This window comes from Castor canadensis, chromosome 6, assembly GCF_047511655.1.
Source record: "Castor canadensis chromosome 6, mCasCan1.hap1v2, whole genome shotgun sequence".
Lineage (NCBI taxonomy): Eukaryota > Metazoa > Chordata > Mammalia > Rodentia > Castoridae > Castor > Castor canadensis.
The window spans coordinates 38,904,357-39,048,535 of NC_133391.1; the positions used below are offsets into that span (position 1 = coordinate 38,904,357).

General features: G+C 39.1%; 4 protein-coding genes across 10 annotated transcripts; 2 read left to right on the forward strand and 2 right to left on the reverse strand.

Annotated features, from left to right (window-relative positions):
* Positions 1-1,368: 1,368 nt before the first annotated feature.
* Positions 1,369-16,438, forward strand: Akap3 (A-kinase anchoring protein 3). The gene is made up of 3 exons (XM_020180611.2): positions 1,369-1,464; positions 8,004-10,304; positions 16,105-16,438. The coding sequence occupies exons 1-3, from the start codon at positions 1,369-1,371 to the stop codon at positions 16,258-16,260; spliced, it is 2,553 nt and encodes an 850-aa protein (XP_020036200.2). The 3' UTR covers positions 16,261-16,438.
* Positions 16,439-17,913: 1,475 nt separating this feature from the next.
* Dyrk4 (dual specificity tyrosine phosphorylation regulated kinase 4) lies at positions 17,914-69,849 on the reverse strand. 3 transcript variants are annotated; one of them, XM_074076237.1, is made up of 16 exons: positions 69,690-69,849; positions 69,376-69,469; positions 55,943-55,972; positions 38,380-38,460; positions 37,606-37,719; positions 36,775-36,913; positions 33,986-34,149; positions 30,996-31,132; positions 30,545-30,685; positions 28,612-28,750; positions 27,240-27,321; positions 26,299-26,471; positions 25,127-25,187; positions 21,468-21,597; positions 19,106-19,287; positions 17,914-18,493 (listed from the first exon to the last, which is right to left on the reverse strand). In XM_074076237.1, the coding sequence occupies exons 2-16, from the start codon at positions 69,460-69,462 to the stop codon at positions 18,252-18,254; spliced, it is 1,902 nt and encodes a 633-aa protein (XP_073932338.1). In that variant the 5' UTR covers positions 69,463-69,469; positions 69,690-69,849; the 3' UTR covers positions 17,914-18,251. The 3 variants fall into 3 exon arrangements, with proteins under 3 accessions (XP_073932338.1, XP_073932340.1, XP_073932339.1); XM_074076239.1 differs by lacking the exon at positions 69,690-69,849 and having other exon boundaries at positions 69,376-69,600; XM_074076238.1 differs by lacking the exons at positions 55,943-55,972; positions 69,376-69,469; positions 69,690-69,849 and adding an exon at positions 55,326-55,414.
* Positions 69,850-79,655: 9,806 nt separating this feature from the next.
* Positions 79,656-102,855, reverse strand: Rad51ap1 (RAD51 associated protein 1). 3 transcript variants are annotated; one of them, XM_020180609.2, is made up of 9 exons: positions 102,705-102,838; positions 99,472-99,521; positions 97,624-97,765; positions 94,648-94,757; positions 93,299-93,385; positions 92,674-92,823; positions 86,157-86,321; positions 81,767-81,916; positions 79,656-80,840 (listed from the first exon to the last, which is right to left on the reverse strand). In XM_020180609.2, exons 1-9 carry the CDS (start codon positions 102,719-102,721, stop codon positions 80,695-80,697), a joined length of 1,017 nt encoding a protein of 338 aa, XP_020036198.1. In that variant the 5' UTR covers positions 102,722-102,838; the 3' UTR covers positions 79,656-80,694. The 3 variants fall into 3 exon arrangements, with proteins under 3 accessions (XP_020036198.1, XP_073932342.1, XP_073932343.1); XM_074076241.1 differs by lacking the exon at positions 93,299-93,385 and having other exon boundaries at positions 102,705-102,839; XM_074076242.1 differs by lacking the exon at positions 79,656-80,840 and having other exon boundaries at positions 81,863-81,977; positions 102,705-102,855.
* Positions 102,856-103,087: 232 nt separating this feature from the next.
* Positions 103,088-139,677, forward strand: Ferry3 (FERRY endosomal RAB5 effector complex subunit 3). 3 transcript variants are annotated; one of them, XM_020180603.2, is made up of 15 exons: positions 103,107-103,242; positions 104,223-104,304; positions 107,013-107,202; positions 107,543-107,688; positions 111,658-111,839; positions 115,782-115,881; positions 115,981-116,102; positions 121,255-121,361; positions 121,711-121,908; positions 122,762-122,890; positions 128,199-128,273; positions 132,448-132,650; positions 137,693-137,750; positions 138,349-138,416; positions 139,305-139,677. In XM_020180603.2, exons 3-15 carry the CDS (start codon positions 107,025-107,027, stop codon positions 139,395-139,397), a joined length of 1,659 nt encoding a protein of 552 aa, XP_020036192.2. In that variant the 5' UTR covers positions 103,107-103,242; positions 104,223-104,304; positions 107,013-107,024; the 3' UTR covers positions 139,398-139,677. The 3 variants fall into 3 exon arrangements, with proteins under 3 accessions (XP_020036191.2, XP_020036192.2, XP_073932344.1); XM_074076243.1 differs by having other exon boundaries at positions 103,170-103,242; positions 104,228-104,304; XM_020180602.2 differs by lacking the exon at positions 104,223-104,304 and having other exon boundaries at positions 103,088-103,242.
* Positions 139,678-144,179: the final 4,502 nt, after the last annotated feature.

Consider the following 144,179-nt stretch of genomic DNA (forward strand, 5'->3'; position numbering starts at 1 on the left):
TAGTGGAGGGAGGATGTCTACTCCCACCACAACAAAATCCTTTAAAACAAATACTTCCAGTTAACCAATGTGTACCCCCCAATCATGTTTCACTTATTTCAAGCGATTGTTTATAAAACATAATTTCAGCTTAAGACAAGCTGTTAGGCTTTAATTTTAACAGAATTTTAAACAAATTTTCTGTTGGAATCAAAATTTAAAGATGTGTTTATTTTACAGAGATAACCAGGACACTGGAGAGGACAAATTGAACATCTTATTCTATCTTTCTTATGAGAAGTATAGATTTGAGCAAAATTTGGAAAGGAAATTTCAGTGTAGAAGCCTAGAACTAAAGGTCTAGCATAGAAGGAAAGGGACACCAAGAAGATTTTCTTACCTTTAGATTATCAGTTCAGTGGATAATATAAGTCATTGTATTAGTTGTCCATGTTTTTAATGAATGCCAAATAAGATGCAATGTTCTGGAAGCCACAAAGAATATAAGGAACAAGGACTATGATACTCATTGTGAGGTGAGGCAATGGAAGCAGCAAGTATGAGCAATTCGTTTTTAAGAAAAGTGGAAAATATAGATTAAGCACAGATGGAAGAAGAGAGAATTAGTAGCTGGGGTGGTGGTTGGGGTAGAAGAAGACAACCAAATGAATCTCAGCTTTCTGGCTCAGAAGACCAGGGAGATGGTGGTGCCATTACTGAGATTAGGGAGTAGAACAAAATGTTGAGAGGACTGGGAATGAATTCCACATCAGCAAGGTCATCACTGCATCCATAGTTCCTGGATAGGGCATATGACGTCTCTTCTGTCATTCAGAAATTTAACTAAACCATGGAGATTCAGAATCCTCCCAGGATCCCTGGCTAGTTGGGAAGAGACTGGTCTTAAGAACAGAGCTGTCAGACTCACCACTAGTGTGAGCAAATTAGTGCTTTAGAAATTAATGAAATGAGGGATCTATTACTTAGACATAAGTTGGTATATAAAGAACAGGCAAGGGAAAAGTAAGTTAATTCTACTTTGGTCACTTTAAGTTTTGAGTGTCTACTGAAAATCCAAGGGAGAGGGTTGGAAAACAAAGAGAAGGACATTTCTACCTAGATTCATTCATTTAAAAATATAGATTAAGCACCTGTAGCATATGCCAGGCACCAGCTGCATCACTAGAGATACAAATATGTTTGAGAAACCACCTGGTAGTTGAGAACTGAGGATGAAGATAACTCAAAGCTAAAAGTCTGAACGTGTCTTTTGAGACAGGTCTTGTTGAAAATATGATCCCCTACTTCCTACACCTCAGTTGCTTGCCTTATTTCTCTTTACTTTCATGTCACCTATCCTTTCGATGACTTTTCTTTTTGTACTTCCAGATGGCAGATAAGGTTGATTGGTTACAAAGCCAAAATGGAGTATGCAAAGTTGATGTCTATTCACCCGGAGACAGCCAACCACAGGAGTGGAAAATGGTAAGGGTCAACCTCTTCACAGGCACTAGGTTTTAGACATGTGGAATGTTACCAAGCGTAGCCTTCTTCTCTCCACCGCTACCGCCCACCTCTTACTTTTTAAAGATTGTTTTCACCACTATACAAACAAGAATACCTCTTACCTTTGAAGGTGGGATTCTTGGTAAGAAAAACAGTGAGCTCCTATAGAACAAAAATTTCCCAATTTTTCTTTACAAATTCTATAGGCTTTTTTTTAATGCTATGCATATGGTATTTAGTAAGAGAAATATGCTATAACTAATGAAAAAAGTATATATTACAATAAAAGTTTGCCTAGTTTTCAAATAGATACAGATTGGAAATGTCTCCAAGGCTAAAGAAAGTATTTTCTGAAGCATAGGATGCCTTAAAATTCTGAGAGCTATAAACTATCATGTCATTAACTTTGTCATTCTGCCTTTACCATTCAACAAACCTTTTTTAAGTGTTTACTTAGTGTCAGGGACTGTACCAGTCAGGGCCCAGTTATTAAATGGAAACCACACTAGTAATTTAATATGTAAAAATTATTGACCAGCAAAAGGTAGTTAACTAGTAAAAGATATAAGGAAGGACTTTAAGAGTTCCAGAAATAACAAATGCAGAGAGCAGGCTGAGAAAGAGAGTAAACAAGGAAGAAACTAAGAACTCATGAGAGGTCCTGTCCCCTTAAGTAAGGCTTCTTTCAGTTTCTTTGGAAGAGTGGCTGCCACAGGATGTTAGCCTGAGGATGAAGATGGACCAGAAAGAAAGAAGCCCTTTCCTCCTGCTGTGACCATGCAGTGCCATTCTAGCGCCCTCTGTTGACAAAACCAACCCCCCCAAAGACAAATGTTTTAAGGTACCATCCAGCCCCAGACACTCTGCTGGGTGTTACAATTAGAGACACAGAAATAAATTAGACATAATTCTCTCCTATTAAGGATCTCACAATTTAATGCAATCAGTATTATAACCTTACCCTTATTGCTAACATTTATCAAACACCTATTTTCATGTAATCTTAGATGACTCATCTTCTATTTGTCCAAAATCTATATTCTTATTCATAAAAGCCTAAAAGAGAAACTGACAAATCTACATAAGACATAAAGACATACAGGTAATAAATATAGAATTGCTTTAGAGGCCAACCCAAACTTCTTCGGTTTGACCTTTTCTTTGTTATCTGCCCTTTCATGTAGAAAAACAAAAGGCAGGGAAGTTTCAATGTTAAGTCAAATGCCTAAAAATTTCTTGATTTTTTCACTAAGTGAGCAGCACTCAGATTAAAACAAAAACAATTTTTGCCCCATGAACCTTAGTGTTCATGTGAAAATATAAATGTAACTTAAAAGTTCTAAATACCTGCTGGATATTAATATATTCAGTTCATGATTATTTGCCAAGTGGATTTTTCTGGACAATAATTGCTGTAGCTGTTTAAAGAATGGATCATTTCAAAACTGGGAGGTGGTCAGAGAAAATTTTATGAGCTATGTTTAATTGAGTTAAATATGGGGAAGAAAAATAGAACAGAGAAGTTTACAGTTGACTTAAATTAAGCTGCCGAAGCAGAAGATGACTGAGCAGAGAAAAATTAAACCCCCTGACCTTTTTATATTCTCCTTCATGGATATGAAAATTTGCTTTGGCATCCTGCTTCCCTCAATGCTGAGGATGCTGTTGTGAAAGTGGAGGAAGGTTGAAAAGGCCAATTGAAGGTTTGTGGAATGTATTGATAGAAGAGGAAATGTGGGTACTTAGCCTTTCTGCCCATCACCGTGGCTTGACCAACCACTTCTGAAAATTTCTGGTGGAATAATGGATATAGAATATACACATTTTAGATTTAAAAAAATAAGACAATAAAAATCTATAGAAACAAAAAGCTAACCATTATAAAGCTCTATGCTATGCTGTAGGTTTGTTGTTTAATGTTATGTGAAAAGAATAAACTCCACATCTGCATTATAATTAAACTTTACTACATGTGGAACAGCCCAAGCATGGAAACATGGGTATTTGTAGATTTGTGTGTTCATCTGTAAATTACTAATAGTATTAAAGATAACTTTCAAAAAGGGTAGAACGAAAACTCTCATACAACTACAAAAATGAATATGTATCTAGGATTTAACTCATTAATTAGGAAATTGGAGAGGTCAAAGGAGAATTGCAAAAGATATTTATAGATCAGGGAGTTTTTGTTCTCATAAATTACAACAAATTTTATTACAATTTTAAGTTTGAAGTATGATTTCTACAATTAAGGGTATTTATTTACTTTTCAAAAATATTTTTATTAGTCTATAATAGTTGTATAGAAGGTTTTGACGTGATATTTACATATATGCATACATAGATCAAGAATATTCAAATGAATAGTAGACTGTGGCCTTTTCCACAGTAGGGAAGGGGACTTAACTGAACCTCTACTGGGCAGAAGTAAATCTGTAAGTAAGTATGTAAGTATGTCTGTAAGTAAGAATTATTTTGTGTTGCTATCAAATATCCTCAGCTTACAGAGTTGTAAAATAGCTCCCACAGAATTAGAATCAGGTAATGTGGAATACGGTAGAAAATACTTAGTCTATTCGACACAGATTATAGAAAACACATAGTTTTTTATTGAAGCACATTTTTTTTCACCAGAAGTCTCCTAGATTTTAATTAAAAAATCATCTCTAAGAATTTCCTTGATCACAAAATAAGGTGGTCTCATCAGATTTGGCCTGATGATGTTTACCTTCCAGGAAGTTTTAGTGAAGAATCTCAGATTGGACATCTAAAGGCCTCTATTATTTCCTATCCTGACTCTAGGAACTCAAGCCAGAGAAACTGTCTGCATCAGGTTTTACCTGCATCCCTAAAAAATGGGCCTGTTGTGTATATAATTCTCTAAAACTATTGTTCCTAATGATAGTCTCAGCCACTTATTTTAATCACAACTTCTATCCAAAGCACTTCCTATTCTATTTCATAAGGAAAACTGAATGAGAAGTAGTGATGTATAACTGAAGTGTCGCATACCAGCTAAAATGCAAGCAAAGGAACACATAAAAGCCAACATCCTATAGCCCTCCCCACACATCCTACAATGTCTTCAAGTGCAAAAATGAGCCCCTTCATTAGTAGACTCAAAGATATAGCCTCTCCATAGTAATAAAAGCAAGAAGCAAAAGCATGTAAGTTTCATGGGTAATAATTTCAGTATTCTATCTTATTAGAAATGTATCTGATGAGCTGGGTGCCGGTGGCTCACTCCTGTAATCCTGGCTACGCAGGAGGCAGAGATCAGGAGGATTGGGGCTCAAAACCAGCCCGGGCAAATAGTTCACAAGACCCTATCTTGAAAAACCCATAACAATAAAGGGCTGGTGGAGTGGCTCAAGATGTAGGCCCTGAGTTCAAACCCCAGTATTGCCAAAAAAAAAAAGAAAAGAAAAAATATGTATCTGATGAATATTCAGTAACTAACTTAATTGAATACCAATCTGGTGATTTAAATTATGTAAAGTGTTAGAAAGTTATCATCTAGTTGACATACTACAAAAATAATTGCCAAAATAACATTTACACTTTTCATAATCTTAAACATCAAGAAATAATGCTGAATTATTGGATCTATACACATGTAAGTTTATGAGGAAAATATCAAAGTAAAGCAAAAACATGTATTGTACTTAGTATTGATAAATTAGAAAAGACATATCTGTGTTTATTATTCCAAAATTATCAACCTAATCTTGTTTGCACAACTTACTTAACTTATGTGAACTTGGGTTCCTTAAAATGTTTCTGAGTTAGGCGCTATAAAAATACGTCTTAGAGCGCCTCAAGTGGTAGAGTGCCTGCCTGACAAGCACAAGGCCCTGAGTTCAAGCCCCAGTCCTGCCAAAAAAAAATACTTTTTCCTCTAGCACATGTAAAATATTAGAAGTTCAATTTCCCTAATTTTTTAGGAGGGAGGAATCTCAAGAACATTCAAATTAGATCGATAGATAGGTAGATAGGTGTGTGTATGTGTGTGTATTTGTACATAAATAAATAATAAATAATAAAATTAATAATCTGTAGGTTATATTGGAGGTAGAACAATATTACTATTACCTACATACAACTTTTTCTGAATTACAGACAGTGGTAGAGGTAGTTTATAGCTTCATTTCTAAACTTTCAGCCAAGAGTCAAATGTAAACACAGAAACACAAAACTCATCTGTCCTAATATAAAAGAACACTTCTTCTGAGTTGGCACAAAATTCTTAAATTGATTTGATCTTAAAATGGAAAAAAATACTAGCAAAACAGAGTTTCTGTTGTCTCTCACCCAAAAGAGGATAGATCCATAAATCATTAATCCATTGATCACCAGATGGTCAGGTAATAAGCCAAATTCTCAATTCCTAACAGCCACCAATTATTGACCTTAAAAGGACCAAAACAAAATTAGTAGAGAGGAAAATTAAAAGTAGGAAAATAACCAGGTGCTGGTGGCTCACGCCTGTAATCTTAGCTACCCAGGAGGCAGAGATCAGGAGGATTGCAATTCAAAGCCAGCCCAGGCAAATAGTTCCCAAGACCTTACCTTGAAAAAAACCCATCACAAAAAAAAAAAGGCTGGCAGAGTGGCTCACATGGTATGAGCACCTGCCTACTAAGTGTGAGGCCCTGAATTCAAACCCCACTGCCACAAAAAAAAAAAAAAAAAAAAAAAAAAACAACCTCTTCAAGGTTCTGTTGCCACTCTGGGAGCCAAGAAGAGAAGTGTGCCACTCAAAATGACACCTCCATTGAGTGAATCTGCCGTACATCTTGGTGGAAGACTTCCAAAACTATCAAAAGATAATATTCTCTGAATATAAGAATTACTTAGGTGTTTATAAAAATGAGCACATGTTAAAGCCAGATGTTTAACTCATTAACAAAGAACTGGTGAGGTTCAGAAGACACATACAGGTCAGGAATATTGAAGCAAATTTGTGCAGGGTGGCTACACTGACCTTTTCCATAGTGGGAGATGGAAGCAGTCAAAGCTCCCACTACACGTGTGTGGACAAGAGCTACATTGCTATACCATCAGTTATCTACAGTTTGCAGAATTGTAAAGTGCCCAAGAGAATGAGAATTGGATAATTTTTCCACATAGACAATGTGTAGTTTTCTCCTGAAACACAATATTATTCCCATCATAGCTGTTTCTCAAATTAGGAGAACCGTTTGAGACAATTTTAAACCAAGCACCTGCTCTTAATCCAGGCATGGTGAGGAGAAGCTTAAACCAGCTCAGTAGAGGAAGCATAGCTGCTGCTCTAGCCTCTCCAAGTCATCAACACCCACAGGGTGCTGTGAGACCACCAGTTCTGGAAGCAGAGCTGGATTCGAATAGGATCCCCATCAATGTTAGTCAAACTATCCACCTTCTCTAAGCCTCTTATTCTCTTACCTGAGGAACTGGAAGAGTAAAACCTACCTTACAGGATGAGATGAGAATGAAATGAAATAATGTGTAAAGTACTTAGCACAGTGACAGGCAAACATTACTAGTATTTAACAAATAGTAGCTAGTAAGGTTTAATTTAGTTACAGAGTATTAATTTGGTGAGATACTAGTAATTCAGTAATAAAAATACCAAATTATTTTTTAAAGATGGACAAAACTGACAGTCATTGCTAGATAGACGTGGGAACTACAAGGATCCTTTACATTTGATAGTAAATAGGACTCTGTCACTTATATTATTTTATCCCACATTCAAACAGTTTTTCCAGATATAGATCGCAGTATGCAAACTTACAAATATATGCAGGTGCTTATCACAGCTACTCTCCATCAAAGAGTGTATTCATAAAACTAACTGTCCATAGGTATTAGCTCCTCCATTATAAATCAAACTGTTAACTTGACTGATGTTCACTAGTCTATTGGCAGCCACTTAGTAGATCAAGATTGTGCTTGTGTAGTCTGGCAAAGTGATTAATTATACACAATTTTCCTTGAATCTTCTCTTTTAAAAAAATATACTTGTAATAAGAGAGCTGAATAAAAAGGTAAACCATAGAGAACAGCAAATTCATATCAGTTCAGTTCAAATGCTAACTTTTCTAAGGGGCTGATGACTCTCAGATCTTAAGCATAAATGTTGTTAGAAGCAATATAATGTGGATAGCTGAAAACACAGACTCTGGAGTCACACTGCTTAGGTTGGAATTCCTATTTATCAATGGTTAGCTGTGTAATTTCAAATGAGCAGCTTAACCTTTCACTTCCTCATTGTCCTCCCTTGTAAACTGAGGATTACAAGAGAACTAACATTTGGGTTTGTTGTGAGAATAATAGTAAATGAAATGGTAGCTTAAAAATACTTAAAACAGACCTGATACATAGTAAGCATTCAATAAATGTAGGTTGCTTTTATTGTGATGGTAGAGCCAGTTTTTGAGGGAGACCATTTTTATAACTAGCCTTTAAGGTTGTTCTGAATATCCCATTTCTTTACTTTGTTGTAGTCAGATGAAATCTTATCTATTTTTAAGGATGATTCAACAGATCCTGTCCGAGTGCTCAGCTGGCTCCGCAGAGACCTGGAAAAAAGCACAGCAGGGTTCCAAGACCTTAGGTTCAAGCCCGGAGAATTACCATTTAGTGAGGAAATGGTCAACCCAGGAGATGTACGCAAGGGTTTTGCAGTAGACTATTATAACACCACTGCCAAGGGTAGTCCAGGAAGATTGCATTTTGAGATGACTCACAAAGAGACTCCTCAGGGCCCCAGTGCCCAAGCTGGTAACACAAGTTCAGTGGATGAAGTTTCCTTCTATGCCAACCGCCTCACAAACCTAGTCATAGCCATGGCCCGCAAGGAGATCAATGAGAAGATTGATGGCTCTGAACATAAATGTATCCATCATTCACTATATATGGGGGATGAACCTGCACCTCCAAAAAGCCTGAGTACGGTAGCCTCAGAGCTGGTGAATGAGACTGTCTCTGCATGTCCCAAGAATGTGGCCTCAGACAAGGCTCCTGGCTCTGGAGACAGAGCCTTTGGATCATCACGGAGTCCCCCAAAGTTTAAATACAAGACCACTTTGAAGATCAAGGAAAACAAGGGCCCAGATGATAAGCCTTCTTCTAAAAAGTCGTTCTTCTATAAGGAAGTGTTTGAATCTCAGAATGTAGGAGATGCCAAAGAAGGTGGAAGATCCTTACCTGTAGACAGAAGGCTGTTCAGGGGACAAGAAAGGCCTGATGACTTTTCTTCCTCCGTTAGTCAAGGGATCATGACCTATGCCAATAGTGTGGTATCTGATATGATGGTCTCCATCATGAAAACACTGAGGATCCAAGTGAAAGACACAACCATTGCCACCATCCTGCTGAAGCAGGTACTGATCAAGCATGCAAAAGAGGTCGTCTCGGATCTCATAGACTCCTTCATGAAGAACCTCCACAATGTCACAGGGACCCTCATGACTGATACAGACTTTGTCTCAGCTGTGAAAAGAAGTCTCTTCTCTCAGGGAAGCCAAAAGGCCACAGATATCATGGATGCCATGCTGGGTAAGCTATACAATGTGATGTTTTGCAAGAAATTCCCTGAGAATATCAGGAAAACCAAGGACAAGAGTGAGAGTTATTCCCTCATCTCCATGAAAGGAAGAGGTGACCCTAACTGTCGAAACATGAACTTTACAATGAAATCTGAAGCTAAGATGAGAGAAAAGTTGTATTCTGCATGCAAGCCAGAGAAGGATAAAACTTGTGCCGAAACCCTGGGTGAACACATCATCAAAGAGGGACTGACCATGTGGCATAAAAATCAACAGAAAGAATGCAAACCTCCAGGGATGGAACATGCAACATTTGCAGCTTCCCACAAACAGTGTAACCCTGAGCCAGACATTTCCTTTGAATGTCAGGATGATTGCAACTACAGTCCTCCTTTGCAATGCCCAGAAAAACTTGAGAATTTTATGTGTGATTCAGACTCCTGGGCCAAGGACCTGATCGTATCTGCCCTACTTCTGATTCAATACCACCTGGCCCAGGGAGGAAGAATGGATGCCCAGAGCTTCCTCAAAGCTGCTAGCTGCACCAACCTTCCTACCAACACGAATCCTCTAGCTCCTGATGGGTCCAGAATCAAGTCTCCTCTAAAAGGATGTGAGCAAGAACAAACAGAAAAGAAGGATCTAATGAGTGTTATCTTCAATTTTATACGGAACTTACTTGGTGAGACTATTTTCAAGAGTGACCGTGGCTGTCAACCCAAAGTGCCTGAACAGCCAGTTAAGGAAGAAGAAGTCAACCATTGTGAAAGACCCATGACCCCTTCTCCTACCAAACTCTCTGATTGTGAGGAGACTGGTGGTACCTTCTCTGGGCTGACCAAGATGGTTGCCAACCAGTTAGATGGCCACATGGATGGGCAGATGGTGGAACATCTGATGGACTCAGTGATGAAGTTGTGCCTCATTATTGCCAAGTCCTGTGACTCTCCCTTGGCAGAGCTGGGAGATGATAAATCTGGGGATGCCAGCAGGCCAAACTCACCCTACCCAGATAGTTTATTTGAGTGCTTACCAGTCAAGGGCACTGGGACAGCGGAAGCTCTCCTGCAGAACGCCTATCAAGCCATCCATAATGAACTGAGGGCTACATCTGGACACCCACTTGAAGGATGTACAATCCCCAAGGTGATTGTCAGCAACCATAACCTCGCTGACACAGTGCAGAACAAACAACTCCAAGCTGTTCTTCAATGGGTAGCTGCCTCTGAGCTCAATGTTCCTATTTTGTACTTTGCCGGTGATGATGAAGGGATCCAGGAGAAGGTAAGGAAGAAAGGTCAGAGGATCTGGGAAAGATTTGCTAAGGATTAACTTGGATCTTATTATTTGTTTGCTTTTGTGAATATGCCCATTAACAAAGGGTGGAATGGGAACAGTAAGCATTTGAAGATCTTGCCTCTTAGCAGAGACGATGGATAAAGTAAAATTAGGATTTTGCCCAATCAGAGACATATCAAAGCGGGGGCAGAAATTATATTTTTCTCTGTTTCCAATGCGCATATGAAGAACCTCTAAGAGACTTGGCGAAGGAATCAGCTGAAGGTCTGGGTTGTAGGCTGACCTTTGGATAGGGTAGAATTGCCCCCAAAATGAGACATTGCTCATGCAAAGTATCCCTGAAGATGGGTTGAGAAGGCAGACAGGTTTGGATTTATGGCATTTTCAGGCCTGCTACTACTCTGAGCTTGTTGTCTAGGGGTGTTGAAGATGTAGAGGGATTCAATAAACAATGCTTTTCTTTCTACCACCCTGAGTTCTGAATCAGTTGAGAAGTAAGAGTAAAGAACAAGGCAGAAGGGAAATCAACCTGTCACTGTTCTTATGATAAAAGTAAGTATGCATTCGAAGCTGTTGCTAAAGCAAACCTTAGAGCTGCTTACCCAAGGGGCAGTCTGAGTCTGCAGAGAGTGCATGTGCACTTGAATATCTCCTTTTAATTGAGAAAAGTGGAGCTATGGCTGTTATCAATTAAGTAGTAAGCGGTGACAAAAGGGACCGGGATTACTTAGAAAATTCATCCTAGGGCTCTAGGTATAACATGCACTTAGCGTGGCCCTGGATTCCATCCCCTGACTCCCAAAAGAAAGAAAATGTCCTCAAAAACCAGAAGATGTAGAGAAAGAGGCTTTCTCTTTTTAATAAATTAGCCCTCTGAAGCTGAGGGCTAATCAAGTGAGTGAAAAAACAGGAGTATATAGAACCTGATTAGGTTACATCAAGCCTAAACAAGAAACTGTTTGGTCTTGACTTAAGTCTTCTTCGCAGCACTTTGAGTCTTAGCAAGAGTACAGTTGCTACTCGAAGAATCATCTATGGATTACCAGCACTGGCACTCTCTGGGAGCTTGTAGGAGGTGCAGAATCTCAGGTCTTATTCCAGAGGTACTGGAGTAGAATCTTCATTTTAGCAATATATCCAGGTGATAGGAGTGCATATTAAAATGAGCTGGAGGGCAGAACATGACACTCCAATACTGGATCTGTTCCTTAGGGTCTTTGGTGACTCTGTCTTCTTACAAGGTGTTCAGTCTGTAAAGGAGACAACTATTTTCACATATGGCAATTAGCAACAGGGGAGGGAAGCAGGGCTATATTCTAGCAAAAACTTCAGATTAATGAAAAAAATCTAAAACTGAGCATAGTTGTCATGTATATAATGTGTGGAAAAGAATTTGTTCTGCAGCCATCTTTTAAGTCAAATCACTATATGTAAAATACATAATAATTCTGGTTGTGGATGATTTTGAATTAGAATGTCAATAATATATTTGTCTAAAATGAGAACAATAGACTTGTGGGCCCTCCCTACACACACACACACACACACACACACACACACACACACACACACACTTTTGTCCACTTTAAAGACAGACATCTCATTGAAGGAAGAGAGTGAAAAGAATGACCAGCAGTACAAACTCCTATATTTTTTCTGTGTGGTACTGTGGATCGAACCCAGAGCTTCATCCATACTAGACAAAAACTCATCCACCAAGCTACATCTCCAGCTCTCAAACTTCTATATATTTAAGAGCAGTTGAATCACATACACCAAGGAAACTACCTAACATGATTTTTTGAGGAGATATATTAATGTATAGAGATATTCTAATGCTAATGAGGGTGATTGAATTGTGGGCACAATTCTTTTAAGTAATTTTTTTAATAGTGTGTGTGTAAGTTCAAAATCCAATGGTGAAAACTAAGGGTATTTTCCTCACTCATATCCCTCATCCCATTGCCCTGCTGGAGGAAAACTACTTTGATAAATTTCTTATTTCTTCTTCCAGGAGTACCTATGCATACACAAGTAATGCATATTATATACAGGGGATATCTTTTTTAAAAGTCACAAATGGTTACAAATATACATAGCATGTGTATATGTATGTATATATATATATATATATATAGAGAGAGAGAGAGAGAGAGAGAGAGAGAGGGAGAGGGAGAGGGAGAGAGAGAGAGAGAGAGAGAGAGACAGAGACAGAGAGAGAATAAATCACTATGTAGCTCAGGTTGGCCTTGAATTCCAGATCCTCCTATCTCCTATCTCAGCCTCCTAGTGCTGGGACTATACCATACCTGGCTGCCACATTCTTTTTAATGTTAATATTTGAAGGTTTTGTAATTTATTTAACCACTCCTCTATGTAGAGACATTGTAGTTGCCAATATTTTCTACTGTTAGTATTGCTGTATATCCTTGAATATACATAAATTTTCACAGGTTCAGGTGTATCTCTATGTGCTGAATGCTTGGGAAAGAAACTTGAATGTCACTTGAGTAGTGTGTATTTTTGTATTACAGTAGTATTATGCATTATAGTGGAATCTCATGAATTAATTTGACATACATAAATTAAAATGACTAAGGATATTGAACATACTGTTATATACTCATTTATATATTCTTTAGTGAAATGTTTATGCAAATCTTTTGCCCATATTTTGGTTGTATTTTTTCTTTCTGTTTGGGATTGCAAGAGATTTATATATACTCTGAAACAAGTCCTTTATCAGTTATATAATTTACGAACAATTTCTCTCCATTTCTGACTTATCTTTTTAACTTAATGGAGTCTTTTTAAAAGAAAGGTTTCAAAGATGAAGTCATCTATCATATATTTGCTTTTTTTGCTCTGAGCTCTTGATGTCCTATTTAATAATCTTTGCCTAGTCAGTGGTTCTTGATGGGGGTGCAGTTTTCCCCCCAGAGGATATTTGACAATGTCTGGGAACATCTTTGGCTCTGACAATAGGGAAGAGTCTAGTGAGTAGAAAGGCAAAGATATTATTAAACATCCCACAGTGCACAGACAGCTTCACAACAAAGAATTATCTGTCCCATGAGGTCAGTAATGCTGAGAATTAGAAACACTGAGCTATCCCAAAGACATGAAGATTTTCTCCTTGTTTCCTTCTAAGTGTTTGTCATGTCTGTGATCTATTTTGAATTAACTTTTGAGTACATATGAGGAATGGGCCCAAATTTATTCTTTTGCATGGAGCTGTGCAGATGTCTTGATACCATTCGTTGAAAAGACCAGTGAGCACATAACCCCTCTGATTTATTCATCCCCCTTATAAAAAAAAAACTGACCATAAGCATGAGGTTCAAGCTTTCCTTTGATTAGTGTTCCCATGGCACATTTTTTGTTTTACTTTTAACCTACTTATATCATTGTATTTAAAGTGCGTTTTTTATAGACAGCATACAATTGAGTCAAATCCATATTCATATAGACCAAAAACATGATGAGCTGTGGGTTGTTAAATGTGTTATATTTGGATTTAACTCTACTAATTGATTATTGATTTCTGTTTCTTCTCTGTTTTTCCTTTTCTACCTACTTTTGTATTACTTGAACATTTCTAACATTCCATTTGAATTGATCTGTTGTATTTTTGACTATATCTCTTCGCATAGTTTTTTTCTCTAGGGATTGCAATATACATATTTAATGTTCCAGAGTCTGCAAAATCAATAACTTTTCACTTAAACTAGAATGTAGAAATATTATTACTATGTAGGTCCCTTTGCCTTCCCATTCTAATTGTCTTCTGTGTTTAATCTACATACATTGAAAAACTCTCAGTTACTTTTGTTTTCAACCATATAACATTGTTTAAGAGGAACTACAGGGACAGTCTGCTATCTCTACTGAGTTCTATTGCTTCTCTTGCTCTTCATTCATTCCTGGTGCTCCCAGTTTCCTTCTGACATTGTCTTCTGTGAAGAACTTCCTTTAGTAATTCTTCTAGAACCTATTTTCTGGCAAAGAATTCTCCTAGTCTTCTTTAATTTTAGAACGTCTTTGACTTTCTTTCCTGAGGCATATTTCTGCTGGCCATAGAATTCTGGTTTGGCAGTTCTTTTCAGTAAGCATTTGAAAATGGGCCACTTCTTTCTGTGCTCTCTGCTGTCTGATGGACAGCCTGCGATCACGTGAAATGTCGTTCCTCCTTACATAATGCTCTGGTTTTCTCTGGCTGCTTTCAAGACTTTTTTCTTTTTCTTTAGTTTCAGCAGTTTGGTTATGGTAGATCATGGAGTGAATTTCTTTGCGTTTGTTTATTTTAGGTATCTGAGCTTCTTGACTCTATTCACAACTTTTGACAAATTGTGGGAGCTTTCATCCAATCTTCCTTCAAGCACTTTCTCTGCACCATGGTTTTCTCCTCTCCTTTGGGATTTATACCTTCAGTCTTTATATTTTCGCAGTACTGGGGTTTATACTCAGGGCCTCACGCTTGCTAGGTAGGCACTCTACCACTTGAGCCACTCCGCCCATCCTTTTTTGTGTTGGATATTTTCGAGATAGAGTCTCATGAACTATTTGCCTGGGTTGGCTTTGAATGGCAATCCACTTGATTTCTGCCTCCGCAGTAACTAGGATTATAGGCCTGAGCTCCTGACATCCTCTTTTGGGATTCTAATGATGTAAATGTTAAACCTTTCGGTAATGTCTACAGGTTCCTGAGCTCTTTTTTTTTTTTTTCAGTCTTCGATCTTTTACCTTGTTCAGCAGGATAGATCCTTTTTATTGATCAACCTTCAAGCTTGCTAACTTTACTCTATCATCTTTGTTCTGATGTTTAACCCATCCGATACATTTTAGATGTTTTGTGTATTTTTTAGTTTTAACATTTCCATTCAGTCCTTTCAAACTTTATAGTTTCTTTGCTGGAACTTTGTCTTTCTACTTGTCTCAGGAGTTTTCTGTCATGGAAATTTCTCCTGAGAAAAAAATCATGATTTTTGTCTCACTTATTTCAACTTTGATGCTTTCTTATATATATAAAAAAAAAAGTCAAGAGCAGAATATGCAAAACAACAATCTCATTCCTTGAGATGGTTTGTTGCCTTTAGGATTTCAGATGAATGGCAATGTACTGTGTTCATATTAGAATGGTGACTTCAACTGTTTTTCTCATTTTGGACTAAACTTAGACTTCAAAAACCTGGATGTGGATTGGCTCTGTGAATTGCTAGCACATCATTCTGACAAGTCTCTGCACCTCTCTGGGCAGAGATCAGTGGTCACACTGATCTCTGAGGTGCCTTCCTGCTCTACTGTTCTAGGGATCTTTGGTCTATGAGGAATGGTGGGCAGTGTCCACATTTGCCCATTGGGTATTTTCTCTCACCATCATTTGCACTAGGACAACAGTGGGGGCTGTTGTTTTCATCTTAGGGTGAGCTTGGAACCTTAGAATTCTTAAGAGAGCAAGAACACTATTGACAGACAGCCATGGAAGCACCAACTTAAGAGGGAAAAATAGTAAGACTGGAGTCTTGATGAGAAATCACTTTCTGTATGATGGACCGGTGGATGGTAACACCTCTTATTTGAATTGAGGGTGAGAGCACCAACATCCTTCTGTCAAACAGGCCAGCAAACTTGGCAGTTAAGATAGTCTTCTCAATATCTGGTTTGAGTAACCCCTACAGCAGTTTCTCAAAGTCACCCTGGCCTTTTTGGTTCTAGTCATGGTAGAGTCTTTCTGTCCTCTTGGGATGTTCTGCCCATCCACCACTGTTTTCTGTACTTTCCACAGCTACTCCAGCTCTCGGCGGCTGCTGTGGACAAAGGACGGAGCGTGGGGGAGGTTCTGCAGTCAGTGCTGCGCTACGAAAAGGAGCGACAGCTGGACGAGGCAGTGGGAAATGTCACACGGCTGCAGCTGCTGGATTGGCTGATGGTGAACCTGTGATCAGTACCCACCACTGCACCCGTCTTCCTGCAGTGGGCGCAGCCCTTGTCCCCGCCCTCCCTCTTCCTACTCCCAAAGCTCCCCTCCATCCTCACAGAGCCTCACGCTACCTTCATGCCACTCACATCAGACACATCATCTATGCGAGTCACTGGATTTTGCAGATTTTCCTGTCCATGCGAGCAAGGACTTAAAACTAAAAAGTTACAATTAAACGGCTCCATGATTTTGGTTTCCTTGGGATCCAGTGGGACAACAAGATAGAAATATCTCAAGAGGTAAAAAATGATCAGGCAAGTGTCACTGGGCCTATTCTTCAGGTGTGCCTATGTTGCCACAACCTGCAGCTCTTCTCCTTTAAACTATTCCCTTAAAATAAGCCACAGTTTGTCAAGAAGTCATTTTACATTTTATACCATTGAAATCAGAAAATGATTTCTAATAGCCAATCAAAATCATTGCAATTCTGTTGAGGGCTTGGCCTCTCTGTTCTCTGTCTCCAACTTTATCCCGTTATAGTGCCAAGAAAAGGTCTCGGGATGGGGGTGTGGCTAGGCAAGTGTTGTAGAGCACTTGCCTAGCAGGTGCTAACATCCCCCCCAAAAAAATGAGGTTCCTGGGACCTCAGTTCTATTGCCAGTTCTATGGTTTTTTGACTATAGAACCCAGAACAAGTTACCAGCTATGGCATTGCTCTGACATTATGTCCATATCACTCCACTTAAACATTTTACACTCTTATCTTGACCTTTCTAGAATTTTATGTTCTTGACCTTTTCCTTCCAGAAACTTTGTCCTCCTTTGACTTCTAATTTTCCTATATTTCTAGGTCTCTTGGGGGCTCTACTTTGTCAATTCCTTATGTATTTATCATTCCTAGGCCTTTCTCTTGCCCCTGTGCTATTCTCACTCTGATCTTCCCTGGATGATGTCATCCAAATCCATGACTTCAAATTATCTGGTCTCATTTTTTATGGAATATTTAAGTAGCAACATAAAATCTATGAAGTCAGGTATATTTTCCATGATGCATATGATTATAACTTTCACGTAAAATTTTATCTGTCCTATGATTATAAACAAATGATGTATCTATGCAGGTAAGAACTAGAAAGGGAAATAAATATGGACATGGTTGAATTTGAGTGGTGATAGTGAATATACCCTAGGTTTTTTGTTTTGCTGGTTTTTTTTCTTTTTTTTTTTTGCAGTGCTGGGAATAAATTACAGGGCTTCCAAATGCCAAGCAAGCACTGTGCTATTGATCTGCCCCCAGTCCCTTATCCTGCTTACACTCTCTTTGTGTAGTTCATGGTGCTTTCACCACTGTCACCATGTGGGCTTGTGACCCAGGCCAGCCAATCATAAGACCCCAATCTCAAGCACAGTGATTATTTCAGGTATAGTCATTTCTCAGAGTTTCCTGTCAGCAAGGAAGACTGCATCCTTTGGCTAGATGGTGGAGGTCATTTTAACTTCTGGGCAGAACTTGTCATCAGAATGAAGCTAACTATAGAATAAGAAGACAGTAGAAGAAAGAGAAGGAACAGAAGAAAGAAGGATGAGGAGGACAAAGATGAAGAAATCTGAGCCCTTAGATGGTACTAGCAAATTCAGCTATCATTTTCAAGTAAGAACTCTGATTGACATAGGTTAGAAGTCATAAGCAAGAAAAAAATCTTTTATTTAGAGTTCCATTAATGATATAATATTGTGCATTTAAAACTACCCTGAACACACATACACAAACACACACACACACACACACACACACACACACACACACCCTAAAGAGTAAGTTCAGGTACAATGGCATCCATCATTTCCCTCATTAGAAAAATCATGCCAACTATTCATGGGAACAGAGTTTTGACTTTTTTTAAACAAATCTTTATGCATTAAAAACAACAATGTGAAGTATTGTACAATATAAGTACTATCTCTACTACAAATAATTGGTGGAAAGGAGCAGGTCACCCCCTCAACAAGGGTCATACAATAGGTGGTAAAATGCTTGTGCCCTTGGGGGAGGGCTTTCTGCTCTGTTGTTCTGTGGAGGCCATGGGTACCTCAGGCCCAACAGCAACCTCTGGCTTTCCAGGAGCTTCTGCTAGATGAGGCAGCTGGACAGTGTCAGCCATGTGCTGGAGAGAGCCCTGCTGATCACCTGAATCCTGAATGTGCTTAGTGGCACCTTCTTTTAATTTGTCTGTACTCTCCTTGATGATCTCATCTGCCAAAGGAGAGAAAAGACAGAAGGAATAAGTGTTCAAATGTGAATAATTATATATTCTGACTTTCTATAAAGCTACAAATCATTGTCATTATAATGACATCAAAATAGTGTGATGTCACTATTTTATGACAGGCATTTTTCTAAGCACTTTACTACTAATTCATTTATTCCTCTTAGCAACCCTACACAATAAGCATAATTCTCATCCACACAAATGGACACACTGATACACAAACAGGTTAAATAAATTGCCCAAAGGCCCACGCCTGGTAAATGGTACAGCCATAACTGGATCCCAAGTAACCTGACAAAAACTCAAAACAAGGTAATTGTAGGGCAGAAAGGAGGAGGCACATTAAAAGAAAAAGAAAGGAGGAGAAAGGGAATTGAATATAGAAGAAAAATGGGAAATAGTAAGGACAAGAAGCAAAAAGGAGTTCCGATAAAACCAAGATTCCCAAAAGAGGGAAATCCCCAAAATAAGTAACAGTAGTAATGGTGTAGCCAGAACTGAACTATCCAAGGTTGAGTTCAGAGAAATTGGTATGTAAGTTCCCACCATGCACCTAACCCCTAGAACTATGGGGACTGGCTGGTTGAGGGCTGTACCTTTTTTGCTTTTGCTTGAGTAATGATTTCCTTCATCCTTGTCTTTGCTTGTCTCAGAGGGAGAAAAGAATCTTGATTTACTCAGAGTCCGGGGCTTGGACCAAGTTTTGAGTTTCCTTGGCTCATGAATCCAGGCATGTTTGAGGGCCTGGTCAGGGGTCATGCGAAGAGAAGGTTCCCATCTGCACACCAAAAGAGCCCAACATAGGTTACAGTTTACTTCCCTTTTCCGTTTTAAAATATTTTAAAAACACATTAAGATATTTTTCATTTAAACCATCTCATTATCTCAAAGATTTCATCATAGAACAAAGATTATGACACAGAATTTTAAAGTATTTGGAAAAACTTATTGGAAGTCATCTGCTTAAAATTTTTGGATGAGTCAGGGATACATTAAATTCCAAGTTTTGGGGAATTCCTAGAAATTCTCTTACAATAAATACTTTAAAAATTTTAACCAGAAGAATTCAAGATTTGATAAGCTAAGAAGATAAAAATGAAGAAATGCTTACTTTCAATTTCTCAACTATGAAATTTAGGCCACAAAGAAAATTATAGAATTTTTAAATATTAAGATTTATAAGGGGACTTGAATATAATTCAGGCAAATTGCTAATACAATAAAAAACGTTTGGCAGAACTCCCAACATAGACTCAACCTGCCATCCTCAATCCCAATGACAAAGCACTAACTCACAAATTCACCTATTCAATTTTCTTCATTTTTATGAGCTAAATTTGGCTCAATTTCCTAATAACGTTTGCTCAGGTCCTATTTCTACCCATTAGTGTTATACAGAATAAAATAAGTAAGACTTCTTTTATGTCACAGTCCTTCAACCATCTAAAAACATTTACGTCAATATTATTGACGTACTATTAACTATTGATCATATGTTATGGTCTACCGTATGGCCAGCTTCCATGATAGGAAAGTCCAGCAGTTATGCTGGGAATCACTTCCACCTGTAGGGAGATGATAATGAACATTCTAGATTCATCACGATCATAAACTACTCCAGCTCCCAGTTCTTTGTCGAATAAAGTGCTGTTAGACTAGGTCTCCTCTCTCCTGAACTACTGCAATAGCTTCTAAAACTAATATGCAGGTCTTAACATTTTCTGATTGTTGGCTTTGCCTCAAAACTCTTGGACCCTTAGTCCAAGGATTACTTAGCAATATATGGATTAGATGCTAGGCCCCATCACCTTTTGCAAATTGTGAGCAATCCAACCCTTGCACTAAAAAAGAAAATGTCTTTCCTGATGCTGGGCTGTGTTCTAGGTAATTTGCCCCTGTCTCAGAAGTCAGTTTCTGAAATTTATTAAGGCACATTTATTCTATAGCCTCAGCATGGAGGATAAAAATGGGATACAAAATCATTCTCTACCTTGTTAAGTTCACATAGGAAAGTAGCATGACCTCTCCCCGCCCATATAGATGAGAAGACTTTCAGCAGTACCTAATTCCAGAATGCATGGATGCCTCAGGTTTATCTTGCTAAAATTACTCTATCTCACTGAAAGAAGGAGAGAATATAAAGATACAGTCCCCTAAAAATACTAAACAGTTATAGGACTGATAGAGCTGGAAGGTACCTTAGGAATACTACATTTTGTAGAAACAGAAATAGGCCCAGAGAGATGATGGCTTGCCGAATATCTACTTGCACGTAGTGGAGACAGACTTGCAAAACCTCTTAAATAATAGCAATACTAAACATTTTCCAGACACCTGTTAAAACCAACAGTGTGCTGGGTGTTTCATGGGTTCACTCCTTTTTCTCTATGACTTGATCACAATAGAGAACTTAATTTTTAAGATTCAAAATATGCATCTAGATTGTAAACAGATGCATATAATAAACGTTTTACAGCTCATGCTTCCCCTAGTTCCAAATACAAGAGAGTTTGGGCATTAAATCCTAGGGATGTGAGGGGAGAAGGGTAAAGTAGGTGTACACTGGGTGTGTTTGCACAAACTTACAACAGAGATTGGCTTTAGTTCACAAAAGAACAGACATTAAGACATGTCTACAACCTCACTGACAAGCAGCTTGAGGCCGGGAAGACAAGCAGCTCTCCCCACACCCAATGTAATCCTGGAAATATCACTTAATCTCTGAGCGCGGCCCCTGCAGACAGAGCAAATAATCTGCTCCGATCATTACACAGTATGGACAGCACAGAATGAGGAGACAGATGTAGAAACAGTTTGGAGACTTCAGAGCTCTACTATTAGTTAGTATGATTGTTGTTTTATAACTATTTCCCAGTCTTAGATTTTCACTAGCAAATATGTGTGAAAGTACCCTACTCAAAAGGAAGCCCAGAGACAAAGACACCCCAATAAACTCACACCAAACACCTTCTGAGAAAGTCCAGGAAGCTGGTGTCACAGGTTTTCAGCACCATCGTGAGACTCTTGGAATCCGGGTATCTTCTTTTCCCCCTATTGTTGGTTATATTTTTAGGAAAACCTTTGGAATCTTTGGGGATACAACATTCTGTATTTAGTTCCAGGTGTAAATTTTCATCAGTCACATCACAGATGTCCACTTGAACCACACTGCTTCTTACAACAGTCTTTGCAGCTTTTTGTTCTGTTTTACATGCCCTCTCCACACTACTCACCCCCACACATCCAAACAGTCTCAGTCAACTTGAAATAATCCCCTGTATATTATCCACTGAATACAATTAATGTTAAAAAGCAAATTTTCCCGTTATTCAGGATGTTCTGAGCCTCTTTCCCACCATTTCCTCCCTATATCAAACAGTTTAAATGGCTTAACATTAAACAAGATGATAGTGGTGCTGCTGGTTATAATGATCAAATAAAACATTCAGCCCTGAACAAAAAGGATATTGTTTCTTCTTGGATTATCTATGTTTTTGCTCCTCCTTCCCTAGCCCAATAAAGCAACAGTTTGGAACATCCACAGGGTGTTCCAAAGAATACCTCCTCTATTTTAGAAGGATGTTTTCAGAGCACATTTCAAGGCACACAAGCAAATTCACCTCATTACTTCTTTAGAATCACACCAAAATTTTGTCCAAATTTGAAATGTTCAAACTTGGTTGCTGAAGACATAGTTAAGAAGGGCTTTCTTCACCTATTTCTGCTGATTAAACCTCTCAGCAAAGGGATGATATGTCATTCCTGAACAGAAGCCTCCAGCCCCCAGGTTCCAAAGGCTTCCTAATGATGTTCGGTGCAATGCTTTAAAGGTGAAATCACTCAATTGCACATTCAGATTTTTTTATGTGTGTTTAGGAAAGCTTACCACTTATGCTCACACCAGGTAAGTCTGTAAGCAAATGTATTCTTGGCCCAGTTTACAAATTATACTGAATTCTCACAAAACTAGATAATGGTCATGAGATGGACATTTCAGAAGGTGTATAAAGTTCTTCCACTACTTTTTTAGCTAATGTAATTTGTAGGGACTTCCAGAAGACATCTGCTCACATGGAATTCCTAGAGAAAGACTTCCATCAATGTGGGTATGAGTATGTGTGTACTTAAGCACATGGGTGTGGCTGTATCCATATGGATAAAAATGGGCCAAGGAAACTGTGTAGGTCTTGTAAACTCACACAAATCCCATTTTCCCGTGGATACTGGCACCACTGTTCCCACCTTATCCTATGTCACTCTTTTTACAAACAACCAAAGAAGAATCAAGCTCACAGTTCTATAAATAGCATAGCACCTAGAATTGTCTTTATTTGTTTTTTATCCAAGTTTTTCTCATCTCCCTGGCCCATCCCATTATCTACTCCTCCTCCCAGTCCCCTCCTTGCTGCCTGGGGCATGTATCTCACCCTTGAGGCAACATCACTGTGCTGAAAATTAGAAGAATTAACTAGAAGTGATTGGAGCCCAACTCTGGGGAAAAAGGAGTCAAAGAACTAAAGTAAATGCAGTGTTTCCTAAAGTTACCTTTTAAAAAGTATCACAAGCTACTGTTGTCTATCATAGGTCACAGATGAGGACCAGGAGAATCAGCATTTTTGCCAAGTGCCCAAATGATTTTTAGAATAAAATTTGGGAAACAATGAAGAGGATGCAGCTCCCAGCAAAGCCCCTTTTACACAGGAATTCAATTCATTGGATGCTACTATCAAAAACCCATTGCCATCCTAAAGCCTAGTGCTGATGGTAGAAGTCAAGCACTCTATATGTGGACGTGCATATGTCTTTGGCATCTTCCAATAAAAATGCCCTATGTCTCTTTCCTTCTAGAACCCACCTTGATACTACTTCATGAGGTCAACGCTAAAGGTTTAAAGGTTTCTGATTGGTTGGTCTCATGCCAATGAGGTTTAGGGTGTCACTCTTCACCAATGTCTTTGCTTAGCAGGAGGGAATACCAATATGCCCACTTTTCTTCCCCCAAATCCTTCAAAATTGAAAGGCTTAATTATATAAGTGGTGAGTGGGAAAATTATTTGGGTTCAAAGGACCCTATTGTTCCATATGTAAGTTACACCAGGAGTTAGTCAGAGTCTCTGCCTACCCTCCAACTGCTCTGAAGAAAGGTTAGTGTGGGGGGCCCCTGTTGTAAGGTGACAAGGACAATGCCATATTCAAGGTCAAGGTCTTCAAAGCTCCAGGCATAACAAGGTGATATTCAAGAGATTGAGACATTGGAATGGCACAAGACCAACCAATCAGAATAGGTAACACCTTGGCAATGAAGTAGTATCATAGAGCACCTCTGCTTGCTGGGTCTTCAACTTTTAGTTTCTGGACCATGAGAAATCCAAGGTGCCAGGAAACCTGAAGCTGTGACAAGGCTCAAAACTGTAGCTTTTTACCAAATGGTACTGAGGGAAACTACATAATAACCCCTTTGTGGCTGAGCCAATACCTACTGACCGGCATGACTGAAACCATTTTGTCTTGGTGGCTCTCCCACTAGATATTTTTGACACTCCTGTTACTGGAGCACGTTGCAGAGAGAAACTGTGTGATCTGGCTGCCAATTCTAAGGCCATTGTCAGTTGAAAGTAAGAGTGGGAAGGCTAGGAAGAGAGGAATTGCATAGCCTATGAAGTAACCTGACAAAAATGGCTGGTCAAAAATGGCATTCCAAATGATAGGGAGTGTTGTCTGTGAGCCTCCTCTCCCTTGTGTCTGGCTTCCCTCCACTTAGATAATTTTCAGGCCACTACAGCTTTGTCTACCTGGGAGCCTCTTAGCTTCTTGTGTGTTCTTCAAAGGGTTTTCAGTCAGGGATTTACTTCATCAGTGCATGGTGCCCCGGAAGCCCTGCCTAGGTTGGTACCTTATTACTACATCTGCACATCTTGTTTGGCACCACTCACATAGAAAGGCAGAGAATCATAAAATCCGGAGTCTGGGAATTGTGGTGATGGGTAGGCAGAGGCTACAGCTGAGGTTGAATCCCAGCAATCAGACAGATGACATCATAAATATCTAAATATTTATCATAAATATCTTTTGATATCTCTAAAGCAAAACAATTCAGACCGCCTTACTTGTCCATTTTATCCCAGAATTGCAATGATCTGGAGTGGTAAGGGCCTGGGGATTAGGAGAATTTTAGTAGTAAAGAATAATGTTCCCATATAACCATTGACTTTCCCACTTCTCTTGAAAAGAAGTGTCTTCTCTCATTTCCCTGCAGAGTGCATGGTGTGAGAGGCCAAGTTTCTTGAGGGATGTGTGGAGAGCTTCTAGGAGAAGGTAAAATTATAGTCTTTTGAGTTTTCATATTTGCTATTTTCTGAGTGGGAACCTGGTCATTCCCTGCTCCTGTGCACTGTACTATCAAGACCCCCTCCCCATTGCTACTGCCTGTCTCATCTCCATCATGCTATCGGGTACCAATTCTTCATTATCTTTGAAGCTCCTACACATAGCCTGCCCGTTCATCTGAGGCAAAGGGAAAAGAAAAAGAAAAAATGGAGTCTAGTGTGTAGGAGGTGTCTTTAAGGCCTGTGACATTTCATTAGACACAATTAGACAAATTAGATCTGGGGACTTACCAAAGAATGTTTGTCTCCTGGAGGCTGTCTGGATGAAGTGGGCTGGCGGCAGGCCCAGAACCTTCAACAAATACAGGGTGGTTGGTTCAGTCTTTGTGGAATCACAGATTTAAAGGCTACTAAGAGCTAGGTAAGACTCCGGCCAAACTTTGCCTTTTACAGACAAGGATCAAGAGATTTTATGTAATGATGTCTAGGCAGAAGAGACCCAGAGCCTAGGTCTTTTAACTCCTACTCCAGGGGTGTGTCGGTAACCTAACAATGAGCACCGGTCGTGCTATTCTTCACTGGCCTCCGCACCAAGAAGAGGTAGGCCACCCTTGATAGCAGCCAGATCACACTGTTAATATGCTGACCATGTTGAATTAAGAATGGCAGATAACAGCACTGAGCAACGGGAAGAGAGGGGAGGCAAAGAAGATAAATTATCACCAGCTGAGCATCATGCCCTTACAAGAGAAAATGCCTCCTTGGAAAAAAAAGTATAGCTTATTTACCTTTCTGTGCTGCAATGCATAGGTGGGCACAGAAGACACTCAAGAGGAAGCTGAGTCATATACCCCATTCACCTTGGAACTGGAAGCAGGAATTCAGAGATGCTTCACAAAATCACTTCAGAAGCCACATTCCCTGACCTCCTCATTCTTCAGTCCAGAGCAGGTAAGTGATTTGCCAGAAAGACAGACCCCATGTTTACTAACTGCCAGGCCACTATTCATTCCACCATAGACACAATTTCTAGCTACTTTTATCTGGCTACTCACCTACTTTTTCAAGGAGAAAAGAATGAGCAAAGTGAAAGAATGGTACAACAGTTAAATAAGAACTCATTCGCCTCCTTTTTAGGTAGATTTTGGTGGTATCAGGTCACTCTGGTTTAAATTTTTTTTTGTATCTATTAGAAAGACTAATATTTTAAAATGTCCCTATTTACAATAAGGGGGAAACAACATCCTTTTTCCTATTTAAATTTATGATAAAAATGTTAGATCTCAACTCAACAATGTATAAGGAAATACATAATTTCAAAAGAACTTTCGGGAAGCATCCAAATGTAGGAAGATATAGTCTGTAGAATACTATCCTTGCTGAGTCTGTTGCAACTCGTTGTCTGAGGGCTGAAGCCATCCTGGGGATATCAGGCAAAGCCAGTGGCTGGCCCTCACTCTCACCTCCATGATGCAGGCCAGCTGCTCCACCTCGTTCTCCCCAGGGAACAGAGGATAGCCTGTGTACAGCTCTGCCATGATGCAACCCAGACTCCACATATCAATGGCCATGTTGTAGGGGTGGCCTAGAATCACCTCAGGAGATCGGTAGAACCGGCTTTGGATATAGGTATACACTGGGGGGCAAAGAGAGAGAAGCTTAATGTGAGACTATCTCCCCCTTTCCAGAACGTTCTCTTTATGATACCTCAGAAGTTGGGGGTGGCTGATAATTTATAGACCTTCCTACCCTTCCTTACCTTATAGGCTTTTCAGGTTGAGGGAAGTACAAGCCAGCTAGAACTTAGGTGTCACTTTACACATCTAACAAAACATTAATTTCTCACAGAAACCTGATTATAATGGAATTGTTATTACCCCCACTTTATTGATCAGAACTCCAGAGTAGCCCTTGTTCTTTAAGTCTGCCAGGTTTAAAAAAAATAACACTAATATAAATTAAGTTTTCGAACTCTCAGATTAACTGGGTAGACAGCTTCTGAGAGTATTTCCATTTGGTAAGAAAGCCAGTTTCTAAAGTATAGACTCCTGGGTATCACCCAAAAATGTGAATTTGGAACATGCAGGGGGAAGCCCTAGAAACTGTAATTTTTTAGCACCCTGAAATGATCCTGACACACATCCAGTTAGTTTTAGGACCCAGTGTTCATGGGTAATTCCATACCCACAGACTATGAGAGCTTCAAAGAGTCTGTGTGATATGTGAATCAAATTTTTTCATTGCACAGATAAAGAAACTTAGGCTCAAAGAAGTAAAGCACCTTGTTCACGATTGATGGCAATTGTGATGGCTGAGTCCAGGTTGGCACCCAGCTGGCTTTATGTACAAAGGGAGAGAGGTTGCAATAGGAGAACTCTGATAAAGGGGCTGGCATGGGGCCTACCTTTCTGGTGTTCATAACAGCTTGACCCAAAGTCAATAACTTTAACAGAGACTTGGCCCTTTTGGTATAGTACTATATTTTCCTAGAAGGAAGAAGAAATTGCATTAAAAAACAATGTTGGCCTCGCCATTCTGCTTACCTAAATGGTCACCACCACACAAATGGTCACCAGTTCAAATGCAACCACCTCCAAAGTCCTCCTCCCACATTTCCACATTCCATTGTTCCTGTCCCTGACTTCTCATTGACTTGTGGTCTCTCTCTTATTTGGACCCAGTGCTCAGTACTTTTCAGTGTGTCTTTTAATTATATTTTGTCTCTTTCTCCATTTTAATTGTGTAACTCCTGAAGATGGTGGGCTTATTTATATGTTCTTTGGCACCTGACTCTATGCCTGGCTTGCATAAGGCCTTACAAATGCCATAGACTGAATTTGTGTAAAGTTTATATTAAGAGTCCCTGCTGCCATTCTGCTATAATAGTAGAGAATCAAAGAAATAGAGGCATGATTTCCTTAAATTTGCTTTAAAGGTAAATGTTTTGGGGGTGGAGAGTAGGGACTAAGGAAAGTTAAGGGATAGTTACATATTGGGGAGGGGCACATTGTTTTTGGAATTAGTCCCTTACACCATGTCTCCAGGTACCTCTCTGTATTACAGCCTCATATTTGCAACCATTAACTCATTTAGCAAGCATTTAAATTATTGCCTTCTGTTACCAGGTACCATGTTAGATCCTGGGGACATAATGGTGAAAACCCATGGTTCCTGACCTTGGGAGGAGCTTGTGGTCTAGTGGGAGATACAGATAAAGAAGTAATTCCTACAAAAAGCATTAAGCGCAACTATAGAGTTATGTATACAATGCTAGCAAGACAGTAGCAAGATCACACCCAGGGGAATAGAGCAAGAAGCTCAGGTGTTCTAGTAGCAACTCAGAATAAAGTGAACCTAGTGAGGACTAAATAGAACAATATCCATCTGCCTACATGGCACATGTCTGCAGAGCAGACAAGAAAGAACTCTAGGTGCTGGGGAGAACTCTTAAGAACTACAAGGGATTGATGACCAACAAGACCAAAAGTGTAAGACTGGATTCCCAGGACTTCTTGTTATTATCTTGCTGCTCAAGACACTGACCACCCACCTCTTCCCCTTCCATAGGAAAGTCCCTGCTGTTCCCAGCTGCCTCAGTTATATCATATCTTTCTTCATCTCCCCAGTATTTGTGCCTTTGCCTTCATTGCACCTCACTTCACAGCCTATAAACTAGACTACTTGGCTTCCACCCTGCAGGCTCTTGGCCATTCAGGCTGTCCCAACTACCACTGGCGACAACCAGCTTTCCCTGGCAGAACAGGTGGTGTACTCACAGGCTTGAGATCACAGTGAATGATCTTCTCTACATAAAGCATTTGCAAGCATTTCAGAACAGAGAGAGTGAAGCGTCGCACCACTGATAGACTGAAGCCTTGGAAGCTATTATTTTTCATCAACTCATACAAGTTGATCCTGGGAAAGAGAGAGAAAGTGATGGACATTGGCTTTCAGAATGTCACGTTTGGTTTGAATCTGCAAACAATCCTGTTTCCTTCTAAAAGCAGGTAGATCTCAGACAAGGAATCAGTGTACTATGAAGTTGGCCTTCCGTTTGACTCATGGTAGGCCCAGAGTGAAGATCAACTCCACTGCTTGGGACATCCCCTCACTTCTGATGTGACAAGGCCATTTAAGTACCTTGCTTCATATGTGGGTTAAGAGACTAGACCAAACTTCTGCAATAGTCATAGCACTTCAGGCCTGGGGGAGGGCCCCAGGAAGCCCTCTATTAACTCAACCAAGCAGCTATGCCTGCCTCAGCCTAATTAGACTATCTCAGTTCTTTAGGTTGCTGAAAAGTAGGAGAACAAGAGAGTAGACAGATGGAAGCTAAGGCAAACCAGGGAGTCCCCACACTATCAAAGGCAAGTGTGGCCACTTGGTCTCATGTAACTGTGGCTTTCCAGTTCAAAGACTGGCTGTCATCAAATCAGTCTCTATTCTCCAGCAGCACAAACCTGAAATAGTATATAAAAGAATGCTCTGCTATGTGAAATCTGCTGGCTTACATATCTTAGAAACAAATGCAAAGCATTGGAATAAGCAATACTTTTTCCAGCTTGTGACCTCTGTGAGATGGGGAAGAGGAAGGAACAAGCATGACCCAGAAGTGACTCTGCATCAGCCTCTGGCTGGTCCCTCTCAGTCTTCCATTTCTAAGATGATCTAACTCTGGCTGTATTCAAGAAGTCATTCATTCTTCAAGGATTCAGTGGAGAAGTGAGGCTTGGCTCTGGCTCCATCCTGACCGGTAACTCTGAGCAAAAACCCAGCCTTGCTGGATTTAGGATTCTCCCTCCAGATAGATGCCTCTCTTGACCTCTCAGAACTCTCTTAGGTAATGGTGAAGAGGAGTGGCCTGGCCTGTCTGTTTTACCATAAAGAAGATAATTCGCCTGTGCACATTGGAAAGTAGACCACATTTTGAAATCACCAGAGATGGTGAGCAGCGTTGTCCACTCTCATTAAATTTAGCCAGTTTCTAGAATTTTCCTATCCATGTTGTTATGGGAACACCATGCTACCACCTCATGGAATTCAACAACACTGGGCCTCTGGTGGCTCACCCCTGATTATTATTCTTTACTAAACATATTTTGGGTTTCTGGTTTTATTGAAGTTGTATCTGATACAACTTCACAGAGAAAAGTAACCAGAAAAGGATACCTTTCCAATTAGCATGCCTTTCCAGTTAGCATGCTCCAACACTCAACTGATGCCAGTCTATTTAAGTCAAGATTCTGCTTTCTTACCAAAAACATCTACTCTGTCCTTACTTACTCAAAATCGAAGCCCTCTTCCCACTCTGGGAAGCCAGCTGCCTATTCTTTGGGTTCCAACCTCTGCACTATCAAGTTGGGAGGCCAGTGCATACAGAACATGGTAGCAAAGGAAAGTCCTTTCCACGTGTCTCAATTTAGCTCTTGGGGGTATCTAGCTCTTGATTATGCCACCCAGTCCAGTCCTGAGCACCAATGAAGCACAACAAGGATGTTGGCAAGTTGACGGGCTTACAAAGGAATGGGTTGAGATCTCAGCTTTCCTCCTTTCCTCTGAGCCCTCTAAATTACTGAGTGGCTTCTGTGTCCACTCTCATCATTAAATATTCACATCCAGAAACATCTAGTGTTCTGACCTCAAAGCTTGTCTTCTGTCACTTATGGAACTTTTCAAAAGCAAATGAATGCAAAAGAAAAAGCAGCTGACCCTAGGAGTTCAAAGGTGATACAGAGGTGATTGCGGAAGTAGAAATAGTCCTTCATGTGTACCACATTGTGAGTGTTGTCTTTGTCCTTCCTTCTGAGGGCTTCCAGGATCTTCAACTCCACTAGGGCCTGGTGGTGAAATCTGGAGTGATTGGAAAGTAGCCAGGAGGGTGGGGAATGGGAACAGAAAACACAGGTGTCATGTCATGTTACAGTAGTTAGCCCATTTCCTCAGCCCCTCCCTGTGACTCCAACAAGAATGTCTAGGGTGTCAGAAAGCATGGAAAACTCCACACTCTTCCTTCCTCTTTGCCCCTTCATGGAATCAGACAGATAGAGAGGAAAAGAGGAAAGGCAGAAGGAAAGGGAAGAGGCAGAAAGGGTTGCCCTTCTCAAGTAGCTAAAGTCATACAGTCCCCTCTCTATGGCCTAGGTCATCCATTGAGCCACACCTCTTTTTGTTCCTGATGATTTTCAGGGCCACGAACTCATTGTTTTTATGATCCAAGCATTTGGCCACCTGTCCAAAGGAACCTTTCCCAATCATCTCCAGAACCTCGTAGCGGTACGCAATGTGATCGTGCAGGACCTACAGACGTCAGGCAAGCAGTGAGAGGCAGAGCCATAGGCTCCTGGGTTTCTCAGACCCCTAGATCCCCTGGATCCCAACACCCAGCTCATGGCTCACTCCTGGGTGTTGTTTTCTGACCTCCCTCCTTCGTGTCATTGCTACTGAAATGGTTAGCTTATTGCCAGACAAAGTCACACAGGCTCCAAAGGACACTCCAGCGCACATTGGATCATCTTGGGAAACTTGGACTCTAGTTCCAGTCCTCTGGTTTTATGCATGTTTTAGGACCCATGGACTAAGAGGATTGGGCAAAAATGAAGGTCCTGTCCAATTCGGGTACTTCATGATTCTTCAGGCTGGGAAGCAGTCCCAGTTTGAGGGACTGACCTTCTAACCCTTGATGTGCCTCCAACAGAGACTTTATGTCTGCAGAGAAGGCTTCGTGTCTGCTCTGCCTCTTTCTGGTCAGATTTGGTCCTCCCTTAGACTTATCCATACTTAATCCTGTTCTGAAGTTAGAAGGACAAGAAAAAGGAAAGAAATATTTTCCAAGAGCCAGAATCATCTGTCTCTCATTGTGCTGGAAACCAGGAAACAGGTGTTCAGTCAAAGTCACATAAAATATTCTATTAAAGACTTTAGCCAGGTGTGATGGTGCAGGCCTGTAATCCCAGCATGTGGGATTCAAGTTTGATTTCAAGGCAAGCCTGAGCTACATAACAAGAACCTTATCCTTGTAAAAAAAAAAAGAAAGAGAGAAAGGCTGGGAATGTAACTCAGTGGTAGAGTACTTACTAGTACGTGCAAGGATATGGATTAGACCCCAAGCACCACAAAATAATAAAGAATTTAGCTAGGTGACTTCAAATAAGCCCTTGCCCTCATCTGTAAAGATGAGGATGAGACTCTAAATTAGAAGATCTCCTTGATCTCCATGGAGTCTGATTTCTAGTACTACACTTGTCATTCTGGGATTGGTGAAGGATGAGTGTTTGTGTTCCAGATTTCAGGATATCTTTGTAAATGTGGGGGTGGAGGTCTGTTCATATGGACCCTGAACAGGACCCTGAATTTGAGCACATATAACTTTACTGACACATAGAAGATTAGTCTACTTGTAGGTCTGTCATAAGAATGACCCAGAATCTTTACAAATGTTGCTATAAATCTACGTGTGTTTCCTAGCTTGTTACTTACCTTCATGTCGCCAGTTTATTTGTACCATAACTATTTGCTTCCATATCAACTTCGACATTAATTGTGGTTACTTGAAAGCAAGGACCGTATTGTACTCATTTGTGATAGTTCCTTTTATGTTTTCAGAATCTGGCAGGTGCACAAGTTTATGACAGGTGCTCAATAATTAGATATGCAAGTAATCTTTGTTGAGAGATAAATGTAAAAATGTAGCTGTGTGCTTATCTGGGAATGTGGTTGTGTGCCTTAAGTATTTGTGTGTGCACTGGAATGAAATAGGGATGGAAATTTGGAGTGAATGTGGAGAACACACATTATTCCTCTCTCACCACCAATACGTAGCTCTCTAAGGGTTTGACACTGAGGAACTGAGTTACAGCAAATTCACTTAAAGGTAGGTCTGACATCTTTAAGGAATTTTCCAGAGACCCCAGGCTCAAGTAGGGTAGGAAGGTAGAGGAATCAGGGAGGGAGGGGTTAGGGCTGTCTGGCTGAATCATGGCTAAGATTTATACTGGGGATTCTTAACCAAGGACCAATTAATCCTCTGAAATTTTGTGTGTGAGTGCAGGTTGCCTTTTTAGAGATAAGGACCCATTGCTTTTATCAGACTCCCAAAGGGATCCTTGACCTAAAAATGTTGAAACCAGGGCTCTAGATGAAGACTGTGTGACAGAAATTACTTGCTTCTCAAAGTGTAATCTAAGGACCAATGGTATGGGCACCACCTAGAAGCTTTTTAGAAATGCAAAATCTCAGGTCTCACCCCTGACTTGCTGGATAAGAGTCTGCACTTTAACAAGCCCCCAGGCGATTCTTGTGCATAGTAATAATTGAGAAACAGGATAATCTATTTCTCCTGAAATAGAAACAGGATAATCTATTTCTCCTGGGAAGACATCAAACACTCATATCCTAAAACCAAGTTGTGATGAAATGATCAGAAGAGGAAACACCAGACAGCCCAAAGCCTGCTGGACTAAGCATCACCCATCCAGACATCCTCAAAAGTGAGGATCACTGGCCTGAGTTCACATTTGGGCTGGGATGAGACTTTACTCTGGGAAGCACTGAACAAGAAGAAAAGGAGGAGCTGTTGCTCTTGAGTTTTGGAAAACAGAATGTAATTATGAATTTTGCCTGTTGGGGAAGTGATATCTACTATAAAATAGAAGAGGGTCCATATACGGGCTTGTATGGAGGAGATAAAGGAATGCTGGAGTGATGCATTTTACTCCAATCTGACCTTTTCTTTTTCCTTTTTTTTTTTTTCTGTTTGTTTTTGGTTTTGGCACTACTGGGGTTTGAACTCAGGACCTCATGCTCTACCACTTGAGCCACATCCCCAACTCTAGTCTGGCCTTTACCAGTGGTCCCACAGCTGTGCAGACTGATTTGTGGGAGTTTACCCAGGATGCAAACCCATTGCTCCAAATACCCTTAGAGACAATCTGCGTACTGCTAGAAGAGTACTTTGCATACTAAATCGCATGTTTTCCCATCTTTTAAAAAGACAGTACTTTTTTAGGTGTTACTAGAATCCTTCACAGTACCTAGTCCATGATATTTCAGCAAGAAATACTATTAAATACCCTCTGATTTTTTTGTCTTCTCAACACTATCTCTTGTCTCCAAGACCCAGGAGTTCCAGTGACCTCCCCCACCCACCAGCACCTTCATATAGGAGCCGTGTTCATCATCAAAACTTGTCGCACTGAACTTTTCAGGAGGTACGTTGAGCTTCTCAGCTTCAAGTCCCAGGAACCACAGCTCTTTGTAGCCTAGGATTTCACTTTGCTCATAAGGGGACAGCTGGTTCTTAAAAAACTTTAGGGCCTCTGTAAAGAAAACATGACAGTTGTCAGTCAAGATGATGCAACCTGGAGATTTGCCCAGGGTACAGATGGTTGTGACATCCTGTCCCTTCCTCAACAATGTGACTTCCTGAAGAACTGTGCTTCAGGAATCTCACCAGTTGGAAATGTAATGAACAAAAATCTCCGAGTATTGTGCTTATTTCAGTAAGCCAAGAAGAAAATACAAACATCAGGAAAAGGAATTCAGTGCCCCAAGAGCTGGGGGTTGCCACAATATGAAAAAAAAAAATCCAAGAGAAGCCAGACACTGGTTGTTGGAACCTTAATCCTAGCTACTTGGAAGGCTGAGATCAGAAAATCAAGGGTCAAGATCAGCCCAGGCAAATATTTCGAGACAGCCCACCTCCAAAATAACCAGAGCAAAATGGACTGGAGGTGTGTCTCAAGCAGTACAGCGCCTACCTTGCAAGTGTGAAGCCCTGGATTCAAACCCCATTCCCACCAAAAAAAAAAAAAAATCCAGGAGAAAACTCTATGTCAACAGAAGCATATTTTAAAGGTGGCATTTGCCCAAGTTCCTGTGCAATCAGGCTACGTAAGAGGGCTTGAAAATGGCAGTGTTTTCCAGGGCCTGGCAGGTAACATAAGTCCAACTTCCCACTTGATTCTGCAGTGAGGAAGCAAGCATCTCAGAGCACAGGAGGGAGTACGTGTTGGCATCTGTATGCTGTGCTATATATCACATCTGGCATATGACCTGAGGTCAAGCAGTGGGAGGTGGGGTGACAGTCACACTTTTTTTTTCAGTACTAGGAATTGAACTCGGTGTCACACTTGCTCGGCAAGCACTCTACCACTTGAGCCATGCCCCCAGTCCTTTATGCTTTAAATTTTTTTTTCAGATAGGGTCTCTTTCTTTTGCCCATGTTGGCCTCAGACTATGATCCTCCTATCCCCACCTCCTGAGGAGCTGGGATTACAGATGTGCACCACAATGCCTAGCTGAACATTCACAATTTTAGTAGAGAAACTAGAACAAGCTCAGAGAGAGAAACCAGGATTAGAGGAGGGCTGTCATGTTATTTGGCAAACTGCTGAAAAGTTGGAGAAGGAAATGTGAGGAGGAAAAAGAAGACATGGGCACAATATAGCTGTCTTCCTATACGTGAAGGATAGGAAGCTTCATGTATAGAAGCTAGATTAAGCTATTCTCTTCCCAGAGTATAGAACCAAGGTCTAAGACAGCAGTGAGCAAGTGTCACCTCTGTAAAAGCATAACTAACTCAGAATGGACACTCCTCTAATGGGTTTAAGAAAAAGGACAGTTTCAATTTCATAACTATGGCAGAAGACCTCCCTCTGAGTAGTAGGCAATGTTGGCACATGGTAGATGCTCAGTGAATCTCAGTTCTCTTCCTTTGAATCCTAAGAGATCATGAGTCTCTGAACCGTCTAAGGAGTCTGGCTGCTGGCCAGAAACCTATGTGGGATCTTTCAGGCCCCACCATAGGTAATTACAAAGGCTTTACCTGGCAGGCCTTTCAGGTGCATCTGCCCTCCCTGTGCCAGCCTTGGTAGACATCCCAGCTGCTTATGCACACCTGCATGTCCAACTCAGGAGCCCCTCTTCAGAGCCCTCTGTTGGGCCTTTATTGAGGTCTTCCTTAGTCACCTCTGCCAAGACTGCCTTATCAAGACATTTTTCTCTACTCTGACCCAATACTCAGTATTTGCCCACCCCTAGCTCTTTCCCTCTATCATCTCCCCTGTTCCTGGGTCCATAAAATCACAGAAGACATTTGTTTGGGCTCTCCAGGCAATGAAATGATGCTCTCTGTCTGCCCTGACACAGTTCCATGGGAAATGGAGAATAGGAAGCTAGCACTCACTCCTGTACCAGGTACTTAAAAGTTGCTTTTGCTGAAAAGCACTGATCCCTTACTTGGGTGCACGAGTTAACAAATTAAGGTAAAATAAAAGCTATGCATCCTAGCTTCCATTTTGTATCTGGGTTCTTTGCTCTGAGCCATTCTCTACTGCAGTCATTTTGCAGCCAGGAAGGACTTTGAATCCAGGAAGGACTGGGGACAGAAAGGACAGGACTCCAGGAAGGACACCTGCCAGGCATCAATAATTCTTACTGTAACAAGGCCCACCTGACCAATCTTGAGTCAACTAGCTTCCCTACTGTACTACCTGTGGCTACCATCTATGGCATGTGACCAAGACTGTTTACTAATTATGCATACCTCTCCCCCTTTCCACAACTATTCCTCCTATTTAAACCTAAAACAAAAGTCTGTTTGAGGAAGATGGGTTGAAATGCTGCCTTTCTCCTTCCCACAGCCTGACCATGGTGTGTAATAACCCTCCTTTCTGTGCACTTCACCATTACTATCTCTTTATTTGATATGCTAGGATGAGTAGCCAGACCTGATCTATGAAACTCAGGAGTTTGGGCCTGGGGTCTAAAATCTCCCCACGTGTTCCATGAGGACGAGCCTCATACTCATCCTGTCACAGCAAGAGGCGTAACTGCTTTCATTTTGGCTCATTGACCTAATTACTCCCACATGTGTCAGCTCTTGATCTCATGGTCATCCATAACCATGCCCACTTCACCCTGCTACTGCCCCGAACTCATACCTGCCGCTGTCAGGGGCACCTTGTGCTTCCGTGGCAAGTTCTCCTCTGCCTTGGGATCTTGTGTTTTAATGCCAGAGTGGAAAGATATTTCTGAAGCCTTGATCTCAGAGGTCAGCACCCGACTGTGAATTTGATTCTCCTGTTCAAGCAAAGAGGTTTGCAATAAAGGACAACTTTGGCCTCTTCTGAGGGTCAAAAACTATCTATCTGACCCCCAATTTCCTGATCCAGCCAGAATCTTTTCCTACCTCTCCAGGAAGAAAACAGTTAAGAGTTAAGAGATAGTAGGTTTTCTCAGTCTTTCTCCCAAAGGAAGTATCTGTCCTGTATTATGCCCTGGGAGACCCATGTATATTACATGGCATGTTGACAACCCGAGTGGTCACTGTGGGGAGAGATGGGAACAGTTTTCGCCACTGCTCTTGAGGAGCCAGTTCTGATCTAGATATATATGCCAAAAGCATACACACTTGAACTTATGTGAGTATAGCACTTAACTGCAACTTGCCATCTCCCTACATATCATCCCATTCACAAAAAAGATAGGGAACCTGGGAGGAAAACAATGTTTTGTATGGTTCTGCCATTTATAACTTCATTTTTCCTTTCTTAGTGAATCCTCATGACAGTTCCTTGGAAAGCCCATTTGATAGATAAGAGAAAGTTAGTATCATATTTGCTCAAGTTTTCATTCATTGTAATGAGTGAGTTCAGGCCTAGAATCCAGCTCTGCAGCTCACACTGGGTTTCCGCTACATGCCACGTGGGTCTTTCTGAACTGGGGCCTTTCACCTGTCTGCCTAAAGGGCATGTCCACTGGCCTGTACTTACCTTATATAGCAAGGGTGGCTTCAACAGGATTTTGTTGCTGATATGTGGGAAATTAACTGTGTTCTTTCCCGTGGTGTCCACAAAAGGGAGTGAAGTAACACTGGTGTTTGTATTCTATAGAGGGAGATTCATTACAAAAACCTCAGGCAAGATAATGTCACCAGGGGCCATTTCTTCAGCCTCCTCCCCACCACTTGGATGAGTCTAACCCAGGTTCCGCAGATTCCAGGAAGAGAGTAATCTAGCAGATGGGCTCTGGGTTTGAATCCCCACTCCACCACTTATGAGGTGTAAACCTTGAGCAGGTCACACTGACTCTCTAAGCCTCTATTTCATTGCTACCATGGGGACAAAAATGGGACCTACCTCATAAGGCTTTTGTGAGGCAATGTATATAGAGCATTCCATGTGTTAGTTGTTATTATCATTCTAGCAACTACCACTCAAGCACAGGAAGTTCTTCCCGCAGTACATGCAAATTTTCCTTGGTGCAACATAAACCTTCCCCCAATTGTCTCTCTGGCTACATTATAGACTTGACCTCATGTGGATCCTAACCCTCCTGCATTGACTGGTTTATTGATGATTGGAAGAGTAGTAATCTATCAAAAAATAGCACTATTTAAAATTGTGTGAAGTGGGAGCATGGTGATGTAGCCAGAGTGCTCTCATCGCCATGCTGAGCTGAATAAAAATGCTTGCTAAACACTATCCCATCCATGCATCTCCCTCTGCCCTTCTCCTAGAGAAAAGGCACTAACCATCACTCCCTACCTTCTGCAAAAGTCGGGTCATTTTGAGGTTCTTGTTCTTGGAAGGTGGCTTCTGGACTTGAACCAAAGGCTTATTCTCAACCTAGATCAAGTGGAAGAGAATTGTAATAGTACTTGGCATGGCTTCATCCCAAACCATCTGGACATTTGTTTCATTATAGTAAAAAGGTAAACTTGAAGCCAGCTTCCTTGACCCCAAAGTTAGGAAGAGTTTCAAGAAGTTCTCAGTGAATGTGTAAGTAAATTACTACCCAAATGACCTTTCCAGAAGATTTAATCAAGGATTGACTTGTCCTATGGTTTTCACATTTAAAAAAAATCGATAGAGCTAGGTGTGGTGGATCATACCTCTAATCTCAGTACTTGGGAGGCTGAGGCAAAAAGACCACAAGTTCAAGGCCTACGTAGAAATACTTTGTCCCACAAACAAACTCAATATAACATTTTCCTTGACACAAAATCTTAGCTAGAATCCCTGGACCTGGGAAGGAATAAAATTTAAGCTGCTTTCACTCATTATAAAAGAAAATGCTTATAGTCTTGTCCAGGATTGATTTCACTCTCATTATGTGCAATGGTACCTTAGTGGAACCTGCCAGAATTTTGGCACCCAGCCTGAAGACCAGTGATCTGATCAGAAGAGACTTCAAGTCTAGAAGTGGGTGGGGAGGAAAAGACCTAAATCCTAGAGTGATATGTCCCAAAGGGTAGAAAAAACGTACTATGGAGTTATGTGATATCTTTGCATGTAGTACACAAATAAACAGTTATCCAGTAGCTATACATTTATTTTACTGTCCATTTGGAAAACAATAGCTAGCACAGTAAATCTGAATTTTGAGGTTATTATTAAGAATGAGAGGGGTGTCCTCTCTTGGGACCCCCCCAACTCTGGGAACTCCACTCTCCCACTTTACACTTTTCTATCAATTAAACTCTCCAGCTTTACACTTTTTTTAAAAAAAAAGAATGAGATTAAAGTGTAAATGAAGCAATAAAATTGAACGTGAGCACTCAGATATGGCAAAACTCATGAAGACAGCATTGGAGTGATTACAGTTGGGCAAATGGGCTCAGCAGGAAAACTGGTTCTGTTCTTTGAAGGAGAACAACTCAGGGACTTCCCTTCCTCCAGACCTCCCCTAGAGAATTAAGATGAGGAAGAGCAAGGCCAGACTCACCTCTGTAAAATTTGGTAACTTAGCCCAAAACTTCAACTCATTATCATTAGCACAGCTAAGACCTCCTTATGCCACCAATGCGTGAGTGACTTCCTAACCAAACAAACTGTCAATCTTGACCTCCCACAATGCATTGCATAGAAGACGAGCCACATTAATTTGATGATGTGTGCAATATGCAGCATTTGGCTGTCTAGCAAATGAAAAATAGTGATATCTGAGGAGAGAGCGCACTTATAAAGCTCCCTGAATCTCAACTTCTCATTTAGTGGGTTTGAGAGTGTTGAAGCGCATAAGCATCTTCAGTAATAACGAGTTGGCACTGATGATGTGGTGGGGAAACTGACAGGTAAATAAAAAGTGTATGAACAAAACACAACTCAGACTATCAGAAAAAAGGCATGGAAAATGAGTATCAACAAAGTGATGATACCACTTTGAATAAGGAAGGCCAGGTGGAAGGGGGGACATTCTGGAATGCACAGGGCTTCTTTTAAGCAGAGGAAGGGAAGCCAGCATGCACCACTATCTCAGCATGCTCCAGAGCTTTTCACTGCTCATGTCAGGCAAGCTGGGGCAGAAGGCTGACATTGGATTGTGTAAACCAGGAAAGAAACTTGGTCTTTAACCTGCGGGCAAGAGTGAACTACTGACAGTTTGGACAGTGTGTGCAAAGGAGCATTTTAGAAAACAGTAACATGGCCTAAAATAATGCTCATAAATATGGACTTTCATTTTGGAATCTGACAATGTCACTAATCATTAATTGCTTTGATTTGAACAAGTTATAGCCTGTCCTCCTGTAATGTAGCGATAATATCAAGACTAACCTTATAGGGTAGTTATGAGGATTAAATGAATTCATATGTAGAACGTTGAAACCAGTGCCTTACAAATGCTGAGGGTATGTCCTAGAGTTCATTTCTTTCATTTGCAAAATGCAGAGCATGACTTTTGCTCTGGAAAACTTGTGGGCTCAGAACTGATGGAAGAGGAACAAGATGGTGCAGAACCAAAAATGGTTAAAGAAGGTATGATGTTTAATATGAGAAAAACAGAACCTCTGAGACACTAACATTCTGGTACCACCATGCACCTATATTGGAACTGAACAATTAAGTGGATGTCAGATAGTAGGAACCAAGCTTCTCACTGTTGGAAGTGACAATTTGTAGATCGGCGAGTTCAATCACCATTACTGTCATATTATAATGCTTTGGAATTGGAGACATAAAAGCTCATATTCAACTTAATACAGGTGCATCCATATGTGTATGTAATAGATTTGTGTGTGTGTACATGCACACACACATTTCCTCTACCAGTTGAGAAGACTCAAGAGAAATGATACCCTAGTAGAAATAAATAAGCATGCCATTACTCAGATATTTGTTTCTGATGCCATTTTCCAGTACAAGGAACCAAAGATCCTTGGAGAAATGGCTGGCTCTAGGACTAGGGTAAGAAATATACAAGAGAAGCTTGGAGCATCTTGTAGTCACAGAGAGTAAGGAAGTGATTTTTTTTAAATGGGGGCTTGGAACAATTTCAGCAAACAAAATAAGTAGCATTGGATAATAACTCCAAGTAAAATAAATATCCATGAATCCACACTGATCTAAATACATGATTTAATAAAGCAATAAAGGGAGAAGAGTCAGAGACAGATCTCTCATGAAGAAGAATAAGTTATACAGATATTCCACCCTACAGGAGGTGGAATATGGGTCCCTACTGCTTAAGGATGGGCTGTGACTGATGACTAGTTTTCAAAAAGTAAAGTACAGAAAGGGAGAAAAAAGTGTAATTTTATAATGGGGAATCCAGACAAATGCTACTTTAGCCAGGTGATCTAGGTCAACACCATTGGTCTTGATGTGACTTAATAAAAATGGTATTAATCATGAGAAAATTAGGAGAATTCCAATAGAGAAATTTCTTGTGTATACCTGACCAGTGTTTAAAACTGTCAAGATCATCAAAAACAAGGAAATTCTGTGACACTGTCACAGCTAAGAGAGACTAAAAAGACATGACAAGTAAATGTAATGTGGTATCTAGATGGGATCCCAAAACAGACAAAGGTAAAAATTAAGGAAGGAAATATGCATGAAGTATGGAGTTTAGTTCATAATAACATAGCAGTACTGACTGATTATTCCCAACAGATGTACCATGCTAATGTAAGATATTAACAGCAGAAGAAACTGGGTGTGGGTTAGGCAATGGTGTATGAGAACTCTGTGTTGTATCTGCTCAATTTTTCTAATCTAATTTTTCAAATCTAAGTCTATTCAAAAAAGTCTTTTATTGAAGCAAACAAAACTCCTGAAGGAAGGGTAAAGTCAGAAGTGCTGTCATTTACAATATAGTATAAATTGTTCTGGAGAAGCATGACAAGATGGTAGACTAGAAGCATCCACCGTTTTGACTCTGTGAAGGAGAAGAGTCATCCCAGTGAACATGTGTGAGAAACGTGCACCGAATGGGGAGCTGTCCCATTTGTTCACCTAGATTCATGCAACCCCCTTGGGGTATGTTTTAAAAACAACCTTGCTATAGCTTGGATCTTGAATATTCTCCAAATGTCCATGTGTTAAAAGCGTGGTGTTGTCCAGTGGTGCTATTGGAAGGTGGAAACTTAAGGAAGCAGGACCTAGCGGGAAGTAGTTAGGTCATGGGGGGGATTGTTCTTGAAGGGGATATTGGGACTCTGGCCCCCTTCTTTTTCTCTCTTTTACTTCCCAGCTACCATGAGGTAAGCTGCTTTGCTCCACCACATCCTCCCTGTCTTGATGTACTAAACCACTACAGGACCAAAAGCAATGGAGACAGCATCCATGAACTGAAACCCCTTAAACTGTGAGTCTCAGATACTTTGACGCAGTAACCAGAAGGTGACTAACACAAGCCTTCACCCTTGCTCTCGTAGAACCAAGGCTGGGAACCATTAAATAGAGAGCTTTCTGACCTTTGTCACATCATGGTGCATACAGAATATTGTATATGTGCAGCAACCTAGGGTAAAGACATGACACAGCTTGCTGCCTGGCGTCTAACTGCCCCAGGTTTGACAAGCCACTCAGCAGGACTGATGGCTTCTCTGTCTCTCCACACCCATCCCCCATTTTCAGATAGTGGTACATCACACTGACTATGAGCTTGCCAACTGTTTGTTTCCAGCAACTTCCTCAAGGGGCAACACAAGGCTTCCCTAGGGGGCAGGAGGAAGAAGGTATGAATTCTCACACTCACAGTGGCAACACAGTGAGTGTTCATGACATTATCCTTTGACTCCTCAATGACTTCTAAACCAATACAACGAGAATCTCTTTAATAATCTTGAGCTCTGCATGAAATTTAGAATCTCCTATGTGAAAAGGATTTCATTTTCTGAGGCACATAGCAAAGACAGTGCTTTGGTGCTGTCCAAGACCAGTGGCTGGACATAGCCTCTGGAGGGGCCCCAGAAATGAGATAGCCCCAGGTGAAGCTCACAGGGTCCTTTTCAGTTCTCTTCCTGTTCATCACAGCCCTGCCTTGATAGCTCCAGCTCTTGAGAAAGCCTGAGGTTTTCAAACACCATGCTGTTATACATCTTAGAACTTTGATCCTGCTGTTTAACTTCTGTCTTCTGCTGGGCCATCAGACTCTTTAATTAAAAAAAAAAGTCTCATCTTAGGATCTCAAAGCTTCATGTGCTAGGCACTTGAATATTCACAAAAGGAAGGAGGGGAGAAGAAAAGAAAAAAGGGAGGGAAGGAGGAGCAGGATTCCCAAGCACATGTCCTGAAAGATTTGACACAACTATAAGCCACCCTGGGGGCTGGGGGGCAGTTGAGCCTTGACCTCAGCCCTCTCCAGGTGGATAATTGATCCATTGTTTCTTCACTATTGCCTCATTCTCACTCCTGGTGGCTTCTCTCCCACCAGTGACCAGCACTCTCTGCCCCCTGTCACTTTCTTTTGGAAGGAAAGCCTCCTAATTCACACACAAGAGTCTATCTTGCCCCATATGCCTCTCTCAAAGGCAGCTGTGTTTTCAAAGATAATGCCTGGAAAGCAAAGTACACTGTTCCAAGTAAGCAAATCTCTACTCAAAGAAGACATTTTAGGTGCTGTGAAGCTAGATAAAATAGATGGTTCACTTTAGGAAAGAAAGTTCATGCAAACCCAATCGGGCAGGTGCCTATTGCCATTAAGAGTTGCACTAACCCATCAGAGTAATGGAAGGAGGTAAACAGAAGAGCGGAAACTCCAATCCTATGTCCCACTTCAGTGTACTCTGCCCAGGGCATTCTGCCTTCCCCTTCCTTAGTCTGCATTCTCATCAGACCAGGCCCCGATCCCAACAAGCACATGCTCTCTTCACCTTAGGTAAAATGCTCTAAATGATTTACCTAAGGGCCATGGGGAAGCACATGTCATACCCCCTTCTCTCTGAGAACTAAAGGGTAATGGGTCTGGTCCCCCTTTAGAGCTAACTAGAGCAGAATCCCAAGATGTACTGCCTCATCTTATTACCTTGGACAGAGCCTTGGATGTCCTCATCTACAAAATCCAGGGGAGAAAGCATCTGAGCTCTTAGCAGGTATGAAGCCACTCTGGGCCCATTCCCCTAGGTCACCCAGCCTGCTCAGAAAGGCATACCTCCATCAAATGATCCCACCTCAGTCATAGCTCATGGGCTATTTTCCTGTTTTCTCAGTTGGCTCCTCCTTCACTCTTCCTCCTCCCCATACAGAAAAAAAAATTCCACTTGGCTGGTTGTGACTGGCTGGGCAGATGAGGTTCAAGTTGTGTAATATCAGTTCACAGCTTCCTCCTTTCAAACTCCATAATCCTCTCCCAGAGGCCAGAGCAACCAAGAGTTCAAAACAAATGCATTAACACAGGGAGGGGGTGTGACCAGGAGAGAAGGAAAATCTTTAGGGATTCTTTACAGAACATAACAAGTTAGACAATTAGGCACAGCACAGCCTTGCAAAGAGCTAGGAGAGAGGAGGTGCCTGGCATCTCCAGCCAAAGGACGGATTAAGCTACAATTGAAGCTGCCACAGATGGTAGGAAATCAAGGTTTGTTTCCCATCACTGCCACTTCCAGCTAAGACTCTGCCCTTAGAGCCCCTTTGCTGTGCAGGAGGGATCCCAGTACACCGAGACAGGAAGTTGCTCCTGGTGACACCTACAGCCAAGGCTGGACTCTGGAGACCCATTAGTGAGATGAACGTGAGAAACCACTTGGGAAGGGCAGGTTGTCATCTCACTGATCCTCCCTCTGCCCGTTGTGGAGGTGGAGGAAGGGACCCCTGGCCGGCCTTGGAGGAAGAGCAGTAGCCCAAGTTTGGAAGTCCACACACCTTGAGACTTTTCTAATGTAATTAATACATGGCATTGGAGGAGACACAGCTTCTTCTAGGTGGACTGTATTACTGGAGCCAAGAAAGTCATTTTGCTGGAACTGACCTTAGGGAATATGTAACATAATGACCTCACTTTACAGATGGAGAAAGAGAGGGTAAGGTTGTCCTAATGACTTGTTGAAGATAATGCAAACCTGAGTCTAGAACCTAACCCCTCGAGTATCTTCTTAATATGCCACACTGCTATCCAGTGATCTCCTTTGACCTTTTTGTATTCTGTCATGAAACCAGGTGACAAGTACAAAATACTTACCTTGAAAGGTCTCAAATTAAAAATAAGTTTGTGGGTTTTTTTCTTTTCTTTTTGTTACTGTTGTTCTATGGGTGCATTGTGATATTACAAAAGTTCTTACAATATATCATAGTTGAATTCACCTCTCCATCATTCTCTTTGAGATCATGGTTTTGGTTTTTTTGGTTTTTTTTCTGATGGTACCTGTATATAGTTGACAATAGGTAGAAATGTTCAGAGAGGAAGACTTTATTTTACCCATTAGACATTAGACATTAGACACGTTTCCTATAAAATAAAGATTTGTGTAACATGTTGCAGGATTAGAGTACTTGACTTCTTAGGCCGTTTCTGTTGGTTTAAATTATTCTGTGCCTTTGTGTATGTTTCTTCTGCCCAAAATGCTCTCCTCTTGTTCACATGCAGCCTCCTTGAACAGCTCCAAGGGCATAATTCACTTAGAAGGAATTGCAAGTAAGGAGCTCTATTCCTATAGCATGTGGTGTTGCTATAGATGACTGCCAGTGAAGCAGGACAAAGTGTTCTGGGCAGAAGTCAATGGCTTGAGAAAACTTTCTCAGGCCCAGTGTGGTATTTCACCTCTGTACAGCTCCAAGGGCATAATTCACTTAGAAGGAATTGCAAGTAAGGAGCTCTATTCCTATAGCATGTGGTGTTGCTATAGATAACTGCCAGTGAAGCAGGACAAAGTGTTCTGGGCAGAAGTCAATGGCTTGAGAAAACTTTCTCAGGCCCAGCGTGGTATTTCACCTCTGTAATCCCAGCTACTCAGGAGGCAGAAGCAGGAGGATTAAGGGTTCAAGACCACAGTACAAATACAAGCAATAGTATGAAAAACAGGTCACGCTAAGGGGAGGTCACTAACAGGAGGGGGAGGGTAAAAGAAGGAAGTTAAGAGGGTGAATATGGTTGATGTACTTTCTATATAAGAATGAATATAGAATTCTTAAACTTGTTGAAATCACCATAAGAAGGAGACTAAGATAGAAAGGAGAAAAATAGAGGGGATAAACCAATTTGGGTTATAATACATATATACATGGAAATGTCACAATGAAACCCCATGTATATAGTTACCTTATACAAACAAAAATGTTGTTTCAAAAACAGAGAACAGGAAGGTAAAACTGGTCCTGTCTGGGGGTTGGCACCAGTAGGAGAGGGGAGGACATAGGGAAAGGGTACAGGGAGGGTGAATATGGTAGAAATAATATGTACTCATGTATGAAAATGGAAAAATGAGATCTGTTGAAATTATTCCAGAAATGAAGAAAGGGGGGGTGGATAAAGGAGAAGGATGGAGGATTTGAATTCAACTATAAGAACTTTGGTAAAACTCACAAATGTACCCCCAATACAACAACAACAATAATAATAATAGTAATAATTTTAAAAAGAAGAAGAAGAAAGAGAGCTGAAGGCCAGCCTGGGCAAAGTTAGGAAGACCCTATCTTAAAAGCAAAGTACAAAGAAAAAATTGGGGTCATGATTCAAAGTAGTAGAAAACTTGCCTAGCATGCAAGTACTGTGTTCAATCCCCAGTACTGAGGCAGGGGGCTTGGGGAAGAAAGGAGAGAAAGAAGGTTTCTCTAGGCTGCCATAAAACTTTGCTTCTACTTTGTGAGAGCACTTGGCTCACCTAGCTCACTTGCCTGTTTATGTGTTTGTGCCCCCATACAACCAGGCAGACAATGCCAGAAGAAGATGTGCCTTATTTGGTTTTATATCTCAGCACTAGGGACAATGGTTTAGCTCAAAGTTAGCCCTTATGGGATGACTCATAAAAGAATGCATCAGGTAATAGTCTTCAGGATTCACAGGATACAGAAAAGTACCATCGACTTCAAAGGCTGACAGTCTAACTACAGTTCTTACTCTGCCTCTTGTTAACTTGTGACCTTGGTAAACCATCTATACTCTCTCAGGCTCAGTTTCCTTTTCTGTGAAACAAGACTAATTTTTAGAAGTTGCAAAGTATACAAGGAAATAAGGCCCTGTGAGTGAGGACTATCAGGAACTATAGGCACCAGAATCAGATCCCTAACCCTTTCAAAAGATTCAAATATTGTGCTGGCTCATGCCTGAAATTCCAGCACTCAGGGAGCTGAAGCAGGCGGATTGTGAATTTGAAGTCAGCCTGGGATACAGAGTGAGAACCCTATCTTAAAATGACAACAATAAGAGTTAAATTAAAATATATGCTCTGCATCATTTGTTTTCAGTAAAGATAAAAGTTTCTTTATATTTAATTGTGAGGCTAGTACTGTAACTTACAATATAACCTTTGCTTATGGACATAGTATAACTGTGGTGGGCACTATAATAAATCTTACCTTTACAGGGGATCACTGAGTGACTCACTCCTTAGGTAATTAAGTATGACCTGGGGTCTAACATAAATTACTCAATCCAGGACCCCCCTAACAAAAAGATTTTTTTTTCATAACATTCCTCTTTTTTTTTTCTTTTATTTTTCATATGTGCATACAGGCTTGGTTCATTTCTCCCCCCTGCCCCCACCCCCTCCCTTACCACCCACTCCGCCCCCTCCCTCTCCCCACCCCCATACCCAGCAGAAACTATTTTGCCCTTATTTCTAATTTTGTTGTAGAGAGAGTATAAGCAATAACAGGAAGGGACAAGGGTTTTTGCTGGTTGAGATAAGGATAGCTATACAGGGCATTGACTCACATTGATTTCCTGTGCGTGGGTGTTACCTTCTAGGTTAATTCTTTTTGATCTAACCTTTTCTCTAGTACCTGTTCCCCTTTTCCTATTGGCCTCAGTTGCTTTTAAGGTATCTGCTTTAGTTTCTCTGCGCATAACATTCGTCTTAATGGCATCCACTTGACAGAAAAAAACATTTTCCACAGAGGATAAATGTGACAACCATTACCATATAAAATAGACAACAGATGGATACTGGTTACCATGTTTGTAGAAGTCATTGATACGCTTTCTATGGATGGCAGGTGTTTTCAGTATGCTAAATCTATAGACTTTCTACATTTCCTTAGTGTTTTTATGATTCTTCTCTAAAAATCTATTAGTTTTATCTATATAAAAAGCATTTTTTGAAGGATGATTTTCACTAATTTCTCTTTGATTTCTCTTTCATGTCTCCTGGTCCTGATCCTGACAACCAGTCAGCTAAATTTCCTGCCAAGTAAATTTCCCTTGTCACCACCTAAGGTTAAGATAGGGAAATGACTTTTTGGACCTTTTCTAGATAGGGCCAGTGCCCAAACTCAGCCTACAGTAGCTATAGAAGATTATATTATCACCCCTCTGAATCCCTTTTAAGATTAAAGGGACCAAAGTCGTTTGGTGGGAAAATGAGGCAGGAGAGATGGAAGACATCTCTTGATGAGGAGACAAAGAAATTACATTATTTTAAATAAATATTTAAAGGGCCAGACTCAGCCATTGGAACAAGAAAGGCTGGAGAACTAGAGCAGCTGCCCCCTCCCATCTCCTTTTAGATGCTAAGTTACAAGAACAGGGAGACAGAGAGGGGCTATCTGCTTCTGTGTTCTTCTTTAAGATGTTAACAAGCTGCAAGGATCCTTGAATATTAAAGGAACAGGCTTGTCTGGCAAAGGAAAGTCCTAAAGCTCACTTCCGCTCCCTGTGTTGTGGGTGGGTGTAGGTAACATCTCCATATTTAACAAAAATAAACAGCGCCCATCTCAGAACCGTTATCTAATGGTTAGGGTTGCTAGACTTCTGGTGATGTGGCTTCTCCCATCCTAGGAGAGTGTAAGACCACAGACAAACAGGAAGTGTTTCTCTCTCTTTTTCTCTCCCCAGCCTCCCTCTATACTTGGGTCTTGTTATACTAAAATAAATCCTTGCTAAAACTTTCAGAAAAAAAAGTATGCTCTTAAAAAGACACTGTTAAGAGAATAAAAAGACAAGCCACAGACAAGTAGAAAACATGCACAAAAACCTTATCTGATAAAGGATTTTATATATATACAAAGTGTTGGGTCTGGAGACCTAAGACAGATGAATGAGTATCCCATCCCCCATGGAGAGCAATATCATTCCTGCATCCTGAGGAGATGGAGGCCTGCATTCCTGCGTCCTAAAGGACAGAAACAGAGTCTGATAGATCTGCCACAGGGCTGATGAGCAAAATGCTCTCCAGATTGTTCCCTTCTCCCAATAAAGGTGCTAACCAAACCAGTTCACCTGAGAAAGCCCTTCAAATGCACAGCCAATGAGAAAAATCCACCTAACTCAGAGTTAGAAAGTCCATAAAAACCCCAGCCTTCACCTGAGCAGCGAGTTACCGGCTTCCGGGATCTGCCGTGCTTCTCTAGCTGTAGCCTTTCCTCTCTTTCTAATAAATCCTACTTTTTATATACTACCTTTGGCCTGTGAAGGCAAGGACCCTCAACCCGGCTTGCAACACCTTCAACACTGGCACGTGAACCAAGGTCAGTATAGATTGTGCCAAACTGGGAAAGGCTACCTAGGAATGTGACTGTGATTGCCCAGCACTCCAGTGGAGTCTGTTTTCCAGGAATGCCCCCCACCACGGTCTAGCTATGGTGGGCCTCTCAGGCTGACTCTCTCTCTCTCTCTCTCTCTCTCTCTCTCTCTCTCTCATTAAGGAGGGTTTCACACTTGGGAAACTGAGGAAAAGCTCCGAGCTCACTACAGCTATAAAGAGGCGAACTGAGAGAACTCAGATGCTGGCCGGGGGCTTATACTGAACTGCAAATGAGACATGAGTGGAGCCCGACTTCAGTGCACTGAGGCTTTTTTTCCCTCTCCTTAAACTCTCTCTCTCTTTCAAGATCTGACCTGCTTAGGAGGAGGTCTGAACACAACTGGTGGAAAGGAAAGTTTCTCTTCAAGCTAAAAAGATGTTCTGGCAGGGGCACTCCCTGGTGTCACCCAAAGGCTGGAGATGCAACTTCCTGACCCTCCCCGGGGCTCAAAGGCAGCTAAGTCTTGGACCCCTCCATCCATGACCAAGGCAAACAGACAATCGGATCTCTTATGCTTCCTTCATGGTTTCTGTGGCCCAAGAGTGGAGGCCACCCCTTGCTCCCAGTGCTACAGTACTGCCCTTGGGCAGGCTCAACCTGGACAGCGTGGTGACTAATAATCCCTCATGTGTTGAGCCTGGAAACTCTCTTTCCCCCAACCCTCAGCCTCTCCTTCCTCTTTCCCAAGCAGTTCAGGATGAGTTGCCTCCCCCTTTTGTTCTAAACAGCAGTGGGCTTCCTTCAGTGAGTTTGGAAAAAAACCCTTACACCTGTTCTACTCCCTCCCTGGTCCCGCCTTGTCCTTTATCTCTGTCTGCCTTCCCCTCCTTGGGCTTACTGGGACCCTGGCCTCCCATGAAAAACTTGTAGCATGGTACCTTACGACTTTCTTAAGTTACTCTCACAACTAGTTTGTCAGCCCCCTCGGTCCAAAGCAACTTTAAATCAGCTGCTAGGCACCAGTGGAGGCAGAGACACTTGCCAAAAAAAAAAAAAAAGAAAAACAAACTGCAGCCACCATGCTCATGCCCTAACATGCAAAACTCCTTTATGTTGTCTTTCTGGATGGGACCTGCCCTTTCCAGTCTTCTGGCCTTGGTACCCAAGTGGTCTCTGCTGGCCTGTCTATTGAAACATTGAAAGAAAATGTTGGAAGCTTTGTACTGAGGCTTGGCCTCAGTATCCCTTAGATGACCAAGAGAAGTGGCCTTCACAGGGTTCCTTAAATTACAATACCATACTCTAATTAAAACTTTTCTATAAAAGGGAAAAAAATTAAACTGAGGTCCCTTATACAAATTTTCTTTTATCTCCAAGACCACCCATATTGGCGCCATAATTGCTATCTAGATACTCAAACGCTGGCCATTCTTTGTAAGCCACAGGATAAACAGGGGGAAGGAGGACCAGAAAAGCTTATCAATGACAAGGTCCCCACCCCTACTGCTCCACCCTCTGCCCTACTTTCTAAGCCACCCTAATATTCAGAACCTCCTAATGGGTGCTTCCCCCTTCAACAGGCAATGGTAGGAAGAGGGTGAGTCTATGTCCCCTTCCAGTTATCAGATCTAAGGGAAATTTAAAAAGATCTGGGAAGCTATACTGACACCCCAGACCAATACATCCAAGCCTTTACCTCTGTGATCCAAACCTTTGAATTGACATGAAAGGATATTATGCTTCTATTAGACTAAACTCTTTCCTCATTAAAAAAGCAATAGGTTCTGGCCCAGGCCCCTCAGGTTGGAAATGATTACCATTTACAATGAGCCCCAATACCTGTGGCACCTAAAAATGAAGAAATAAATGTGCTTTTACCAATAGGGGCACAGGCAGTCCTTTTGACAGATCCACATTGAAAATCAGAATGGTAAGGGACTGGAGGTGTGGCTCAGATGGGAGAGCATCTGCTTTGCAGGCATAAAGCCCTAAGTTCAAATCCCAGTACAGCCAAAGGGGAAAAAAAAAAGATATTTGGGGCTAAAAATGTAGCTCAGTGGGAGAGTGTCTGCCCAGCATGTGCAAGGCCCTGGGTTCAATTCCCCAGCATTGCTAAATCCAAAAAAACAAAAAAAAAAGCGCTGAGGAGGATAAATAGCATCAATGCCACTTAATCCATCTCATAGTGAAAAGGCTAAAAAGGACCAAAGTCAACCTCTAAACTATTCCCAGGTGACTGTAGTACAGCAAGGCCCTGAAGAAAACCCCCTTACCTTTCTACAGCATTTTAAGGACGCTATCAGAAAGCATACCACAGTGGACCCAGAGTCACAGGTGAGAGAGGTTCTCCTCAAAGATAAATTTCTAACACAGTCAGCCCCAGATATTTGTAGAAAATTCCAAAGGTCTGTGGCTGAAGGAGAAAAATCACTGGACCAGCTCATAAAGCTAGCCATGTCTGTATACTATAACCAGGACCTTACTAGCAGGAGAAAAAAAGATAAGAGACATCATGACCTCTCAAAGGGGGCCCTACCCAACTGGGATCTGCATCCCGAGCTTGCTACCGTTGTGGTCAAGAGGGGCACTTCTGCAGAAAATGCTCAAGAGGGGGACAGCCTGGGAGAAAACCCTGCCCCCAACTGGGACCCTGCCCTCTCTGTAAAGGTAGCCACTGGAGGTCAAAGTGCCCCCATCTCCAGATGAAAGGTGGGGTGCCACCTCCTATGGATTGATGGGTTCCGGCCTCCTGTCCATGCTCCATTTCTTGGCATCAATGTTGAGGAGCCTCGGGGTAGCCATAATGGCAGAAAAGTGAAAGGTCTTTTTCCTACTAGACAGTGGAGCCTGTTTCTCTGTCTTACCTTTCTCTCCTGGTCCCTGGCCCCTAGAGAGCTATTTTACCCAGCCTCTGGCCTGCTCTTGGGGAGACTTCCTCTTCTGTCATTCTTTCCTCATAGTTCCTGAAACTCCAGGGCCCCTGCTGGGATGGGATTTACTATCTCAACTAAAAGCTCAAATTCTCCTCCCCCCAGGCGGCTATCTCTGCTGTCGCCTCCTTCAGGAGCAAATAGATCCCACAGTGTGGACTGATGGGATGACTGTAGGGTGAGCCATGACAACCCTCCCTATTCAAATAAAACTCATAGATCCCTCACAGTTTCCACACCCTTCAAGTTTGAGGGACATGAGGCCTTGTACATATCATATATTCCTTAAAAAAAAAAAAAAAAAAAGGGCTACTAATTAGTTGCTTCAGCCCCTATAATACTCCTTGCTATCCACAAGGAGCCAAACTCAAGACCTCCAGCTCATTAACGAAGCAGGCATTCCCCTCCACACAACTGTTCCCAATCCCTATACTCTATTGACTCAAATACCCTCAAAAGCCCAATATTACCCTGTACTAGATTTAAAGGACGCCTTCTTTTGCATTCCTAAATCTTAAGTTTTCAATGTCTAAGAGTCCACTTGAAATTAATGTAATTGTTTTGTGTTTCATTGTGTAAGTTTTGTGTATGTCTATGATATGATTATAGGCATTATTTTATGGACAGTAACCTTAGTCTGTTTCATTTCATCATAAGTAATTTACATTGAATTCTATAATTAGATCTATTAACAAATGGTGTCTTTATAGGTTAATTATTGTATAAAAACGGTTTAAAATTGCCTTTCTATACGGGTCTATATAGTAAAACTAAAGCTAATTAGAAAAACAATTTTATTTAAATATAAAAGTCTAATGGAAGTTATTTTAAAATATAAGTTAAAAAGTGAACAAGTAAAAGGGATACAGATAGGTGCTGAGTGTATTTTTTGGGGGGGGAAGGTTAAAGGAAATAAGAAACAAATCAAATGAACAATGAGATACCGCTACACATGTCTAAGTGGTGCACAAATTGCTTTTGCAGAAAAGCACTGGCTCCTTACTTGGACATACAAATTAACCAAAAACAGGAGAAGCTTGGCATCCTTGCCTCCATTTTTTATCAGTCTTTGCTCTAAACCATTCTCTTTGCAGTCACATGAGCACCTTGACTTCCAGAAAGGATAGAACTGATAACATCTTTATGCCAAGGGACTGAAACTTCCTGCAAGGAACAGTAGAGACTTGCAGGACAGACCAGCCCTCCAAATAAGGACAAATTACCTATAATGATGAAGCTGCACCCTGGAGCAGGAGCAATCAACTCATGGGAACCAGACTGCTCCTCTCAAGTGATAGCAATAACATATTCTCTGGGAACCCTTGGACTGAGATAAAGGTCAACCTAAACATGCCTATGACTGGGACTATTTAACCATGCATAACTTTATCCCCTGCCTCCAGTTCTTTTGTCTACTTAAATCTATAGTGCATGTCTGTACCCCGAAGATGGCTAAAGATGAACTGAATGCTTACTCTGCCTGTTCCCACGGCATGTCCCGAGCCATGTAATAAACCTCCTGTCTTTGTCTTCACCATGCTTCTTTATTTGGTGTTTAGGAGTGGGTGGCAGGACATGGCATATGGAATCTCAGGAGTTTGGACCCTGGATCTGAAATTTCAGTTTCACATGTACTAGAATGTCTAAGATCCAAAACACAGACAATACCAAATGCTGACAAGGAGGTGACATTACAGGAATTCTCACCCATTACAGATGGAAGACAGCCTGACACTTTCTTAAAAAACCAAATGCTGCCTTAACCTAGAATCCAGCAATCAAGCCACCAAAACCTGCCAGTGCCTTTTGCCAGTGCTTTTTTGCCAGTGCTGCCAAGAAAAAGAGGGAACACAAATGGCCAATAAACATGTAGAAGGAGTTCAATTTCAGTCAATAGCAAACAATAAAAAATTGTTACTCAAATAGAAAGCCCCACAATATCAAGTAATAGGATGTATGTAGAACAACTGATACTTGTGCACACCGTTGGTGACAAAGCACATTGAGACTAACCTATTGAAAACAGTTTGGCAGTATCTCAGATATTTTGGCATTCACATATCCTGTTACCCAGCAAGTTCCCTCTTGGGTAAATAGCCTAGAAATATCTGCACATTTGTACCAGGAGACACACACAGAATATGCATAGTAGCACTATGTTGAATAGCAAAACACAAGGAAAAATAACCTAAATGATCACTGACTATAAATTGATAAAATAAGCATGCCATACAAAAGGACACAGCAATTAAAATGTCTGATAACCATGTCTCCAAGAATAAAGGTGATCTTCGTAACATCGCAAACTCAGAGCACAGGTCATCATTTATCAGAACAGAGGTTCCAAGTAACCAATGCAGTCCTTTGTATGCTGGCTTGGTACTAAGCACAAAAACCAAGTTGCAGCCAGGAACCCCATGGCTCATGCCTCTAATCCTAGCCACTTGGGAGGTTGACATTGGGAGGATCAAGTTTCAAGGCCAGCGCAGGCAAATAGTTCATGAGACCCCCATCTCTAAAAAATCCACAGCAAAATGAACTGGAGGTGTGGCTCGAGCAGTACAGCACTTGCCTTGTAAGTGCAAAGCCCTGAGTTCAAACTTTAGTCCCACCAAAAAAAAAAAAAAAGAGTTACAGAAGAACATGAACAATGTGATTCCTTATATGAAAAAAAATTCAAAATTAACCAACACTTGCTTTAGAGGGTTTGGAAGCACTTACAGGAAAGCAATGAAATAGTAGATGTAAAACTCAAGGAGTAGTCATGATCAGGAAGTGATGTGGTGAGGAGGGACACTCAGGGAGCTTCTTAAACCTTGTGCTGGGAACACACAGTAGTGTTTATTGTATTATTATTCTTTATACCTTACATATATTTTTAAATATCCTTTTACATATATTAACAATAAAAATAATGTTTAAAAAGTATTGATGATTGCAGAATGAAATCTGAATCTGGTTTTAGTTTTATTAGCAGGATACTTTAGGTACCTTGCTTAATCCTGTGGGTCTGTTTCTTTCTCTATAAAATGGATGTGATGACTACTTCAACATCATCAAAAGGAGCAAATAGATAAAGCTACATCCATATGGAGAGGACAGAGATTACATTTCCAGCATTTCTTTATCCCTCATGTTGAATTATTTTTCATGGTCTGAAGAAGCTTTCAACAGAAGGATCTATTCACTCTGATAAATTCTAGCACTCAGGACATGCCTTATGCAAGCTTGCTTCAGCATCCTTTCCCCAGCATTTGAAGGTAGTCTAGAACATTTGTTCTCCTCTCTCTCCAAATTAAAGCAGCAATGGGTTGCAGAACAAAGGAACTGGTACTTACCATGTAGATGTCAGGAGAAAGAGTGGAGTCCTGGAAGAGAATGGAAAAAATTGTGTAAGTGTCTGCTTTGGGTCCCCACTTCAAATGCTGACATTATATCATGGTATAAGCCTAGCTTTCATTGACCTACCAATGCTACACTGGCTGCTTATGGTTATATTTTCAATGCTTAATGTTTTAACTCTGCAATCATTATAGGTTTTTCTGCTCTGTACCTTTCATTTGATTTTAGAAGGTGAACTCATTACCATAGATAACAGTGTGCCATCCTAAAACCTAGACACAACTAGCAGTTGACATCTCTGCATTTTGTTCTCTTCAGTTTTGACTGTGATTCCCATCCTTTTGCCCTATCAAATGGTTAGTTCGATGTCTTTTGTTTTGTTTTTGTCTTTTGTATGTGGAGTGCTGATGAGACACTGAAATGAGACATAATGACCCTCAGATGCCTTCTTCCACCATGTGAGACTCAGTCTGTCTCTCATAAAAATCCCTTTCCGGATTAATAACTAGAACATACAAGAAGCTCAAACTCCAAAAGAACCAATAACCTAATTAATAAATGGGCAAATTAAATTGAACAGACAAGTTTCAGAAGTACAAATGGCCAAGAAAATGCATGAAGAAATGTTCTACATCCCTGGCCATAAAAGAAAAGCAAATCAAAACAACATGGAGATTTCATCTCACCCCAATCAGAACACAATCTTGAAGAACACAAACAATATCAAATGCTGGTGAGGACAAGAGGGGAAAAGGAAACCCTTATATGCTATTGGTGGAACTGGAAATTAGTGCAGTCACTATGGAAAGAAGTATGGAGATTCCTCAAAAAACTAAAAATAGAGCTATCATATGACCCAGTGATACCACTCTTGGCCGTATATCCAAAGGAACATAAGTCAGGATACATGTTTATTGCAGCACTGTTCACAGTAGCCAAGCTTTGGATTTAGCTTATATTCCCTTCATTAGGTAAAGATAAAGCAAATGTGGTATATAAACATAAGGAACATTTTTCAGCCATAAAAAGAAGGAAATCATGGCATTTCAGGAAAACAGATGGAACTGGAGATCATGATGTTAAGTGAAGTAAGCCATGTTCAAAAGGAAAAAGGCCATGTGTTCTCTCTTATATGCAGAATCTAGATATTATATATATATATACATACATATATGCAAAAACATGACTGTAATCAAGGGACTGTCTGGAGGGAATAAGTAGGAGAGAGAAGAGAGAAAGAGAATGATAGGAGAAGGGACAATGCAGAAATACATTGTGTCTAGTATATGTATGTGGCACAAGACAACTCACGGAAAGCTGTTAAAAAATAAGTGGGGAGAGGGATGGGGAAAAGAGAGCCATAGAGGAGGTTAATCTGATCAATGTACAATATATTCACTTGTGAAAGATGGGGCAACATCTTTGTACCATTAATATACACTAACAAGATGCATATTAAGAACAAGCTATTGGACTTGATAGCCAGGAAGGGGAAGAGAAGAGTCCAAAGTAACACCTAACTCCTGGTACACACCATGGGTGGTAGTGCCATTCCAAGACAGGGAACCCAGGAAGGAGATGGGTTGACGAGGTGTGTGGTCAGAGTTCTGCCTTTGCCATGTTTAGTTTGAGGTGCCTTCAAAATATCCACAGAGGAGACATCCAGTAAACAGCAAAAACAAACAAATAACATAAAATGATTGGGAATGATTCTGGTATGTATTTTCTTTCAAGAAATTACTGAGCACCATGGAACTTTAAATTTAAAAAAAATACCTTTCATGTTAAAGAGAGAGAGAGAGAGAGAGAGAGAGTAAAAGCATATTTATTGGGCTTCCAGTAAGTACCTTCCAGCCAAAAAGCCTGTTTTCTCTTACCTCATGAATGCCACCACAGTCAGGAATATAAGACTAATTCGTCCAGTTTCACAACCAGCAAAGAGTCAATGACTTACTCAATAACTTAATGTGTCACAGCTAGCATATACATGGCCCCACATGACAGGAGATAACTTTTTTAAAGTGTGTATAAACCCTAGAGATTCTGACTTCAGTAGTTTTCAAAACTCCCTGGGGGACTCTAAATATACAATCAAGTTTGGAAGTCCCTGGTCTGTTCACGTCCAACTCTTTACCAACAAGGAAAGTGAGGGCTGGTCATTACGATGCTTAGCATTTAACCAGAACATCTGGATTCCTACATAGGATCACAGTTGTAACCATTGTAAGAATTTGTTGGTCTATTTTGGTTTTCACTGTATTTCCAACATCTAGAACAATGATTGAAGGGAGTAGACAATAATTAATTTTAGCGGGAACAAATGCATAAACACTCTTGGGTTTTATTTCACCAGGACCTATCAAGTGCTAGTCTGTACCGTGCACTGTCCTGGCTAGTCCAGTGACACATGTGCTGTTCCACAGTTTCCCTTCCGGACAGGCCAACACAAATCCAATGTGAGTACCTATTTAACTCTTCCAGTAGCTACATTGAAAAAGTACAAAGGGATAAGTGAAATTAATTTTAGTAATGTATTTTATTTATCACAATATGTTCAGGACATTGTTTTAGTGTAGATCAATATATAATTTTTTTTATTTTATAGAGGCATTAATTGGTGTGCCATAAAATGCAACCAATTATAAAAATATTTGTTTTATTTATGGTACTAATTTGTTTTTTGGTGGTACTAGGGTCTGAACCCAAAGGTCCGTGCTTGCTAGGTAGGCACTCTACCACTTAAGCCACTCTACCAGCTGTATTTATTATTTATTTATTTATTTAGCAGACTGGGGTTTGAACTCAGGGCTTACACCTTGAGTCACTCCACCAGCCCTTTTTTTTGGATGATTGGTTTTTTTCAAGATAGGGTCTTGAGAACTATTTGCCATGGCTGGCCTCAAACTCTAATCCTCTTGACTTCTGCCTCCTGAGTAGCCAGAATTATAGGTATGAGTCACTGGTGCCTGGCTTATAAGAATATTTAATAGGTTATTTTACACTCATTTTTTTACAGTGAGTCTTTGAGATCTATTGTGTATATCACTCTCACAACACATCTCCATTTGGGCTAGCCACACACCAGGAGCTCCATATTTGTATGGCCAGTGGCTGCCATATTAGACAGTACAATTCCAGGGGGTGCTAAAGAAAGTAAACAAGCAAACAGATACATTACACAGGGAAGGCCTGTCTAAGGATGTGTTGTCAGCAATTGAAAGGATTGAAGGAAAATAACAGAGAAAAATCACCAGTATTTCCAGTGCTGAGAGTAGAAATTGTGCTTTGAGCATGATTCTGGATGTACTTCGTCACATCTACTTGTTACATGTAAAGTTGTAACCTAAATCAGCACAGCTCCCTTTCCCAGAGCTTTCTTTCAAGATCTCCTCTTGACACTCTAGAGTCCTGTAGCTTTGCAAGTCCTAGAAACCAGCTTTGAGACAACGTTCTCTTTTACTAGAGATACACAAGGGCCATAGGTCCTCCAGTTCACCAGCTGAGATGACTGAGGGCCTGAGTGAGTACTTGCTCCCTCTGCAGGCAGTTAGGACAAACTGTAAACAGCACTTTCCTGAAATATGTAGAATGCCACTAAAAGAATGCTTTGATCCAGAAAGAATGGGAAATCTCTACAGCATCAGAGACAAAGGGCTCTCTCAAGAGCAGATGGCTCTCTAATGGTTTACCACCTTTCAGCCAAACAAATGGAGACATTGTGAACAGAATCCCCTGTTACTAAATGGAGGACTACACTGCTCTCTTCAAGGCAGCAAAATCAATTTTTTTAGGCTCAGGATGTAGCTAATGGTACAGTGATTTCCTAGAAAAAATGAGGTCATGGTCCAATTCCCAGCACAACAAAAAAATTATTATCATTATTAGTTTTTTTGATCATACTCAGGTTTGAACTCAGGGCCTTGCTCTTGCAGCAAGCACTCTACCACTTGAGCCATGCCTCCAGCCCAATTTTTATTCGATTATTATAAATTTTATGTTTATTGTGTATAATATTAAATACTATGAAAATATAAATTATTGTTAATGTGTTGAAGCACTTAAAGTATTTTTCAACACTTGCTTTGGGCAGTTGATATGCTAAAATCTACAGCTCTTTCATTTTTAGTTTTTTAAGTAAAAAGATTATACTTCATTGTCACCCTCAAGTTAAAATCATTATTATCCACCAAAACTCAGGATTTCGTGTGCAGAGAGCAGTTGTCAATGTTTTTACACTTCCTTACTTAATTCTATTAAATTCAAAGGGATGAGGAGGGACCAAGATGGCAAACAGCTGATAGACCCCCAGAACTCTGAGCTCTCATAAGCCTGAAAGAAAACTTCAGGTTCATGGTAGCAAGGGCAGGAGAATCTGGCTACTCTGTCAAGTAAGTTATTGCCAACACATAGGCAAATTAATGTACACTTACTAACCTTTCAATTAGCCTTTTAGAGCTCAAAACAGTCCCAGAAGCCCAAGCACTGTGGCTACCAACTGCCATGCTGGATGAGCATTTTTTTTTTCTTTTTTCCTCTCTCTCTCCAAAGAGCAAAAAAATCAATGAGAGAATTTCACAACAAGTTCTGAAAGCAACTGGATTGTCCTGGACCCACCAAGATTGGTGGACGTGGAACCTCTGACTGCTACTTGCAACTCAGGCCACCAACCCCCAATACCACTGAGAGAAACTAGAACCCATTCAGGTGAGCAGGCTTCACCATCTGCCCTGGAAGAAACTACATACTCCAGTGCTGCTTGTTGCATTGATTGCACCCCTCCCAGACAAAGCCATTGGCTTAAAAAATAAAGTGAAATCTTCTGCCTTGCCTGGTAGAGGAGGGTCAGCTCAGCCTGCACAGCCTGGGGGGAAAAAATAATGCATTCCACCGCTTTGAAGAAGGTAGTAGTGAGCTGAAACTAACTGCCTTCCTAGAGAAGGGCTTTCCACCAAATAGCTCAACTCCAGCTACCAGGCTTGCCCAGTGGGTGAGAAGGGGTGGCCACTTCTCACATATCAGCTCCTAAAGGAACCACTTTAGAGAACCTGTTTACTCAAACAAAGTTACTCTGACTGCCCAGAGCCCTGGGCTTAAACATCCTTAAAAACCTTCCCTCCCAAAACCTGTCCAGCAGAGAAAGAGGCACCACAATTACCACTGAGCCTAGCATATCAATCCTGAGGAGGAACAGGGATCCAGAGAAAGCCCATCAGAAGGGTAAGCACCCAGATTAGAAATTGGAGTAAAGCACCCAGTGCACTCATTGAACACAGAGGAAACCCACTCCTTTCTCCAACACTTTTTTCAGTCTGTTGAAATTTTAATTTGCTTAGCTGTCTTTTGTTCCATTTTTTTTCTCTCCCCCTGCTTTTTTTCTATTTTCTCTCTTCCCTCTCCTTACCTTCCTCCCCTCCCTCTGCCTTTTCCCCCACTGTAGGGAGGAACTAATACACTAACCATACACTAAGTAGTCTTACTACCTTATAGCCCCCACACCTCATACCTCTTCACCCTTTCCCTATCTTCCCTCCCTATCTCCTCTTCTATCTCCATCATTTTTATTACCTAAATTTTAAACTCTATTCAAACAACTTTTATCTCCCCAATACCCATTGTTTATGGGTAATACTGCCAAAGGTTTAATATAAATAACTGGTTCAGCATTGAATCTGTGAATTTGTCATTTGCTAATTATACCTCCAGTTCAGTGAACAGAAACTTTACAATAACATAGCTAACAACCAAGCTATCCAAAGCATAGAAATTAAGTAGAGGAAAAGATAACAAGTGATTAAAACCCCCAACCAACTAATCAACAACACATGAGCAAACCTCAAAATAGAAACATGCAAAGTAAAAGAAGACAGTGACTCTGCCTTCTAACTCAAAAAAGTTAACAATCACACAATAGAGGATTTAGGAGACAGTGAGGGGGATGAATCCTCAGTTATTAATGTCAGAAGAATGATAATAAGAATATTTAAGGAGTTTAAAGAGGACACACAAAAACAATTTAATGAGTCCCAAGAGAATACAGATATTAAAAAAATCAAGAAGACACAGAAACAACAAAATGACCTCAAAGAGGATTTCAATAAATACCAGAATGAAACTGAGGAAATTATATTAAAAAAAGAGATGAATGAAATAAAGACTATAATACAAGATGTGAAGAGGAGTTTAACAAATATATGAAAAATCTTAAGAAAAAAAAAAAGAATCAAACAGACACCTAGAAACAAAAAGTTTCTTAAGTCAAATAAAAAATATAGTAGAAAGCCATTCCAGCATACTGCAACAAGTGGAAAACAGAATTTCAGGACTGGAAGAAAAAAAACAGAAGAATACATAGAGAAAAGACTGAAGAGTTCTGAAAGGAATATGCAAGAATTCTGTGACTCCATCAAAAGGCCAAACCTATGAACTATGGACCTCAAAGAAGAAGAGGTATAGCCAAAGGTATAGGAAACATAACAAAATAATAGTAGAAAACTTGCCAAATCTCAAGAAAGAGATGCCTATCTAGGTATAGGAAGTCTCTAGGATACCAAACAGACATGACCAAAATAGAACCTCTCTATGGCATATTATAATTAAAACAATTAGTACAGAGAACAAAGAAAGAATAATGAAGGCTGTAAGAAAGAAAAATCAAATAACATATAAAAGTTAAATCCATCAAAATAACAATAGATTTTACAACAGAAATCTAAACAGCAAGAAGAGCATGGAGTAAGCTATTTCAAGCACAGAAAGAAAACAATTTCAAACCTAGAATACAATACCCAGCAAAGCTAACATTCATAATTGAGAAAAGAAAAAAAAATCCATAATAAAAAGAAACTAAAACAACACATAATCACTAAACCAGCACTCCAGAAGATACTCAAAGAAATCCTACACACAGAAGATGAAAACAAACATAACCATGAAAGGGATGGGAATTATTAAATCTCAAGAGAAGAGCAGAGAAGTAATTACAGAGTAGTATAGAATCAACTGCTCCCCCCCCACAACAAAAACAGCTAAGTGGCAGGAATCACAACATAACTCTCAATATTAACACTGAAAGTTAATGGTCTCAACTCCCCCATCAAAAGACATCTATTGGCAAGCTGGATTAAAAAGGAAGACCCAAAGATTTGTTGTTTACAAGAATCCACTTCATGGACAGAAACAAACATTGGCTTAAGATGAAAGAGTAGAAAAAGACTTACCAAGATACTGGCCCCTGGAAACATGTAGGTGTAGCTATATTTACATTGATAAAGTAGACTTGAAAACTAAATTAGTCAGAAAAGACAAAGAAGGTCACCTTATACTAATAAACAGATTAATACATCAACAGGAAACAATTGTTAACTTAATGTGCCCAAGATTGGTGTACCCAACTTTGTTAAACATACATTATTGTACTCAAAAACACAAATAGACCCCAACACAGTGATAGTGAGAGACTTCAGTACTCCACTATCACCAATCTATAGGTCATTCAGACAATAATCAACAGAGAAACTTTAGAATTGAATGACACCATAGATCAAATAGACCTGACAGACATCTAGAGAGTATTTTATCCAGCAACAGCACAATATACATTCTTCTCAGCAGCCTATGGAACTTCCTCCAAAATACATTGTATTTTAGGTCACAAAGCAAGTCTTAACAAATATAAGAAAATTGAAACAACACCCTGCACACTGTCTGACCATAATGGAATAAAACTAGAACTCAACAACAAAAGAAATAACAGAAAATCCTCAAACACCTGGAGACTGAACAAAATCTTGCTTCATGATTAGTGGGTCATTGAAGAAATAAAGGAGGAAACCAAAAAGTTCCTGCAGTTCAATGAAAATAAAAGTATAACCTTCCAGAACCTATGGTTTACAGCAAAGGCAGTGCTAAAGGGAAAGTTTATAACCATGAATGCACAGAAAGATCTCAAATTAATGACCTAATGCTACATCTCAAACTCCTAAAAAACAAGAACAAACTAAACCCAAAACCAGGAGAAGCAGTGAGATAATAAATCAACAAAAAAGAGGGCAAAAAAATATAAAGAACCAATGAAACAAAAAGTTGGTTCTTTGAAAAGATAGTAAGATAAATAAGATCGATAAGCCCCTAGCAAACCTGAATAAAATGAGAAAAGACACAAATAAATAAAATTAGAAACATAAAAGGGGAGAGCACAATGAATACCAACGAAATACAGGCTACCATTACAGATTATTTGAAAACATATATTCAAATAAATTTGAAAATGTAGATGAAATGGATATATTTCTAGGCACATATAACTAATCAAATTGAACCAAGAGGATATGAATCACCTAAGCAGATTTATAACAAGTATTGAAATTGAAGCAGCAATAGTCTCCTAAAAAAGAAAAGTCCAGGACCTGATGTTCACTGCTGAATTCTACCAGACCTTTAAAGAAGCACTAATACCAACACTCAAACTTTACCATGAAGTAGAAAGAAACACAACCAAAATCATTCTATGAAGCCAGTATTACACCCATCCCCAAACCAGACAAGGAAACAACAAAAAAGAACTATAGACCAATCTCTTTAATGAACTTAAATGCAAAAATTCTCAATAAAATAATGGCAACCAAATTCAACACCATTATCAAACAGATCATACACCATGATCAAATAGACTTCATCCCAGGGATGCAGTGATGTTTCAACATATGCAAATCATTAAATGTAGCACAGCATATTAACAGAGGCAAAGATAAAAACTACATGATCATCTCAATAGATGCAGAAAAAGTCTTCAACAAAATTCAACATCCTTTCATGATAAAACTAGGAATAGAAGGAATGTACCTCAAAATAAAGGCTGTATACACAAGTACCTCAAAGTAAAGGCTATATATATATAAGCCTATAGCCAACATAATACTAAATGGGGAAAAATTGAAACCATTTCCTCTAGTCAGAAATGAGACAAGGGTGTTCACTCTCTCCACTCATATTCAATATAGTCTTGAAATTCCTAGCCAGAGAAATAAGATAGGAAAAAGAAATTCAAATAGAAAAGGAAGAGGTCAAACTATCACAACTTGCAGATGACATGTTTTTAAACCTAAAAGACCCAGGAAACTCCACCCCAAAACTCCTAGAAATCATAAACATCTTCAGCAAAGTAGTGGGCTACAAAATCAACTTACAAAAATCAGTAGCTTTTCTAATACCAATAATGAACAGACTGAGAAAGAATATAGGGAAACAATTCCATTTCAAATAGCCTCAAAAAAATACCTAGGAATAAACTTAACAAAGAAAGTAAAAGACCTCTATAATGAAAACTATAAACCATAGAAGGAGACTACAAAAGATGGAAAGATTGCCCATGCTCATGGATTGACAGAATCAATATTGTGAAAAATGGCTATCTTACTGAGAATATTCTGCATGTTAAATGCAATCCCCATCAAAATTCCAATGGCATTCATCACACAGATTGCAAAATTAACCCTAAAGTTCATTTGGAAGCACAAAAGACCATGAATAACCAAGGCAATAAAAGAAGAGCAACACTGAACTACCACAATAACTGACTTCAAAGTACACTACATAGTCATAACAAAAAAACAGCATGGTACTGGCACAAAAGAGGCATGAAGACCAATGGAACAGAATAGAATAATAGGAACTCACACAGTTACACCTACCTGATTTTTGACCAAGGTGCCTAACACATATGATGGACAAAAAGCTTCTTCAGCAAATGTTACTAGGATATCTGCATGCAGAAAACTGAAACAAGATCCATGTCTTTCACCCTGTATAAACATCAACTTAAAGTAGATTAAGAACCTTAATATAAGACCTGAAAACTCTGAAGCTGTTGCAAGAAAGAGCAGAGAATATACTGGAACTGGAGCTTATAGATCTATAAGTTTCTAAACCTATAGTTTAGGAAGACCTATAAAGACTCCTTAAGTAGAACTCTAATAGCTCAGCAACTAAAAGAGGATTCACAAATGGGACTACATGAAATTAAAAAGCTTCTGCACAGCAAAAGAAATGGTCACTAGATTGAAGAGACGGCCCACAAAATGGGAGAAAATCTTGGCAAAATCTGACAAAGGATTATTAATCAGAACCTACAGGGAACTCAAAAAACTAAACTCCCCAAAAACCAATGACTCAATGAAGAAATGGATAAATGAACTGAACAGACTTTTTCAAAGGAAGAAGACCAAATGACCAAAAAACACATGAAGAAATGCTCAACATCCATGGCCACAAAGGAAATGTAAATCAAAACCACATTAAGATTCTACCTCACTCCTGTTAGGATGGCTACCATCAAGAACACAAACAACAACAAATGTTGATGAGGATGTGAGGAAAAAGGAAACTTCATACACAGTTGGTGGCAATGTAAATTAGTAAAACCACTATGGAAAAGTGTGGCAGCTCCTCAAAAGCCAAAAAATGGAAGTACTATATGATCCAGAAATACCACCCCTAGGGATATACCCAAAGGAATATAAGTCAGGTTGCAATAAAGACACCTGCATATCCATGTTTATTGCAGCTTTATTAACAATAGTCAAGCTATTGAAACAGCCAAAATGCCCCACAACTGATGAATGGATTAAGAAAATGTGGTTTATATACAATGGAATTTTAGTCAGCTTTAAAGAAGAATGAAACTTAGTCATTTGCAGGTAAATAGTCAGAACTGGCGAACAACATATTAAGTGAAGTTAGCCAGGTTTGTAAAGTCAAAGCCACGTATTTTCTCTTACATATGGAATATAGGCCTAATACAAATATAAGCAATATTTTATATGCATAGAAATTCATAAAGAACATGTATACAAAAGTGGGACCAGTAGGGGAGAAAAAGGAAGAAGGAAAGAAGGATAGTGAATAATGAAGTACACTATATCCATGGAGGAACATGACGAAAGGAAACATGTTGAAAATCATAAAGCAACACAGGATGGGGGGAAAGGGCAGTGTAGTTCAGTGTAGGGGGGCAACACTGACTTAAGTATGATGCATGTACAGGTATAAAAGGCAATCTTGGTGAACAAGGAACAGACACCTAAACATGGGAGGACAAGAATGAAAATCAGGTCACTTTAAGGGGAGGTCACTAAGGGGAGAAATGGGGTAAAAGAAGGAAGCTAGGAAGGTGAATATGATTAATGTACTTTCCATATAAGGTTGAATACAGAATTTTTAAACCCATTGAGATCACCATATAAAGGAAACTAAGGTAGAAAGGGGAAAAATGGTGGGGATGAACCAATATAATACATATATACATGGAAATGTCATAATGAAACTCCCTGTATAGGTACCTTAAGCAAAACAAAAATGCCTCTTTTTCTAAAATGGAGGAAAGGAAGGTAAAACAGAGCCTGTCTGGAGGTTGGTACCAATGGGAGGAGAGAGGATACAAGGAAAGGGTGTAGGAGGGTAAATATGGTGGAAATACTGTGTACACATATATAAAAATGAAAAATGAGACCTGTTGAAATGATTCTAAGAATGGGGTTAGGTAGGATGAAGAATGATGATGGGGGAGAATTTAACCAAGATATATTGTAAGCACTTTTGTAAATGTCACAATGTACCCCTAATACAACAATAATCTGATAACAAAAAAAAATTCAAATGGATGAGAAGTCCATTGGGGAAAACCAATCTATGGTGAAAAGAGTTACTTACAGCCCATCAGAATAAACAACTAAATAAATACATCATAAATAAATAAGTACACTGAGTCAGGCATTTTGGTACACATCTAAAATGCCAGTACTTGGAAGCTGGGGCAGGAGGACTGTGAGTTTAAGAACAGCCTGGGCTTCACAGTGAGTTCAGTCTGGGCTACATAGCAAGACCCTGTCCACAAAAAATGTTTTAAATATTAATGCCTATAAATTACAAAATAAACAACTTGTTGTCTGCAGTAATGCCAGGGGTAGAGTGTAGAACAAAAAAGTTGGCACTAGAATCTATTTTGTGGGTTATAATGATAAGGGGGGAGAAAGCTAAGTCTAAACTAAGGCATGGAGTTATAAGTTTAAGGAGGTAGCATGTGATCTACAGGAGGTCCTGGGTAGACTGCTGAACCCTGATTCACCCCATCACCGATACAGGAAGTTCAGACAGTCACACCTGAATGATGTGGGCTAAACTTTGCTGCAAAACATTCTGAACAAATGTCCCAAACAATACGATCTTTTGAACATGTTTAGAAAGTCAGTTGGTGCAGTGTTAGATGGAAAAATACCCCTGATTTAGAAGTTAGCCTTGTAGATTGTAACCACTGTCATCACATCTCAGTTTACCTTTGGTGTTGTGACACAGAATTTTTAAAAAGTATATCTGTGTTAGGAAAAAGAAACAAACATTTTCTGGGAAATGTTTTTGAATACTGGCGCAGAACTACTGCGCCAGTATATGGAGGAAAATAAAACATAGTGGGCATGCATCACTAATCCAGGAATGCCTCAAATGCAAGCAACCTGTTAGAGTAAAGTCTTGTTCTCTGACTGCTTTTTCCTTCGAGTCCACCAATCAATAGGGTTCCCACACCTTCCTCTCCTACTGTCCTCAAAGCTGTCTGAATACAAAAGTTGTCCCTGAACCTGGGGACCCCAAGTCTTCATAAAGATACATCTGTTCCCAAGTTGAAATTCAAGGCCCTTTACTGAGGCAGTGTAGCTAGATGAGGAGACAGGGAAATTATATTATTTTTAATAAATATTAGAAGGACCAGACTCAGACAATGGAAAGAGAAAGTAAAAACTGAAAAGCCAGAGCAGCTACCCCTTCCATCTCCTGTTAGATGTTAAATTACAAGAGCAGGGAGACTTAAAGGGGCTGTCCTCATCTGTCCTCCTCTTTGAGATGTTAACCAGCTGAACCAGCTCCTTGGATGGGTAGAGGGACAGAAAAATGAAAGGCACATCTGGTAAAGGGAAGTCCTAAAACTCACCTGTTGTCCCTGTGTTTTGAGTAAGCCTAGGGGTCAATCTCCAGGTTTTAAAAATAATAAACAGTACCCATCTTGGGTGCCCAGAACCATTGTCTAATGATTAGGGATTGCTGGACAACATGACCAAGGATATTCCCCCAGCCAGGAAAGTATAAGATTACAGATAAGAACCACCATTTCCAGTCTTAACTCCTGTGGGAAGCAGGAAATGTCTCTCCCTTTTCTTCCCATTTCTCCCTAATTTATCCTGTTACACTAAAATAAATCCTTGCTAAAACTTCTACCTTGTGAGACTCTCCTTTCTGTATGTGAGACACTTTGAAATTCTTTTCATGTTTGTGGATCTCAAGTACCTGTGATTTTGAGTGGAAACTGGAAATCTGAGGGAAGCCCTTCCTCTTACCCAAGGACTGAAATAGACAGCAGTGCTGACTTTCTGATAACACTTACCTTCACAGAGGTGAAATTTTGCTTTTTTCTAGTTTTCAAAACTGGGAAGGAAGTCAAACTGCATTTCCTTGGCTTTTTGGCATCCATTTGAGTCCTAGAGGAGACAGAGTAAAAAAGTAAATATAAATATAAATAAAGGTCTACACACTCTGGAGAAGAAAAGCAGTGCAGTCTGGCAGAAAAGAAGGGGCAGAGCCTCTGCTTCTCTTCCTGCTTCCCTTGTGCTGGTCAGAAGAGGGCAGGAGGGCAAAGGGAGAGGCAGGAGCCCGGGAGGAGGAGAACAACAGGTGAGATACCCAAGCCAAAAGACTCACCTCCCCCAAACTCACTACAAAGTAAACCTCTTTCTGCTGCCACAGGCACAACATTCCCCTATAATATGGCGAGGTTAGAGGGCCACTTGTATAGCCTAAGGCCCACATGAAAAGGAGGGGAGGTGGTAGAAAGGCTTTCCCTTGACTCCATTTTTGTACCTTCTTCATGCATGAGCAAAGAGCACAGCACAACTCTATGAAAAATTAACTCACTGCAAGATGGAAAAACCTTGCATAATTATGGAATCCACTTGAAGTTGTGATTTACATAGGTAGAAGGTGACTTTAAGGACACCTCTATTCTTTGTCACATTAGCAGAATACTGTTGTAAGCCTGGTCTGTATCCCTGGTGATTCTCTAGCAAGAGCAAAGCGCATTAAAAAAATATAAGAAATACATGAAGAGCAGAACAAGCATCATCATGGCTTCTACAAATTGCTCCAATTTTAGGTTTTTGCAGACATTTGTAAGCAAAAATGGAGGTACTAAAAATTTTAAATTATTCAGAAGATTGAAGACAAGTTACATGACCATTATTGTAGCATAAATATTTTAAAACAATATATATATTGTATTATATTATATATATATATATATATATACACACACAATCGTCCCATATATAAAGGGAAGATTAACAAATATGGCAGAGGACTGGTGAAGTGGCTCAGGCAGTAAGAGGCTGCCCAGCAAGCATGAAGCCCTGAGTTCAAAATCCAGGTCAACAACAAAAAAATGGCACATATATGTTTTATAGAATATGTGATGCAGTCATTTAAAAAATGAAGTAGTTCTCTATGATACCCATAATATATTGACCAAAACCAGTAAAAAATGTGTAAGTTTTATTCTATATTTATTTAATAAATATGAGCTGTTTGTGTCTTTATACAGGCATATGAATGCTCTGGAAGAAATGAACTGTAAAAGCAATTACCTCTGAGGAGTGAGGGTTGAGGGAGATGAGTGGGAACTATAACTTATTTAAGATTCAGAGTCTCTGCTGGGCATAGTGGCACATACCATAATCTCAGCACCCAGGGGACTGTCATAGAAGAATTATGAGTTGGGGACCTGGGCTACATAGGAAAACTCTGTAGAAGATGGAGAAGGAGGAGGAGAAGAAAGGGAGGAGGAGGAGGAAGAAGAAGAAGAAGAGGAAGAAAAGAAGAAAGAAGGAGAACGAGAAGGAGAAGGAGAAGAAGAAGATGATATGGGGTCTCACTATCTTGCCCAGGTTGGCTTTGGATTCCTGGACTCAATCCATCCTCCCACCTCAGCCTCCTGAGTTGTTGAGGTTACAAGCTCATGTCATCATTTCCAGCTACAGAAACATTTATTCACACACACACACACACACACACACTCACACACACAATATTAAAAAAAAAGATCTATGTAAAAGTAAAGTTGCTTCTCTGCTAATGATCATAGATTCACTTCTTCCTCCCTTTCCCTGTCTCCCCTTCCTTCCTAAAAACACTTGCTGAGCTAGTCCTACTGATAAACTGGTCATGGTCTCTGCCCTCAAGGAGAACTTGTGACCTAGGAGACACAGGAGCAGAACGTTACAGTATATGTGATCAGTGCTGTTATAGAAGCACAAGCAAAGACTGCACCGAGAATGCTGCAAGATGGTGAGTGACCCTGCCAGGAAAGCTGAGGTGGCCCTCACACCTAAGTAGAGCAGACCCTACTTGCAGAATAAAAAGTATAAGCACAGTCGAGGGCAAATGGACAGCATCCTATAGAAAACAAAACTACAAAAGAGGGCTTGTTGTCTTCTCAAGAAATTGTACGCACAATCCTTGGGCATTGCTGGGAGAGGGCCAGAGAGATGGGTTAGATTGCAAAGGGTCACACAGTCCATGTTAAAGTCTTGGGGCTTCCGTGATCCCAAGATAAGCTTTGGGTTTGGGAATACCATGGAGTATTGTTGGAGGGGCTCAGTTAGAAAGTTGTTCTGTTGCCTAGGACAGAGATAATGAGGGCCTCAGCCAAGGCAATGACAGTGAGGACAGACTGGAAGGGTAAGCTTGGGAATAATCGGGGAGACTCAGTAGGTAGAATTTTGGCTTTCAGTGGATGTGAGGTTTGTCAAAGCCCAACACTGGAGGAAAAGGAAGACAGCATCTTTTCCCTGCCAAGGCTCTATACTAAGTGTTCCCTTCGTCTGCTTCACAGGGAAGGAGAAGACTGTAAAAGTGAGTGTGAGACTTCCACACAGTGGAATCTCTTTCCTCTCCTCCTTTCTGGCAACTACCGGTAAAGAGCAGAGCAAGCCTTGAAGACAGTGCCAAGGAACCTTGGAGCCCAATTTCATGCTGCCATGATTTGAATGAATCATTTTTGTCTTCTCTGTACTCAGATTCCTCATCTGCAAAAAGAGACTTGGCCAGATGACCTTTAAAGTCCCTTCTGGTCCTCAACTCTTCCAATGCTACAAAAATAATGCTAAACTGTAATAGACACACACACACACACACACACACACACACACACACACACAGGGTTGTGAGAGACAGAGAAAGAGAGAGAGATGCTGTTGTGACTTCCTCCATACTTTCTTTCCCTTGCATGATTTTGTGGCTTTTACAGACTCCATTCTGTGCTTTTTTAAAAAAAGAAATGAATGCATTCAATCTGTCTTGAAGCTATAACATTTAACCCCTACTGAATGCTTTGCAAATGCTACTTTTTATCCTCAAAATATGTTGTGGAGGCTGGGAGTGCACCTCAGAGGTAGAGCACATGCAAGGCTCTGGATTCCATTCTAACACACACACACACACACACACACACACACACACACACACACTCTCTCTCTCTCACCATGTTGTGAACTATGTAGGAAAATAATGTTCAATATTTTGTTTGTATCTCATTGCATGAAGAATTAAAGATAACTAAAAAATCTGGCTCAGAACAAGACTAAATTTTTCCTTGAGAAATGAATCTAAAAAAATTTAATCTTTATTATTTTCTTATATTCAGAATTTCCCTACCTCCTTACACTACTCTCTGTCTCTCTCTGTCTCTGTCTCGGTCTCTCTCTCAATCTCGGTCTCCTCTCTCCCCCTGGAATTTAACAACACTTTGTCTGTGGACTCACTTGGTCAACAGCTTTAATATTACTCAATTATCTCAGGTGTACATATTTTTGTCTCATCTTGACTATGAGTCTTTTGGGGTCATGGATGGTATGATTGTGGTTTTTTTTTAAATTCCCCATAAGGGTGAAACAGTGATTTGTCTATTGAAAATCGGTGTGAATTTGCTGAAGAAAGATAAATCTAAGATCTCTTAGATTAACTCATCAAAAAAATTCAGAGCATCAACTGGATGCCAGCACTTGGACCAAGCAAAAGGAATGAAAGATAAAGAAAATAGAGCCCTTGTTCTCAAGGAGTTTGAAGTCTGGAGGGCAAGACCTACCCCACACACAGTGGTGCTGGCATTTATGCACTGCACACTATTTTATACATATGCATTATCTGTGTAGAATACTTTAATACCCAAGAAAGAAATATATCTCTTGATTTGCCTATTATGATTTCAGTGTTTTATTGCAATAGATAATGTCTTGATCTTTGGGCTCCATTTGCTTGGAAAATCTTTTTCCATCTTTTCACTTTAAGCCTGTGTTTGTCTTTGCCAGTGAGGTGCATTTCTTATAGCCAATAAATGTTTGGGTCTTATCTGTTGTTTGTTTTTGTCTTGTTTTTTAATCCATCCAGCCATTTTGTGTCTTTTGATCAAAGAATAGACACCATAACACTCAGAGTTATTATCTAAAGGTATGTAATAATTCCCTGGCATTCTGTTGTTTTGTGGTGTTTGATTCTTTCCTCAATTTCATATGTTTTATTCTTTCCTTCTTTTTGGTTTTATAAAATTGAATTTTGGTTTCTGCATTACAAAAGGCATAACATTTTGACAAGGCTGTTTTGAGACTACAGGCAATGATTAGCAACACACAACAGCAGTCCAACTCCTTAAAGAACAATCACTAGTCAAACTGGACACCCTCTCACATGTACACAAATCTATATGGAAAAGTACTAAGTGGGGAAGTGGGATGAAGGAGAATGATAGGTGGTGAATTTAAGATATATTGTAAGCACTTTTGTAAGTATCACAATGTACCCCCAGTATAATAATATGACAATAAAAAATTAAAATACAAATTGAAAATTTTAAAAAGAAAAGTACTAAAGTTTTAGATTTGGACTTGTGTTATTTCCCCTTTCTAATGTATTAAGAAATGACAAGCACTTTAATTTTCCAAAAGCAATGCTTATATTCTAGAAGCAACATGTTCCTTCTAGTGCATAGTAAAGTAAATACCAGAACTATAAAGGCAGGAGGTATAAGTGAATTTTTATTCATAAGGCTCTTTCTCATATTTTCTTGGTTGTACTTATCTTCCACTTCTGTGTGTAGGATTCCTTTAAATATCTTCTGCAGTGCTGGATTAGTAGCCATGAATGCCTTCCATTTTTGTTTATCATGGAAGTTTTTAATTTTTACTTCAATTGTGAAGGATAGCTTTGTTGGATACAGTAATGTTGGAATACATCATTCCATGCTCTCCTTGCTTTTGGAGTTTCTGTTGAGAAATGTGCTATTATTCTGATGGCTTTGCCTTTATATGTGACTTGGCACTTCTCTCTTGCAGCTTTCAACATTATTTCCTTGTTCTGCATACCTAATGTTTTACCTGTAATATGCCTTGGAGAGGTTCTTTTCTGCTCTTATAACAGCCTTTCGCACCTGGATAACTGTCTCTTTCTCAAGATCTGAGAAAGTTTCTGGTACTACTTTATTGACTATGCTTTCCATGCTTTATTTTATACCTCTTCTTCTTCCATGCTCATGATTTATAGGTTTTTGTCTTTTAATGGTGTCTCACATGTCTTGCATGTACCATTCAGACTTGTTTTTTATCTTTGTGTGAATGTTCTAGTCCATTTACCTTTCCTTTACACCATGATATTCTATCTTCAATTTGATCCAGTATATTTTTAAGGTTTTTATTTGAATTATTACATTTTCATTTTCAGGATTTCAATTTTATTTTTTTCAGGATTTCTATATCTTTATTTAATTCCTCTTTTATATTCTGAATTGTCTTTATTTCATCCAGTCATTTATTTGTATTCTAATGGAATTCATTCATGGCCTCAACTTTTGTTGATCATTCTTATAGTCATTATTTTAAGTTCTTTGGTATTTAACCCATTGTGTGGAACTGTTTTGGGGAGTCATATTGCCTTTTTTCATATTGTTCATGTTTCTGCATTGGGGTTTATGCATCAGAGGCCAGGTCTTGGCTGGAGACTTTTACCTCCTGTATCCTTTCAATTGAAGTAGTCTCAATGTTTATAGGCAGGAGTGGGTAGTGCCCTAGTTGTGGTATAGTTTCTTGCCCTTGGACTGGGACATGTGGTTTAGTAGTCAGGCATTCTCTTGTCATGCTCAAAACACTGGGTTGAACCTCTTGCTCTACTTAGGGGGAAGACTAACTGGAGTGCAGCTATTGTTGATCACTTCCCTAGAGCTGATAGAGTTGGTTCCTTTAGTTCACCATCTTAACCAGAACGCTCAGTGGCTTGATCTTTATGCCCTAGGGCCTGCCTTTAAAGCAGAATTTTGGCAGTGTAGAGATACCAGGGGCTCCCCTTGCATTTCCTCAAAGGAGGTAATATAATGTACATAAGCGACACCCACTTTTGACAAAGAGAACTCTTTGGATCCTTTGCAGATAGCCTTGAAATTCTTCATGATCCAGTGTCTTATGGGATCTTAAGAGCTGGAGGGGGTTTTAGAAGCCATCTCATCCATTTTCCCACTCTGGGCAAGAATCCTCTCTATAGTTTTGCTGACAGTCACTCATCTATGCTGGAATATTCCTGAGCTGTTTTCCAGGCAACCCATATTCATACTCAGCTGTGAATTTATATATGTTTGGTGCTTGGCAACTATTTGTGGGAAGAATTATTGATCTTGAGCAAAATTTCTTCCACCCATCCTTACTATCCTTTGCAAAGCATGAAGGACCCTCATTTCTATTCAAGAGTTCTTCAGTGTTCAAAATTTCAATAGAAAAGTTTGTTTCTCTTCCCTGTGCCTTCTCATCTCCAAGCATTCTGTGGGGGCTTCTTTCTTTCTTTTTTCTTTTTATTTTTTGTTGGGACTGGGGTTTGAACTTAGGGCTTTTCACTTGTAGGAAGATGCTTATCCACTTGAGCCATGCCCCCCCATTCCTCCCTCCATGATAGCACATCATGCAGATATGATGAGGAGAGCACACACCATGCTCATTCCACTCTATTTCCTAGGGGTTTTTTTTTGGTGCTCTTTTTTTAAAGTGATTAGTTTTCTACCTTTTGTTCTAGTCATCACTAAGGCAGGCAGTGAGACTGTTACATCCCTTGATGTGGCCATGGTATTTCTATTAATGCAACTGACTAGCATTTGCTCTTTTCAACTGACACACTAAACTCATGTGGGGTTTGGATTCAGCTAAAACCACAACTCCTAGCCCTAGGTCCTCCCCAAGTTTAAGAAGCATGCATGTTAGCCAAGTTGTAGACACTAATAGAGTTGGAAAGGGCAAAGTCAGAGGAGTGACTGGTATACTGCTAGAGATTTCCTTCGTTACCTCTACTATCTGAGTAGGCTTAAGTCCCAGAACCAATTAGATATCATTTACGTTTGAAGAATCCTTAGAATGCTTGGATTTTCCTTATCTACCACATGCAATGTGATTATGTCCCTAAGCATGGCAAAGGACATTTACACTAGGTGTCTCCACAGTTTGAAGGTGTTTTATGCCTGGATGGGCTGTTGGACCTTTCAGTAAATGCACAAATTAGCCAGATTTTTTTTTTTTTGGTGACACTGGGGTTTGAACTCAGGGCATCACATTTGCTAAGCAGGCGCTCTACCACTTGAGCCACTCCACCAGCCATTATCTTTTAAAGGAAAAAAAAATTTGCTAATATTGGGAATTTCCTTAGAGTGGGAGCAGGTACCACCCAGAAAGGCATGTAAATCCTCACACACCTTACTGCAATTAGTGCAAGGGGCTGGGCTCCACATAATGGATGAATGGGAATATGCCAAAGTCGGCCAGCTCTTACCAAGGAAGACGCATGGTTGTGGACCCACTTAAGACCACCAAGAACATACAGTGAAGACGAAAGGAAGAAAGTGTCATGCCCTGAGTGGTTGGAGTCAGGGATGGAAGCACAGTTTCAAGGTAGGTCTTAGGGGTTCCCTAGACTCCCTCCCTCCTTTCCCCGCATTCAGCTGGAGTCCTGATGGTAAGGTCTCTTAATAGGACACTGGTGGTGTCTGGCTGAGGAGTAGCTTTTGGGAGCAGGATCTGAAAGTACTTTCCTTGGCACACTCGCCCCATTCCCTCTCTCTGATCCACATAGGCCATCTTGCTGCATCGCTTTGCCTTTCACTGCCCCCCTCCACCCAGAACTCCTTCCCCTAGAAGGGCTAAGCCAGCCCTAGTGGCTCAGGCTTGTGCCCACCACAAGCCCCTTCCGCCTCCTGGGCCTTACTCTGTCCCGGTGGGGGTAGGAGGAGAGAGGAGCTGCATCAGGCTGGCACAGACTTCCACAGTGCCAGAGCTAGGGGAAGTGACCTGCCAGTACGAGGTGACCACACCCTCCTTCCATCGCTATAGAAACGACTCCCACCCTTTTTGTGACTGCAGATGTGTGGGCTTAGGCCCTGGTCCAGTCCCAACCACCCTTCACATCAGCCTAAAGAACCAAATACATCTCTTTTCCTTCTCCCTCTCTTGCCCTAATTCTTCATAATTGAATGAGACCTCAACACAGAGAGCTTAAAGTAGGTTGAGCAGACCAGGAATAAGAAATGATCCCTTCCCTCCTCTCTTAAAAAAAAATACATACATACATATATATACATACATATATATATATATATATATGCACAAGGCCCTCTGTTCAAACTCCAATATCACTAAAAAAAAAATTATGTGTAAGTACAGTAAGCCCATTTTATTCAGATTCAGTACATGCAGTCAATAAATTTTTAAAAGGTCAATTTCAAAAAAGTTTTAAGTTATGCATTGATGTGGAGAAGCTGATAGTCCTGTGTTATTGTCAGTTGTGTCAAAATTATGATCTGCTGAGTGTTTCCCTGCCCTTCACTTTGTGAAAATCTGGCTCCCCCAAAGCAAATGGTGCCCAAAAAGGCAAGGTGAAAGCTGATATGCTTAATTTGAGTCATGAAACAAAAACCTGAGATTTGTTGCAAGGTGTCATGTCTTTAGCAGAAGTAGGGCAGCATAATGGAAAAAATGAATCAAGCATCAGCAGTATGGCACTCCTTGGAACCATATACCCATGGACACAAAGGGCTTACTGTACATAGCAAAAGTCCTGGGTACAATTTATTCATTAGAGAAGTATTTTTGGCATGCTTAGTCTGCACCAGGTCTCAGGAAAGCATGAAAAGTAAAGTTCTAACAAATGTCAGTGGCTTGCTATTGAGTGGTCCATGCAGAGTAGAGATTCAAATGAAGCCATCTGTGTTGGCCAAGGGTTTAGGACAGTGTGATTTCTCATTGATTACATTGATTACATTGATTGATTCATTGATTACATTGATTGATATAGTGGTGTTCCCTCCCTGAAAGTGGGAGGAGTTAACCACCATCCCAGGAATTCCCAATAAATTTTTATTACTTAAAAAATAAATAAATAAATGAAGCTGAGTCTTTAAGGGTAAACCGTAGCCATGCAAGGAAAGCAAATGCCCACCAGTCTGAAGTCCCATAACCATGGGAAAGCTTGGTACTGTTGGTACCAACACTGTTTGGTGGGTCAGGGGTCAAAGTGAACATAGGCAGATGAGACAAGGTTGAAGAAACAGGTAGGGCCAAGCCAGACATGTGAACTTGATAGACTAAGGTGTAAGTGTGTATGGATTTTTAAGCTTCTGCTTACAATACCCTTCTAGGTGTTCATGCCTATTTCACGTTAGAAAACTGCGTGTAGTAATATAAATATGAAAGACAGGCAAAGGAAGGTTAAGAATCAAGTCAAGGATGCTAAATGATGGTCAGAGACAGCAACTTGGACAATGGAAACTCAGACCATGAAACAGAGCTTAGTGACTGGGTATGGTGAGAAGACTAAACCTCAGACACCTGCGCTGATGGTAGTGCCATTCACCAACAGAAAACCCTATGGGGAGGAAGACACCACGTGTGTGTGTGTGTGTGTGTGTGTGTGTGTGTGTGTGTGTGTGTGTGTGTGTGTGTGTGTGTCCAGAGCAAGATATGAACTAAAATGATTGTGATTTCACAGTCACTGAAATGTAAGTGACCACCAGAGTTTGAAGTTACCTAAAAAAAGAAAGCAGGGGTGGGGCAGTAGGGGGGAAAGAATGAAACTGCTGAGAACCCCATTCTGTGGTAAGAGAAGTGGGTGTAGGTGACAGGAAAAAGATTAGAAAGCTGCAGAATAATGAAGACCAGACTGGCAGGCAGGGAAGAAATACAAAAGGTGTGAACATGAGCCAAAGAAGTAAAATGTTTTGATCAGGATGTGATGAATAGGATGTGGATGAGGTAAGAAAAGGGTATGGTGGGTTTGGCGACTGAAGGTTATTGGTGCTTTCAGCCAGGCAAGTTTTAACACAGTGGGAGGTAATTTTCAAACAGAAACTGAAACACAGGACAAAAATTCATCAAACAGGTGCCAGATGACTAGTCAATGACATCGATGACCCAACACAGAGCAGGTTCCTAATGTTTACTGATGAATTGTGCCACATAGAGTACTTCCATATTATAGAACTGGAAAATCTGCTCCAAAAGGGGGTGGTGGCAGGGTAGGTGAGGTGGTATATGACAGTATAAAAATATACACTAGGTAACATAATGTACAATAGTAATAAGCAAATGCTCACTTCAATCATGATTCAAGATTTTTTATTTTCACCTTAACATTAGATGTTTTCATAAACAGAGAAGAACTGAGTGGGGTATTACACATTTTTTGCTGGTTAACTTGATTGAATTTTTTAAAGAGTGATCAGGAGTGTGTTGAAATTTATCATAAATATAAACTACACATTCTCATTTTTATTCACAATAAAGTCAAATCTAAGCTTCCTGAAAACTGTACCACCTAATATCCTAATAGAGACAACTAGAACTTGACAGTCAGTCTTTAAGAAACTGGCTTTACATAAAGTGGTTAAGAGACACTGTCTCCCTGTTTGTGTTTGCAACAAAAAGACCAATATTCTTTGCAGAACTCTCACTATATCATGAAAGTGCAAAATCAGAGACAGGTAGATGCAATGGTATCAGAGAAAAGACATTTCAAAACTTTTTCACTTTTATTAAAGATTTTGACAATAAAGAGTTCATAAAATGTCATTACATCCTACTTGCTATATAATATCCATCTATTTCCAGGTAGGAGATATATGCCATAGCTCATTAACTATTTTGATATGTACAATGATTCTAAATTCTTACTAGAAGATTTAGCTAAAGTACAAAACATTCTTGTAATAAAACTGACAATGTAGCTTAAACAGCTTACAAAAGATTTCAGAAATGTCTCGTGAATACGATTCTCAGCCAGATAAACTCTAACCAGTTCAAGTCAAGGTGTCATAAACTAGATAGAGATGGGAAGGATCTCATGACTTTTCACATGACTAGAAAAGAACAATGCATGATAGGGACTTCCTCCATGTCGAACTCACAACCACTTAATGACAATACAATGTGCTCTTCAGAAGAATGGCAGATGCTCACAAACGAACCTCTTTCTGAAGTCCTGGAGAGCTTCTCAGACAGCGGAATCACAAAATGAGTGGAGATCATTTATGAGACATGTAAAAGGGTTCCTCTATATTTACAATACCATCTTCAACTCTAAACACAAATCAAGTATTAACACACTTGCAAACTTACTCTCTAAATCAAACATCTCATTGCTACCACATTTGGCTGCTGGTGAGATTTGGATGCAACGGCTTAACTCGTGCTAATCGGGACAAGCCAAGGCGGAGGCTCTGACTTGGGGACTTGGTGGACACTCTTGCCAGTGGGCTGCTGCTGTAGCTGCTGCTTCCAGATGCAGCTGAAAGAGAACATAACACATGATACTGATAATGCCAGAAATCTCTTAACAAAGATTAATTTATAAAACAAAAGCACTAAAAGCAGTTAGGCACTGTTCTCCTTTCTTAGTCTCTCATACAGTAAATGAGATCCAAAGTGTTCAGTACTGACGAGAAGAAAAGAGTCAGGTTGAACATCCCTAACCTGAAAATCCAAACCTGGAAAAACTGAATTCTGAAATGCTTTTGGTCCAAGCACGAAGACAATCAGATGGAACTGAGTAACTCCACTCGTTTAAAGGGGCAGGATCCCCCAAGTCCACAGTCCCCACTTGCTCACATCTGTTACTGGGCCCAGGTCACCCACTTACATCATCTGCCTGTAAGCACAGGGTGCTCTATATTAACTCTTTATCCCATCTTCCTGCTATTGTCCTTTTATCTTCTTGATTATGCTACGTTTTAATTTCTATAGTCATTGTATCACTTCTCTTACATTTCTTCCATTGAGAAATCACTATTCTCAGAATATAATAAGGGTTACTATTTGATATGACATCATTATTTTAGTAGCTAACCTTCCCTCTTTTTCTTCTTTAAAAACTTTTAAGTCTTCATTAAAAATCTCGAATGTTCATACTCTTTTACTGTGGTTCTTCTACTAGGAATTTTACCTCAAGAAAAATGAGTATGGATGCACCCACAGATTTCTAAAATAAGAATGTCTCTATTTATTGCAACTTTATTTATAGCAATGACAATAATCAGATACAACCTGGACGCCTAATAATAAAAGAATAATGAATAAACATAACAACCAAAACAATGGTTTTGAAGAATACATAATAGCATGGGGGAAGCGCTCATGTACACCATTTATAACTAGGAAAACATTGGCTGGTCTTAATTATCTAAGTCCCTGCCCTTGGTCGTAAATACTCCATACCTGGTGGAACCCACTTAGGTCTCCTGACTTCAGCTGAAGGGCTGCACATTTGTACTGGCTTCTTAGTGGCCTCAGAAGAAACAGAAATCTTCTTGGGTGAGGACTGAGATTCTGATTTTATGGCAGTTGGAGCAGAGTCTACTGAAGTCACTTATTTGAAAAATATACATAAAAAAGTTTGTAATGTAGACAGATCAAGTCTTGTATGTATCTGTAAAAATTATAAAGTTTTATAACCTTACAATAAATTAAAAAGGAACTATCACAAATAGTTAATATTTACTGAAAGCCTAAGGATTGACTTTTTTTGGGGACAGGGTCTCACTGTGTATCCCAGGCTGGCCTCTGACAAAACCCTCTGACCTCAGCCTTCAGACTAGGAGTGGAAGTGTGTGCCACCACCTGGCTAGGATTGCCATCTTTTATGAACATTTACATGCCAGACAATGTAGTATCATACACATTACCTTCTACTCTTTACAACAACTTCCACAGAGATTATTACTAACATAGAGGGTCAGCAATTTGCCTGTAGTTTGACATCTAGTGTATGAGGCAAGGTTAGAAACCAGGTTTGATTCTGAAGTGCATAACTCTCATCATTATACAACAGCATCTCACCAGCATGTGTCAGAGAGACAATATCGTAATAGGCTCTAGGGTCACAAACAGTAAGCACACAACTCATAGATCCTGTTTCTAAAGAATTTGTAGCCTGTCACTGGACTCTAGTGGGAAGGAAAGTAAAGAGCTGTGTCTAGTACAGCATGAAGGGATATTCCACATTCTAGAAGTACACCCAGTAGGAAAGGAACCTAAAATCTGGTAGTGTGTTTAGAAGTGACAGGGAGGTGGGTGAGGATGGGTTGAGCAAAATCAAGTTTGAAGAGTAAAGATGAGTTGAGGGAAATTTCTAGGCAGAGGGAGTACAGCATGCAAAGCTGGAGAATGTGATCAATGTGACAAATTCTGCCCTTTCTAAGACCTGTTCTGGTTCAGTATGGCTATAGGAACAATCTCAAGGGCAGGAATAGTGAGAGTCATTCAGGGTACAACAATCATTTGTAAAGAGCTCTGCAGGACAAGTAAAGGAGTCTGGCTGGTCACAATCATGTGCTTTCTCAGAAGTGACTTTAATTTTAAAAGCAACTTTCTGGATTTTGGTGGCACATGCTTACAGCCCCAATACTCAGAAGACTGAGGAGAAAGATCATGAGTTTGAGGCAAGCTTGGGCAACATAGCAAGACCCCATCTCAAAAAAAAAAAAAAACCTCAACCAACCAACCAACCTACAACAACAAAAATCCCTTCTTTTTGGTGATAATGTTGGGCAGGTAGACCACTTTGAAAGCTATTAGGATAATCCAAATGAAGGTGATGAGGACCTGAATAAGGCAGAGAAAGGAGGGGAAACAATGCACTGGGTTTTAGAAATCAGATGGGTAGAGGCAGTAATGGGGATGAAGAAACTATCCATGACTTGAGCTCCTGTCATGGACACACCGCTGATGGCACCATTATTCAAGAGAACGGATGCAAGAATAGAGCAGCTTTGGGGTTTGGGGGTGGAAGCATAAAGAGAGGACAAAAGTTGGAATATGAACTCACATTCAGATAATGCTGGCTTTATCTGAAAGGGTATCCAAATACATATGGATCTGAAGAATTTCATGATATACTCTTCCTAATGTTAACATCTGTATATTCCAAGCAGGCACTGTCCTACAAAACTTTCTATGAGAAATTTTCTATATTTTGTACTGTTCAATATGGTAGACTCACATTCAGATAATGCTGGCTTTATCTGAAAGGGTATCCAAATACATATGGATCTGAAGAATTTCATGATATACTCTTCCTAATGTTAACATCTGTATATTCCAAGCAGGCACTGTCCTACAAAACTTTCTATGAGAAATTTTCTATATTTTGTACTGTTCAATATGGTAGACACTAGCCAGTTACAATGCACTTGAAACATGGCTAGCAAAACTTAGCTGATTTTTAAATTTTATTTAATTTTAATTAATAAATGTAATACAGCTCCATGTGGCTGGTGGCTACTGTGTTGGGCAGCACTGCTTTCAGAATTTTTGATATCTAGGGAAAAATTATAATGTATGTTAGATAAATAACAATCAAAGGTTACCCAAAACATTACTAATAGGACTAGAAATACAATCCATTTTTTCTCATTCCTAACCCTACTAATAAATTTTGTTTTCAATATTATATGCTAATCTCCCTTGTGAAGCAACTTACTCCAAGGTATGTAGAGAAGACTTTAAATGGTAAATACCAACTTGGAAACTGAAATTTTATTTTTAGCTTCAGTGTGTCTTGGTGAAGATGCACAAATAAACATCTAAAGAAAATATATTCATATTAATGACTTTTCATATCATAGCTTGTTGGAGGTAGAATGACAGCCCCTTAACAATGTCTACAGGCTTATCTCCAGAACATATGAAATGTCAGCTTACATGCAAAGGGGTGTTGTACATTAAGGACCGTGAGATGGAAAGATTACCCTGAATTGTCTGGATGGGCCCAGTGTAATCACCAGGGTCTTCTAAGTAACAATGACAGAGTGACACAATGTGAGAAAGTCCAGATGGAATGAGCTCACATACCCTCTACAAACAACAAAAGGCAGAAAGTGAGTTCTCCCCTACAGCTGCCACATGGGAACCCAACCCCTGGACAGCCTTCAGAACTGTAAAATAATAAATATGCATTGTTTTAGGCCTACTGTGGTTTTAATTTATGGTAATTTGTTACAACAGCATTGGGAAACTACTACACAGCTTTACCTCTAAAAGTTCCTACATTTAGGATCTAATTGTGGGTAGGTGCGGTGGTACACATTTGTAATCCCAGTACTCAGGGGAGATTGAGGCAAGAGGATCTAAAGTCCAAGAGCAGCCTTGACCCTGTCTCAAGAAAGAAAAACAAAATCCTGGGGGAGGAGGTGGGGAAAGGGTGTGGGAGGGGTGAATATGGTGCAAATACTGTATACACATGTAAGTAAATGGAAAAATTATTCCTGTTAAAACTATTCCAGGAATGGGGAAGAGAGTAGAAAAAAGGAGAATGATGGAGGAGGTGAATTCAAGCATGATATATTTGATATATTATAAGAACTTTCGTAAATGCCACAATATACCCTGAGTACAATAAAAAGAAAATCTATTTTGTGGAAATCAGATGAATCTGTCAATTAAAAAAAAATACAACCTTCTTATTAAAACCTCAACTCAAAATAGAGCAAAGAATGTGATTCAATCAATATGATATTTAATTTTTATTTAATTCTTAGTACTCAGTACCATGTTAGTTAAGGTGAGAGCAACTCCTACTAATAGAAAGTTTGAGCAATGGAAATTTTAGTTTTGGATAACATTTGTATACATATATAACGTATCTATAATATATATTACATATACATAATAATACACACACACGTGAATGAGTACACTTGCATGTGTGATTTTAAAAACTAAGGCAGGCCAGGGACTGTGGCTCACACCTCTTATTCTCCTCCAGAAGACTCATGGTTTGATGCCAACCCAGGCTAAGTTAACAAAACTCCATCTCAACCAATAAGCCAGGCATGCTGCTACAAACCTGTGATCCCAAATACTCAGGAGGCCTTAGGTAGGATCATGGTCTGAGGCCAGGCCTTGGAAAAACCCAAGACCCTACCTGAAAAATAACTAAAACAAAAAAGGGCTAGTGACATGACTCAAGTGGTAGAGTGCCTGCCTGACGAGCATGAGGCCCTGAGTTCAAGCCCCAGTACCACTACCACCATCACCACCACCACCACCGACAACAAACCTCTAAACTTTTCAACACAAGAAACAGGTATTCCATGTCCAAGTTGTCGAAAATTCCAAAAATTTCATTATAAAAAATGCCTTACTGGATTTGTTTGGGAGGGAAAGATCCAAAAAACCAAAAAGCATCCTAAGCATTTTACAGAAGAGCCCTCAACTCAAAGACTAGGTCAAGTTTTCACAAGAACAAGACCTAGAATCATGCGATCATGCCTCTCTGCTTAATTGCCCAGTGAAAATGTGGTCTAGGGGCCAGAGCTTAGTGTCTGAATGGACAAACCTGGTTTCCAATCCCAGCCCCTCACTTCTCAGATGTAAGATTTCCAACAAATACTTAAGTCTCTCCATGCCTCATCTTCTCACTATATGGTGCAGGTGCCAACTGTGCACTCAGGTAGTTGTACCCTTAGTTAGTCAGTACAGCATGGTGCCCAGTATCCCCTCACCCAACCTTCTTTTATATTGAGCAAAATGTAAAGGAGAACAAAAGTAAGACAAGGAAAATACAGGCAACAAATCAAGCACATCTCCTTTGTAACATTAGGCTTACCCACAGCATCACATTTGGGTTTAGATTTCTTCTCTTTTCTTTCTGTTGAGAATTTCACCTTCACTGCTTTCTTATTAGTTTCTGTAACTTTACTTTTCCTCACAGTGAAGTTTATATCATTATCTTCATTTTCACCAAAATCAGAATTCTCTTCAGAATCTTCACCTGAAACAGAAGCTTACAGATTTTGTCCTTGTTCTAAAAGGCAAGGCTTCTATACCTCAGCTCAAGCCACAGCTTTTGCACCAGATTCTCATGCATCTCTGTGCTATGCTATTTCTAGTATAGAACCCCGTAGTGAGAAAATTGTGGGTGCTTGGCTTTGAATCCTGGCCCCTCCACTTCTAGTCTGTGCCCTCACAGTGCCTCAGTTTCCTCATTTAGAAAATGGGGATAACCACAAAACCTACCTCCTAGAGTTGTTGCGTGGGTTAAGTGTGTTTATGTAGAACATTTAAAATAACAAGTGGCAGACAGCAAGCAAAATATGTTGTTTGCTATTACTACTAGTACAACTTCCCACCAATAATTTTTATTTCACATTTTACCAGTTTAACTCAGTAACTTTTGAAAAGAAAGGTTGGGTATGATAATAGCCCATCTTGCAAAACAATGACGTTTATAGCAACAGGATACCTTACAACAGAATACCTTCCCTTAATCACATAAACTGGAATGAAGACCCATTGAGAACTGAGAAGAGACCAGAGCCCAGCCGACTTCACTTAGTCCTGTATCTAACTTCATTGGAGACACACCTCTACTTCCCACAGAACTTTTCGGGATGATAAAAGCCAGTGCTAAAATACGGAAAGCACTACAGGTGTTCTGGAAAAAAGCATTGCCTAAGCTACTAATTAAGCAATGGTCCTTCTGTATTTTCTTGGGAGGGAGGGAATTAGGATCTGAAAACCACACCTTGTAAGTAATAAACTCTGAAAACTACATGTAAATAAGGGTTGTTCTTATGTTCATACAAAACATTTTTACCCTTTTAATATTATGTACATGCTTCTTGCAGAAGATGTGCAGTAAGCTGGGTGCCGGTGGCTCATGTCTGTAATTCTAGGTACTCAGGAGGCTGAGATCAGGAGTATCAAGGTTTAAACCAACCCAGGCAAATAATTCTACCTATCTCGAAAAAACTCATTACAAAAAAGGGCTGGTATGAAGAAGAACGAAATGTTATCATTCGCTGGTAAATGGATAGAATTGGAGAACATCATTCTGAGTGAGGTTAGCCTGGCCCAAAAGACCAAAAATCATATGTTCTCCCTCATATGTGGACATTAGATCAAGGGCAAACACAACAAGGGGATTGGACTTTGAGCACATGATAAAAGCGAGAGCACACAAGGGAGGGGTGAGGATAGGTAAGACACCTAAAAAATTAGCTAGCATTTGCTGCCCTTAACGCAGAGAAACTAAAGCAGATACCTTGAAAGCAACTGAGGCCAATAGGAAAAGGGGAACAGGTACTAGAGAAAAGGTGAGATCAAAAAGAATTAACCTAGAAGGTAACACACACGCACAGGAAATTAATGTGAGTCAACTCCCTGTATAGCTATCCTTATCTCAACCAGCAAAAACACTTGTTCCTTCCTATTATTGCTTATATACTCTCTTCAACAAAATTAGAGATAAGGGCCAAATAGTTTCTGCTGGGTATTGAGGGGGGGAGAGGGAGGGGGCGGAGTGGGTGGTAAGGGAGGGGGCGGAGTGGGTGGTAAGGGAGGGGGTGGGGGCAGGGGGGAGAAATGACCCAAGCCTTGTATGCACATATGAAAAATAAAAAAATTTAAAAATTTAAAAAAGGGCTGGTGGAGTGGCTCAAGGTATAGGCCTTGGGCTCAAATCCTGGAACAACAAAAAACAAAAAAGAAAAGAAAATGTGCAGTAAAATGAAAAATAAATAGTACATTCTTATTGCAGAAAATGTAGGCCATACCAGAAAAAACATTAAAGGAAAAGAAAATCCAGTCTTTAATCTCACCACTCAGACATAACCAATCCACATTTTAACATCCACCTCCTATCTATGAAATAATATATTTTACATAAAAAGTAAAAATACATATAAAAATTTTCAAAGTACACAACAGTAAATAATAAACCACTACCTAGATCCAACACCTGTCTATATTTTGCTACATTTGATTAACTCCTCTCTCCTTTCTTCTCTTCTCTTCCTTTCCCTTCCCTCCTCCTCTTGTAGGTTATTATTAAATCCATGATATCATATCACTACACTCTTAAATACTAAAGAATGTATCTTAAAAACATGGACATCTTCTTACACAAAGCCACTTCAGATCTAGCAATATTAACACGTCTTCCTTGATTTCGTCTATCCAGACTATGCTAATCCCTTTTAATATACAGCGGTATCCGGTCCCCTTCCCTCCTTTGCAAACTAATGCAGGGGAATGTCTGAAATGTCACTTTTGGGCAGCTTCCACTCCTGGATATAAATGTCTCTTTAAGACCCTGATTTCAGTTGTTTTGGATATAGACCCAGAAGTAGGATTGTTGGGTGACACACTAGTTCTACTTTTAATTTTCTTGAGGAACAGTCATACTATTTTCCATAGCCTTTGCACCATTTTAACAGTCTCACCCATAGAGCACAAGGGCACCATTTTAACAGTCTGTGTGTTTGTGTGTTTTGAAATAGCCAGGTGAGGTGATATCTCATTGCAGTTTTGGTATGTGCATTCCTCAAATGCTTAGTGATATGAAACATGTTTTCAGATGCCTTTTCATCATTTGCATATTATCTTTGGAGAAATGTTTATTAAGTCTTTTAGCTATTCACTTTTAAGAGCAGAGTGGCAATTATAAAGTCACTATCCAAACCATGATTTCTATATGAACTATGTTTTTATGAAATGGCTCAAAAGAGATTATCTAAAGTTGGAATGCAAAGAGCAAAATATTATTCTTTTAAGCATTTATCATATCACTAGAAACAGAACTCATGAATGATACCCCTGGAAAAGATACTTAATAAGACTGATGCTTTTTTTTTTTTTTTGCCTTCAGTAACCTTACACTGGAAAGGAGTTAGAGCAGCTCAACTTTGCCTTGAGGGTATTTTCCTTCACTGGCTCCTTCTTTTTGGTGCTCCCCTTGCATCAGTGTTTCCTCAAAGTAAGATCCATAGACCACCTGTTTTGGGGTCAACTGAGTCAGGTAGAGGGTTGATATTGGTTAAAAAGACAGATTTCTGTCCTGTGGAGTCAGATTACTTTGGAAGTGAGCCTTGAGAATCTGTATCTTAACAAGCTCCTGAAGTGATGCTTCGAATCTTTATATATATATATATATATATATATATGTATGTATGTAGTGCTAGGGGTGGTGCAAAACCTGTACATGCTAGGAAAGCTTTCTACTACTGGAGCTACGCCCCTACTCCTTGGATTTTTGAGACAGGTTCTCATCATGTAGTTCAGGCTGGTGAACTCATGAAGATCCTTCTGCCTCTGCCTCCTGTGCTGAAAATACAGGCATGACTCCCACACCTGGCAGAACTATTGATGTAAGTGCCACTTTCCTCTAGATTCCTCCCCCTTCTCAGGTTATCTTCCCACCCCACTAGCTTTAATTATTGTTTCTGTAATGATCACTTCTCTCCTTTCCTAATTCATGTTAGTGAGTCTTTGCAGGGATATCTGGTTGTCACCTCAAACTCTATAGCTTATAACAAAAGGCCTTCTTGTACCTGCCAAAACCCCGATCCTCCCATGTAGTTCTTATCTCAGCTATTAGCACTTTGTTTTTGGTAATCACACACACTAGGAACCTTAATGCCATGACTGATTTTCTTTTTCTCCCATCCTCTTCAGATCCCTGTTACTCTACTTTTGCAACATCTCTCATTATCAAGCCTCACCTGTACTCCACCTCAAACTACATCTTGCCTAGGACACAAGTTGCTAAGCATATTCTTGCTTCCTACCTCTTCAAACATCCTTCATACATTTCCTAGCATTTCCTCCTAGAACTAAGGTCTAGAAATAATGTTTTTCTGGAGCCCTGGTGGATATACATACATGTTTTTCTGGAGCCCTGGTGGATATACATACATAAGGTGTGTATGTATGTATGTGCATATGTGTGTGTGTGTGTGTGTGTGTGTGTGAGTTTCAGTTAATAGGTAACATTTTCTCAATTATAAGTTTCTCCTGTTTTCAACCTCTGGCATCTGTCCCCCCTAGCTTTTAACCAAATCATTTCCATTTATAGATATGAATGTAGGAAATAGCTACAAAAATTCTCTTCCTAACTTCTCATCTCTCTAACTTTATAGCAAAACTACCCTCACTGCCCACCATGCTTACCACTGACCTTCCAAATCCACTGGTGACTCTCATGATCTATCAGACCTAACAAGTCATCAGTAACTGACTGTTCTCCCCCAGCACTGGGAATTGAACTCAGGCAGGGCACTGAACTTGCTATGCAAGAGTTCTACTACTTGAGCCATACCTCCAGCCCCCTGACTCCTCTTTAAAAATAATTCCTCTACTTGGCCCTTGGAAACCCGTTCCGTCTTGCTTCTGCATTTTTAGCTATTGTTTCATCTACTGTGCTGACTGTTACTAATCTTTCTCACCTCTAAACATCAGTGTTCCAGAACTCAGAAAGCAGACCACTTCTACCCAGTTACTCCCTAAGCAATCAGTCTCATTTAGCCCCATGGCCTTAATCACTATCTCTACAGTGAGTTGCCAAATTTATTTTCCAACTGGGACTTGTCTCTTGAACTCCAAACTTATCCATAAACTGTCCACTTAACATTCCACTTAGATGTCAGAGATGGCTCTAACATGTCCAAACTCCTCATTCTGCCTGTCATCCAGTTAACAGTGAAAAAAAAAGCAAAACAACATGCAAATCAGTATGCCTATGACCATGGCAACTTCTAGTCATTCAAACTAAAAACCTTAGTTTCTTCAATTATGTTTTTCCCCCTCCTGTTTTACAGCTGATCCATCAGCAAATTCTATAGGCAATTCCTTCAAACATCTGTAGATTGACGAGTTCTCTGCTCTCTACTCTACTGCTCTGGTCCAAGCACCAACACTTCTCACTAGAGCACTGGTTGGTCCCTTCGCTGGCATTGCTACTCCTGTCTTTGTTCAACTTACATTCTATTGTCAAGCTAGTGCTTTAGTGAGGCTTTGCATTTTTAATTAAGATCATGCTCCCTCCTTTCCAAATCCTGCCAATTGCCTGGTTTAACATCCTATCCATTCTCATCTCTTACCCATATCGCCTTTCCCTACTCAGCTTCAGGCTCAATAGCCTTACTATTCCCCAACACACTAAGAGCACTACTGCCTCAGGACCTTTATAAATGTCGCTCCCTCTGTGGAACACTCTCTCCGAATCTCTACGTGACTTCCATCCTCAAATGACACCCCAGAGAAGTGTTCCCTGACCACCCGACTTGAAATAACACTTCCTACTACAACCCACCATCCTCTTATATGCCTTATACTTTCTTTGTCTTCCTTCATAGTTCTTTTTTGACTGAGGGCCTCACACATACTATGAAGCACTCTACCACTGAGCTACACCCCTAGCACCTTCATAGTTGTTCTATCATGGCATTTGACACATTATGCACATGTTTTCCTGTCTGTGTCTCTTCACAAGAATTTAAGCTCTGTAATGACAGGAGCTATTTTTGCTCATTATTGTATGCGAATGTCTAGAATGCAGTATACATCATAGGTGCTCAAATGTTTGTTGAGTAAGTGTTGATGAGAAAATCTGCTATTGTTTGCTGACAGCATGTTAAAAACTAAAATATAGGATTTGATTTGGTATAAATGCATGGATTTATCCATTTTATTTTATTTTTGGTGGTACTGGGATTTAAACTCAGGGCCTTGTGCTTGCTAGGCAGTCATTTTAACTTTTAATTAATATATTGCAATTCTCTGTCAGGTCACTGCTTTTTTCCCTTTGCCCTAATTTCTAAATGAGTCTGAAAACAATTATCATTAAAAAAATACATACGTTTCAAGGGTTGGAGGTGTGATTCAAGCAGTAGAGTACCTACCTCATAAGTATAAAGCCCTGAGTTCAAACCCCAGTACCACCACCATTATGACCTCCAACTCAAACTATTTCATGAGTTTCTACTACCTATACAAAAATATCTACCTTTCTTCAAACAGATCAGATGTTCATGACTAGGGCTAGCCTGCCTCTTTAGCCTTTTTTACATTCTTCCTGGCAAGCCATTGTTTATGCCTTTCTATCAGTCAGAAAGACTCCTACTCCATTGGTTTGTCTAAATGCTACTCATTTTTCAAGGCATGGCTTAAAGGTCACTTCCTAGACAAAGCTTTTTCCCCAAATGCTGTAACTGAGTTTAACTGTCCTCTGTGTTTTCAACTTTGCATTCTTCAGAGGTTTAGCCCAGTGCTTTGCATACAAAATTGCCTCCAAAAACTTTTGCTGAATTCCTGTATAATTAACTTTGAAGCAGGATATAACTTACTAGTTGAGGAGCCTGGCTCGCTGTCATCAGCACTGTCGCCACCACTGCCTTCGGAAAGCATCTTCCTCTGCTGAGCCACAGCCTTTGACGCTGCTTTTCTTCTCCCTTGAACGCAACGCACGTCATCTTCCTCCATGATCTTATCCAAACCTTCAGGAGGCATAAACACCAATGGAAAACTTTTTTGTGCAGCTAATACTTCGAGAACTGCAGAAGAGTTCATTCATGTTCCCAGCTTCCTCTCTCCCCTGCTCTTGGTACACTACACAGCCCACGCTGGGTCAACATAGGACATCAGTCCTCAGTAACAGACTGTGGCTTCAGGGATAAGTCCAAGACCAAAAGAAGAGCATTTTCTTCCAAGAATGTTCAAGGAGGAACTGGGAAGATGTGACCCCTTTCTTCAGTGGTCAAGTGTCATAGACTAGAGGCCATAGGTAATCATGACCCTCCAGCAGGGAAGAAAGTAGGTCTGCAGTGAGACAGAACAAGACTAAAACATAAAGAAACAAAGGCCGAGTGATAGAAACCCTTGGCACATTTGATTTTGGTTACAGGAATTTAGGCTAAAGTTAGAAAAGTAGCATTATGGGTGAAGAAAATGATTATTAATATCAAAACTTACCTAAATAATCACTGGCTACACTGCAATTAGAGATACGAGGAGACTTATTCATTATTTCTGTTTTACTATTGCCATGTTTTTCAATGCCTAAATATAAGGAATAATGGAGAAAATTCAGACGAGCCCTAATCAACCATTGTCTAGAAACAGGAAGATTAGTGCTAAAATACAGTAATATTTAGACACAGGCACATGATCCCAAACCCAAACTAGCACAAGGATTTTAATTTTACTTGGAGATGCTAGCATATATTAGAAGTCTGGACTCTGAAATCAAACAAATTGAGGTTCAAATTCAGACTCTACCACAAAAACTGGCTTATCCTCTCTAAGACTCAATTTCTTCATCTATATATACCATGAAGATAAAAATAGTGTCTTATAGGATTAATATGACAGATTAAATGTTGATCTTACATGGAAATTATTTACTACAAGGCCCAACACATAGGAAACAGTCAATAAGCATTAATTATCATTTCTGTGTAAACGAATTAGCTGATGTTTAGTTCTCTCTAGTCATTATGGCCTTAAAATGTCAAGTGCTGGAATACCTGCATTGCATGTTCAAGGCCCAGGCTCCATCTCCAGCATCACAAAAACAAAATTTCAAGCATTTAAGAGGCCTTTGAGTGTTGACATTGGTAGTGTTAAATCCCCATGCTACGAAGTGCTTACTCAATGAGAAGTGGTACTTCCAACGAACTCCTGCTATACACTTCAGTGGCTTCTGAGTTTAATTTTCCCACTTTGAGATAGAATACACAACAATTCTCTTTTGAAATTTCTTTGATTCCTGATTTCTAAAAGGTTCCCTATTCAAAACTGTTTCATTTATTTTTAAAGCAGCAATAGTGATACAAAAAAAAAAAACCACAGAAAGACAAATATCTCACCAATATTTCCATATGCTGCAAGGTTGCCAGGAAAAAAAAATTCAAAGAAAATCCATAGGGAAATTCAGAAGTTATTCTCTTAAGTCTATCGAGCTTGCTAACCAAATCAGTACCTTTAACTATGATAAAAATTACCGTCCTTAGGTCATGTGTAGCTAAGCTGGATTTGAAGATAAAGGAAGTTGATTGTTACGATGGTGCTGATCATTTGCCCCAACATGTAACTGAACACCCGCGCTCACAGGGCATGTCCTTGGGCTTACTCTGGCCATCAAGTAGAGATGTGTATGTGTGTATGACACTGACACAGCTGAGAAAAGGACCAAATTTGACTGTATCCCTGCAACTTGCTCTTTTTATAGTTCAACTTTTACTCTTTCCTCTGTGAAGTCCATACAAAGAGATTACAAAACAACAAGGTTTTAAAGATAAATACAAAGAAAATAAAGTTACTTTTATCTTGAGACTTCTGCACATCATTGGTGACTGTCGGAACCTCCTTCACCGACAAAGCTAGAGCAACTTCTAAGCCTCTCTGGAAGAGCTTGTCATCTAAAGCCACCCTAAAGGAGACACAGGAATTATGAGTTTTTTCAAATACCAATCTTGACTACAGAGCAAAGTGTGAGGTTTTCCTATATTATTATTTAAGAATTTCTAACCTCACAAAATGTTTTTACTCAACCATCATCAACTGATCTTTGCTGGTGAGACTCCTGAAAAGTAACGACACCACATAATATACAGTACGTAGGTGGGAAGCATGAGCAGCCTGTGACTGTAATGTCTCTCTTTACCATCTGCTCTAAGAAGCACCTGCTCAATCTAAGGCAGACTTGGTTCAAACATCAGTTCCACTTAGACAGCTTTCTTGATCTCACCCACACCCCTCAGCAGATATTGTAGTTCTTATATCTTCTTTTGCTATTCCTCCTAATACAGACTAACAAATACTTCACTAAACATATACTGCACAAAAGCACTGCAGTAGCTGGAATACCGGAAGTGCTCTCAAGCAGTTTGTAATGTAACAAGGAAGGTGGGGAAATGCAAGACAGATTATAGGTCTCTTATTAAGCTTGGTCAAAAGTGTGATAGAAGAAAAGGAAGAAAAATCAAACACAGATAAGGAAAAACCCGTAGGAATGAGAAAGTACTAAAATGTACTTTGAAAGATTATTATGTTAACAGTTTTGAGATATAATTCACATACCACAAAATTACCCCCACACCCTTTTTTTGAGAGGTACTCCAGGCTGGCCTCAAACTCATGACCCTCCTGCCTCATTCTCCCAAAAACTGGGATTACAGCTGTGCATCACTATGCCAGGCTAAACTCACTGTGGTGAACACATATAAGATTGCTGTTGTATTGGTTAATTGTATTGTGTTAAAGCATAGAAAATTGTAATAAGAATTATTAGCTAGTGTGTGTTAGGACTAAGAAACCAAGCCAGAGAATGACAGGCTGATATGCAAATCAGCCAACCCTAAGGTGGTTAGACCGATAACACCAACTATGAGGTCACCACCAAACATAAAAACTCAAGCCTCACTAGTACTCATTGCTCGCCTCCCGAATGCTGGAGACCGCACTGTCGGAGCCCATCCCAAAGCTCTGATGCAGAGGCAGCCACCACTTGAGAGCACCGCCCCTTCTCCTGATGACCAGGTGTCACCAGTGAACCGCAAGATCGACCTGCAACTAAGATCAGCCATAAGGATTCCCCGGAGCTCGGATGGACTCCCCTTATCGGCTAAGAAGACGTTGCAGGGTGAGCAAGGCTTGGGGAAGGCCTGAGTAAATTCCTGGCTGGCTGGGGTAGCAGAGAACAGGACATTAGGATCTGTGAGAGAGTACCCTGTGGATTTGTTTGAACAGAATCCTGTTCTCTGAAGTAAGAGTCTCCTGACTACTGCTTACCCATACTCTATTGGTAATGAACTGTAAGTGCTCGCGACACTCACCCTTTTAAAGCTTACAATTCAGGGCTTGTTGTGGTGGCTCACCCCTGTAATACTAGCTTCTCAGGAGGCAGCGATTGAGAGGGTCATGATTTAAAGTCAGCCACAGCAAAAACATGAGACTCCACCTCAAAAATAACTCAAAGCAAAAAAGGGCTGGGGTATGGCTCAATTGGCAGAGCACCTGTGTTGTAGGCACAAGGTCCTCTACCACCAATAAATAAAGTGTACAATTCAGCAGTCTAAGTATACTCAGAGTTTTGAAACTATCATCACTACCTTACCCCAAAGAGAAGCTCCCGATCTATTAGCGGTCATTCCCATTCACCCCTCCTTAGTTCCAACCAACACTACCTGTTTCAATGGGTTAGCCTTTTGGAGGCATTTCACACTAATTGAATCATGTGGCCTTTTCCCACCAGCAATGCATGATGGTTCCAATCTCTCCACATTGTGGTTTTCACTTGTTATTGTCTATCATTTTTGCTACAGTCATCTAGTAGGAGTCATCATTGTGGTTTTGATTTGTATTTCTTTTGACAATTAACCATGAGCATCTTTTTGTTGGTTATTTGTGAATCTTCTTTGGAGTCTTGTACATTTTTAACTGGGCTATTAAGCCTTTTTATTGCTGAGTTGAAGAGTTCTTATATAATCTAGATGCAAGTCTCTTAAGTTATATGATTTGAAAATACTTTCTTCCAATTACGGGTTGATTTTTCCCTGTATTTAAGATGTAATACAAGAAACTCCAAAACAGAAAAAAAGAGCAAAACAATAAAATGCATGATAAGCAGTTCTTCTGCAGATTAACTTTTTGAAGAAAAATATGTAGCAGTAAAACATGACATACCCCACGTGCCAGCTGTTACTTAGTCTTCTGCTCCTCTCCTCTCCTAGGACTTCCTTTCCTCACTTTCTCCTCCCTTTTGGTACTAGCTAGTGGAAAGCCAGGGTTAGTCTAGACTATAGGACCTCTCACTGCTGCACAAATCACAAGAAGATAAAGAGAAAATAGCCTTTTTTTGGTGGTACTGGGGTTTGAACTGCTTCATGCTTGTTAGGCAGGTGTTCTACCACTTGAACTACACAACTAGTCCAAGAAAAAATATCTTTTATTTGAAAACAATTATATGTTTTAACATTTTTTAAAATTGTCCTTACAGGTGTAATTCTTCACAAAGTCGTTCTTATAGGATCTGAGGACTGCAGAGACAGGTACAGGGTTTGTAATTATTATTGTTTTAACATTTAAATTGGTATTTGTTTTTATATTTGTGAATATGTTCTTTAAGTCAGAAAGCTGGAAGGGGTTTTATAATATGCCCTGGCTCTGGTCAATATACGCTAAATAAAAAAAGACCTATCACTCTGCTCAAATTCTAACGTAAACCAAGAGTATAAAACTATATCTCTTTTAAATGAACACATCAAAAGTCATGTTTACTGAGTCTTACCTCTCACCTTTTTTTAGGAGTTTTCTCTGGTAATACAATATCTTCTTTCTGGAGATTCTTCAAGCTAGCTTTCGGATTGGTTTGTTTTAACTCCTTCGATATTGTTCTGGATTTCTTGTTTAAAGGTACAGGTGCAGAAACAAAATCATCTATTTATATGTAAATTAAAAAGAAAAGAAACAAAATTATTTTCTTGGCAGTTGAAATTCATTACAGTGTATTCAAGTTTTATAGGTTAGCAAGCTGTTTAATTTCTACAGTTTTAAAATCACTTTTGGTATTGTTTGTCTTTATTTTCACTCATCTGTTTCAACTCATCTTTGTTTTGGTTGCTTTTTTTTTAAATATTATTGTTATCAAGAAGAAACTCATTTAAAAACTGCAAAGGCAAATTAAGGTAATATAAATGTCAAAGAAAAATGATTAATTAAAAACTTGTAAAACCATTAGAAAAATTGTAGAATTTTAGCCCACTGAAAAGTAGAAGGAAATCATTTTTAATTAAACTTCACAACATAGCTAAGTATCTCTTCAAAGACACATCCCTTATTGCTAGTATGTTAACCAAGCTGAGGAAAGTGGGAGGCATCCAGGGAGGAGGAGGTAGCTCCTGCTTGAGGACTTGCCACACAGCAGTACATTCTCTGTCCATCGCCGCAATGGCCTTCTTGTGATCTGCCCAACGCTCTTTTTAATCCACTAGTGTTTCTCACAGGTTCTTTGGTCCTACCAATCCTCTGCACTATTGAAATTCTTTGGACCCTCAATATAAAATTGCCACAGTAGCTTTTAAACACGTATGCATACCTTCAGAGTTCATGTAAAGTTAACCCCATACTTTAGCATTTATTAATATATGTTACTTTTATGCTTCGCCACACAGAAATATGATAACTTACAACTTTCTGCACCTTCCACTCCACCCAGCGGCCAGAACACATCTGGCAATTTATAAATACATGGTGACAGACTGATGACAGTAGTAAGAAGCCAGAAGTTATACAATCTATTGTTTTCTCTCAAGTTGTAGACAAACTGAAAGCTATGCCCAAAGTAAAACATCTTCCTTTGAACTAAGGAATTTGCCTTACAGAAACTCTATGGTCTGGAAAAGAAATATAAAACCTACTTCTGAGCTGGGTGACAGTAGTTCACGCCTGTAATCCTACTTACCTGGGAGGCTGAGATTGAGAGAAGAGCTGTTTGAGGCCAGCCAGGGCAAAAAGTTCCTGAAAACCCATCTCAAACAATAGTTGTGTGTAGTGACACACGCCTGTCATCCCAAGCTATGTAGAAGGGTCAGATCAGGAAGATAATGGTCCCAGGCAGTCCAGGCAAAAAGTGAGACACTATCTCCAAAATAACCAGAGCAAAAAGGGCTGGAGGCATGGCTCCAACAGAAGAGCACCTGCCTAGCAAGCACAAAGCCTTGAGTTCAAACCCCAGTACCACCAAATAAACAAAAAACAATTGATTCCTCAAACAACAACAAAACCCCAAACAAAAACACCCTCATTCTACACTGGAGGGTGTAGCTCAGTGGCAGAGCTGCCTAGCATGTGTGAGGCCCTATCAATGCCACCCCATCCCCCAAAAAAGGAAAGAAACAAAAACCCTACTTCAAAGTGTGACTTAATCTAATGTGACATTCCTCAAACTTCTAGAGCAAAGTTCTCTTAACAGCAAAGACAAGTAAACATAGTCAATATGACATAGTTTAAACTTTTCTTCAAGGTCTTATTTTTTTTCAGATCTACCTCATATGCATTTAGGGAATATATTTAGTATTTGGGCTACATGTAAATTCTGAAGAAATAAATTTCCAAACTTTTAAGCAAAAATAAATGTGACTTACCATCACTATCAGAGTCCTCAAACTGTGAGTAATTGACTGGTTTCTTATTTCTATGACCAAGATAGAAATTTCTCATTAACATAAATGTCAATTTCTTATCTCCATTTGCTAAGGCTATTTATTAGTAAAATAGTCTTGATTAATGAAAAATGTGCTGGATTCTCTTTAAAATACCTAAATCTAAAACATGATTAGCATTTTACAGCAGAGATTTAGCATTAGCTGAAAAGTTAAAAACCATCTATATGATGTCGAAGAAAATTAATTCAGATAACTCACAAAGTAAGAATAAATCCAGGTAATTAACAATTATGACTATATATTGTTTAGTGGCTATTGGGCATTTATAAATTTCTGTTATATGTGTCATTATTTTTTATATGCATTCTGTTTTCCTTATTATATTATAAACTTCTTGACAATAAAAGCTAGTTTCTTTTTTCCAATCTCTTCACAACACCAAATGTTTTTTAATGCAACGGACACTTAAAAAATGATGAGGGCCAGGCATGGTGGTACACACCTGCAATCCTTACTACTCGGAGGCAGAGGTAGAAGATCAAGTTTCGAGCTCAGTGCTGGCAAGGTAGCACTAGAACCTACCAGAAAAACAAACTAAAAAAGCAAAGGACAGGGGCAGTGACTCAAGTTATGGAGTATCTGCCTAGAAAGCACAAGACCCTGAGTTCAATTTCCAGTACCACAAAAAAAAAAGTGACTTTGCTCCTCCCATCAGAAATGAATCTTTACACAACTTTAGAAGACATTAGAAGAACGTGATGTTCAAAGTTATCACCTTCTTCTATCCTCTAGGTATAAATGATAGAGTTATCGCCTTCTATCCTCTAGGTATAAATGAAAAGTCTTCCAGCTTTTGTTTGTCTTCTGCCAAAAGCCCAGTGTGAGTAACCCAGTTTGTTAGTTGTCTGTCCTTTCATGTAAAATGGGGTTCTGTGAAATAGGCTCACTCAGCTCCTAACTCAACCTTACAAGTATGTTTCCTTGAGAGAACCAACATGCTTCAGCATGGAGAGTGCTTTATGTGAACCTCCCATCTCCTCACACACAACGTTAAAATGAATGGTTCTCATGTTGCTCTCCCACTCGTCAGTTAGAAAATTTGATATCTAAATAAAATAAAATCTTGAATTTAGGAGATTCAGAGACTGGGACTGAAAAATAGAAAAATAAAATCAAAAGCCTATTAAAAAGAGACATACATCCAAGCGTTGAGCTGTAATTCTTACTGATTCATGAAGCACACTTTGATTTGGGTTTTGTTTTGTTTTTGAGACAGAGCCTCTCTATGTCACTATGTTGCCTAGGCTGGCTTAGTATTCCCAATTCTCCCTCCTTAGCCTCTTTAGGGCTAGAATTACAGGTGTGTACCACCACACTCCACTTGTCATGAAGCACATTCTTAAGTGAAACTAGGATTTTCCTTCCTTCCTTTTTTAAAAGTCTGAATACGTGGCAGTAAATAATGCAATGACAACTATAATCCTAGCTACTCAGGAGACAGAGATTATGGTTCAAGGCCAGCCCCAGTGAAATGTGAGACCCTATCTCAAAAATATCCAATACAGAAAAAGGGCTGGCAGAGTGGCTCAAGAGTTAGATCACCAGCCCAGCAAGCATGAGGCCTGGGTTCAAACCCCAATACCACAAATAAAAAAAAAAAAAAAGCAGTGACTGCCAGTACAGTTTGGTGCCACTGTCTTGATCTGTACTACAGCACCAGCAGTTCTATCATCACTGCAGTGCAAATGCCAGAAAAGTGGAAAAAATGAATAATGCTTTAGTATTATTCACAGGGACCAATACTGACCACAGGAACCTCCTGAGATGGAGTTAGGGGTCCCAAAAGGTCAACAGACTACACTTTGACTACTGCTGGTCTAAACAGAGGCATTGTGTCTTCACTACTTGGATGCTTAAAGCCCATTTCAAAGTTAACAAACTGAAAGCAGGAATCTTTATCCCCCATGCCTTCTAAACCTATTCCTTTCCCTAGACTTCCCCATCTCAGTTAATACAAAGATCATCCATTCAGTAGCTCATACCACAAATACTACAGTGTCACCCTTGATTCTTCTTTTCCTTTATCTTCCAGTCCACTTGTGTCAACAGTAACACCAAAACTAAGTAATGCCAAATATTCATTTGTTCTATTCCAATCCACTAACAACATCCTACTCCAACCCACTACCCAATGATATCATAGCCTCCTAATTGGTTTGTCCTACTTCCATTCTGGCCACCCTATCCCTCATTTAATCTCTATCAATAGCCAGTGACCTTCATAAAAGTAAACTGGGATTCCTCTCCCCAATGGCGATTTCTCTCCATTGACTTCCTATTGAACTTGAATAAAATCCAACTTCTTTCTAAGGTCTACAAGGCCTTACCTGGTCTAGCAACTGCTTATTTTTCTGACTGAATCCTCTACAATTCTCCCCACTGCTTGCTAATGGTACAGTCTTCAGTCTATCCCTCCAACACGGTCAAGTTTCTGGCCTTGGCTCCTATTCCATCTAACTGGATTGCCCCTATTTTCTGCCTGGCTAACTTCTCATCATTCATGTCTCAGGTCCTAGTGACCCTATTTAAAGTAAGGCTTTCTTCTCTCCCATTGTCTCCTGTTTATTTTCAGCCCCAAGCCTCATTTGCCTCTAGAATGTAACTCCCAGCACCCAGTACAGTATATAAGTAAACATATTCAATAGCTCTACTATTGAATGAATGTCTGCCCCTGGGCTTCAAGATTCTCAACTGTCACTGAGTAGAGCAGTAATGCCCAATGGCAGAGAGGAGCTGGAGTCACATAACAGCTTTGAGCAACGTCCTGCTACTAACTAACTGTGCGACCCAGGTAAATTAGTCTTTATGCCCAGGTGTTTTAAATGCATAAACTAGGAATGCTACTCTTTTTATCTTGAAAGGCTGCAGTGACGAATAAATGGATGGCAGGTAAGTAGAGCTGGATGAAATGTAAAACGCATTCCAACGCTAACATATTACAAGATCTTATGGAAGAAAGGACAGCAGCTGCGAACGGAGGTAGAGAGGAAGAGCTCTGAACTATGGATGGCTGTCAGTAGACTGTCCCCATAATCCACCCCGCCCCACTCTAACCGCACGGCCCTCCGTCGGACCCGCCCCCAATCCTGGGTTGTCTACAGCGTCCTCCTGCTCTTTGTCCCCCACCACGCGGGATGTCATGAACTACTCACCGCACGGGGCGCACCATGGTCCCCTTCAAGAATGCTAACCTGAAGCTCCCTAAATCTCGGTGGCAGCAGAGGCGGTTTCAATTACCGCGCAAAACCCGTCATCGCGCTCCCCGCCCCAAAGTTCCGCGGGTCCTCCAATCACCACCAGCCAGCCTGCGGCGGCGCATGCGCTCTGAGAAGATCAGCCGGCACGCCACTCTCCCAAGACACGCCCTTCCACATCCTGTCGGAAGGGCGGTCCAGTTTGTGTTTGGTCGCTGCAGTTTCGCCACAAGAGCGGTTTTTGTACTTTCTCTGAAATACGTAGTAACATTATTAATGCAGTGTGTTGCACCTTTCAAACAAATAAACTTACATAGACTGAAGCAAAGAGGTACTTGTACCGAGGGGTTTTCTATAAGGTGACAGAAGAGAGGACAAGAAGGAGTGAATCTGCCAGGACGGATCTGCTGGCTGTAAAAACAAGCAGGCTAGTCAGCTGACGACCCCAGTGCCCCGGCTCCTTGACAGCTCGGAGAGTGCAGACCGCCCAAGCGAGGTGAGCCCAGAACCCAGAGCGGGGAAGCCCCCTTCAGACTGAAAGCCCTAAAGAAGGGCTGGTATCCTCCCTTAGCTGTAAAATCCCCGCCCGTCAGGCTGCCTTCCCTCGGCTGCACCGAGTTCGGTGCATCCCTCTCCCATCCCATTCTTGGACAGGAAACCTTTGATTTCACAGTTGCTAAAACCGAGACCAGGCTTTAGGATAGACAACTTACACCTACCCCCAAAACTGAGCGAAGGGAAAATGGAACGAAAGTATCAATTTGTTGAAACACAAGTCTAAATGTTGACCAGATGGAAACCAGAGCTGATATCTTTGTTTACCGAAAGCTCAGTGAATCTGAGCTGGATTAGACTGTAATAGACCCATATGTCTGCAACTTTCAGATCCTTTATTGCCTCTGATTTTATTCTATCTACTCAGTAGCTTCTGAGTTTTGTACTGATAGGTTCCTAGATGGCTTGTTTTTTATCGTTACTGGCTTCCATTTATTGATCACTTATGTTTGTCAGATACGAATATTGATGTTATTTGATTGATTTTTGGGACAGATAGTCCTTCAACTTAAGTGGCATTATCCCTGATGGGCAATTGTTCAGACAGCAAGTAAATGGCAGAGTCCAAATTTCAACCATTTGAATGATGATCAAAGACCGATTTGGTTTGCATGCATCACGTTAGGGGCTATAGTTTGTCTATAGCTCTCACAGTCTGAGGAGTGATAGTGATGAAGATGGAGATGTAAACAGGGTTTAGATCATGGAGAGTCTTGTATGCCATGAAGGAGAAGTTTTGGAAGGAGATAGTGGGGATATTTTAAGCGAAGGAAATTTAAAACGTGGAGGGATGGGGGTAGATGCTCCACTGGAACTAAGAAAACACTTCAGCTGTTTAATCAAAATAGAGATGATGATACCACACACACTCAGGGGAATGTCTCTTTTTGTGTCATCTGATTCTCTCCTGCATTGCCGAAGGTCAGAGCTTCCTGACTGTGCAAAGCTCTGGATTCTCCACATTACCTGGCACTCAGTATTGACCCACAAGAAGCTTTCTAATGTAAGTCATTTCTTTTTCACCACATGTATTTTTCATGTAGCAGAATCATACATTTTTAGTAATTTTTTTATCTTAGTTCTTCTAAAAATGTATTTTCACATGTTGCTTCATCTTTTCTTCACATTCCCAACAAGCAAAACTGCTATTTTTTTTAATTACTTCAGTTCAGGAAAGTTTTCTCTCCCTCCACCCTTCCCTTCTCCCTCTTCCCTTCCCTTCTCCCTTTTCTTTTCCTTCTTTTTCACTAACTCTCTCACTCTGTTTTGTTTTTAAATTAGGGAATACATTCAGTAAAGTGTGAAAAAGTATTTCAAGTGAACAGCTTGATGAATTTACCACCCTCATGACAATATATTTTCCAGCCCCCCCACCAAGGCTCCTTCAGACTCATTCAAAATTAATAATCCACACCCCAGGGGTAAATACTGTTCTGATTCTGTGACCACCAATTAATTTTGCCAGTTCTTGAATTTCATAGAAGTAAAAGCATATAGTATGTACTCTTTTATGTGTACCTCCTTTGTTTGACATGTGAGATTCATTTTGCTTTTATTGTCTTATTGCTGTGTAGTATTTCATGAAATAAGTAAACCTCAAAGTTGCTGTTTTCCTATTGATAAGGATTTTGGTTTCGTTCCAGTTTGTGGCTCCTATGAGCAAAACTTGTATGATCATTCTTCTGTGTGATTTTTAGTGAACGTGTGTGTAGTTAGATACATATTCAGGAGTAGAATTTATGCATCATAGAACAGGTCTTCTTGTGGTTTTGGTAGTTGTTGCCAGCTTTCTAAAATTGTACGACTTTCTATCAGATGAATGTTAGTTAACCAATTCTGTGAGAAAAACATAAGTCCTCCATCTCTTTGCATTAGACTGAGGTGGACTAAAAGTTTTGTGCATAGCCTACATACATATTTGAAAATGTAGTCCAGGTAATTCAAGTCATCAGCCTCCTACCCCACAGAAAGTCCTTTGTGTTATTTTTATATTTCAGTGACCTCTCTTTTATAAATGTATGTTAATGAGATTCATGGTGATATTTGCATACATGTATACATCACATGCTGACTATATACATCCACCTTTCCACATGCCCCATCATCCATCCCAGCCCTAGTAATCACTGTTCTACTTTCAGGCAGATAGCTTTTTTATAAAGCACAATATGAATGATTATTTGTTGTTTTTATTTTTTCCAATGAGCACCAAAGAGTAAAAACATCATACAACTCAACCACTATTTATTAACTTTTGTCATTATACTCTCTGATCTTTCCTGACACATGGAATTAATTCAACAAAACAGAAATCCTTCTACTTGAAGTAAACTGTTCCAGTGAGAATAAGAACTAGAGCATGATAGCTGCTATATGTCTGACAAACCTGATAGTATAGGAGCCTGTAGTTAGTACATAATGCACTTTGAGGGAGTTGGGGCAGGCCTCCTGGGGGCTATCTACATTGAGACCTGAGGAGTAAATAGTTGTTCTCCAAGAAAACTATGACCAGTAAAAATGTTCTAGGAAAAGGAAAAGTCATTCAGAAAGGTTAACAGTGGAAGGAGAAGTTTGATATTGACAGGTGTACAGTGTGGCCAGATATTAAATTTGTAAATTTGTATGTTGGAGTCTAGAGATGTAAACTGTGTTAAGGAATTTGAATTTTATCTAAAGAGCAATGGACTGTCATAGAAAGGTCTTAAGCAGATGAGCAGTGTGAAGCTAAGTGTATCCTATTTTTTAGGAAGATTACTATGACATCAGTGTAGAGAGTGCAGAGAATGGTATTAAAACTAAATTGAGGGCTGGGGGTGTAACTCAGGGTAAAGTATTTGCCTATCATATACAAGGCCCTAGGTTTTATCCCCAGCACCTCAAGAAATAAAAACTGATTTGATAAGGGAAAGCCAACATGGAGTCCCCTGTAACCAAGCTGATAAATTAATCCTTAATTGGTATTGATTCTTACTCCCTTTAACTAGATTTTCTTCTTTCCAATTACTCTCCAGTTTGGCCAGTCATGGTGTCATATACCTATGATCCCAGCACTCAGGAGCCTGAGGTAGGAGGATTGTGAGTTCAAATGCCAACCTGGACTACATAGCAAGTTCCAGGCCAGCTTGAACTATATAGTTACACCCTTTCTCAAAAAGCCAAAAAAAAATCATGTCCAGTTTGCCTTAGATAGTCATCCTGTACTTTCTATTTTTCTGTAGATCTGCTTTCCACATGGAGATCTTTCTAACATTCTCTTACCCTTCTCATCAGATCTCGTGACCACAGCCTCTCTGATCTCCATGGTCAACACTTGTTTTGATCCCTGATCTGTTTCTTTAACTTTGTTCTCACCAACTCTTTCCTAACCTCTGTATCTGTCCCCTTATGCATCTCTTCCTAAGAATCCTTTTTGCTTATCTCTCCCTGTTCCTTCCCTAGCATTGAGAGCAATACTTAGGAATACAAAGTATTTTGTGAGCATACACTTAATAGTGTTTTGATTTTTTAAAAAAGGAGTAGAAGAAGGAAGACTTCACTTTCATCATGAAGACTAAAGTGCAGAGACAAATACTTGGACAAAACTAGAATAATTGGTTCAGAGTCACCCAAATAAAATCTCTAACTGGTGGAATGCTTTTTTAGACATGGTGCAGCAATAACAAAGCCTTGTGTTTTTTTATGGACTTATAACTTTCTGCTTTTTTTTGTTAGTTCCATAGAAATATGAAGAAAAACCGAGAAAGATTCTGCAACAAAGAAAGGGAATTTGTGTATAAATTCAAAGTAGGAAGTGAGTGCTTAGAACTGAGGGTGCCCCTCCTGTTTCCTGTTCAAGAGAACGCCAGTCATCTGCATGGACGTCTGATGCTGCTGCACAGCTTGCCATGCTTTATAGAACACGGTGAGGACTAATTTTTCAAATCAATAGTACTTTTCTTTCCTATAGTTTCTATCATTAGAGACCAGCCTGCGCAAATAGTCTGTGAGATCCCATCTCCAAAAATAACCAGAACAAGATGGCCTGGAGGTGTGGCTCAAGTGCCAGAGTGCCTGCTTTGCAAGTGTGAAGCCCTGAGTTCAAACCCCAGTCACACACACACACACACACACACACACACACACAAATGGTTTTATTTTAATTGAAGAATTCTATTAAGAGTATTAGCTTGATAAAATAAACTTCATTATAGAATACCCAGGTAAAATTTTCCCTATTCTGAGTTCTGCTGTCCCTCTTACAGACTTAAAAGAAGCTCTGAGCCAGTTTATAGAAGAAGAATCTCTCCGAGATTATGACAGAGAAGCTGAGGCATCCTTGGATGCTGTGAAATCAGGGGAAGTAGACTTACATCAGCTGGCAAGCACTTGGGCCAAAGCTTATGCTGAGGTAAGAAAATAGGTCAGATTGTACATTTCAAGGATATTCCAAACTTTGACCAGGATTTGTTAATTACTAAGGTCATGCTGAAAATGCATAAAATCCTTTTTTCCCCCTGCATACCAATAATGTACAGTATATGTTGTTGCATCTATTCTTCCTTCCAATATAAAGATGAGCACATGAGAACAAATGTGTTTTATGGAACCCCTTTGGAAGGGTAACTGTAGAAACAAGAGGGTACTTTTATAGTCAGCATGAGGTCTGCAGAATTAGTAAATAAAAATATAGGGCATCCAGTGAAGTTAGAATTTCAGATAAATTAATAATTTTTAATATAACTATGCTGCATAGGAATTAGAGCATATTTATACTGAAAAATTATTTGACATTTATCTGAAATTCTGATTTAACTGGATGTCTTAAATTTTACCTGGCAAACCTAAACCAGCAGTAGCAGTTCATTATCTTTTTTTTTTTTCCTTTATTGTTGTGATGGGTGGGGACACATTGTGGCATTTACACATGTTCTTACAATGAGCAGTTCATTTTACACTTTGGTTTATTTTCATCTTTTCACTTACTTTCTTTGTTGTTAACACAGTTATGTAACATCATCATTTTTCTGTTTAAATAATATACTCTGTTCCATGTATATTGTATGCTACAATGTAACATACATTATTATTTTAAATAATATACTCTGTTCCATGTATATTGTATGCTACAATGTAACATACATTATTATTTTATTTACTCGAAAGAACTCCATCAATTAAACTGTAATAGAATGCCAGATGCCATTGAGTGTAAGAAGCAGAGAAGACTCAGAAGTATCTATTGGTTTTATTAAGTAACCTTGTCCTTAGCAAAATCAGTTTCAATGGATTGGCAGGAGAAGTAACCAAATTTCTACCGGCTACAAGAACAATGTATTGTTACTAAGAACAGTAAATGCATCAAGACCCTGGCTGGAAAAAAAAGAAGTGTGGAGCCAGGCACCAGTGGCTTACCCGTATAATCCTAGCTACTTGGGATGCTGAGATGGGGGCATGATGGTACAAGACCAGCCCAGGCAAATAGTTTGCAAGACCCCATCTCCAAAATAACCAGAAGAAAATGGACTAGAGGTGTGACTCAGCAGTAGATTGCCTGCTTTGCAAGAACAAAGCCCTGGGTTCAAACCCTAGTCCCAACAACAACAACAAAAAAAGGCAAGGGGAGTATATGGAAGTGGGAAGAATGAGTCTAAATAACTCCATAAAGCTGATGATGTAGAGGAGAAGCATGAGGCACTTGATAAATGAGAACACAGGGTCATGTGTTGTTGGGTTTTTCTTTGTTTTAGCGTTAGTTGAAGATAGAAGGAATAGAATCCAGAACTCAAGTAGGAGTAGAGATACTTCTTACATTATTGCAGAAGGGAAGCAGGAAAGATGGAATATAAATTCAGAAAAGTTCACTAACTTGGTAGCAGGAAGGTAAGATATTCTCTTCTAATTGTTTCAACTTTATCTGAGAAATAGGAACTACAGATCATTTGTTTATATGAGGTGGGAGGCAATGTAAAAGTTGGCCAGGGAATAAATGATAGGATTGTGAAGCCTCACTGAATGGGAAGGCTAGAGTACCACCACTTCAACACCATGAGTTTTAGAGTGTGATGTTTCTGCCACGGTTCTGTACATCCTGACTGAAGGCATGGCAAAGAATAATATGAGGGCTTTGTTAGATGGGTAAGAAAGAGAACATCAGTCAATGGAGCTATGAATATTGACAACACCGTGGTTGAATGCTGGACTGTGGAATGTAAGCTGCATAGAGGAAGAAGTGAAGCAGGTGGGAGCTGATGTCTGATAAAAATGAGAAAGAAGGAAAACTTACAAAGTGGAGGTCCTGATGAGGTTAAAGAAATAGTAATTGAGAAATCTTAGTTGGAGGTTATAGTCAGAGATTAGAATGTTTTAATTTTAAAGGTTCAGATATTCTTGGTGAAGCTGGGTGCCAGTGACTCACACATGTAATCCTACCTACATGGGAGACAGAGATCAGGAGGATCAAGATTTGAAGCCAGCCCTAGGAAAATAGTTTAGAGACCTTATCTTGAAAATGCCCAACACAAAAAAAGGGCTGGCAGAGTGGCTCAGCCCTTGCTAAGCACCTACCTAGCAAGTGTGAGACCCTGAATTCAAACCCTATTACCCCCTAAAAAAGATATTCCTGGTGAGGATACCATGTTAGTCAGCTTCCTATTGCTATAACAAATACCTGAGATAGCCAACTATAAAGAGAAAAGGTTTATCTGCGCTTACAGTTGAAGAGGTTCCAGCCCGTGATTGATTGGCCCTAGTGCTTTGGGCCTGTGATGAGGCAGCACATCATGGTGGGAGTGTGTGCTGGAGCAAAACTGCTCACCTGGCCAGGAAGCAAAAGAAATGAAAGAAAAAGGGAGGTGGGTTTCATAATCCCCTTTGAGGAACTCCTATTATGTTCCACTTCTTAAAGGTTTCACCATCTCTCAGGTGCACAACCCTGAGGACTACAACTTTATCAAAATGGGCGATAAAGATATTGAAAGGATGGCTGAGGTAGTGTGGGGAACTCATTAAAGATGTGGAGTTTAGGGAAGTAAGAAGGTAGGGCATTGGATGGGTTGTCCACGTGGACATCCAAGTGACTGAGGTTAACAGGATTTGGGGCCAAAAGAAAGACTGTGAACTTGGTGTCAAAGCTCTAAATCAATGAGGCTGAGTGACAGGTGGGTTGTTAGATAATGATGAGTAAGAAAGATAAGTGGTGCCAAATGGTTTGAACCTCAAAGAAGTCAGGGTTTGTTCCTGAAGGTGGAGGTGGAGATACAACAGTCTGGATATTGAATAGTTTTCTCTCTGCAGTTCCTCTTATATTTCTGAGGGCATGGTTTATGTTAGGTAAAGGGAAGACTCTGGTGAGTGCATAAGGCTTCTGCTAGGCTGGGTTTAAAATCAGTGGTGCAGTTCATTGTAGGCAGAGGGTCTAGTAGTGGAGTTGCATACATCTGGTGTTAGTTGTTATCAGTCGGATCTATGTGACCTTGCACTGGCTCCTTCAACACCATCTCGGCCTAAGCCTGAAGTGAATTTTGAACAGAGATTGAGTCACGTGGGATGGCTATAATTCCCAGAGCAGTTGAAAGATGTAGAGTGGTTCTCAGAACACACTTCAGAGGTTTCAGAGGCATCGAGGAGATCAGCTAGTTCTCTGAAGCTTCCCCTTCTTGCTGTGCCATTCAACTGAAGGATAAGTGACCCAGAAAAGTTTACTGGTAATTGGTGGCTGAGTTCAAGAAACTCCATTTTGTAATTTATTCATTTATTTGAAGATAAGTCAGTACTCTTAAGTCATATCTTACATTCCCATTTTAATATTATTGATAAGAAAAGGGAAGAATTTAGTTTTTTTTTCAAACATATCTTAAAAATATATGGTGATAAAACCATCAAAATCTTTGTTTAATTTTTCACTCACTTCACGAAGGTACATGTGTTATTTAAGGGAAACAGGATTATAGCATACTTTCATGTGTATGTGTATGGGTGGGGGTTGGGTTCAGACAGTTTGGCTGTGGTAGTTTAGGCTCTTTGAACTCACAGTCCTCCTGCCTCAGCCTACTGAGTGCTGGGATTACAGGCTTGTACCACCACACCTGACTTTTTTTTTCTGTTTTTCAATTGTAAACACTTCTATCCCTTTCTCTAATTATTACCTCATCCCTGCCCCCAGGTAACTTACAATAACAACTTAATGTATATCTCTCCACATTCTTTTCTCTGTTCAGATAATCCTATATAACATATCTGCACACAGATAACTACAGGGTATTTTGTCCTTGTCTGGTGTACAAACACGGAACCATATGTTTCTAGTAGTGTGTTAAGTAGAAACACTGCATCATGACTGTGTATCATCTTGCATGTAAGACTGTGTATCATCTTGCAGACCACTCTAGAACACGCAAGGCCTGAAGAGCCCAGCTGGGATGGCGACTTCGCAGATGTGTACCATGGCCTGATCCACTCACCTGCCTCTGAGACGCTCCTAAACCTGGAACATAATTACTTTGTTAGTATCTCAGAGCTGATTGGTCAGAGAGATGTGGAGCTGAAAAAATTACGAGAGAGGTATTTCACATTTCTTGCATCACCATAATTAAATGTTACATTGCCAAATGTGATGGTCTGCAGGACAACTTGTTTTCATTTTTAAATTAAAGTAGAATATAGAAAAATCTTTAATGTCAGAAATTAGTTTTCTTGTATGTTTAAATATGTAATTTCAATTGGGAGAGTCCTCATAGGTTTGTAGAACTTCTCAAGTGATTAACTGCAAGTGATTAAGTAAATCATGCCAGTCTCATGTACTTCTCATTTCTGATAAGAGGAACAGATTGCCTCTGCTGAAGGTTTGCTTTGCTCCAGGCACAATGAAAGTGCTCTGGATTCCCTGTCTTCTTTGATACTTACCACACCCTTCTATTGTTTCCATTTTGAAGATGAGAAAACTTTTGCTTTAATAAATTAAGTAACTTGTCCAAAGACAACTTGGAATTTTAATCCAAGAAATCTAACTCCAAAGCTATTAACCATGATTCCTTACTGTCTCCCTAGTCAAAACTTCCTCTTTATTGCCCTGCTCTAAGTCTGTGCTTTCTTTCAGTTCATTTTATAAGCTTATTTATATCAGGAAGAAAACCCTAACACTGGTATTGTTCCAAGAGATTGTAGTCAGCTCTGTATCCATCCTTTGTGGGTTACTTACAACAGAGTGCAAGCTGTGACTTTATGGTGCCTTCATGGATCGTCATTTTTCAGAGTGGGTAAAAAGCTGCTGCTTTAGTATGGTGTACATTTGCAGACTGCTTCCTTATATATCTACAACTTTTGATATTAATTCAGAACACATTCCTCCTAGATAATCTGCCTAAATTTAGCAAGCTCTAATAGCATTTATTACTTTAAAAACATTTATTTGCAACTTTGGGTGTGTGTGCCAGTAAGGTAAAAATTTAATGTTATTGATGTGAGATACGTTTGGTTATGAAAGCATGTTAGAACCAAATCACTTTTATTTTTTGTGACTTATATAATAATCTCAAAGACATAAATTTAAAATGATGTGTTAGTTTGCTCCTGTCTCTCATTGGCTCCCCATTGGAAAACATTGACGAGTGGGATGAGACTAATCTTTCATTAATAGGATTATCATTGTTAAGAAAAATTGAAATCATTGATTTCAATTGAGAATCATTGATTCTGAGGGATGGTCTCTTCTGGGTACCAGGTTGGCATTTTCCTTATCTTGCATAGATTTACAAATTTTCTTAACACTTGTACTCCTCTAGACCATTTATTTTCATTTGTCACTTTATCAATTTGGGTTTGTTGACCAGGCAATTCCTCCCTTTCTGCATGGGACTGAAGGTACAGTTTGGAAAAGTGAGCAGTATGACTTACATGAGTTGAAATTCACTTCCGTTTTGGAGGCTCACCCAAAATTTTGATGCTGACTTCACTTATCCATGAACAGAAGTGACACGTTTTCTTGTTTCTTCTTTCACTTTAATGCCATTTTACACCTTTAAGAAGATAGTTTCTCAGAACGCCCTCCCTGCAGTTGTAATGATCTTTTTCTTTAGGTGTCTTTAAGATAATGTGCAGGTTGCAGAGATGTCACGCCTGGTATTCTGAGCCAATCTATATTTAGTATTTAATCTGAAATATAACAAAATTTCCTTTCATCTGAATCACAAAAAAAATATATTGTGTCACATTTTGGACACATGAAATAAATGGTGGCTGGTGGAATGGCTCAAGTGGTAGAGTGCCTGCCTTCTAAGTGAGAGGCCCTGAATCCAAGCCCCAATACTGGAAAAAAGAGAAAGAAGTGGTAATGAAATTTAATTGGTGAATTTTTATTTGTTTTTTTTCTTTATAAGAACTTTGCTTCTTTTTTTTTAGCAAGCCATATTCTACATTAGATTTCTTTTTTAAACTTTTAAAAAATTGCAATGATCTAGATTTCCCCTACCCTTCCTTTATATCCAAGTTTTCTGAGGTGTTTTAGGCATATCAGTTTTTATTTTGATTTAACGTAAGCGTTTAAAATAAAATTTAATTGTTCATCCTAAAAATGGCAATGATACTTTTTATCCACTAGAGAGAACACTTGTGAAACATTACAAATTTATATCTAAGTTTGTATTTACAAATGTTCAGCAATCATTTCTGTTTCTAAATAAAAATCTCTCTTGCAAGTATAGTCTTCACCTGACTATTATTAAATAGTTATTAAATAGTTATTAAAAAGTTCATGAGGTCACATGCATTAGAACTAAGTAGGGATTAAATGATAATGAATATTTAATACCAGAAGATATATAGATGTAGATATAGATACCTATATCTATAGTTATATCTGTATATCTATATGTGTGGAATTGGGGTTAGTACTCAGTGGTAGACTGCTTGCCTAGTATTGGTGAGACCCTAGCTTCAATCATAGCACTGCAAAAAAAAAAAAGAGAAAGGTATATATGTATAACTTGCATGAATGACTGATTGATCACATACGTAAGTATCCTAATCAATTGTTATGAAGAAATATAAATTCACTTTTAAGAGAAATTAACTAGATTGATAGTAAAGCTCTTAAGTTTATATTTTGCTTTTAGTTTATTCAAAATGTATTTTAGAACAGACTTTTTCTGTGGGACTAGGGTTTGCAATCAAGGGTTAACACTCGCAAAGCAGGCACTCTACTACTTGTGCCACACCTCCAGTCCATTTTGCTCTGGCTATTTTGGTGATGGGTTCCATGAACCATATGCCTGGGCTGGCCGGAACAGCAATGTTCCCAAGTAGCTAAGATTACAGGTGTGAGCCACTGGTGCCTGCCTAGAACAAACTTTTTATATACATTTGTATTAGAAGGTAGTTTTTAATTTGAAATTTTTAAATGAGTATATTTATTAAAATATGCTCTCTATATAAAATATATATACAGAATGACCAGGCATGGTGGCTTATGCCTGTAATCCTAGCTACTCAGAAGGCAGAGATTGGGAGGATCACAGTTCAAGGGTATCCCAGGCAAAAAGTTGATGCAACCCCATCTCAACCAATAAAAAGCTGGGCATGGTGGCATAAATAGGAGGATTGTGGCCCATATCAGCCTGGGCATACAAGTGAGACCCTTTTCAAAAAATACATAAAGCAAACAAGGCTGAGGGCATGACTTAAGTGTTATAGTGCCTACCTAGCAAGTAAACATAATACCCTGAGTTCAAAATTCCAGTACTGCCAAAAATAAATTACACATACAGAAAAGGCAACATACCGTGGGCACAGTTCAGTAAATTTTCACAAAGTATGTTCACCCTCATAACCATCACTCACTCAAGAAACAGGGTGTTTCTAGCTCTGCAGGAGGCTCCTCCATGGCCTCAGATAGGTACAGTTTTCCCCCATGGCCCCAGATCACTATGATTTTCCTCCAGGGGTAATGTTGGCTATTCTTCTAACAGAAGTGATTAATTTTTCTTATAGCGAAAATTGTTCTTAGTTTCTGCCCATTATTTCTTTCAATAAGTAAAAAATGTGTGACTATAATACACCTTCACAATATATTTCACATTCCTCTTTTAAGATGGTTTTGTGACTTTTGGAACTCAGTTGGCAGCCTGTGGATATAATAAAGTAGTACAAAATCTATTAAAGCTAGAGTTTCAGAGTCTTTGAGGAAATTTGCAGATGAAAAGGGGTCTGAACTATTGAACATTAGCTGTAGTAATTGACATATCACTTGGATCTTGACCACTTTCATTTACTCATTAAGTTGAGATTAAAATTGAGCTACACAAGTGACATTGATATTCTAAGACATTATCAACATTATTTCACATCTGCATTTCTAAAGATTCAGAGTGCTTTCTAGGTATGATAGTTTCCATTCCTGGACATATTTCTATAAAATAAAAATGTTACTTTCACTCAGAGGAGATTGTCCAGTGACTCTGAGTGTCATATACTTGCAAGTGTGATGAATGTGTGTGATTTGCACTTTAGACAAGGCATGGAGATGGAAAAAGTGATGCAGGAGCTGGGAAAATCACTCACGGACCAAGATGTGAACTCATTGGCTGCTCAGCACTTTGAATCCCAGCAAGTAAGTGAGATACAGCAACTTTCAGGTATGCACTTACATTTTTTATACTCATTTATTTTTTGTAAAACAATTAACCAGTTGGCACATTGTCACTTTTAGGACTTAGAGAATAAATGGTCAAATGAGTTGAAACAATCAACGGCCATCCAAAAGCAAGAGTACCAGGAATGGGTGATAAAACTTCATGAAGACCTAAAGAACCCCAACAACAGTTCACTCAGGTACTGACCATGTATTGTTCTTGCTCACATACCAGTCCTTTGTTAGGATGACTTACTGCAAAACTGAACTGGGTTACTTGTACATATATTGAAGTTGCCAATGATAATTCAAGATAATTTTATGTTTCTTTTAGCACCTCCTGTGATTAGGCTGGATGTGGATTATTTGGGGCTGGGAGAGTGGTGACTGATTCTAGTAGTACTAGAACTTTATAAATCTTTCAGATGCATTCTCCTAAATACCTAAGCACTACTATAGTTTATTTCTTTAAATTGTTTTCTGCTCAGTGCACTCAGTTAAATGCCTAACACTCATTAAAAAGATTTAAAAAAAGATGCCTAGTATGATATAGTCAACCTGCTTCCAAAATATGCTACTATATTCTATAAACATTCAAAAACAGCATTTTATTTATATAATGTCAGTGTCTTCACTAGTCTTGCCTCAAAGGCAAGAATTATATCTGCTTTTCTTTTCTTTTTTTTAAACATTACTGTATACCCATCTTCTTTGCCAAGTTTTAGCTCTTGACATTGGCACGTAACATGCTCAGAAAATATTTATGGGATGGATGGACAGATGGGTGAATTATTGTTAAACTCTTTATGTGATACCTATATCACCTCTTTTTTTTTTGAGACAGGGTTTCACTGTTCAGCCCAGACTAGCTTCAAACATGCAATTCTCCTGCCTCAGCCTCCCACGTGTTGGGATCACAGACATACGCCACCATGCCCAGCTCCCTATAGCAGCTTTTATCTATCTATTTCTTTCTATATTGTAACTTTTCATTTGCCTTAATTTTCCTCAAATTCCTTGTTGCAGTCTTTTGGGGACCATTCTAGATCCTTTATTCTCCAACCAGCTTGTTTTAAAATAACAATGAAATAGAACAGAATATGAAAAATCAGAATGTATTATGCATGGCACTTTCTGTAAATGAATGTGTATATTGAGCCAAACTGTAAAATATATACTGTGTATTGTAGATAAAAAAAATTTGGAAACTTCTGATTTAAGAAGTTATCCCTCACTTCTGCTGTGGTTTCAGAAATTCAATCCGTAGGATCAATTCCATTTTGTGAATATTAGCCTCTACTGGCTGCTACCTTTAAAAGCCTAATATTCCTGGGAAAAACGTTTCTCTGTGACTTTGTTAGCTTGCTTTCCTTCCTGATAGAGATCTTCTTCAGCAGCAGAAGCCTGTTTTCAACACCTGAAAAAGTTAGGTCTATTGAGAATAACTACATGAAGTAAAATTCATGTTTTAACGGTATAAAATTTAACAAATTTTCACAACCTCAGTCACTTTTTCTTAACATAGTACTGGGGTTATACAGTGACACTTACAAAAGTATTTACTATATATCTTAGTCAAATTCATACCCTCCACCATTCTTCTTTATTTTTTTTTGTTGTTGTTGTTTCCTTGTCTGGTTTTTAGCATGAGTATAATACTTCAGAGAATGAGTTAGGCAGGGTTCCTTCCCTTTCTATTTCATGGAAAAGTTTGAGGAGAATTGGTATTAGTTCTTCTTTAAAGGTCTGCTAGAATTCAGCAGAGAATCCATCAAGTTCTGGACTTTTCTTTTTTAGGAGACTCTTCATTGCTGCTTCAATTTCATTGCTTATTATAGATCTAATTAGGTGATCTATATCCTCTTATTTCACTTTTAGTTCATCATATGTATCTAGAAATTTATCCACTTCTTCTAGATTTTCCAATTTATTTGAATATAGTAATCCCTTATGATTTCCCAGATTTCACTGGTGTTTGTTGTGATTTCTCCTTTTTTTTTCCAATTTTATTAATTTGGGACTTTTCCCTCCTCGTTTTAGTCAGAGGTTTGCTAGGGGTATATTAATATTATCTTTTCAAAGAAGTAACTTTTTGTTTCATTGATTTCTTTGTACAGTTCTTTTTGGTCTCTATTTTGTTGATTTTGGCCCTTATTTTTATTATCTCTCTCCTTCTGTTGGCTTTGGATTTGGCTTGTTCTTGTTTTTCTAGGAGACAAACTCAGTCATGATGTCATTGCTGCAGTCAATATACAGCCTTTCCCTTTTACTCCTTCATGGTTGGCTCCTCTTTCTCCTCACAGTGCCCCTCCCACACTCATCTGATTTCTGTCACTATTGTTTTGATTTTCTTCAGAAAGTCATGTAAGTGGAATCGAACTGTATGTAGAAGTTTATATCTTGCTTCTTTCACTTGTTGGTACTTTCAGGCTCATTCCTATTTTTCTAGGTATTTAGTGGTTCTTCCTTTTCATTGCTCAGTATTGTCATCAGTTTGTTTATCCACTTACTTGGTGATGGTTATTTCTAGATTTTGGCAATTATAAATAAAGCTAGTGTTCATGTTGAGCTCTTTGTATAAACACGTTTTTCTTTCTCTTGGATAAATACCTAGTAGTGAAATTGGGGTCATATGGCAAGTGTACATTTAACTTCTTAAACACTTCCAGATGGTTTTCTACAGTGACTATGCAATTCTGCATTCCCACCACCAATGTATGGGAGTTCCAAGTGCTCCATATCTCCATCAACAGTTCGTATTGCTGCTTGGCCATTCAAATCGAATTTAAAGTTGCATCTCATCATCATACATTTTCTTTGCATTTTCCTATGGACAATACTGTTGAACATTTTTCATGTGCTAATTTTCCAGCTATGTTTCGCATTTGTGTCTTTTATTATTGAATTGTGAAAAGTTTTTATATATTCTGAATTTAAATCTATTATGAAATATGTTTTACAAATATTTTCTCCTCTGTGACTTCTTTTGTCATTTTCTTAATAAGTGTTTTTTAAAAAGCAATATTTTTCATTTTAGTAATTATAACTTATTTTTAAAAATACTTTAGATTTTCAGGTAGTTTTATGTTTGCAACAAAATTGGGAGCTCTGTGTTCTGTTAATGTATCAATTTTAAATAGTTTACATCTTATCTAAAATATCTTTGCCTAACTCAAGATGGTAAAGGCTTTCTCCTGTGTTTTCTTCTAGAATTTTTATCGTTTTAGGTCTTACACACAGGTCATCATGTATTATTTCATATCTATGACATATATACACCAACACACACACACACATACTACAATGCTATGTATAGTTTTCTTTCAATATGTTCATTTGGTTTTGTTACCAGGGTAATGGTGGCATTATAAAATGAGTTGATCTGTGATCATCAATATGATATCATATTATTACTTCCAGTATTTCCATTTGTTTCTGTCTTCCCACTAGATCTTTTAACATATTTTATCATAGTAATTTGAAAGTCTCTTTCCTCAGTACCAATTCCAGATCACTTCCAAGTCTATTTCTGTTGATTGTTTTATTTCTTGACTGTGGATTTTTGGCAGGGAGGGGTTGTTTTTCATTTCCTTGCTTTTCAGAGTGCCATTTCCTCCTGCTGCTGATCCTCCTTTTCCTTTTCCTTCTCCTTCCTCCTCCTTTCCCCTTCTTCCTTATCCTTCCTCCTTCCTTCTCTTCCTCCATCTTTTTTCTTCTTCAAATTGTAGATATTAGAACAAAATATTTGGGTAAATAGTAACTATGTCCAGAAATATCCAAGGCCATTAATGTGAACATTTACACACATCTTATCAGCAGCAGGAGGACTTTGATTTGTGTTGTGTCTATCAGTATCTTCAGTACACAACAAGCTTCATTTTCTAAAGTAGTAGTCTGATACTACTTTGTGCTTGGGCTAGAACTTGGGGTTTGAAAGGGTTTTTCTCTGCACTCTGCTCCATTCTCAGCTTTCAGCAGTCTTTGCATGCCTGTGCCTCTGAGTAGATTGGCTATGCTGTTGCTCTACCTCACAGCAACAGATTGTTTCTTGGTGTTAGATTCATAGTTGTGGGTCACACAGGTCATTTTGTCCAATTATTGTCCAGCCCTGTTGTCTTTGTCCAGCTCTACTCTGGGACAAGCCATGTGTATCTGGGCCTTGTGTATAGGGCATACTGAGCATTTCTGTTTATGCTCCTGAAGGGACTTTCTTACCTCCTACACACAGTCTTTCCTTGGAAGCACTTAGTGGAGACCAATAGGAGAGTTTGCAAGGGCGTGAGCCTATGGCTCCTGAATTAACATGCTAGCCCATACTTGGCCTTTAAGTTTTAGCTGATTCTTGTGTACTTCCTTGTATGACTGCAATATTTTTCATAGTCTGACAGAAATGAGCTTTTCTTGTGTCTTCTCTCTCCTTCGAGGGGCATGTCACATTTTGGATTCCATTACCTTGGTTGCTTTTTTATCCCAAATCTCTGATGGACTACACAAAAAATTATGATTTTGTAAATTATCTGACTTTTTCTTCTTATAGTGGGAACAACACTCTCTCGTGATTTTCTATATCCTGAGATAAGAATGTCTTGTTAATGTAAATTTTAAGTTGAAATTTACCATATTTGCTAATGAAGTCAGTCAGTGAGACTAATGAGGTGTTTTGGATTAATCAAACAACTCTACACAGTAGAGTGGATGACTGTTTAGAGACTTTTATCATCTCTAGCACACCATGAAATTTGAATAGAACAGTTGTGCACTCAGAGCTTCTCTGTAAAACCTTCTCACTAAATGATAAAGAGCGGAGTAAAGGGAGAGGTCATTTAGTGGGAGTAAAATGTTGGAGGTAAAAAGATAAACAAGGAAATGGTAAAAAATAGAGGATGTGTGTACATCAAAATGACCTTCAGTTTTTGTATTATTTGTTATTTGACTTTTTAATTTCTAATTTTTGTTGCCATCACCACCTATTTTCAAATTTGGTCTATAATTAGCTCTAGTATTTTTATATTATGTAAAGTGGCTCCTAAGGTAATGTTAATCGCTTCATGTAATCATTTTCTTAAGCCACTAGGAAATATTAAATGGTAATGTTAAGTGATATTGTAATGATTGAAGAGCATAATCTGCCTTGCCTTCTGTGAGGAAATGAAGACCATGTGGGGATTTTAGAACCTGTTGGTGCTTATGGTCTTACTTGTCACCATGGATTAAGGGTACATTTAGGGGTAAATTAAGCACTGCTTTCAGCTGTTCAGTTTGTGCTCATTTCATTATAAAGCATGTTTTCCTTTAATAAAAAATTTTGACAAATTTGCAAAGAAAGTCAATCATTGATTTTATTAATTTCAGCGAGGAAATTAAAGTTCAGCCAAGTCAGTTCAGAGAATCTGTAGAAGCAATTGGAAGAATTTATGAGGAGCAGAGAAAGTTAGAAGAAAGTTTTACCATTCACTTAGGTAAGTATGTTGTTTTTTTTATGGTAATAAGTTATTATAACTTCTGAAACTTTTCCTGTCCTATAAGAGAAAAATCCCTAGCATGTGAGTTGAGTGTGTCTGTTACTTTTAATTTCAAATTATGTCTCGTTCCAAAAAAGCCTATAGTTTGTTGACTTTCTGTCTTATGTTATTTTTATAGATAAAAAGATTCAGTTATAATAGTTATTGGAAAGGGAAGTTGCAAGGCTCATCTTACTTATTATGTGGACACAGATTATTTATTAGGATTCTTGCCACATTGGTCTGTACCCTGTTATACTGTACTTTGTCATATCTGAGTATGTTTCTGGGACTGTTGCCTACCCAGGAGCCCAGTTGAAGACCATGCATAACTTGAGATTGCTGAGAGCAGATATGCTGGACTTCTGTAAGCATAAAAGGAACCATCGAAGTGGTGTGAAACTCCATCGGCTCCAGACAGCACTGTCACTTTATTCCACGTCTCTCTGTGGCCTTGTTTTACTAGTAGATAATCGAATTAATTCATATAGTGGTATTAAAAGAGGTAAGGTGACATCATGCATGTTTATTTCATTTATTTCTCCTCGTAATATCATTCTTATAAAGAAAGCAATTATGGAAAAAGTGTACATTTTTTAAATCACCCCAATATTCAAGTGGACTGAACAACAAACTTGCCTAATTCTAGCCATTTTAGATTCATCTCATACTTTTAACACTGATAGAGTATTTCATTTTTCTTAAAATTCTATTGTATAAAACAAAAAGCATAGTCAAGCTTTAAATGTATGTTTCAATTCAGAAACTGATCCTGGCTGAATGAGTTTTAGTTCATTCATATTGCGCCCCTCTCCCCTCTCCTCTCCCTCTTCCTTCTCCTGCTTGTTCTCCTCCTCCTCTTTTTCTTCTTTTTCTTTCTCTCTCTGTCTTCTCCTCCCCTCTTTCTTTTCTCTATCTCTGTCCTCTCTCAGGAACCTACCTCTTAAATGTATTGTGCAAAATTCTTCCTTTTCTATTATTACACTTCACTATTTTATGGTTATTTTTGAAATTGAAATGTGTAGCTGTTTCTGGAAGAAACTTGAACAGAATATGTTTATCCTCTAAATAGAAGAACCCCTTTGTATTTTGTAGCACTTTTGTTGATAAATTATAATCAAAATATTTGTTATTTAAAGGAGACTTGGAATTGTATTAAAATTTCCTTGTCTACTAGTAGTTTACTCTCAGGTGATTGAGAGGTTAGGTTTTTGGTCAAAACAAACTTACGTGCCCTAACTTAAAGCACTGTGAATCACAAGAAATCATACTTGGGAGTTCATTTTCCATCTCTCTGTAAGTAAATACCAAGTATTTGATGGTTACATTTAGAAGTTTGTCATGTTTTGGGTCCTTAGATTTTGCCACTGTTTGTCAAGAATGCACCGACTTCCACTTCCCCCGAATTGAAGAGCAGCTGGAAGTTGTCCAGCAGGTGGCGCTTTACGCAAGAACCCAGCGCAGCAGCAAGTCGAAAGAAGCGCACGGTCCGTACTCAAGTCTTTAAAACTCACTGTTGTGCTCCGTCCCCAACCGCGCTAATGGCGTAAGGATGGTCGTTAATGTCACGTAGGAAATTAAGAACAAGATTTAAGGTTTTCCAGAATCTTGAATTTCTGTTGTTCATTTTCTCTTTTGGACTTGTTTTTTCAAGAGCCTTAGTGAAAACTATTTTTAAATTTCAGTATTATGGTTGAAGTAAGCACTCAGTGCTAAACCAGTCTTTGATCCAAGTTCTGCATCTCTAAAATGGACAGGAGTATTACTACTGAGGGCTGCAGTCTGAAGAGTAGAGGCAACACTAACATGCACTTCCTCGAGAGCCAGGGCCTCACACAGGCTCGCACACAGCCCTCATCCGTTGTTGAATTTAAGTAGCTGGTTTTGGTTATTCTTTTTAAAAATCACAGTAGCCTTGAATGACTGTTTTATCTGTTTCTGCATAATAAAACATCTTTTCCGACTACGGCTATTAGGAAATTCACTGGAAATGCTTAAAAATTTACTGAAACATATTTGACAGTTAAAGAATTTAACTGTCGAAAAGCAGAATTTCCTTCTTCTTAGAAGAATGTAAAAAGGGCTGTATGTTTATTGTATATGACTTGATGGCTCAGTGCACAGACATTGTAAATAATCACCTCAACCTGTTCAATATATCTGTCACTTTGTTACCAAAGATTACCTCTTTGTTTTTTGTGGTGAGAACACTTAAGATCTAACACAAATTTCAATTATAGAGTAGAATATTGTACATCATATTGTTGTGTATTACATCTCTAAAACTTATTCAACTCACATAACTGAAACCATGTACCTTTTGACCAAAATCTTCTCATTTCTCTTACACAGTCCATGGTAAATACTATTCTACCCTGTGAGATTAATGTTTTATAATCTACATATAAGTGAGAACCTACAAGTATATAGTTCCCCTTATCCAAGGGAGATGTTCCAAGTGAATGCCTGAAACCAAAGAGAATACTCAACCCTGAATACAGTGTATTTTTTTCCTTATGGCAAACTCCCACCTTTTCACTTAAAGGAGGCACTTATGGCTTCTCTCTGGCATAGCCAAATTGCTAGCATCACTGTTCTTGCGCGTTGGGGCTGTTATCAAGCAGAATAAGTGCTACTTAATCACAAGCACTGTGGTACAGTAACAATCTGGTAACTAAATGACTGCTACACAGGTAGTGAGTACAGTGTGAGCACACTGGGATGACTCATGTCCTGGGAGGGCCATAAATAGGATGGCCTGAGATTTCATCACCTTACTCAGAATGGCATGCAATTTAAAACTTAAGAATTGTTCATTTCTAGAATTTCCTATTAATATTTTTGGACCACAGTTGTTGATGAATAACCAACAGAAAGTAAAACCTCAGATAAATGTGAATTACTATATTATCTTTCTGTATTTCACTTAACATAAAATCCTCTAAATCCATTCATGTTGTCACAAATGATAGGACTTTCTTTTTAAAGACTATATAATATTTTATTGTGTGTGTGTGTATGTGTGTGTGTGTGTACACACATTTGCCTTATCTATTTATCTGTCGGAAGACATTTAGATTGTTTTCCCATCTTGGATGTTATAAATAATGATCAAGTGAAGATATCTTTTGAAATAGTGATTTCATTTCTTTTGGATATATACCCCAAAGTGGGATGTCTAGGTCATAAGGTGGTTCTATTTTTAATTCTAAGGAAGTTCCACACTGGCAAATGTTTTAAAGCTATGGGAAGAGTTCATGGCATCTTTCTTTAGCAGCTTTCTGTCTACACAAAAGAGAACAGTTAAAGGAGGACATGGTAACAGACAACATTCTCTCTCAAACTACAGACTAATTTGACTGTTTTTTTTTATTGAAAAATTAATGTTTAAGTAGTCCCTTCTTTACAAATTGAATTTGTAACATAAATTTGCTTAGTTAGGAGCTATATATTAGGGTACTAGTCATTTGGAATATTTGTCAAATGTGCTTATCTTATTTTTTGACATTTCCTATTTATGAGGAGATAAGATCATAGCACATGCCCTTATCTGTCTTGAATGCACACACAATAATTTATTGTCTTTTATAAAAACTTCATATTGGTGCTTAGGAAATAAAGTTTAGCAAGTTTTAAATTGAAGCTACTCAGACCTTCGAATCTGCTGCTGATACTTTGGATTTTTTTATTTTGTTTTCTCAACACTAAAGTGTTTAAAGGAAACCATTACACAACTTGAAGTATAGACATTTGTAATAATCAGAGTGATATGGTTGTATCTTTGCTTGGTGACTTTGTTTCTCCCATGTAAATTATAGAATCCTTCACTTTCTCCTGAAGCTAGAATGTTGCTTAGCATTCATTATAATTTCTTAATCCATTCAATGACTTATAAAAAATGTTTAGCTGGGCATGGTGATGCACAGCTATAATCCCAGCAATGCAGGGGGTAGAGGTAGGAGGATCATAGTCTGAAGCTGGCCCTGGACAAAAATGCAATCCTACCTGAAAAATAAACTAAACCAAAAAGGGGTAGGTTCTTGGCTCAGGTAGTAGAGCACTTGCCTAGTAAGAATAAGGTCCTGAGCTCAAATCCAAGTTTTGTGTTTCATGTATTTAGTCATTTCTTAAATAAATAAAATGTCTCAGGATTTACAATTCAAACTGTGCAAAAGAGCATTCTGTGGGAGTCTTCCTCACTCTGTGCCCTAGCCATCCAATTTCGCCTTTAGAGGCAGCCAGTGCTGTCTCACACATACCCTCCAGACACATGTTTTCATATATAGAAGCACATGTCTGTGTGTATTTATTTCCAGCTTTCTATACACACTGTTCTGTGCTCTGCTTTTTCACTGAATAATTTTTCTTGGAGATCATTTTATATCAGCCCATAAAGACCATCCTGTCTATTTGCTGTTACATAGTATCCATTGCAGAATATCCTGTTACTACCCAGTCCCCTATTAATAGATTTAATCTATTCTTAATTTTTATTATAAGTAGTAATGCATGAATAACCTTGCACGCAAATCATTTTGCATGTGTGTGAGAAGTAAGTAAGCATATTTATAGAACAGACTCCTAGAGAAACTCCTTGGTTAAAGGGTTCATACTTTTTATAGTGTTAGCAATTGCTTCTTATAGCAGCTCTGCCAATTTATAGTCCCACTGAAGGTAGCCATAGCTTTGCTGTAGCAATGTGTGTCTCATGTGTCAGAGCCCAGTAAAGAATTAGGAAATCTGTATGGAAATATAAACTAGCAAAAGAACACTCAGAATGTTTCAGTATGCCTTTTTATTCTTGTACCATCTTTTACCTCTATCTCATTCAAATGAGCAATGATGTGATCAGAAACATTTAAATATTATTCTTAGTAATGACAAAAATTGAGATCATGGTGGGTGTCGGAGAAGGAGGAGGATCCTAAGTATATTTATGAGAGATAGAAAGTGTGTAGTAAATGGCAGGAAGCTTTAAACTACCTATGGTTAAGGCACTGAGTGTATCTCGTGGTATTATTTTGTTCTTGTTCAAATAACTATTTTGTGGTTTAAGTGAGTCTACTATGTTTATAAAAGACAACTTTGTTAAAAGAACCTTCATGTTACCTGAGAGTGGTGTGTAATACTTTCTCTGATGCTGCCTTTTCTGTGCATGCCTGCATGTGTGTTCTTCACATTTTATCTAATACAAGTACTTGTCTATTCTAAGACATCTCCACTATTTTTTACTGTGGTCATTATATTAGCATCCTTATATTTCTACACTCCATGATAAAAAGTCAAAAGCTGTTTCATGCATATTTTATATACATTTTAAATGAAAATGTCCATTTTCTTAGTATTATTAAACAAGGTGTTTCCCATTGACATATGGAAAGGGGAATTACTATAAACTATTCTCTCTTGTTTACTTAATAGGCATTCTGTTTGTTCAGGCCCATGTAATCAAAGTTAGTTTTTGTTCCTTACAATTGGTGCTATGATCTGATACTTACTCAAAGCCTGTTCATTACCTGACTCTGTGTTGGAAACAGAATATTACATTAAATATGGATCCTAGCTATACAGAGCCTTCTGTCTCTGCCTATCTCTCTCTGTCTCTGGAGTTATAAAGTAAGTGTTCATAAGATGTAATGGTATAAGCCAACTTATCAAAGCAGTCAGTAATAGATAAAAATGTTGAGTAACTTTTATTCAGATCACTTTTAAAACATAATATTTTGGTGTTTACAGTTTATTCATTTGAAGTTCTGACTATTTTCTAATGCAGGCCATTCTAAAATGGATTCCAAAGTAGTTTTTAATTCAATTGGAATAAGTATACATCCTCTCAAAGGTAGCTACTTTGAAAATTTATATTGATTTTGTGTTCATGACTTGATAGAATTCTTATGCTTAGTCTATCTAATAAAATGTATGTATGTAGGCCACATTACATTTATATAAATGATTTGTGCTGAGCCTCAGCAACCTTCTGGTCAATCATGCTTCCCTTTTAGCCAGTATTTATCCAAGAAATATCATCCTTCCAAAAAGAAAACTATGGATTATCTGAAAAAAGGCTCTGTCTGAAACAGTCTTTCATATCTGTTTGAAATTAATTACATATAATGTCAGGTAAAAAACAAATTTCAGGAGTGGACTGGATATAAAGTGATTCCTGGTGCTACTAGCTGTTTATTTGTAGTCCTGAACAAGTTATATCAACAACACTGACTCAGATTCTAAAAATAAAGATGGCCACACCACAACTATCTAATGAAGTTTTTATATGCAGTTAACTTAGTGCCTTAATCTCCAGGATGGAAAATGGAGCATTGGCAAGTCCAATGTGGTTAAGACCATAGGATTTAGAATCTAATGTGTGGGTTTCAGACTTGGTTCCACTTTTGTGGAACCAGGTTAAGTTCCTTAGTTAAGTTACTTAGCCTCGCTAAGCCTCTGTTTTCTCAGATACAAAATGAAGATTGGGCTAGGGATATAGCTCAATGGTGGAGTACATTCTTAACATTCTTGTGGCCCTGAATTCAATCCTCAGCACACACACACACACACACACACACACACACACATGCACATACACAAAGATAGTAGTATTACCTACCTCATAGGATCTGGTTATAGAGCTTTTATAAGAATTAAATGAGAGCATAGTATAAAGCATGTAGAAGAATGATGCCTGGTACATAGAGGTGCTTAGTAAATTTTTGCTTTTGTGATTTTGAAAATAGTAGTAGTAATGTGTTTTAATATATTATTATATTCTTTCTTGATGCATTATCTTATGAATAGATTCTGGAAACCAAAATGGTGGAAGTGATGATAAATCTAAAAATGCTGAAAGAAACTATTTAAATATTTTACCTGGTAAGTATTATTTTGTTTGAAATTACTATTTTCTTATAATCACATACATTAAAATCATAGATTTGAAATGTAAATCCTATGGTATATGTTTATAAAATGTTTGCTGGTATATCCCTGTGAAGCAACGTTTTTTATCTATATAATGCACTTTTCATAGATATTCTCCAGAGTAAATCTAGATCCATGTAAGAAAAAACACTATATAAGTTCTATTGTTTGCTATTTCAGATTTCCTCTATATGTTGTTTCTTAGGTGTTTGTTTGTTTGTTTTTGCTGTACTGGGGCTTGAACCACTCCACCAGCCCCCTTTATTTTGTGATAGGTTTTTTTCAAGGTAGGGTCTTGCTAACTATTTGCCTAGGCTGGCTTTGAACCACAATCCTCCTGATCTCTGCCTCCTGAGTAGCTAGAATTATAGGCATGAGCCACTGGTACTTGGCTCTTTCTTAGTGTTTAAAGAAATGAACCAAAGATCATTTTTACTCTGAAATAGTACAGAGATATAAAGAGCAGAATTTATAGATGGAACATGGGTGATTTGATTTAGAATCCTATTTCCATTGCTTCTCACATTTTCCTGCTTTTTATTTCCTTTTTTATTCATGGATATGTTGTTTAAAAACTGGAATTCAGTCTCTCAATCCTCTTTCTGATTGATTTCATTCTGATAATCCTCAGTATGGTTTGTAGGACAGGTAATAGTAGGGAAGACCTGTTTGTGTGATTTATCCATGTGAAGTCTTTTAAACTACATGATCAGGTTATTATCTCAGAGATGGCTACCACTTGATAGTTTTTTATTTTCCTTGAAGGTAGTTTCCTCACATTTCCTTCCTTAGATCTTTGATAAGTAGGTCACTTTGAATTTAATTTAAGAACATGTCATTTCCATTTCTGGTACTGACTTGAAAGGCCTTAGTCCATCAGATTGCAGTGATCAGCCTCCAAGTTTCCTACCACCTTCAGATATACCACCTTTATGGGTAATGTTAGTCACCACACGATTTCCTCCACTTTGTGGAAGAGGAAACCATTCTCTTTTCCATCTAAAATTACCTTTTTATGAAGGATTTTTCATGTTCCTTTTCATAGATCCATAATTTAAATCATCCACATTTTGTGGCTTTCTTAAAATATGTCAATCTTATTATTATTCTGGAGGTACCCATGTCTGTTGTTTTTTTAAAAAAAAAACTTAACTATTTATTGCTGTATATATTTCCTTCCTTACTCTATTTTGGAAAAAAAGCCTAGGAGTTAGTATCTGTTGCCACCAAATAAGGACCATGTGTCATAAGTGTGAGTTAGAAAAGGAATACTAAACTATTCAGTCATGTATCTTTATAACATCTGAATTTCCATTTAATTAAAGGATACACAACCAGTATATTTATAGGGGAAGAAAAAGGTCTAAGTCACAAATTATTTTAGTTGTTAAAAAAAAAGTTTTATTTATGTATTTCTATGCCAGCAGTGGTTTATCTAATTGTTTGCAGTTTATGTCAGTTCATTCACACAACAGCCTTGTAAAGAAAGCAGCCAGGCATTATTTTTCCTATTTCACACACAAAATAACAGATAATAAGTTGAACTGACTTGTCCAGTATCACTCAGCAAATACACACTAGACACCATATCTCTTCAACATCCAATGTAGTTCTTTTTCTAGGACATCTTAATAATTTAGTTACTACTGCCAGCTGTAGGGCTGGCCCCCATTTTATTAATGGGTAAAATGAGACCAAGAGGCAAGTCATTTAAGGTCAAACAGAACAGCGCCAGAGTGAGGATTAAGAACACCTGACTTGCTCACTAAGTCATCCTACCTCACTCTGGGCCATAGCCCATATTTAATGCTGTGACTCCCATCATCTGAACTATCAGTAAGATAGTTCAGTAGGAGTTCACTGGGCCCAAAAGAATATTGCCTCACGTAGTACACCAGGTTTCTGATAGGCAATCTGTATCTTCTGTTGCCTTCCTGGGAAATTATAACTAGACTGTTCCTCATTAGCTTCTTTCTCTTCGTCCAGTTTATTTTGTATCTCTATTGCTGTCCTTCTTTAAACTGCCTTTTCTGTTTATCTAATTCTTTATCTTGTTCAAGTTTTCAAAAAAGAAGAAAAAGACTTTTGCCTGGGACCTATAAGAGATACCTGCAAGTACAGCTTATGTTCCCTGGTGACTAGAAATAGTAAGCATAGTGCTAATGTGTATTAAGCACTTTCAAATATGAATATGCAATATTTTAAAAGTAGAACTCTAAGTCAATTACTATGAAGCAAGGGTGAGCAGAATTTGTGAGGGAAGGGCTAATAGCAGAGGAGCCTAGCTAAACAGACTTTTCCTAGAAAGACATATCAGAATTTCCACTGAGGCATGTGTATTTGTAAAAACTTTCTGTATGTGTTTTATATTTTAGTTATTTCTCTCGACAGAAACTATAGTAAATAGAAGCTGATAGATTTTTTTCTTGGCTATTAGGGCAGCCCAGGAAAAGTGGTGACTGTAGGTAGCATGGGTTTTAGGCTTTGAGAAACACTGCCCCAGCATTCAGTCTAAAGCATTCATTCATCCATTCAACAGATGTGCTGGAGATAGAACATTAAACAAGATGGGCAAAATCCTACAGTCATGGCCAAGAAACAGTAATCTCTTTAAAATAATCTATAGATTTCCAGTGCTAAGAAGAAAACAAAATATAATGATATAAAAAGCAATGGGGGGTTCCTATACCAGCTAGACTAGTAAAGGGAGACTTTCTGAGGCGTGACATTTGATCTGAGGTGATTGCTGGAGTCAGCAGGGTGAGAATCCTGGAGAAAAGCCATCCAGGCAGCAGCTCTGAGTTGGGAACAAGCTCTGAGTGTTTGAAGAGCTGAGCAAGAGCCCATGAGGCTAGAGAAGAGAAGGTGCGACCAGGAGATGCCTGAGAGAGAGGCCAGATCCAGACCCTGTAGGCCTCATAGACTCAAGTGAAGAATTGGGCTTTTCTCTAAACGTAATAGGAGCCTGTTGGACAATTTTAAATAGGGGAGTGACATAATCCAATTTATATGCAAATAATCTTGGCTGCAGTGAAGAAATGGTTTGTAGTCAAGCAAGAATGTGAGCAAAGTGATCAATTAAGAGAATATATTCTATGATAAAGTGAGAGCACACTTGGGAGGTATGAGGATAGGTAAGACACCGAAAAAACTATATAGCATTTGTTGCCCTCAATGCAGAGAAACTAATGCAGATACTTTAAAGCAACTGAGGCCAATAGGATAAGGGGACCAGGAACTAAAGAAAAGATTAGTTTGAGAAGAATTAATTTAGAAGGTAACACACATGCACAGGAAAGCAATGAAGTCAACTCCCTGTATAGCTATCTTTATCTCAACTAGCAAAAACCCTTGGTCCTTCCTATTACTGCTTATACTCTCTCTTCAACAAAATTAGAGATAAGGGCAAAATAGTTTCTGCCTGGTAGTGAGGAGGTGGGGGGGAGAGGGAGAGAGTGGGGAGGTAAGGGAGGGGGCAGGGTTAAGGGGGGAGAAATGACCCAAACATTGTATGCACATATGAATAAAAGAAAAAATAATTTAAAAAAACTAAAAAAAAAAGAAAATGTTCTAAACTTAGGCAAGATAATTTAGTAGCAGAAACTGGGGTGATAGCCATAAAAGTGGAATGCCCAGACTCAGTATACTTTTAAAGAGATAGAACTGAAAATAGTAGCTAGTGGATTGGGGAAAGAAAGAAAGAAAGGAATTACGGACAACTTATGTATTTCTGACCTGAGCAACTATTAAACAGAGATTGGTTCCATTAATTGAGAGAAGAGAGAGCATGCTTAGAGAAGGGGGGACACACACAACCAAATAGCTAAACTCTGTATGTTAAGTTTGACATTTTAAGTTTTTATATCAAAATAAAGGAGTTCTCATTTATCTATTACTTGATAGCTACTTGATACCATTTTGTGAACTCTTGAAAATTGGCTATTATCTCTTATCTTCATCACTTTCTTTCCAAGAACAAGGAGCAGGAATAGTAGTTGCTTTCTGTGTTCTACATAGGTTCCTGACACCCTACCAGGTCCACATTGACCACCCATTGCAATTACTTACAAAGCCCATGAGCGTGATTCATGCATTTAAAAATCATGATTCTATTTGTTGTTTGTAGGAGAATTTTATATTACACGGCATTCTAATCTCTCAGAAATCCATGTTGCTTTCCATCTTTGTGTGGATGACAATGTGAAATCAGGAAATATCACTGCTCGTGATCCTGCCATTATGGGACTCCGAAATATACTCAAGGTTTGCTGTACCCATGACATCACAACAATAAGCCTTCCCCTCTTGCTGGTGCATGATATGTCTGAGGTAAGCAGAAAGAAAAATCTTGTGACTTTATGAATATGTTACATATTAATATCATTTAATAATTATTTTGCATTTTAGAAGCCCCTACCCTTTTACTAATGGATAGGATGTGTCCTATCTGGCCAATAGACTGAATGACATAGGACAGTGAATAATACTTAATCATATGTTCAAAGAATTTTAGACAAAGTAGGTAAACTAGAAATTCAGAATCATCTTTAGCTTTAGATAGACATGTACCTTCCTCCTCTCTCTCCCCCTCCACTTCCTCTTCCTCCATTTTTGTCTTAAGTAGCATTAGATTTACCTCCACGTTTATACTTGGCTTAGGCTAATATTAAAATGAGTTTGCATTGTGTGAGTATGCATTAATAGTTAGCAGAAAGAGATCCAGATGGTAGGAAGAAGCCAGTTTCATTTTACCATTTTTCTCAAGGATGCTCTTTGAGTGATCCAAGATTGGGCTTCTACATTTAAGATGTGACATAACCATTCACCCATTTTATTATGTACTATAATTTGACATTTTTAATCTTAAAAATTCTCTTTCCATGACTGTTTACATCCATGAAGGACGAATATCCATGGCACTGTGCCTGCTTGTTCTGACTACTCCAAGCATATTATGAATATCAGGAAGGAAGTTTGAGCATTGGTTATTAAAAGTTATTTACTGAAATTAAAACTTGCAGAAATGCTATATTATTTTACATTTTAGACTAATTCCCCACTTAGACTCATTATATTACAAAAGGTGTCATTATAAATTCTGCACTGTATGTAAGCACTGAGATAATCAGTTCTGTCTGAGACAGTGTGACTTTACATTATCTCCCACTTGCAAATCTAGTCTGGTGTACCTTCCTTCACCACCCACAGGATTATTTTGGTTAAGAGAATTCTGGCACCATCCTGTGAGGGCTGCATCAGACTTCCTCATTTTGCCTTGCACTCACTTCTGAAGCCTCGTGCATACCTAATATGGCATCAGGACAGATGAACAAATATGTTTTGTTTTGGGTCTTTTTTGGTTTTGTTTTCACTGTAGCTTTCTAAAGTTTTCGTTCCAACAGGAGTGTTTAGCTATTGTTAAGTTATCATCACTAACGAGTTCATCTATAAAAGGGTCTTAGGGGAGTGACGGACATCTGTGATGAATTCCTACCACAAGGAAACATCCAAACATTCCTGCAGCTGCACTCCTGGTTAACCAGTTTATAAAAATGGTTATATGTAGGTGGGAAACAACCTCAAAAACAGTGTTTCCAAAAGTCACTAAGTTCAGATTTTCTTCCAGACATCTGATACTACTAGCATTCCCTCGCCCACAGTGCTACAAAAGTTACATGTTTTAAATTGGGACATCCAGCTGCAGAACATTAAATTTGTTTAGGAAGTGTCCAATTTAATTCACTAAAGTATATTGAGCCATGATCCTCCCATTTGTTGTATTTAAACATCCATTCAAGGTCAAGAAGTTTATTCTGCAAACTCAGATGACACAGGATGTAGAGGTAATATGTCTTTGCTTTTGTGCAAAAATTCCAAAGCATTTTCAGGTGTTGTTTTCTTCCTCCAATAACCAGAAACTGTAGACGCAGTTGCCACATGTTAGTGCTTACAAGGAAGTGATGAATTCTGAAACAGTCCATGATATTTATGATAGATAAAAGAGCTATGGAATTATTTGCAGCTTAAAAAGAAAAAGGAAAAAATATCAAGAAGAAAGGCACACTGGTTTCATCTCCATAGATCTTTGTGATCTGAAGACGCTGTCCTAGTGGAGACAATTTAACTTAATATACATGGAATGACTCTTCAAGTCAAGAACCCTGAGTTCCTGACTTTCTTTTATGTTTATTATTGATTTTTTGAATAATTTTGGTGGTAAAGATTTTAGTTTTGCAATTGTTATGCATGAAGATGTTGTTCGTGTTTAACTTTTTATTGGAGTATAATACACATACAGAAAAGTACACGTAAGTGTTCAGCTCAGATCTTTCACAAACTGAACAGCAATGTAACCAACACCCAGCTTATGGAACAGAACATTGCCAGAACTCTGGATGTCTCCCATGTTCTCCCTTCCAGTTACTTAACTACAATCTCTACCTCAAGCATCAGTCAGGTGTGCTTCTGTCGTTCATCCTGGATCTGGGTGTTTCATCAGGATTGGGTTTGACACTCATCCACATGACTGTGGATTGCTCATCTCATTATTTACTACTCCATTGTGTGACTAGGCCACAATTACTTAGCTGCTCTACTACTTATGAGCAGGCAGGTACCTTCTACATCGTGATTGTTATGACTCGTATTGCTATGAATATTGTTACACATATCTTTTGACATTTCTTAGGGATGGAACAGTTAGCTCTCAGGATATGATTATGTTTAGCTTCGGCTGATACCTCCAAATAGTTTCTCAAGGTAGTTGTTTTGTGATGTGAAAAATATGAAACAAAGCCAGCCATACTCTTACCTTCTCATAATGGCTGTAGAACTGATTCATGCAAGTATTCCAAACACTGCAGAAGCACATGCGTGAGAAGTAAAGAATAATCTTGCAATCTTCACCACTGGTGTGTGTACAAACTCAGAAAATAATTCTTCTATTTAACTTACAAAACATTGAAGACTTACACAGACACACTGCCTAACTCCAGCAGAGTTAATCAGAGGATTAACTTCTTAACAGGAAGATTTGAGTAGTCAACATATGTCCATTAGCTTTAAATAGAAGGCATTGCCTCAAGTATAATCAGAACTGAAATTTTAATTTCAGTTTTACATCCTTAGAGCCTAATCTATGTATAGTATCAACTTATTATCTGCAGTGTAACAGTAGGGCCCAGTTTTCTGCCTCAGTTCCAAAATCTAAAATGTTTCATGTGACCTCTCCAGTGGATTACTTTCACAATGTATTTTCTCAGCATGTCACTAAGATTTAGTCATTTTGCCATTGCACAGACTTTGTGATCAAGACTTTCTATACTGTTGTCTGTCCCACTCAGTTCTATATCCCTTCTACTGTAATATATACTAAGATTTGTTCTTAGAAGTCAGTTCCATGTGAAACTACTGGCCACACACCATGGTGATGTGTAATATGCCATGTCTTCTCATGAGCTTATTGACTTCTAACACAGCTTACCTTCCCTAAGTACTCAAAACCATCCTTTTAAGTATGATTTTAATCAGAGAAGAAAGAAATTACAGGATAGAAAAACTGGCAAGCATCTACCTTAAACTTGACGACAGACTATCTATGTAGATGTATGAAAAATTTGAAGATAAATGTGTGTGTGCAGCTGTCTAGCATTTACTTTCAGATTCGCATGCTGTTAAGCAGCATTAAGTTAAAATAAGCCAAATATAAGGGTGTATATCATCTGAAAATTAAATTAATATTAGACTGTATCTGTCAGTTCATAGCTATGTTGGGATCTTGCTACAAATTGATATTTTGGTATGTTCTTGAAATAGTATTGATGAAACAGTGTCATTAATTAAATCATATCATCTAAAGAGTGTGAAGTTCTTAATTTATCTCATGTTCTAGACCATGCTATTAACTACACGTATACAAAAATAATAGAGCATGGTATAATAGACAAGTAAGGCAGTAAAGGAATTGATTCTTTTTTTCCTGCCTGATTTTGTTCACATCATTAGAACTATCTCCTTTAACTTGCACTGGAGTTTTTCATCACTGCTATTATTATCCTGGTTTTAATGCATTTGGATATTATATATTTTATATGTTGGTGTCCAAGGCTAGCAATTCAAAAATTCCGTTTCACAGTTCATGTCAGTTGTCCTCCTTAGACTTTACCTTAGGATTTACCTGAAGTAATTCAAAGGTCAATCATAGATGTAATAAATTCTATAGATTATAAGACAAGATAATGCACACACACATATATATACACACCAGAAAGAGAGATAATCATTATAATGGTATAATAGTAATTATCAGTTGATTCTCTTGTAAGAAATTTCAAAAATGGTATGCTTTAGAGTAATGTTTTAAAGTAATGTGAACACTCAGTTATATTTTTTATTCATTCCTGCCTGTGACTCTTGAATAAATGTTCCCCAAAGGAAATGAGACACCATGAATGAGAACCATCAGAAACAATTGAACTTAAAAACAGATACATGAAGACTTGAGGCCTAGAACTGTGAGACTCAGAACATAAAAAATTGATGGCTGTACTTAACACATTATTACTTTTCCCACTAATTTTTTTTCTTTTGGAAAAATATAGTTATTTTGCATTAAAATATAGCACTGTTTTAGTGAAATTAATTTTATTTATATTTCAGTTTAATTTCTAATGTAATGAATGCCGAGTGATATAATTCACATAAACAAAAGTTTCCTGGAGTTCTCAGTAATTTTTAAAAGTACATTATTCTGAGACCCCAGAAATTTAAGAATCACCATAACAAAATAATAAACATGTCTTGTAGTTACAATAATAAAGACTTGGAACATGGGGAAAAAATTCTTGTGCTAGAAAAGAAATAGAATTTAAAATGTCCTGCTCACTAATCGTACTATGGAAAATTATACAATCTAGTGACTGTCACTGACACCGGCATTTGTACAAAGATTAGAAAACATCATAGAAAATAAATGTCTGGTTTAGGGTGGCTGGGATGGGATATTTATTTCCATTACTTTTATAATAACATGTTATACAACAAGGACATTTTATTTCATTTGCAAATATTGTTACAACTTAATTCAAGCTAACATTGAGAGTAGTAGGTGGAGTTTCTACATTCCTTATAGTTGTCTTTAAAGTTAATTATCTAGAGAGTTGTAAGGATGTGCTTATTTTTTAAATCGTGTTCACTAGGCTAATTAAAATAGTTTGCATTCTACAAGTATAGTCTAACAGGTAGAAATTGGATGCCTAAAAACTATAGGAAATACATCTGGGATTAGCAAATAATTGTATGCTATGGCTACATTTTAATTGTTTTACAAAATTCTGTTAAAAATGCATGATTTGTTCTATTTGTGTTTTTAGGAAATGACTATACCCTGGTGCTTAAGGAGAGCTGAACTTGTGTTTAAGTGTGTTAAAGGTGAGTATGACCTTGTATTTAACTACAACAGACTGTATTTCCTCCCAAATATTGAAAGTAGAACAACCCAGAAGAAAGAATGTGAAAGGTACCTTTGTTGCCTGGTGCCTCGGTTAAATATTTATAATCAATCAATTATTTCATAACAGACTTTATAATTTATCTTTTTCAGACCCAAAATAAATAAATCTGTAGCCCTCTTGAAACACAAGGATATTTTGGATGTTCTCTTTCTAGCTTGCTCTCTGTTGCCTTTTGTTTTCTTTTTTAAATGCCTTTTATCTTCTTAAGAAAAAAACAGAGCCATATGTTTAATTAACTTTTAATAACTTGTTTTAGCTTCATTGTATGGAGGCCAGCTAGGAATTGAGAAACCCCAAGCAAGCGTGTGATCAAACTCTTTTTAAACCTCTCTGACAAAGAGAATTGCAGATCGCAGTCATTCATTTCATCTAAAGGCCTATCCTCCACTATAGACAAGTGGTTACTAAAAAGTCAAGATGTGAGTCCCCATAGTGAAAGTTGAGCTCCTCTCAGTAAGTTCGTGGCAGGGTGACAGGCCAAAACTCATAACACAAAGTCCATTGTTCTATTTTAGGTTTCATGATGGAAATGGCTTCATGGGATGGAGGAATTTCTAGGACAGTGCAATTTCTCGTACCACAGGTGTGTTATTTGAATAGCTCTCACTCCAATTAACATGTTTTATAATGTACCTTGTAGGTACAGCTAAGCATACAGCCCTAATCTCCTAACTCTAACATCAAATACTAACCACTTTTTTTGGGGCAGTACTGTGCTTTGAACTTAGGGCCTCATACTTACTAGGCAGACACTCTACCACATGAGCCAACCCCCAACCCTTTTGTTTTTCCACTGTTCTTTGGATAGGGTCTCACTTTTTTGCCCAGGGCAAACCTCAGACCTCATTCCTCGCTCCTGTGCCTCCCACATAGCTAGAATGACAGGAGCACACCACTATGCTCAGTTTGTTGGTAGAGATAAGGTCGAGCTACCTTTTTGCCTGGGCTGGTCTTGAACCATAATCCTCCCAATCTCCACCTTCCTAGTGTCTGAGATGACGGCAAGCACTACCATGGCCAACCCGTGACCCTTCTGTTTTTTTCCCAAACTTTCTATTTTTTAAAGAGAGAAGTATTTGTATGCCATAAACGCACTTAGTGATTGTCATAGCGTCAGCACCTACCACTCATGGGATCTTTTAAAAGAAGGGCATTTGCAGAAAATGATTCTGTATTCTGCATAGAGCTTAGCCACATTGGTAACATTTATTCCTGATTGCACTAGTGTTATCTAGGAGCTTTCTAGTAATCAAACTTACTATTTGACAGAAACAATGTAAATTCTCAGAGTGGAGCCAGAAAAACAGCCCCAGTTCATAGATGTGCAATTAAATCAGGCATGAAAAACAATGTTTTACATATTGTACTCCAGATCTAGACTTAGGTCCATATTTTAAAATACTTTTAACAATTTAAAAAAATCAATAATGATTTAACAAATACAAACTTTTTTCTCTTTTACTTCTTACAGAGTATTTCTGAAGAAATGTTTTATCAACTTAGTAACATGCTCCCCCAGATCTTCCGAGTCTCATCAACACTCACTCTGACATCCAAGCACTAAACCCTTATAGACTGACATGCCGGCAGAAAAGGATTGTTAAACTCTCCAGGAACTTAAGCTATGCTGGAATCCTGTCAAGCAAAAGATGCCCAGAAAGAGAACCTGCAAACTAAGCCACAAATCAAATCATGATGTACGTTTGTTAAACATTGCAAAAAACTTACATCCTATACAGAGCAGTGATCACTCCTAACTGAAACATTTGTTCTTAAAGCCTTGTTAGGAAAGAATATCTTTTTTGTACATTTATGTCCTATCAATAAATGTGAATAAGTTAAAATTTCCTGTTTATCATAGAATGACACTTGCTATAGGAGACCGTTCACTACATTTTCATGGAGATCTTTGATTTTTCCAAGAGGCTTGAATCATACATTAGATATAAGTCCTAATTAGGCACACACATAAAATCCTCTACTTTTTTTTGACAAATCAAGACTTAAAAGCACTGAGCGATACATTGCAAATATAGGTTTCTTGTGAAATGTTTTGTAGCACTAGAAATATCTGAGACAAATGTGCTTGTTCTGTTAAAGTCTCCTGCTTTAAAACTTTGTTTTAAAATCTACTCTTTCTAAGGCTGTGTAAGTTAGAGTCAGAAAAGGCTTTGAATTCTTTACCTCTGTCTCATCTTCCCTCTGTGACCTTGTCCTTGTCTATTAATAACATTTCATGGGCTGGGAAAATAGTGTTCTTTTTGACGCCTGATGTAAAGTTAGTCTACACCAGCACCTGGCAGTATTTAAGTGCTCAGAAACATTGGGACAGTCGCACAGTGAGGATTATTTTTATTTCTCTGTCCTCTTCTCTGTACTCTCAGCGTCTTTAATTATTTCTTTGCATATAACTGTGTCTACATTTCTGCCTCAGCTATGTTTCCCCTCCTTTTTCATTGTCTTTTCTTGTGGTTCTGTTTTCTGAGATGCTGTCTACCATTTATTTATCCCATCTGAAACATATTAAACAGAGGCATTTACAGAAATACACAGGTGTTTACAAAAGTAATAGCTGGATCATATCCAAATTGTGTGATATTGTACTGGTCAGTGGGATGAGGTAGAGGTCTTTGGTGTGATAAAGCGACATGTCTTGATTGCAAGGAACATAAAAAACACTGTACTAGTGTGCCTGAATATAAGAACGTTATAGACACTACTGGCATGCACAATGCATTTCATCACAGAAATGGCTTGATTTTCTATTCAAGTGGCAGCACTAAGAGCTCCCACTTCAGCAGTATGTCCAATAGATGATAAACTTTCCAAGTTCTGATGATTCCACCATGTACCTTGAGGAAATTGCTTTTCAGGCACCACTGTTCTCGTTGAACAGATTCTATCGCAAAGCAGGATAGATAGAGGCATAAATAGGGCTGGGTAGGTCAGTGTTGGAGATTGTTTTAATTCTTAGGCTGACAGGTCAAATTGGAGGTGGGTGGAGTGGGATCAGAAAAAGGTACTCACGGCTGAGGATATAGCTCAGTAGTAGAGTGCTTTTGTAGCATTTTGAGACTGGGGTTTGATTCCCAGCACTGCTCCCCATGTCCCCTAACCCTCCACAGAGGCATTCCAGAAGAGCCCTTGAGACTCTTTCCACAGAATTCTGTAACTCATCTAAGGGTACAACCAACAGCTTGAAGGGGCATCCAGGTATCAGGGTATAGGAGCCAAGTTTCATTCACAGAAGTTGATAAATGCTTATCAACTCTCCTTTCTGAACTTGAGGCTGTATTATCAAGTACTTCCAAACTGGGGCTGTTACCTGAGAGCAATTTAAAGGTACTATTTGACCTATGATATCAAGGTAAATTTGTTGAGTATCCATTTTTCAACTGGTGCTGTATTATGAGATATCCCAAAGCAGTAATATTGGAAAAATCATGTCCACAATGTTAACATACCACTGGTGAAAGCGCACCAGACACTACACTGATACAAATGTACTATTTAAAATAACAATTTGGGGGCTAGCAGAGTGGCTCAAGCACTAAGACCTCCTGCCTAGCAAGCTTGAGGCCCTGAGTTCAAATCCCAGTGCCACAAAAAAGTACTGATTTTATGCATATAAGTGGTGAGGACTTTAATTAGGCAGTAATTAAGGAAATCTGGGATTTTGTATGTGGGCCAAGCAGGATGAGATGACGGATTTTTTCTGAGTGTTCTAGAGGCCTTCTTGGAGGGGAGCACTTTATGAAGCTGTTAGCTTTCTGTCAGGACAAAATACCTGAAGTAATCAACTCAATAAGAGGAAAGGTCTGTTTTGCCTCATGGTTTCAGAGGCTTCAGGCCCTGTTGCTTTTAGCGTATGTTGCCACAGTACATCATGATGAGAGTGAGTGAAAGAGGAGGCCCGTTCACCTCATGGCAGCTGGGAAGCAAAGAGAGAGAAAGAGTCCAGGTCCCAATATCCACTTCAAAGGCATGTCTCCAGTGACCTAATGTCCTTCCACTAGGCCTCCCTCCCAATAGTACCACAGGCTGGGAGCCAAGCCTTCAACACACAGGCCTTTGAGGGACAGTCCAGATCCAAACCGCAGCATTTGTGAATCAGGCACCTCAGCAGGTTGTAGGGAGGAACAGCAAGAGCCTTTAGTGTGTCTGAGGTTTACTTAGGCCAGTGCTACTGAGGAGTGTCTCACTGAGCAGTTTTCTGTTTGAATAAACAATTGAGTGTTCCTAAGAAGATGTTGACATGGTCCTCACTGCCTTAAAAATAAGCCTGGCAAGTCAGACTCAAGCACTGAGCCTGGGGCCTCCATTCTGCACTGCTCTTCCTTCCCTCCCCACCTCTGCTCTCAAAGCACCAGAGAGGCTATAACCTTGCCTTTGATCTAGAAGTGTGGCACCAGCTGTGCCTCAGCATGACAGTGTGACCAAAATGGAAGAAATGTATGAAAAAGAATTTCAATAGAAAAACATTTGCTTGCCTGGGAGACGGCTGCTCTCATGTTGACACAGCACGTGTCATCATTTATGTCACTGCAGTTGGGTCCTGGCAACTTCTGCCAAGGGAAAAAAATGCTTCACTAGGGAAGGATGAATTTGCAGAAGCCCTCCTGTCCTAGCGGCCCTAAAGGAACTCCACAGAGCTGTGGAGAAAGAAGTGACAAAGCTTAGAGAGTGGAGTTAGTTCAGCTTCTAGTTGGAAAGGGCTTTTCTGTGAGTTTGTTTTCCCATTTAGTTTAAATTGGGCTGCTTTTCCAAAAGGTCTAATAGCAGTGTAAAAATCAAAATGTGAAATAACAAAAAAAAATATTTTGCAACAGCTATTTGCAAAAAGTGCTGTGTTTTCAGAACTACTTCAGTTAGAGGGGGGTTTTTTTGTCCTTTAACCATCCAGGAACCTTTCCATTAGCTTCCCCATATTTCTCTGAAATGTTTTGAAAACTTAGCAAACAATTGGAATTAAAGACATGTCTGTGGAGCTCAGGTTCCAATTAGCAAGTGATACTTGCTACAAGTGATACTTGCTATAGATTCTACAATTCTATGTGCTAATATTACCACATAGAATTATCATTGTATGATTCCCATACATGGCATCATAAAATTGTAAAATCATCAGGCAAATTTTCAAAAACAGAAACAAAATGTTGGTATTTGGTTTAATCTTTCTTGGTCTTGCCCAAGTGAAATATACTTTTTGAAGATTCTTTAAGTAGCTCAATGACATATTAAAGCACCACTTATTCTAGGAACTCCAATCTGGGAGCCATCATTTTAGACAGAAACATTTCCATGATAGCATATTGCAAAGGGAAGGCAGAGGTAAAGACACCGTAAGTAGCAGGTGACCCTGAGAATCTCATCCAACAAACAGCAACTGTGTACTGAGTTTCTTTCTTGCACAAGGACAAAATGCTAAGAAAGGTTCAGTCTCTAGAAGATTCTACAAAGGTGAATGGGCTTGTAAAGATGACCTGACTGCCTCCTCTGTGATCTGTGATGCTGACAGTCTCTAATGACCAGGACAAAAATCCCACCTGAAACTGAGGAGTGGATGAGTTAACTCCAGAGGTTCCCTACAGGACCAATGTGTGCTTGATGTCCAGTCCAAATACACACGTTGGATTACTGTGACACTCTCTGGATCTCTCTTGCTGTTCTTCTCCTGTTTCCCACTGGGAATTGTTTCCTGATACACCCAAATCTAAGACTTGGCTGAACTTCATGACATATGTGGTCAGTTCTCATCAATTGCAGACCCCCACATTTGTGAATTCACCAACTTGTTAAAATATATTTGTAACTTCAAAATTAATCAACAAAGACATTTTCAGAAGTACACAGTCATTTACAAAAGCAATAGTTTCATTAAATTCAAGTTGTGGAAGCACTGTAAATTCCCAATGGAATGAAATGCACAGTCTTTGGCAGCCCTTTCACCATCATCAGTGAACATTCACAAACACAATTCACAATTCCCGGTCCCCACTTTGCTGCCTCATTTCAGCTCTTAGAAAATAAATGAACATTCTTTTTCATGATCTTTTTAGTGTACTTTTTGCAGTTTTGTGGGGTTTTTGGCAGTTGATATTTAAAATAGCCCCCAACCATATGCTAAAGTGCTGTTTAATAGGTGTTAGAAAGTTGTGATATACCTTTTGGAAAAAACACATATCAAATAAGCTTCATCTGGGCATGGGATATGATGCTGTTGATCAAGAGTTCAGTATATATACTAAATAAGGTGTCTTTAAACAGAAACATACATAAAACAAGGTTATGTGTTGATCAATTGATGAAAATGTTGTGGCCAGAGGCTTGCTGGAACCTAACCTTG

Bases quoted from the DNA above. Each gene is read 5' to 3' on its own strand.
- Akap3 (XM_020180611.2), top strand. From the start codon at position 1,369: ATGGCAGATAAGGTTGATTGGTTACAAAGCCAAAATGGAGTATGCAAA. The intron at 1,465-8,003 runs GTAAGGGTCAAC...TCTATTTTTAAG, and splicing joins AACCACAGGAGTGGAAAATG to GATGATTCAACAGATCCTGT. The intron at 10,305-16,104 runs GTAAGGAAGAAA...TACTTTCCACAG, and splicing joins ATGAAGGGATCCAGGAGAAG to CTACTCCAGCTCTCGGCGGC.
- Dyrk4 (XM_074076237.1), bottom strand. From the start codon at position 69,462: ATGGATGCCAAAAAGCCAAGGAAATGCAGTTTGACTTCCTTCCCAGTT. The intron at 27,322-28,611 runs GTGAGTACACCA...TCTTCCTTCTAG, and splicing joins TTCACTGTGATCTCAAGCCT to GAAAATATAGTACTATACCA. The intron at 25,188-26,298 runs GTGAGAGTGAGG...TATTTGTTGAAG, and splicing joins AGCTGGCCTGCATCATGGAG to GTTCTGGGCCTGCCGCCAGC.
- Rad51ap1 (XM_020180609.2), bottom strand. The intron at 97,766-99,471 runs GTAAGTCACATT...ACATATAAATAG, and splicing joins TGAGGACTCTGATAGTGATG to ATGATTTTGTTTCTGCACCT. The intron at 81,917-86,156 runs GTAAGCCTAATG...TTTTCAAATAAG, and splicing joins ACCCAAATGTGATGCTGTGG to TGACTTCAGTAGACTCTGCT.
- Ferry3 (XM_020180602.2), top strand. From the start codon at position 107,025: ATGAAGAAAAACCGAGAAAGATTCTGCAACAAAGAAAGGGAATTTGTG. The intron at 122,891-128,198 runs GTCCGTACTCAA...TCTTATGAATAG, and splicing joins CAAGTCGAAAGAAGCGCACG to ATTCTGGAAACCAAAATGGT. The intron at 132,651-137,692 runs GTAAGCAGAAAG...TTGTGTTTTTAG, and splicing joins TGGTGCATGATATGTCTGAG to GAAATGACTATACCCTGGTG.